Source organism: Macaca fascicularis, chromosome 2 (genome assembly GCF_037993035.2).
Source record: "Macaca fascicularis isolate 582-1 chromosome 2, T2T-MFA8v1.1".
NCBI classification, from domain to species: Eukaryota; Metazoa; Chordata; class Mammalia; order Primates; family Cercopithecidae; genus Macaca; species Macaca fascicularis.
In genome coordinates this window covers 97,005,202-97,125,202 of record NC_088376.1, presented here as the reverse complement: position 1 = coordinate 97,125,202, position 120,001 = coordinate 97,005,202, and the positions used below count along the sequence as shown (strand labels likewise).

Below are 120,001 nucleotides of genomic sequence, written 5' to 3'. Positions count from 1 at the left end.
ACGTGCCTGTAGTCCCAGCTACTTGGGAGGCTGAGGCAGGATAATTGCTTGAACTCAGGAGGCAGAGGTTGCAATGAGCTGAGATTGCGCAGCTGTACCCCAGCCTGGGCAACAGGGTGAGACTCCATCTCAAAAAAAAAAGTATCATGACCCAATAAAGGTTAAGGACCAATAGAAAATGGGAAGAGCAGCCCAGCACGGTGGCTCATGCCTGTAATCCCAGCACTTTGGTAGGCCAAGGTGGGCAGATCACTTGGGGTCAGGAGTTTGAGACCAGCCTAGCCAACATGGTGAAACCCCGTCTCTACTAAAGATACAAAAATTAGCCGGGAGTGGGGGCACGTGCCTGTAGTCCCAGCTACTCGGGAGGCTGAGGCAGGAGAATCCCTTAAACCCAGGAGGCGGAGGTTACAGTGAGCCGAGATCTCGCCCCTACATTCCAGCCTGGGTGACAGAAAAAGACTCCGTCTCAAGGAAAAAAAAAAAAAAGAAAAGAAAAGAAAACAGGAAGAGGAAAATATGAGTTCATTCCTTCTTATTTTACATCAAATGAAGCCAAACTAATTCAAATTTGCTGGGTCCTACATATAATAGTAGTTAATATGATGAAAATTTTCAGGATATCCTCTCCTGTCCTTGAAAATATACTTGCTTAAAAGGCTGATTTTGTTAATAATTTTAAAACATTTGTTTAAGAAAAACCTCTGGATTTCATTTTTAAAAATATGTTCTAATGATAATTGACTGTGACGGGAATTATATATTGGAAACACCCTTGAAGCTGTAAGACTCCCAGCTTGAAAGACGCTCTTAATGATACTCCTTAAATCAGTGAAGCCGCCATGCAGCTGCAGTTGCTCTCTGTTTATTTATCTCCAGCAGGAACAGGTGTGCATGAGAGAGATAAAGTGAGGAATTCTAAATTCCCCTGATTAATGATGTTACAGAATTGTTTATGCAAATCACACTCTACTGCACTGTAGGAACCCAGAATTTCTAGGGCCTTAGATTTGTCTTTAAAACAGACACCTAGAAATCAGAAATATTGCAGCCTCACTAGATTATCTGAACCCTTTTGGTAGCCATTGATAAGATTAAATCAAGTTCTCTGGACTATGTTTAAAAGCAGCTTTTTGCAAGAACAGAATAGTTCTGGACTATTCCTGGGACTGTCAGTACCATCTGCTTATCTTAACAGCTTATACGTATTTTGAGATTAACAGACAAGTTACACTGCTTCCAGGCAGGACAGCAGCATTGCACAACTCCAGCGGACACCATTCATACTGTGTACCAAGGGACTGTCATCCACATAGAAATGATATGAATGACATCCCCAGGAATTGTATAATGCCTAGTTTTGTTTCCAGGACACTCTGTGTAGCGGTTTCAAGCCAAAAACTCTTCTGGTTATTGCTGTATCTTTCTAAATAATAGTTGACAAAAGTGGTTCAGAAAATTTCTATTTAGACTGGATCACCAATGGGACCAAATTTGGAACAAAATGGGACAAAATGTTTGCGTTTTATTTGTTCTTTTTTTTTCCCTAGCACCCTGAGAAAGAGGAATATGAGAGAGATGAACAGAACTTTAAATTCTTGTCCAAAGAATACCAGGGCATTTAATTTATTTTTTGTTTTTTGTAGAGACTATGTTGCCCAGGCTAATCTCAAATTCCTGGGCTCAAGCGATCCTCCTGTCCCAGCCTCCCAAAGTGCTGAGCCACTGCACCCGGTCTCCCAGGGCATTTCAATTGAAATATTTATTTGTTCTCTTCCACCCAAACTTAAAGTAGCCTGGCAGAATGAGTGCCTGAAAGCATCTCATAAGCTGACATGAGCAGAGCTAATGCAGTCACTCGTGCACGCATATTTTCACTGTACTTAGGGCTATTCCACACTCTGTAAAGACACACAAACAGTTGCTAATTCTAGCCATAGTGTGATATCCCTAGGATGAACTTAGGGCAAAACCTTCTCCAACTAGATCCTAAATGCACATGGATTTCCAAAGCGGGCCGAGGTCTAGAGTGTTGTTGATTTGTAAACTGACCGTTGGCTGTCCCCCAACGTTTCTGTTCTTATGTAGGAATAAATGTCCCAATTGTTAGCTAAGCATATAGTGGCCCAGAATACACAACGTATTTGTCAGCTTCTCTTACATGAAATTGTGGATATGTGACTAAGTTCTAGGTAATGGGATGTCAGAGGGAGTGTCACATGGCCGCTTCTGGTAACTGGCCTTCACCGTCAGATGATGAGCAGCCTTTGCCCATCATTTTTGTCTCTTCCTCCATCTTCCTGCCTGGAACACAGATGTGATGGCTGGAGTTGCAGCCACTAGACTAGACCACGAAGACAGAGGCCAGGCCCTGGAATGAAGAGCAGTAAAGAACATGGGTCCCTGAGGAGCTCGTGGAGCAGCATTAGCCACACTACCTCCAGCAGCAATCAACTCGTATCATGGAGAACTTGGTGTTATTTTTAAGTCTTTACTCATGACTGACCCTAAAATCTGAATGAATGCAAGTGGGATCCAAGAATTGGTACAGTTAGGGTTCTTTGTTTTTTGTTGTTGTTGTTTGTTTTTTTCTCAGTGCTATAGGCAATTCTGATACACAGGTAGTTTTATTTATTTATTTATTTTGGGACAGAATTTCACTCTTGTTGCCCAGGCTGGAGTATAATGGCGCGATCTCGGTTCACTGCAACCTTTGCCTCCTGGGTTCAAGCAATTCTCCTGCCTCATCCTCCCAAGCAGCTGGGATTACAGGCACGCGCTACCACACCCAGCTTATTTTTCTATTTTTAATAGAGACAGGGTTTCACCATGTTGGCCAGGCTGGTCTTGAACTCCTGACCTCGGATGATCTGCCCACCTCAGCCTCCCAAAGCGCTGGGATTACAGGCATGAGCCACCAGGCTCAGCCACACAGGTAGTTTTAAGAATCTTGTCTCATTAAACAAAATTTGTTTTTTTAAAAAATGTTTTTGCCAGTCTCATGTGTTTTCCAACTTGATATTGAATTACTCAGAAATTTTCGTATGTTCCACATATAATTGTTGTGGGCAGACGGAGATGCCCACTAAGAACCTGAGAACAGGGCTGTAAATAAACATTTAGTAGGAAGTAGTCTCACAGGCCTACTTGAACCTCACCTTGACTGTTACTTAATTAGAAATAAAAAAACATTCATGAAGAAAATATGTATTAACAGAAGGAGAAGTGATCAACAATAGCATAAGGGAAAAAGAAGAAAAATTGGAAAAGCAGCATCTCTCAGCACTGACTAAAAGTACTAAATCTGGGGTGCATAAACTTTCTGCTCACTAGATCAGAGATCTCCAAAATGGGGTGCCTCTACCCAAATGAGTATGAAAAATGATCCATAGAGATATAGGCAGAAAATACTAGAACTACCATTGCTACTTATTTTTGCCTACAAAATAAGAACTTAACCTTGATTAATATTTTGTGTGCTGATGTACACTGTTGCCCTCAACAGGTTGCATCTCAGACAGCTATGAGGTGTCCTGAGCAAAGCAGGCAACATCCAAAATGCAGAGGCTGACAGTGGTATCCTCCCACTTTCATTTGTTTTCAGCGTATTCAGAAATATTGCAGATTCTATGTAATGGGGTAAGTGGATATTCAGACTAAATTATTGAATTTAACTAAACTAACCCTCACAAAAAATTCCTTGAAGGGAAGCCCTCTTAAAAAAATTTCCTTGTGAATGGATAAAGAAAATGGGGTACACATACACAATGGAATATTGTTCAGCCATAAAAAATAATAAATCCTGTTATTTCGTGGTAACATGGATAGCACTGGAAGACGTTGTGCTGAGTGAAATAAGCCAGGAACAGAAAGCTAAATACCACATGTTCTCACTCATATGGGGAAGCTAAAAAAAGCAGATCTCATAGAAGTGAAAAAAAGTAGAACAGAGGATACTAGAGGCTGGGAAGGGTAAGGGGAAAGGAGGGATAGGGAGAGAGCTGTTAAAGGATACAAAATTACACCTGGATGGGAGGAATAAGTTCTAGTGTTCTATACCGCTGTAGGATGATATAGTTCACAATAATATGTTATATAGTTTCAAATAGCTGGAAGGAGAATATTGAATATTCTAGACTCAGAGAAATGATAAATGTTTGAAATGATGGATATGCTAATTAACCTGATCTGAACAGTATACAGTGTATGTATCAAAACATCACCATAAGCCCCATGAATATGTATAGCTATTATTTGTTAATTAAAAAATAAAATTATAAAAAAAGGATTCCTTCAAAGAAAGCACAAGGGAAGATGAAACAAAGCAAGCAAAGGTGAGCAACGAGACAATGGCAGAGCTGGTAGTTCTGGTGTCAGCTTTTAGTCAGCTGCATTACAAGGTAGAATGAGTTAGTCAAATCTGGCAAGAAGTTGGCCAAAAAATGGAAATTATCAAGAAGATTATTAGAAATTTTGATTGATGGCCGTGTGCGGTGGCACACGCCTGTAATCCCAGCACTTTGGGAAGCTGAAGCAGGTGGATTGCCTGAGATCAGGAATTCAAGACCAGCCTGACCAACATGGTGAAACCCCGTCTCTACTAAAAATAGAAAAATTAACTGGGATGGTGGCACACGTCTGTAATCCCAGCTACTCAGGAGGCTGAGGCAGGAGAATCGCTTGAACCTAGGAGGCAGAAGTTACAGTGAGCCAAGATCACACCAGTGCACTCCAGCCTGGGCAACAAGAGCAAAACTCCATCTCAAAAATAATAATAATAAATAATTTTTTAAAAAAAGAAATATTTATGTACCTGCCATAAATAGTGAAGTTTGCCCTAGAAGTATACTGTCTGATGATATTAGCTAATAATAATATGAAACCATCACATATTAGTAAGATGTTTTAATATATTATTTAATCAATATCTCATCATTTCTAAATTTCTTTTTTGTGTTGTATAATGTACATGTACATCAATATAATAGGGAAAGTATATGATTTGTAAGTCAATAAGCATTCTGCATATTAGATATACATACTAAAATTTTCTGTGATGTGCTACCCACATCCTCTTTCAGGAATGAAAGATTAATTCTCTCAGCTTCCAGAAGTGCTGCCAGAAGACGGCCTTCTTTAGGGACTGCCTTGCTCAAGGTCACACCTTCTTCCAAAGGTAATTTGCATCCACTGCCTGCTCCGGGCAGAAGTCGTCTTGCCCCAGCTCTGCAGGGCTGACATAGTCTAGAGCTCCTGGTGGGCCACATTGATTGGAATGAGGTCTTCCTTCGTCCTGCAACGCCCCTCAACTTCTTCCTCTGCTCATTCCTGCTTCTCCCTCCTCTCTTTCAAAGGCGTTAATTCTGAGATCTCTCTCTAAACATTTTGGGGTTTTTTGTTTATTTGTTTATTTATTTATAATTTCAACTTTGATTTTAGATCACAGGGTACACATGCAGGTTTGTTATTGTGTAATGCCAAGGTTTGGGTTATGACTGAAAATTTTGCACATGAATCTCAATCTCAGACTCTGCTTCCCAGGAAACCTAACCTACAACAGTGAAGGTGCATGATTAAAAATGCTTGGCAGGCTGGATGCGGTGGCTCGCGCTTGTAATCCCAGCACTTTGGGAGGCCGAGGTGGGTGGATCATCTGAGGTCAGGAGTTTGAGACCAGCCTGGCAAACATGGCAAAACCCTGCCTCTACTAAAAATACAAAAAATTAGGTAGGCATGGTGGTGTGCGCCTGTAATGCCAACTACTTGGGAGGCTGAGGCAAGAGAATTGCTTGAACCAGGGAGGCGGAGGTTGCCGTGAGACAAGACCGTGCCACTGCCCTCTAGCCTGGGCCGCTGACTGAGACTCCATCTCAAAAAAAAAAAAAAAAAAAAAATGCTTAGCAATCGTCAACCTACAAGCCATCAACTCTTCAGTATTTGTTTAATAGACTTCTTTTGATCTCACATGCCATCAGTTTTTATAAATATTCTATATGTGCTAGAATTTTCATTCTCTATTTCGTGAATATGGAATTCTACTATTAGATCAAGCTTGTTAATTATGTTTCTCTAGTTTTCTATATAGCCTGGCCTATGTTTTATCTGTACTCCTACCTCCTTCTGATGAGCAGGGTCAATTACCCATGCCAGGGTGGTTACAAAGAGCCAGAAGTGACTGGGGGACAGCCATAGCTTAAGGGATTCTTACTGTATCTCTGGTGGAAATATTTCCCTGCTAGGAACCAGGACTTCTAGACACAGAGTGTTAGTTGCTCATGCGGGAAATAAAATTCCCTAAAGGGGCCACTTCTACTTCCACTATTTGGTGCCTATAGCCCTGTATTCTATCTACTGGGAACATAGTGCCATATGTGATTATTGATTTAGAGTATGAACTATATCCTGGAGAATGATACCCCATTTCACAGGCATCATTTCAAAACTGGCACCTCAACAATAAATGCAATAAATGCTCTAATAGGAAGGCTAGTGGCTTCTACATAGTACAATATGTGATTGAACTAGAGGATCCCATAGTCGTCCATCCGCTTCTACACCTCTTTTGTTCCAAAGTATGTCCTTTTCCCTGATGCAATATTATGTGAGGTCTTGCACCACTGATTCAGATTCTAAGTCCTTGGAGAATGGTGCTGAAACCCTGTAGTCAGAAAAGAAAAACCTGTATCTGGAATATATGTCAATTGCAGTCAAGATGGATCACCGATCCTCCCAGGGTAGAAGAGTTCTGATGTAGTCGACTTAACACCAAGAGGTTGATTGGGACCCTTGAGTACCAGCCCCTGGGGTGCAGCATTTCCTAGTCTTTGGCTAGTCAATTGTACATTCAACAACTAGATCAGCCTTGGTGAGTGGGAGCCCCTTCTGTTGGGTTCATGCATGGCCTCCATCCCTACAACCATGCCTACTCTGTTCATGGGTCAGTCATGCCAATGCTAAGGTGGGCAGTGATCATGACTAGCTGATGTCAGCCAGCCTGGCCGCTCTGTCTACTTGGTTGCTTAATTCATCTTCTGTGGTAGGTGTCCTCTGGAGGTCATTAACATGTAATACACCACTTTTCACTTTTCATGCCCACTCCCACAGGTCATCCATCTCTAAGTTCCCCAGTTCTCACTGTTCCCTGGCTTCCAATATTCCTCCTTCTAGGCCTTGACCAACCATCCAAGCTGTTTACCATTGCCCACATATCCTTACCTCAAGCTACTTCTCTGAGTCTTTGGATCTCTTCCTCCACCGTCTGCCATAGCAGTGTCAATGGTTAACCTAGCAGTGTATTAACGACGTCTCCTAGAGTGCCTAGGCATTGAGTCCTGTGTCTTGAAGAGTGTTTCCATGTTGATAAACTCTACCTACCAAAGTTTATGTGTTCTGCTGCTCACTTGATCTAACACCCTCAGGTCTAGTCCCACACATGCTCTCCTGGCTTCTGCTGATAGGTGTTGGCTACGTCCCACAGCACCTTAAGGGTACGATCCCTGTTCTCCCCTAGTGATCTCAATACTTCCCTGGATGAGTTATTTTGTGACTTAACTCTAATTATTGCTCTAGGGGCATTTTCTGAGCTAGGCATGTGTTGTTTTATAGGACAGAAACCTCTTATCTTCAAGCAACTGAGGAGCATTAGTGTTTAGCAGGGAAAGGTAGGTCACTTCTGCAGGCCCAGAGCATTTAGGGGAATCTCAGAATTTGAGATTTTCAGATTCATTGACCCGATGTCCCCATCCCAAGTTACAGGGTCCCACTTCTTCCTAATCAAAGCCCTAACCTTATCACAGCGGACTTAGTATGAAAATTCGGCCTTTTGCAGAACTCCACTTTCCTTATAATTAAGTCCCAGGCCTGACTCTCTGCTTTTTCTCCCCTCTGACTACAGGAGATGAGCTTCTTCATATGCTGCCAGGGAAGTCCTGTGATGTTCACAGTTCATCTTACATTGGTAATTAATCACCTTCACATCTTTTATTATATTTTTCCAGTGCAGCAATAGCCTCCAGCAGCCACCATCTGACTCCATAATCACAATTTCTGATAAGCCTCTCAAATGCCTGAGATACTGCTTTCATTACTCCTACCAATATCCCATCACAACTTCTCTATGGGTAAAAGTTTTAACTTTTGCAGCCACAGCACGCCAGGTGGTATCAGTACTCCACTTACTACGAGGGATGATGTCCTCATTGCCAGGTGGCTGGTTGCTGATCCAGTTCCAAAATTCCATTTTAGCAGTTTGCCTCCTAGGACCACTTCTGTTAAAATTGCCATAGAATGGGAAGGAAACCCAAAGCAGAGATTTCTATGCAGGTCTGCTAGTGAATGCCCTTGGCAACAACAGCTGTAAGGGAGTGAAGGAAACAGGATTGAGCAGAAGGAGGGGTTGATACAGATGTAACAGGGGCTTCAGTGGACCCATGGGGAACTCAGGGGCTTGGATAGCCCTTCAGAGATCCTAAATTAAGGCAAAGGGGATGGACCTTTGTACCCCAACCTTGACTTTCTTTTGGCTGTGGGTTGTCCCCTAGGGAGGAAGGCATAGCCTTGGATATACCGTCAGCCAAAGTCAGTATCCTGGGATGAACTCAGGTCCTTACCTTCTCCCAGGGGCACCCAGTACTCGCAGCAGCTGGAGGAATCTGGTCGGTGCAGCACAGCTTCAAACACAGCCCTGCCTTGTAGACCTTCATTATTGCTCTTATCACTCTCATTATACTTTTAGCTCCTGTTTTTGTAATTTGCTCAAGAAACCTGCAACTCCCAGCACCCCTCCTCACCTGGACACTCATCCCTGTGTGACCCTGGACTCTTTTCATCATATGGCATCTAATCTGATGTCTGATGTTCCTCAACTCTCCAAATCCTTCTCCTGAGTCCTCTCAAACCCAACATTTGCATCAACATCTCCTCTAGTCTCAAATGTTTATTGAACACTTCTGTATCTCCTTGGGGTCTTCAAGGGAGTCTCTAACAAATGACTGTATCAGCCAGCTTTTGAATACATTGAAAAATAAAACAAAAAAAGTAACTCTGGAGGCCAAAATGGCACCTTTATTAGAGATAGAGGACAGGTAGGAGGATGTGGTTTGATGTATATTAACCCCATGGACTTGATAACACTGCCCTGGAGAATTAGACGGACTGCCCTACATAGTCACAGCAGCAGGGGGCCACACGTATATTCTCACATTTCCTGAAGCCCTCAGTTATGTGGTTTTAAATGATTCCCTATGGCACGTTACTTGTCTCAGGCCCTAACAGGTGAGGTATAATCAGGAAAAACAGGGAGATGGAACTCTCAAGAACAGATAAACAATAATTGAATGTAACGAGTGTCAATTGCCAAATGAATGATGTAGAATATTAATACTGGAATTCAGAGAATAAGGCAGTCACTAAAAAATGTATGCTCCTTAACCTTAAGGAGGCCATGCTGCCACATTTCTTTAGACCATTCATTCCCCCATTCTTCTAGATGATTCTTTCATACCTCCTATTCTTCCAAATTCTGTCACCTCCTTCTCCATCCTCCTCAGCTGATGTCCTTGCTTCTTTCACTGAGAAAATAGAAGCAATCAGGAGAGCTTCCTCAAGTACCCACCAACACATCTACCCACCTCCCTGCATCTGTGCTCACATATTCTGCCTTCCCTCTTGTTTCTGTAAATAAACTATCTGCCCATCTATTAAAAATCAGCTCCTCCGCTATATTCTGGATACCATCTCCCTTCACCTACTCAAATACCTTGTCCCGGCAATTCTCTACCCTTTCTTCTGCCTCATCAACTTCCCTCTCTCTGCAGCTTCTTTCTAATCAGTACGTAAAGTTGTACTGTCTTCCACATTAAATAAAATCTTGTTTAAAAATCCTTTTTCTATTAGAAAAAAATTTGACCCCATTTCCCCTTCCGGCTACCAACTTGCTGCTTCTTCACAGAGAAACTTCTCTACTGATTTTTCTAATCGTTTCCTATCATTTCCTCTCATTCTTCCTTAAACCTTCTCCAGTCAGGCTTTGATCCCCACCAGTCTACCAATACTGCCTTTGTGAAGTCCACCAGTGAGACTTTTTTTTTCTTTAGATGGAGTCTCGCTCTGTCACCCAGGCTGGAGTGCAGTGGCACAATCTTGGCTCACTGCAACCTCCGCCTCCCGGGTTCAAGCAGTTCTCTGCCTCAGCCTCCCAAGTAGCTGGGGTTACAGGTGCTCTCCACCACACCCAGCTAATTTTTAGTAGAGACGGGGTTTCACCATCTTGGCCAGGCTGATCTTGAATTCCTGACCTCGTGATCCACCCGCCTCGGCCTCCCAAAGTGCTGGGATTACAGGCGTGAGCCACTGCGCCCAGCCAACCAGTGACACTTTTATTGCTGAATCCAATGATCAATTCCTGGTTTTCATCTCACTTAACTCATTGATCATTCCCTCTTCCTTACAAAGCTTACTTTGCCTGATTCCAGGACTTCACCAGCCTCTTTATTTCTTCCACCTCATTGGTCTCCTGCTCAGTTTCCATTACTGGTTGTTTATCTCCCCCACCTGTAAATAGTGGAGAGCCCAGGGCCCAGGCCTTGGATCTCTTCTTTTCATGCTCCATACCTGCTCTCTCAGTGATCTCATTTAGTTTCATGGTTTTCAGTATCAACTATATACAGAGAACTCCTAAATTCATACCTTCAGCCCAGACCTCTCTCTTGTTTGTCTGTCTGTTTGACATTTATGTTAGGATGTCTAGTGAATATCTAAGACTTAACATGTTCAAATTGAGCTCCTGATATTCTCCATCCTCCTTCCTGTCCTCCCCCAAAGCAGACTTCTGTAAATCTGCCCCATTTTCTGTAAGTGATAGCTCCATTCTGCCATTTGCTCAGGACATACACCTTAGCGTCATCCTCAGCTCCTCACTTTATGTCACTCTCCACATCTAATCCATCAGTAAATCTTGGTGGCTCTACCAGCAAATATATTCAGAATACAACTATTTATCACTGCCTCCTCTGCTATCACTGGGTCCAACCTATTATTATTGTTTCTCCTCTGAGGCAGTGGTGTCCTAACTGGACTGCCTGCTTCAGCCCTTGTTTTACTACGACCGTATCAACACAGCAGCCAGAATAGCTCTTCTATTCAAAATACTCAGTGGTTTTCTATCTTATTTAGAGTAAAAACCCATCTTTACAATGCTACAAGACCCTACATGATGTAACCCCATTACCTCCCTGACTTCATCATCTGAATGTTTGGCTCATTCTCTGTCCCAGCCAACGTGGCTTCCTTGGTATTTTCTGAACATGCCAAGCAAACTCCCACTCCAAGGCCTTTGCATCTCCTATTCTGTCCACCTGAAACTCACTTCCCTCAGCTACTGCATAGATTTCTGCCTCACATCTTTCCTTCTGCTTTGATGTCACCTTGTTAGAAGGGCTTTCTCTGACGATTCCATATCAACAGCAACCATTCCCTTCCCCAATATTCCCTATCTTCTTGATCTTGCATTTTCTTCAGAGCACAGTTACTGTCTGACAATACTTTCTATGCTTCCCCCTCTAAAATGTCAGCTCCTCACAAGCAGTCATTTTGGGTGTTCTGTTTGTTGTTGTGTCTGGAACCTAGACCGGTGCCTGGACATCGGAGATGCTCAATATATTTGTTGAAGAAATAAAAATCTTAGTTTATATCTTGTCTTAGACTGGCCATTTTAAAAGATCACACCTTGTGTTCTGCATACTGGAGATTAGCCCAGGCTATGTTAGAACATTGAAGGAAGGCCGCAGAAAGATTGCTCATCCATCATCTGTCTCAAAACTACCTAGCACAGCTTAACATAAGAAATGTAAAAGCCAAATTTCCATTGATAACCTAACTTTTGCCTTGTCTACCCACCCCTAATTATAGAACAAATGCTCCAAAAAAATTTTCCTGATTTGTGACTTACATAAAAAAATATCTCATAGTCCCAACTACTCAGGAGGCTGAGGCAGGAGAATTGCTTGAACCCAGGAGGTGGAGGTTGCCATGAGCCAAGATTGTGCCTCTGCACTCCAGCCTGGATGACAAAGTGAGACTGTCTCAAAAAAAAAAAAAAATTAAAAAAATTAAAAATCAAATTACATTTCATTGTACAATTTACAAATCCATGTTTTCGAGACAATAATATTACATAACAAAGAATATAAAATTCAATAATATTTGTTATTAGAATGTATGAATATTTGAAATATGAACTGTTACAGAAAATGACTTGGCCATACCACTAAATTGTCAGTTACCCAACTGGTCCTCAGGAACATCTCGTAATGTAGACTCTATGTTGGAAAATAAACTTAGTGAAGCGCAATTGATAATCACTTCCAAGAACTGAAAGTATGGAGTGTGGGTTTTGTCTTGCTGTGTTTTTTGTTGTTGTTTTGTTTTTTTGCTGCACTGCCCACCAGATGGTGCTGTTGAGAAGTTTTCTTAAAAATTCCGAGTTGGGGGTCAACTATTAACCAAGTAATAGAGTGTAATTTCTATGTTCAATAGCGGTTCTCTAATATTGTTTTTATTACTTTAGACAAAATGTTCTGTAGGCTCCTGGAACTTGTGCATGGGTGGGATGTGGGTCAGTTTCATAAATAATAGGCAATGTGAGTAGGTGGAAATTGGAGATAGAATTTCAGCTGCAGCAGCATTTGAAATTAGTAGATTTTCAGTGATCATTATGTACTTGGCTTCCCAGAGTTAAAAAATTATGTAAAATGTACATAATTTTTTGTAGCTCTTGTTCAACCTACAAGAGTGAGCATAATAATACCATTTCAATTTTAAAAATCCAATTGCTTATTCTTACATGGTTCCTGAAAAGCTAGCTTTATTAATTCTTTAAAATACGGGCAAGGGTTTTAAAAATAATAATTTAACAGTTGGATTTATGGCTCTTTCTACACAGATATTTTGTCTATTAGTAAATTCAGGGATTTTTTTGAGTGTATGCTATATACCATCTATCACTGTAATAATAGTATGAGCCATTCATACAGTATAGCAATTAGTCTACTTGGTCATTTCCTAAGAGCCACCAATTTTGATGAGAAAATTGGTGAATATAGGTGGTCAGATTTTATCTGATTTGCTACCGTTTTGGAGCTTTCATGGAAATTTGAGAGTCAATGACCTCTTTTATTTTATCCTCTGTGCAAATGGAACCTTGCCATGAAGTAGCCATTACACTTGCTTTTCCAGATTAAATTCCAGCTTCTTTACCTTTTACATGTTGACTCTATTTTCCATCTTTTAATCATTATTGTTACCAGAATTGGGACGAGAAAAGGAAGGAATCATTTACATAATCATTTGCCTAATCATGTACATTTATTTACATAAGTTACACGTCTATCTGAGAGAATGAGAAGCAGACCCAGGGGGAGCGAAGAGCCTGGGGTGGGGGTTGGGACTTCCCCAAGGTCCTTCAGGGAGAGGGAATCTGAGATGTTAGCTTTCAGGAAGTCAGAAGAGTGTGGACAGCAGACATCTGGGCTTGAGGGCTCTGGGGCCTGCCTGCAGGGAAACACAGGCCATGAGATTGTCGCTGGGGAGAGCAAGAGAAGAAAGCAAAGCAAGCGGCCTAAGCAACACTCAATGTACTGCTTTCTTCTTTCCTCTCCAGCTGATGTTCCCACTTCCCAGGGCCTCCGCCTGGACTTGGGGATGCAGGGGATCGGCAGCTGTTCTGCTGGGCTGCTGGCAGGGGGGTGGCTCTAGCACAGATACCCCTTTCTTCTTCCTCGGAGGGAGCAGGAAGTTGCTGAGTGAAGCCTTGTTTCTCAGCCTCTCCATCCCCCAGTTATCAGAGGGAAGGCTCTGTGTAGCAGTCTGTCTCCTGTTCCTGGGCAGGGCTGGGCCAGAGGACAACACCAAGATAAATAACCCCAGCATATTAGGGCCCTCCTCCACCGCTTGTGGAGTTAGGCAACCTGGCAGTGCTAGCCCAGATTCCAAGGCTAGAGGCTGGCTTAAGCGGAAGCGGCAATCTGGGGAGTGGTCTTGCTCTGATGCCCCAGTGTCATTTGTTTTTGTGCCTCTAGTTAGTAGAATTGTTAGAGCCATAATTGCGAAATGTGTAAAACCACACTCTTTTTGGGTTAAAGAGAGAGACAAGAGGAGGAGACATACAGAAAATGCATCTTTAAAATACCTTAAAATATGTATATATGCAAATAATCATTGTTCTTTTTTCTTTTTTTTCTAAAATCAGAACATGACAGTTAGCACACTATCTCTGTCCACCCATCAATAAGTTCATCATCTGTGGATCACTGTCTTTATCATTAAAAAAACTACACCACCCCTAATATTGCAGAGCACCATTCTAAATATTCTGCTTGTATTAACTCATTTAATTCTTATAATACCCCTATGCAGTAGGCATTCCGGTATTATTATCACCATTTTACAGATGAGGAAACTGAAGCACAGAAAGATTACTTTCCCAGGGACACACAGAGATAAGCCCAAGGTTTTTATTTGTTTGTTTGTTTTTTGTTTTGTTTTGTTTTTGTTTCAAGACGGAGTCTTGCTCTGTCTGTCGCCAGGCAATCTTGGTGCAATATTGGCTCACTGCAATCTCCACCTCCTGGGTTAAAGCGATTCTCCTGCCTCAGCCTCCTGACTACGGGCGCACACCACCAGGCCCAGCAAATTTTTGTATTTTTAGAGACGGGGGTTTCACCATGTTGGCCAGGATGGTCTCGATCTCTTGACCTCGTGATCTGCCCGCCTCAGCCTCCCAAAGTGCTGGGATTACAGGCATGCACCACCGCACCCAGCTGTTTTTTTGTTTTTTGTTTTTCTTTACTGTAAGTTCTGGGATACATGTGCTGAACCTGCAGGTTTGTTACATAGGTATACATGTGCCATGGTGGTTTGCTGCAGCTATCAACCTGTCTCTAGGTGATAAACCCAAGATTTTAACCTGGGCAATCTGGCTCTAGAGTCTATGCTCCTAACTATTATGCTATGCAATTTGTACTTATTTATAAATCACACACATATGCTACTGCAATAACATTAATATATACCTCATGAAACACAAACATACACGGACATTTTAAAAGGCAATGTTAACAATAAATATAAATAGAATTTCTGATATTTTCTTCCTTGACTCCAATAGATTGTCTTGTAATCCCCCATTCTAGAGACCACTGTTTAAGAATTTGGAGCCCTGTGGAAAGAGCCTGACCATGACAGGCTCAGGGAACATGAGCTGTACCACTTCACCATTAATACAGTGAGCTTCCAATACTTTCCAGCACCATGCTTCCTTTTTAACACAAACAAGTTTTGCAGATGCTCATATAAGAGTTGTACCTTTAGGCCGGGTGCAGTGGCTCACGCCTGAAATCTCAGCACTTTGGGAGGCCGAGGTGTGTGGATCACCAGAGGTCAGGAGTTCGAGAGCAGCCTGGTCAACATGGCGAAACCCCGTCTCTACTAAAAACACAAGAATTAGCTTGGGATGGTGGTGTGCACCTGTAATCCCAGCTACTCGGGAGGCTGAGGCACGAGAATCACTTGAACCCAGGTAGTGGAGGTTACAGTGAGCCAAGATCATGCCATTTCACTCCATCCCAGGCAACAAGAGCGAGATTCTGTCTCAAAAAAAAAGAGAAAAAGAGTTGTACCTTTTGTATCCGTTGATTGAGAAAAGACACTGTAATTAAAGCTATTGAGTAACACATGCTTTTAAATGATTTGATTAATTATAGCAGCATCTACATAATGTAAAAAGTGGCCCACACATATGAAAGTCACATTAATTTTTCACTCTACATAGAATACTCAGTATATATATGGATTTGCTTGTTTCTTCTGGGCCCCTGGCATGCATAACCTTTGTAGATGGTGGAATTTGTTAGTGTTGTGGAAAGATTCTGAGTTCACAAGCCAATCAGAAATGAGTTTGAATTCTAGTCCCACATGTGCGACCTGAAAAAAAAAAAAATGGATGTTTTCCAAGACTGAGTTTCCTTGTTTGTAAAAGGAGGATAATATATCCTTGCTTGTTTGTTATAAGCACAGCTATATATAAAAAGTCTCAGATACGTATTGACACAACAAATGGTAGCCATTATTCTCAGAAGCAGATCTACTCTGAAGCCAGCAAAGCTTACAGCACTTGGCACAGGCTCTTTCCAAGACTTCAGGAAGGCCCTGGCAATTTTGTGATTTGTAATCCTGTACTCTTTTCCTTAAAGAGGACCCCTAAAATTATATACCTTTCAGGTTCTTATTGCATCCTCCGAATTACTGCTGTGTTATCCTTCCACTTAAAGGGAATCTGATAAGTGAGGTACTATAATGACAGGTAAAGTGCCCTGCCCCTCTGATTAGAGCCAGTGATGACAGTGCATGTGAATTGCTGAGGCAGGTTCAGAGCCAGTTCCCACAGAAAGGGTTTAAACGGCTACCCTCCAAGGAGAAGTGAAAGTGATCGCACTAAACATTCAGTCTTATGGGGGTGGGGGTGTGGAGAGAGGGCACTGAGAGGGAGCTGGGATGCTTCCTGACTCCCCTAAGCTCTGCATAGCAACCATGTCAGCACGGTGTGCTTCCCATCTGCCCTAGTCAGACTCAGAATTAAAATCTCTTAGTTGGGCTCTGAATAACGTCCTAAGTTGGTGGTTCTCAACTCCTGGCTGCACAGAAGAACAATCTGGGGAGTTCTGACAAAATTCAACCCTGGAGATTCTGACTGACTTGGCCGGGGGAACTGGTATTTTTATGCACTCCCCAGGAGGTGCCAATGTACATTCAGGTTGGAGAACCACTGCCCAAACTAGTACGTGCAGTTTCAGTAGGACAGGCAGTGGTGTCCAAGCTAGTGCCCAGCAGTGAGAGACACAGCGGCAAATGGCACAAACATTTCTTAGGACTACTGTGGACCAGGCACCGTGCTTGGAACAAAGATGCCTAAGAGCCGTGACTGTCGCTGGCACACAAGGAATTTACAATCTAATCAAGGTGTACCAGCTGCCTTGATTCTTACAAGAGAGACTCTGAGCTCAGCTAGGAAGTGTCAAAGAAGGCTTCCTGGAGTGACTTGAGTCATACAGGATAAAGTAATTATCCAGATGAAGAAGAAGGGAAAAGTGGGGTTTAGGGATGTGAATTATGATGTTGCATTGGGTTTATTGACTGGGCTGGGGCTGTCGGAATGACATGAAATTCCACATTAGTAGAATGAAAAAAACAGTGAGGCAATGAACATTCATCAGCTAAGGTAAAGGAGTAAAGAGACATTGGACCATTGGGCAAGCTAAAGGGGCCACTGGATTGGCTGGAAATGTGCCAGAGGAGCAGCCCTGGGAGCAGAGGGTGATGGTACAGCTCTCAGGTGACCAGTGAGAACTACAAGTCCATCCAGCCCACATGAAGCGCCTCTGCACCCCAAGCTGGAGAAGGAGGGGCCACAGGGCTCTGGACAGACCTAGCCAAAGAGGATGATAGAATGGGAAGGGGGACCACTTTCACTGGGATTGATTGCCTTTGGGGTCACATGAAAGGTCCATGAACTGTCCATGAACTTTCCTTCTCAGGCACAGCTCTGGAAGGGCTGTTTGACAAATAGTGAGATTTCAGGCCATCCTGAAACTTAGCCCATCTCCACCGGCCTGCCACTGCTCTTTCCAAAACTACTTCATTTAGGAGCTCAACAATTTGCATTTACTCTCAATACTATGGTTTGTTTATACAGTTTTTCTTTTCTTTCTTTTTTTTTTTTTAAGATTTTGAGCATCCATCTTGTCTAGGATACTGTCCTGCATGCTTCCATAATCAGAAATTTGTTTCCCTTCTTCCACTGGGAACATGTTTTCCTGTTCGTGTTTCTAGAGCATTTAACCAGTTGGTTCTAGTTTATATTTAGCACCCTGACTCATGATAATAACTGTTTACTATGTTCCTGGCATTATGCTAAGTGCTGTATATACAATATCTGAGTTATTCTGCAAAATTACCCTCAAGCTAGGTAGTATGGGTCCCATTTTACCACTAAGGAAAGGGAGACAGAAATTTTAAGGAACTTGCCAAAGACTATCTGATTCCAAAATTCCGTTCTTAATTGTGCGCACTCTCTCTCTCTCTCTCCATATATATATACACACACACACATATACATATATGTATAAATATATATGTAAATGCTTCTTTATACCAATAGCATTTTGTCATGATTCTTTTCCTTACTGTACTCCATTTTGTCATATATTAAGCCCTTAGTGTTTGAATTAATGTGTTAAATCTCTATTTCAGATTAAGTAACTTATTCTATTTTTAACTTAATGCTCCACTACTTTTATAATGATCACTTTGTAACATTTATTAAAATTTAGTATGACCAAAAATGTACAATAGGGTGAGTCAATAATCATTACATCGTCTAAAGTAAGTATTCTTTGGCATTCTTCTTGTTATTATCCAGCTGAATTGCCCTCTTATTTTGTTAGATACTTGAAGTTAGCCTGCTGAGGCTTTAACTGGTAAATCTACATGTTAACCTAGGAAATAATATTTTATTTACTTTTCTAATCAGATATGGAACTTGATTTATTAGCAACGTCCTCTGTAATTTCTCTGAAAAAACCTTACTATAAGTTAAATCAACCCCATGTGTTTAATCTGTTTTTTGGTTGTACTAGCAACAATAAAATTTATTTTTTGTATTTCCCTATTAGATATCAGTTTAATATTGGCATATATACATAAAACAGTATACATACATACAATATATAATATATATACACACATACACACGTACCTACATACAAATGTTTTAGAGGTATTAGGGTTAAGTCCTGCAACTGAACGCATTACTTTCAGTAATTTTCAGTTGATTTCCTTAGATTTCTAGGTTTGTAGTCATGTCATCTGTAAAACAGATCATTCCTTCTCTGGGAGTAAAGGATATATTATCATATAAGCAAAATGGGTTTGAACAAGGCAGACCAGGCAATCTGCCTTTCTGGTGCATTACTGAAGTAAATCCCATAGGACAAAAAACAATCCAGAAATTACTAACACCTGACTTTTTAGAGTTTAATCAAGGAGAGAATGAGAATTATAGCAAATACCTTATTAAAATCTCTCTGGATGGCCAGGCACCGTGGCTCACACCTGTAATCCTAGCACTTTGGGAGGCTGAGGCGGGTGGATCACTTGAGGTCAGGAATTCGAGACCACCCTGGCCAACATGCCGAAACCCCATCTCTACTAAAAACACAAAAATTAGCCGGGTGTAGTGGCAGGCACCTGTAATCCCAGCTACTCACAAGCCTGAGGCAGGAGAATCACTTGAACTCCAGAGGCAGAGATTGCAGTGAGCCGAGATCACAGCATTGCACAGCAGCCTGGGCAACAGAGCGAGATTCCATCTCAAAAAAAAAATCTCTTTGGATAATTATTATATGTATACATATATTTGTTTTTCCTGTCAGTGGGACATGCTATGTTATCACTTCTTCTGTGTACCAGTTTTGTGTCTTTAGAATAAAGTATAATGTACTCCAAATAAACCTTGCTATGAGTTAAATCAACTCCTTGTGTTTAATAAAGTATTTTTCTTTTTTCTATCAAGTTGAAATCTTAATATTAGTGTTCATAAATGAGATTTGATTTCAGTTTCCTATTCAAATTTTGAAATGAATCATTTTCTCTTCACCAAACGAACTGGGTAACATACAACACAGTGAGCACTCACATACATTCAAAGTTTATATAACAGGAATTTTTTTCTTGTTCTTTGAAAGTTTACAAAATTTTTGTAAACCCATAAGGACCAGGCATCTTTTGGGGTGTAATTTCTTGTATTTCTTTTCCGGTTATTTGATCTGTCACAGTGCTTTATATTTTTATCAGCAAGTACACATTTGGGTATCAAAATTTACTTATATATACATATATAGAAATAATATTTTTTAAATGCCAAGTCTATTTTGTGTTATTCAAATCTTATTAACATGTATTCTTTCTTCTTGTTTTGACTGAGACAATAGTCTTTTGTAGAAAAATTACTTTTTACTGTTTCAATATACTAGTCTGGTTTTGTTCCTCATTTTATTTACATATAATCTTGTTTTATTACTCCTACTTTAGCCACTTTTATCCCACTAAATATTTTAAGTGGAATTTTAGTTCATCATTTTTTTTTAATTAACAAAAGTATTGACCGGGCGCGGTGGCTCACGCCTGTAATCCCAGCACTTTGGGAGGCCAAGTCAGGCGGATCACAAGGTCAGGAGATTGAGACCATCCTGGCCAATGTGGTGAAATCCCATCTCTACTAAAAATACAAAAATTAGCTGGGCGTGGTGGCACACGCCTGTAATCCCAGTTACTCGAGAGGCTGAGGTGGGAGAATCGCTTGAACCAGGGAGTTGGAGGTTGCAGAGAGCCAAGATCGCGCCACTGCACTCCAGCCTGGTGACAGAGCAAGACTCCATCTCAAAAATAATAATAATAATAAAATAAAATAAGTAATTTTTTAAAAAGTATTTAGGATGATCTTTTCCTACAATAAGTATGCCCTAATGCAATGGTTAAAGGCATGGGTGCCAGGGTCAGGCTGCTTGGCTTCTAATCCCAGCTTCAGGCCTTACTAGCTATGTTGCCTTGAACAAGTTCCTTAACCTCTGTGTGCCTCCAGCATCCTCATGTGTGAAGTAGGGGTAGTTACCAGGATCTGCCTCATAGATTATTTTCATAAAAATTATGTGAGATAAAGTGAGCTTTTAACATAGTACTTGGCACATAGTAGGCTGTTAACAAATGTTAGTATATTAGTTGTCATTGTTATTAATTAGAAAATATGAATTATCTATAGGAGGACTCAGGAGGAAAGGGGAATTTCTATTGCGTGGCAGGATGAAAGAGAAGCCTTGGCTTTAGCAGTTGGTCTCTGAGCGAGGGGTGCAAAAGGGTCTGTGATCCCCAAGCTGATACTGTGGGTTTACACCTGGGAAAGCATGGAAACTGCTTACAAAGACCAACTCTTGGTCAACTATAATACAGGCGATGTTCCAGGTAATTATAGCTTCTGCTGTTTCTGCTGTTCTCTTCACTTCTACCCTGTCCCTTACCGGCCTCTCAACTCCATCGCCAGTCACCCTTTCCCCCCGATTTCAAACCCAAATGAATTTCCACTAAGGTGATACATGATTCATAAGATAGCACTTCTATTTTATTTGGATTTAGCATTTGATGCAGTTTTAAGACAAATTTAACTTTCATGCAGATTTTTATGGCACAGTAAAATGAAGTGTTAGATTGTAGTTTTATTTTATGTTGTTTTGGAAAATGGTTGATTGGGTAGGGGTCTTTCCAGAGTATCCACACATGTACCTTCTTACCCATCAACCTAGTCCTATCTCAATATCAAAACCAGAGAGTTTGCAGGCCAGGCATGGTGGCTTATGCCTGTAATCCCAGCACTTTGGGAGGCTGAGGCAGGAGGACTGCTTGAGTCCAGGAGTTTGAAACCAGCCTGGGCAACATAGTGAGACCCTGTCTCCACAAAAAATTAAAAAATTAACTGGGTGTGGTAGCTCTCTCCTGTGGGGAGGCTGAGGTGGGAGGATCACTTGAGTCCAGGAGGTTGAGGTTACAGTGAGCTGTGATCGCGCCACTGCACTCAGCCTGGGCAATAGAGTGAGACCCTGTCTCCCCTAAAAAACAAAACAGAAAAAACCAGTTTGAATTTTTGTCATAGGTCAAGGAAGGTAAGAAAGTTAAAAAGAGTGGAGTGGAAAGGAGTCTCTAAATGAATAACTGTAAAAAAAAGGTAGGGGTGGTATGAGAAAATAAAATTTTAGGCACTCTTCCCAGCCATGCGTATCTCAGGTCCCAGTCCTTCCTACCTCCTCAGTGAGGAAGAAGTTTCTGGGCTGGGCACGGTGGCTCACCCATGTAATCCCAGCACTTTGGGAGGCCAAGGAGGGCGGATCATGAGGTCAGGAGTTCAAGACCAGCCTGGCCAACATGGTGGAAACCCATCTCTACTAAAAATACAAAAAATTAACTGGTCATGGTGGCAGGCACCTGTAATGCCAGCTACTCAGGAGGCTGAGGCAGGAGAATCGCTTGAACCCAGGAGGTGGAGGTTGCAGTGAACTGAGATCACACCATTGCACTCCAGCCTGGGGACAGCAAGACTCCGTCTCGAGGAAAAATAAATAAATAAATAAGGAATACATTTCTAATCTGAATGGTCAGAGCCCTAAACATCGACTAGGCTATGTGGCAGATGGTATTTTCCAAAAACATCTCATTTCTCATGCTGTTCTTATGATATGATGCTAACACGTCTCTGTTGTGAGGTGGGGTCTCCCTCTGAACCTAGGCTGACCTTAGTAACTGCCTCAACGAATCCAATTCCAATGTAGTCATGCTGCTTGACTTTTTTTTTTTTTTTTTCTGAGAGGGAGTTTCGCTTTTATTGCCCAGGCTGGAGTGCAATGGCATGATCTCGGCTCACTGCAACCTCCGCCTCTTGGGTTCAAGCAATTCTCCTGCCTCAGCCTCCCAAGTAGCTGAGATTACAGGCATGTGCCACCACACCTGGCTAATTTTTATATTTTTAGTAGAGACAGGGTTTCTCCATGTTGGTCAGGCTGGTCTCGAACTCCCGACCTCAGGTGATCCGCCCACCTCAGCCTCCCAAAGTGCTGGGATTACAGGTGTGAGCAACCGCGCCTGGCCTATCATGCTGCCTGACTTTTGAGGCTGGGTCCTAAAAGTCAATATGACTTCCACTCAGCTCTCTCTCAGGACCCCTCCTGTATTCTGAGGAAGCCACGTGGAGGGGCCATGTGTTAGTGTGCTAAGCAACAGCCAACCACCAGACATGTGAGTGACCGCTTCCTCAGGCAGGTCCAATTCCCAGCCTCTGAGTCTTCCAGCTGAGACTCCAGACATGGTAGAGCTAGGCCTGATCCACCTAGGGCAGAGAAAAGCCATCTTTGTGCTGCCTTGTGTGAATTCCTAACCCACAGAAACTGCAAGAGAGAATAAATGATTACTATCGTAAGCCACTGAGTTTTAGAGTGATTTGTTATGCAGCACTAGGGAAATAACACGTTTACCAAAGCATACATTTACTAAAGGGTGTGAACCTATATGCTTCCCTTTTGTGGATTTGGTTTTTGTTTTTGAGACAGGAGCTCGCTCTCTCACCCAGGCTGAGTGCAGCAGCTTGATGCAATCACAGCTCACTGCAGCCTTGACCTCCTGGGCTCAAGTGATCCTCCCACCTCAGCCTCCTGAGTAGCTGAGGCCACCAGCATGCACCTCCACGTCTGGCTGTTTAAAAAAAAAATTTTTTTAGAGATGGGATCTCCCTATGTTGCCCAGGCTGGTCTCAAACTCTTGGATTCAAGCAATACTCCCGCCTCAGCCTCCCAAAGTACTGGAGTTACAGTTGTGAGCTACCGCACTTGGCCCTATATGCTTCTTTCTTGTGCTTCCTACATCATTTCTAGGTGGATCAGGCCTAACTCATTCTCTCTTCTGCTTTCCCCCTAACATGCATTTAGGTGAACAAATAAGCCAAGGCCTGCTATGCAATCCTGGCCACACAGTTCCCCTGTTTCTTAGACTTCCTCCTCTTTGCATATGGTCAGACAGCAGGAAGATCCCGAGAGGTAGGAGGCCCCTACCTCTCTCACCAGAGAGCTCTACATTGGTGTATGGGTGCTCGGATCGTCTTCATAAAGAAGTACCTGTTTCAGAGATATAGACCAATGGAACAGAACAGAGTCCTCAGAAATAATACCACACATCTACAGCCATCTGATCTTTGACAAACCTGAGAGAAACAAGAAATGGGGAAAGGATTCCCTATTTAATAAATGGTGCTGGGAAAATTGGCTAGCCATAAGTAGAAAGCTGAAACTGGATCCTTTCCTTACTCCTTATACGAAAATTAATTCAAGATGGATTAGAGACTTAAATGTTAGACCTAATACCATAAAAATCCTAGAGGAAAACCTAGGTAGTACCATTCAGGACATAGGCATGGGCAAAGACTTCATGTCTAAAACACCAAAAGCAACGGCAGCAAAAGCCAAAATTGACAAATGGGATCTCATTAAATTAAAGAGCTTCTGCACAGCAAAAGAAACTACCATCAGAGTGAACAGGCAACCTACAGAATGGGAGAAAATTTTTGCAATCTACTCATCTGACAACGGGCTAATATCCAGAACCTACAAAGAACTCAAACAAATTTACAAGAAAAAAACAAACAACCCCATCAAAAAGTGGGCAAAGGATATGAACAGACATTTCTCAAAAGAAGACATTCATACAGCCAACAGACACATGAAAAAATGCTCATCATCACTGGCCATCAGAGAAATGCAAATCAAAACCACAATGAGATACCATCTCACACCAGTTAGAATGGCGATCATTAAAAAGTCAGGAAACAACAGGTGCTGGAGAGGATGTGGAGAAATAGGAACACTTTTACACTGTTGGTGGGATTGTAAACTAGTTCAACCATTATGGAAAACAGTATGGCGATTCCTCAAGGATCTAGAACTAGATGTACCATATGACCCAGCCATCCCATTACTGGGTATATACCCAAAGGATTATAAATTATGCTGCTATAAAGACACATGCACACGTATGTTTATTGCAGCACTATTCACAATAGCAAAGACTTGGAATCAACCCAAATGTCCATCAGTGACAGATTGGATTAAGAAAATGTGGCACATATACACCATGGAATACTATGCAGCCATCAAAAAGGATGAGTTTGTGTCCTTTATAGGGACATGGATGCAGCTGGAAACCATCATTCTTAGCAAACTATCACAAGAACAGAAAACCAAACACCGCATGTTCTCACTCATAGGTGGGAACTGAACAATGAGATCACTTGGACTCAGGAAGGGGAACATCACACACAGGGGCCTATCATGGGGAGGGGGGAGGGGGAGGGGGGAGGGATTGCATTGGGAGTTATACCTGATGTAAATGATGAGTTGATGGGTGCAGCACACCAACATGGCACAAGTATACATATGTAACAAACCTGCACGTTATGCACATGTACCCTACAACTTAAAGTACAATAATAATAAATAAATTTAAAAAAAAAAAAAAAAACCTGTTTCGTCCAGGCGTGGTGGCTCATGCCTGTAATCCCAGCACTTTTCGAGATCAAGGCGGGCGGATGACCTGAAGTCAAGAGTTCTCAACATGGTGAGACCCTGTCTCTACTAAAAATACAAAAAAAAAAAAAAAAAAAATAGCTGGGCGTGGTGGTGCATGCCTGTAATCCCAGCTACTTGGGAGATTGAGGCAGGAGAATCACTTGAACCCGGGAGGCAGAGGTTGCAATGAGCCAAGACTGTGCCACTTCACTCCAGCCTGGGTGACAGAGTGAGACTCTGTCTCAAAAAAAAAAAGAAAGAAAAAGTACCTGTTTCACAGTCTACAATCATTTATTATGCTTAGCTTCCTGGGGGGGATTAATGGGAAGGGGAGAGCGGTGTGGCAAGCAGGGCTAGGGTGTTGCTGGATCCTTGCCTATAACAGCATAGCCTCAAAATATCACCCTCATGACCAACAATGGGCAGGGAGTGAAAAGCAGTCATCAAGATTTAAATGTGTACAAGCATCAGCCAATTTCCCTTCATACCACTAAGGGAGCAAGCAGAGCAGTGTGGCTTCGGAATCACTAAATATGGACTCTTTCATTCTCCACCATGAATAGATGGTGGGATGAGTGGTTTTATGACCTTGAGCAGGTAACCCTATCACCTTTCTGTAATTCCACTTTCCTGAATAATAAAAGGGACATTTTACTTAACCAGTCATGTTACTCTATGAATCCACAAGTCTCTCTGTCAGGTTCACAGCTATTTACACCTTCAGCTTCAGGAAGGAACATACGCATTTGGATACCCACGGGTGATGTGAGGAGGGCGGGGAGTCCCCAGCCCTGTGCCTTCTGGAAATCACAACAGCTGTTACTGGGGCTCTGCTCTCACCCTCCAGGAAGCGGAGATAAAACTCTCCCGACAGCAGCTCCCTGGGGGAAGCCAGCTGCAAGGGAGGGAGAAGAAGCCTTGGCTCCACCCTCATTTCACCCCAGGTGAACTAGCTTTGTTCTGAACTAGGGTAACAACAGTGCACCCAAATCCTACACAGGTATACACCCAGGCCGAGTAGGTGTGAGTAGCAGAGAAAGAGAGCAAGCCTTATCCTTGGGTTTTGAAGCCAGGACAGGAAAGGGGTTCGTTTTCCAGATAGCTATATAAAGAACCTAGCACCACTGACATCATTGACATTACCGTTGAAGCTAATTGCTTTGATGGTTCTTTGTACCTGAATGTCAGGAAAAGGGAGAGGGACTTTTGGAGGAAGCTTCTGGTTTTGTACTGGTTACATGTCATCTTCCTGCAACAATTTCATACTGACGTTTAAAATAAGGCCAGGTGCTGTGGCTCACACCTGTAGTCCCAGCATTTTGGGAGGCCGAGGTGGGTGGATCACCTGAGGTCAGGAGTTCAAGATCAGCCTGGCCAATATAGTAAAACCCCGTCTCTACTAAAATTACAAAAAAAATTAGCCAGGCACGCCTGTAATCCTAGCTACTCAGAAGGCTGAGGCAGGAGAGTCGCTTGAACCCAGGAGGAAGAGGTTGCAGTGAGCCGAGACTACGCCACTACATTCCAGCCTGAGTAACAGAGAAAGACTCCATCTCAATATAAATAAATAAATAAATAAATAAATAAGAATATGATATTTCTTTTCTTTTCTTTTCTTTTTTGAGATGGAGTTTCGCTCTTGTTGCCCAGGCTAGAGTGCAATGGTGTGATCTCGGCTCACCACAACCTCTGCCTCCCGGGTTCAAGCTATTCTCCTGGCTCAGCCTCCTGAGTAGCTGGGATTACAGGCATGTGCCACCACGCCTGGCTAATTTTGTATTTTTAGTAGAGATGGATTTCTCCATGTTGGTCAGGCTGGTCTTGAACTCCCAACCTCAGATGATCCACCTGCCTCAGCCTCCCAAAGTGCTGGGATTACAGGTGTAAGCCACTGTGCCCGATCTAAGAGTATCATATTTCTGATGTGCCCTACCACTCCCAGCCTCCTAGTCTCCACTGGACACACACATATGCACTATCCGAGGCATGTCAATCATGGGGCCTCCTTGCCCACAGTCCCTTCTATGGGAAATTATCCTCTCATAGCTCGTGCTAAAGGAGCAGTTTAGGTGGCCTTTACTGACACCACATGACGTGCCATCTCTTCTTTCAGCTGCGGATGACTGCTAAGATAGGGGTTGAAACCAATTCTAACTCTCGGACATTTAATCTAGGAGGGAAGAGGAAAATGCAGGTCATAGCAAGAGCTGAATTGGAAAGGATTTACAGTGGAAAAGAATAAGATGGAGTTGGGATTAGATGAAGTCAAAGTAGAAGGAAACAGACTGATACTATGTGTAAATAGAAGCTACAAGGCAGACAAAATAGGAAGAATAGAGGTGTTGGTGATGTGGAACACTTACCCGTGGGTAACAGCAAAATCACATATTCTGGAGCACACCAGTGAAGCCACATTAACTTCTGCTGCTGCCAGTTCAGGCTGCCTTGGATCCAGCCCCACTTCCTGGAGTCCTGGATGTACTGTGACTTCTGTTCTTGGAGTCTTCTATCACACCATGTGCCTCCTGACATTAAACTTTTCATCACTTGAAGTACCACAACCAAAAGACAGATCCACACACCCCTCACCGACACTGAGTTCTGAGAGTTCCAGCACGGCTGTTCCAGGATGACTCTTCTCTCTGAATAGAATGGCAAGGACATTCGCTGTGTGCTGGAGTCCCGCCTCCTTCAGTGGAGATGATGGCCATTATTACATTACTATCAGAATGTCAGCTACCACTTCTCAAGCACCTCTTTGGTGCCAGGACTGTACTTGGTACTTCACAAGCACTATCTCATTTAATCACAACAACTTTCCTAAAGCTAGTATTATTAGTCTCTTACACAGCTAAAGAAACGCTGGCTCAGACGGCATAATTAACTCGTCCAGGGATACCAGCTAGCACGTGGCAGAGGCAAGATTAGAACTCAGTGCTGTCTTGACTCCAAAACTCTCGTCCTTTTCATTCTGCTGTGACACTTCCCTAAGGAGTGCCACTCAAGCCAGCTTCTTTTGAAACTGAATTCAGCATCGCACACAGCACAGAGTTTCAAACATGTTTGGCTTTGGTGCCTCTAAGGAAGGCAGGCACTCTGCAATTCAACACAGTCCCTACTACTCCCAAAACAGGACTCTTCACCCAGGACTTATACCCAGGACTCTTCACTCCTTTATGTTATTTTCTTGGCACAGAGGCATTGGAGTTTGCAGCCTCTGTGAGTGAAGCGCCCTGAATGTATAAGGGCAACTTCTAACGCAGCCTCCTCTTTCAGACTGCTTTGAACTGCGTATTGACTATTTGCATACTTGCATGCTTCATATGAGTGACTCGCAGCCACTATGATCGCCACACATCCCAAACTGAACATTTTTTTCTTTCCCTCCAAATATGTTCCTCCATCCTTGTTCCCTAGGTAATGACTGGCATTGTCCTTGAAACTCCTCCCCTCCCCAGAAACAATCCCAAGCCTTATTGATTTTACCTTCCCAGGATGTCTACCATTCTTCTCCCCTCCTTCCTACCCCCACCATTCAGCCCTCTTCGCCTCCCTCTTGGACTAGTAGTTGCCTTATCTCTGGTCTTGTTCTATTCAATTTATTCTCCTGTGTCTTTCCTGAGTCAGCATTTAAAATGCACATTTGATCCCTTCGCTCTGTGCTCAGCATTCCTCAGTGGGTCCTGTATTCGTTATTTATTGTGGCAGAACGAATTGCTCCATAGCTTAACAAGTTAAAACAAGAAGTATTTATGATCTGATCTTACAATTTCTGTGTGTCAGGAATACAGGTGCAGCTGTGCTGGCCGGGTCTCTTACAAGACCGCAATCAAGGTGTTGGCCAGGACTGTGGTTTCATCTCAGGCTCTACTGGAGGGATTTGCTTCCAAGCTCACTCACATGGTTGTTGTCAGGGCTTGGGTCCTCACTGGCTGTTGACCAGAGATGTCAGGGCCTTACCATGTGGGCCTTTCCCTAGGGCCACCCACAACATGGCACTTGGCTTCCCCTAGAGTGAAGTCCCTGAGAGAGACCAACACGAAAGAAGTGACTTTCCTTGTCAATTAATTTTGGAAACAACTCCCATCACTACTTTTAGGATTGTTAAGTCCAGTCTATACTCCAGGGGAGAGAATTAACACGAGGAAATCGTGGGAGCCATCTTAGAGGTTGTCCATCGCAACTTCCCACCTCCTGGAGCAGTGGTTTTGCTCTGGTGTTGTGCGGTTACAAACAAACGGGGTTCCAGCCTTACCCCAGCAACATGCAACAGCCTCAGCTGGAGCAGCTGGACTTTACAGATGTTTCATTTATGTTTTCTGATGAGTTTTTTAATTGAACAAAGTGCGCCCAGCTGAAAGATATACAAAAACTATGGGTTTAGAGGACTCAGTCTAAACTTTACCAGGCTTTCCATGATCAGGCCCCTGCAGATCAAACAGTTCTGCCTCTTGTTTGACTGGTCCCACATGACTTTCAGGCAAGACAGATCCACGGAGCAGCCTTTGCCTTTCTTGCCTTTCTTTCATTGTACCCCACCCCAGCTTGTCTGCGTCACCAGTGCCGACGCATCCTTCCTAGGAAATGTTTTTAGATGGCTCCAGGCAGACATGTTTCTCCCTCATTCTCCTATAGTGCTTTGTTTAAACCCCTTAATCAAAGCAGTTACCTTTTATATTCCTATGGTTGGTTTATGTCTTCCCTCGAAATTTTCTCTGGCATCCAACCCAGTGCCTGGCACACAGAAGACACTCACTAGCTATTTGTGGAGTGGATGAATGAGCCCAGCATTGTGAGCAAGATGCTCTCTGAGTGCATGGGGCCCTGGGTGTGCTTGGAGGGCTGACCGCAGCCTCGCATCTTCACGGTTTGCACATGGAAGCTCAGCTGCCTCATTTATAATCCATGAGTCAGTCATTGTACTCCAGATTGCTCTCCACTGTCATTTTAGCCTCTAGCTGCTTCCTGAAATGAGATAAAGCTGAACTATTTTAATTGCTAATCATCAAGAGAAAAGATTTTTTAAAAAATGAAAATGGTAGAACGTGTGTGTTATCCTACCATTAAAAGAAGCAAGAGTGTTCTTGTTTCAAAATGATGAGAGATCCATTGCTTCCCGAAGTAGGTGCGGACTGTGGAAGTATAAAAAACGGGTTGTGTAGTGTGGAGCACAAAATCGACCTGATCCTACACCTATTAGTGTCACATCGCATCACTCAAGAGAAGCTCTCTGCTTACTGTTCCCGATGAGCATGAACACTGAGGGTGTTTACCGAGGCCCACCAGGGGCCAGATCGTTAGGAGGTTAAAGACTGGCCTTTTTGCCTTCCCCTTCCATGTTCAAAACCTACTCTGGAGGTTTGTTTTTCCACTAAACATTTTCATAGATAAAAATACTTCTCTGGTTGATAAAACAAACTGGTACAAAACTGCTGTGTTCCTTTCAAAGAGCAGCTGAGGGAGATAATGGCAAATTTAAAAAATCATATTAAGGTGATCCACAATCCACCACTTAAAAAATACAAGAAATGCAATTTTGGACTGGCTCAGCGTTGTATGGCTTTCTATTTTGCCTTTGATGGTGGCATAATGGTATGTTTTGTGGGAAAGCTGGCCTTCGTGATGCAATATCAAAAGGTTAGAGGGGGAACCATGAATATTTCTCTATTACGGGTCTGTTATTCATGCAATTTATAAAATACTGCTTTGGTCAGGTGTGGTGGCTCATGCCTGTAATCCCAGCACTTTGGGAGGCCAAGGTGGGCAGAGCACAAGGTCAAGAGTTCGAGACTAACCTGGTCAAAATAGAGAAACCCCATCTCTACTGAAAACACAAAAATTAGGCAGACATGGTGGCGGGTGCCTGTAATCCCAGCTACTCAGGAGGCTGAGGCAGGAGAATCACTTGAACCCAGGAGGCACAGTTTGCAGTGAGCTGAGATTGTGCCACTGCACTCCAGCCTGGGCAACAGAGTGAGACTCCGTCTCAAAAAATTAAATGAATAAAAAAATAAATAAAATACCGCTTTGAATTTGTGGTGATTTCAGCCTGGGTCACCTACAGAGCTAAGATATTCAGTAAGATTACAAGCCAGTTGTTCAAGTTAGGCTTCTTTTTAATTTCAAAGATTTCAAAGGAATCTCCTAGTGCTTGGGGTCTAAGGTTTGCAAAATAGGAATTTGAAATACAAATTCCATCCTATTTGTGAATTTTCAGACACAAATCTTCCAATACATCCATTTAAAACTAGTTGTTGAGTATCTTCTGTGCACCCTTGCCTCGCTACTTGAGGCACCAAGTGGTTAGGTGCAGAGTTCTGGAGTATGGAGGAGAAAGTGAATTAAGAAAAGGTTTCAAGAAGCATTTGAGCTAGAACTTGCAGGAAAGGCAGGATTCCACATGTGTAAAAGGGAGTGGCTGGGAAACTCAAGGCAAAGAGAATAGGATGAGAGAAGGCACCGAGGCAGGCAGGAGAGGATATTACATATCTAGAAACAAGACAATAATCCAGGGAGTTTCCAGATACGGAGGCATACGGAAGAAGAGGTGGGGAAGTTGGGAGGGCTTTGTGTATCCTATGAAGGACCTTCATTTTTTCAAGTAGGCAATGAGAAGCATCAAAGGATTTTAAGCCCAGGTATGATATAATGTGATCAGACTTATGTTTTAGGGAGATCTCTTCTCAGCCTCATGAAGGAAGGATTGGAGCTAGGAGAGTCTGTGGACATGGAGGCATCTGAAGGTGCTGGGAAGAGATGGACTCATTTTTACTGAGCATCTGCAATGTGCTAGACATAGGATTTGGCTCTTCAAATATGTTATTGTATTTAATGTTCACAGCAAGTGTATGAGGTAGGAATTACAATTCTCATTTAAGAGATAAGGCTAAATAACTTGCCCCAAATCACCCAGCTAGGAAGTGGTCGACCTGAGCTTTGATTCTACTCTGTCTGATTCCAAAGCTGCTGCTCTTTTCTTTTCCTTTGAGGGGATGATGAAGGTCTGAATTCTGCCGGCAGCAACACTGAAGAGGCATCCTCCCTCCCAACAGAAGACTCCTAATTTACTTTCACCTCATTTGGAAGCTTCTCCATCCACTTCATCATTCTAATTGCTTTAACATGACAAATTGACCAATTACTAGCAGGTTATTTATAACCATGTTGGAATTAGTTGCTTAGTTCAATCAAGCAACCAAAAAGTAACTGAACTGTAATGACTCGATTTATCAAAGTGTTCCAAATAGTTGGTGTGCGCATATATAACTCATATTAGCGTTAGACCAATAGATGCAATAGAATAGTGGGGGAATATTTGAGTATTCACAAATGACAGCTGAACCAAAATAATTCTAATCCCAGCTCTATAGTCAAGTGGACAAGTCTTAACTTTGAACATTAAAAGATGTGCTAGAGAAAGTTCTGGGCTCTTTTTTGTTGATAGAGAAACTGAAGCCCAGAAGGCATAAGGGATTTACCAAGGTCTCCCAGCCACAAAATGATGGAGCTTAGACTTGAACTATTTGTATTGTTCTGATGCCATTTTCCTACCATGCCTGCTGCACCATGACATGGAGTCACTTAGCCTCTTGAATCCTCAATTATTTTGTCTACAATATGAAAGGAATGGTGGATGTATCAGTTAGCTTTTGCTGTGTAAGAAACCACCCAGAACCTAGCAGCCTAAAATAATGGCCACTTTATGGAGCTTGCGATTGTGTGGGTGATCATGGTGGTTGTCCTGGTCTGGACTGGCTCAGCAGATCTCTGCTGGACTCTCATGCTTCTGTGACCAGCTGGTAGGTCTACATGATCTGCCATAGCCCCATTCATAGTTCTAGGGGTTGACAGACCATTGGCTGGGATTGGCTGCTCGCCAACTGGAGCACCTCATTCTCTTTCACAAAGCATTTTATCCTTCAGCAGGCTTGCTCAGACTTCTACACATGGTGGTCTCAGGGTTCCAACACAGAAGGAAAGGGCAAATACCAATGAAAATGCTCTTTGCAAATCTTTACCATCTTTGCTATTCTTTCATTGGCTAAAGCAAGTCACATGGTATAGCAGGCAGCTTCTGAAATGGCTCTCAGTGATTCCTGCCTTCTGGCATTCCTGCCCTCATATCATCTCCCCTTGCATGGAGCTGGACCTAGCAACTTGCTTCTAATGAGTAGAATATGACAAAATTGATGGAATATCACTCCTGAGAGTAAGTTATAAAGGATTGGGGTGCTCTCTCTGACTCTTCTTAAAGACATACTTGTTCTGATAAAGCAAGTTGCTATGCATGAACTGTCCTATGGAGAGGTCCATGGAGATCCAAACAACCAGTGAAAAACAACAGTTCCCTAAGGAACTGAATCTTGCTAACATACAGTGAGTGAGTGAGATTGGAAGCAGACCCTTGCCTGGTTGAACCTTTAGATGAGAAAGAAGCTTTGGCCCATATCTTCATCGCAGCTTTGTGAGAGACTTAGAAGCCGAGGACCTACTGAAGTTACATCTGGGTTCCTGACTCACAGACACCGTGTGTTGTTTGAATTTGGGAGTAATTTGTTACAGCGCAATAGATAACTAATACACACAGCTAAGCTCAGAGTCAGCGTCGGAGGCGACTATCCAAGGGTACCATTATATGAAGAGTAATTATATGAATTATTTATACACACTTGCAAACAATTTACCAAAGATGAATCTTTTCCAGCCCTTTAGAACCTGAGATGAAATTATTTTCACTATTTTCATAACTACTTACTCTCTGTGCTAAATATTGAAAACAAGGCGGAAATATTCCTGGCCTCAAAGAGTGTACAGTTTGTGTCGGGGAAGGGAGATAGGGAAAGATATTAATTGAAGAATTCCTTCTTTAATATTTGTTTAAAATTGGGATAAGTGACCTGAATGGAGAGCGTGTATAGCTCAGTCTGGACTAGTCAGAGAAAGTGGCACTTAAGCTGAAGAGGTAGACGGGGAAGTAAGAGCCAGGGACAGGGGAAAATTCCAGGCAGAGGGAGTAGCATTCTTTTTTTTTTTTTTTTTTTTTTTCTGAGATGGAGCTTTGCTCTGTCGTCCAGGCTGGAGTGCAAGTGGTACAATCTCAGCTCACCGAAACCTCTGCCTCCCGGGTTCAAGTGGTTCTCCTGCTTCAGCCTCCCGAGTAGCTGGGATTACAGGTGTGCACTACCACACCCGGGTAATTTTTGTATTTTTAGTAGAGACGGGGTTTTGCCATATTGGCTGGTCTTGAAATCCTGACCTCAGGTGGTCTGCCTGCCTTGGCCTCCCAAAGTGTTGGGATTACAGGCATGAACCACTGTGCCTGGCAGGGAGTAGCATTCTTTCTTTCTTTTTTTTTTTTTTTTGAGATGGAGTCTCACTCCGTGGCCTAGGGTGGAGTGCAGCGGTGAGATCTTGACTCACTGCAACCTCTGCCTTCCAGGCTTAAGTGATTCTCCTGCCTCAGCCTCCTGAGTAGCCAGGATTACAGGTGCACGCCACCATGCCTGGCTAATTTTTGTATTTTTAGTAGAGATGGGGCTTCACCATGTTGGCCAGGCTGGTCTCGAACTCCTGACCTCAGGTGATCCACCTGTCTTGGCCTCCCAAAGTGTTGGGATTACAGACATGAGCCACTGCACCTGGCCAGGAGTAGCATTCTTAAAGGGGAGCTGGAGAAGTGGTCAGTAGCTACAGGACAAGTTCATATTTATGATCAAATTGTATGCTATTATGCAATAATTATGGTTAGAGGTTTTAAAATTTCCTTTAGAGATATACACCAAAATATTTATGGATGAAACGATTTGATGTTTGAGATTTGCTTCAAAATGATCCAGTGGACAGGCTGGGGGCCTGGAGTGGGTGGCGCTGTAGATGAACAAGGTTTTCTAAATGAGTTCATAATAGTTGAAACTGGGTGATGGGTACATGGGTACATGGGGGGCGGTTATCCTCATCTCTCTATGTTTGTATATTTTGGAAAGTTTCAAAATAAAAAATTTAAAAATCATATCCCAACAACACATCCTGAAAGCTGTGTGTATATATTTGAGAGGTCACAGCAATTACCTCCTCCTGCTCCATACCAGACGGTAGAAGTCAATAACATCTTTTAGGGCAAGGGGATGGAATGAGTTTCACGGTACAGAAAACGTAAAGGCTTCTCAACTTCAAATCATGTGGCTAACCTAAAATAAGGTGTTTGGATAATTTATCTTGCCTCCTAGCTGAAGTGCTATATTGCATTCTTTCTCATGCTCATTTTTTACTAGCTGAGATGGTATATTTCATGTATTGTGGAATCTTACCACATGGTTCACCCTAGGGTAAAAGTCAGGGGAAGGATCCCATACAAGCATGCGTTACTGAAATACAGAGGGGATGCTGTCATAAGCCCTTCTATGATACGGGCAGTATTAGAGTGAGTTATAGGTTGGAGAAAGACAAATAGGGTAAAACAGATGGAAAGTACTCTTTGTTTGAAAAATTGTTGGTTGGCTTGGGGATTTCTTTGATTAAGATTTCTCTGCCTTTTACTTATGTTATTCTGAGGTAGGTCAGACTGTGAAGTTAACAGCAGGGGTGCATAGATTTTATGCCAGAGATGTATTCCTTTAGGATTTTGGGGGAGCAGTTGGGGTGGAAGCTGATGAGATGACGCTTCATGTTTGCAATTGTTTCAATATTAGGTTAGTGGGAGAACTACAGTTTGTGATTTTGATTCAGACCTTTCTGGAAAATACTTTTGCTGCCAAATTGAGTCTCTCCCCAATCCCTAATAAATGAAGATTTCACTAGAGTCAGATATATGCAAATTACATTTCCCTTCTCAAGCCAAGGTTAAATAAAAGGGAAAATTATGAAAGATTGCTTATGGCAGCAAGGATTTTCAGCGCTTGAGGATGAATTTGGTTATTTCAAAACCATGATGAGTCTCTTGTCAGTGCAAAGCAGGAAAGGCATAAAGGAGAAAGTGGACCTGGGCATAAACATGTTCCCACAGTGTTTGTGCTGAAAGCCTTGTTCCTTGAACAAGCATTCTTCTGTGCTGTGAAAAACGTTTGGCAAAGAAGGAAGGGGGTGTCCCCTCCTTTCCTGTGCTCAAGGCTGGGTTCTGGCCTTGTTGCAGGGGAACACTAATTCCCAGCAGTGCACCCTGGGAGCAAATGGTTTGTTTCCTCTTCACTGAATCCAGCCTGGGGTCGGTTCTCAGCAGCAGAGCCTGGCATGGAAAATCTATTTGGAGCAACTTGTCCCCAGGAGGGAAGAGTGCAAGCCGATTGTGTGAGGAAGCCGCAGCCACCACAAGGTCAGTCACACCTGCTGGCCAGGGCAGGCACTAACACACAAAGGCAGAGTCCTCCACAAAAATGAGTCCTGTTTGTGTGCCCACCCACCCCTATGTACCACATACACCCGATTTGATCCATATATACGATGCACACACTCGACATGCCAGATACACGCACTGCACTGCCACACATATACCATACACACACCAAATACTCTGTATTACTAAGCACATCCACCCCCACACCACGTGCACAAGCACGTGCACGCCCAACTACACACATACACATATTCTGCACACCACATACACTCAACTACACACACACCACCCACACCCCACCTCAGCTATAACATTCATCTCACACACGTATACACACAGCTCACCAGTCACTTGCATCATGCATACCACCCACCATGTACCATGAACGCACCTAACCACACACCAACCACACACGCATACGCACCACATATACTCCAAATCATAGACAGGCACGCCACACACATCCCTTGCACACCAAATTACACATATGCAGACACACACACATCACTGCACCCAGCTTGGTTGCTTTCCCGCTCAACGGAGGCGGGGGTGGGAGGAGAAGGGGGAGGGGCTGCAGTCCAGGGGAAGGTTGGGGCGGGCGCGGGAAGGCCTGGGGTTTGGGGCGAGGCGGGCAGGGATTGGCGGTGCTGGCCCCTGACACGCTGAGTGGCCGCGCTGGGGCGGGAGGCCGGCCCTGTGCGGGGGAGGGCGCGCGTGTGCACGAGCGTGTGCGCGCCTCCCAGGGGCTCCATGCCCAGACACGGGGAGGTGTGTACGAGGGAGATGTGAGACGCGCGTGGGGAGAGGCTGTGTGTGTGAGATCCTCGCTCCGGGATGCGCCGGGTCCGGGCCACTGGAGGTTCGGGTGGGCGTGGGCCGGGTGTGCGCAGCCCTCCGTGGAGCGTGTGGAAGCGTGTGTCAGTTCTCGGTGGCCAGTGTCACTCGGAGGGAAGTGCATATGTAGGCCGGCGTGCGTGTGAGTACAAAGCGGCCGAGGAGTGTGTGTTCACCACGGCCCTCCGTCGGCGTCTTTCTCCGAGGAAGGAGTGAGTGTGTGAGCAGGACCTCGCTGTGATCGGCTGGGACGCCGACGGCCGCGCTCCCCGGCGGGGTGTGTGTGAAGAGGCCGGGCTAGGGGAAGAACATCGCGCGGGGCCGACCGGCGCGCGCCTGTCCGCGTGCGTGTGCGCGTGGGGCGCGGCGCGCGCCGCCGCGGAGGGAGGGAGGCGGCAGGCCCAGCCCCGGTCGCAGCGCCCGGGGCGGCTCCTCCTCGAGCCTGGGACCGCCGCGCTCCCGCCGCCGCCGCCGCGTGCTGGCGTGACTCCCAGCCCGTGCCGCGCCCTCCCGCGTCCGCAGCCGGCTCGGCTTCCTGCCCGCCCAGACGTCGCTTCTCTCGGGCTCCCGGTGTCGGCTCCGCGCGGAGGGAGAGGAAATGAGTGCGGCGGCGTCGCCGGCGCCCGAGCGGGGTTGGAAGAGCGAGAAACTAGACGAGGCTCAGGCCCTGGCGCGGAGTTGTGCCGCCCGCAGACCCGACTTCCAGCCGTGCGACGGGCTGTCCATCTGTGCCACGCACAGCCATGGCAAGTGCTTCAAGCTGCACTGGTGCTGTCACCTAGGATGGTGTCACTGTAAGTCGAGTCGCGTCTTCCCGCCTTCCGCCGCGGTCCGGGGGACGCCCGCCGGGCCGTCCGGGGTCGCTGCCTGGACTCTGTGGCCGCGGAGCTCCGGGCTCGGCCGGGGTTGCTCTGCCGCAGGCTGGGGCCACCCTGGGCTCTGGGCCCGCCGGAGCTTTCCTCGCGCCGGACGGCTCGGGTTGGCGCTGCCTTGGCGACGAGATGAAATCCCGTGGGGCGCCTCCTTTCTTTAGCTACTTCTACAAAAGGGAGCTCCCTGTCCCAGGGAAGCGGGAATCTGTTTTTTTCTTTTTCTTTTTTTGACCAACGCGTCCAGGCAGTGTTTTGAGAAATGGGAGAGAGCCAGCAGAGTTGGTGACAGCCGTAGGAGATGCCTTTTTTCAAGGCTGCTGGTTAAAGATGCTCCTCTTTTTCTTTCTCACTTTTGTCTTCCTGGGCTGCTATTTAAAAGAAAGAGCCTTTGGAAATCCAATTGTTCCCCCTCGATTGTACACAAATTGAGAAAAAGCGCTAATGTGGGAGGGATTGCTCCCAAGAAGTTAATATTAACAGTTTGGAAGGTCGAGCTCCTTAAATACCCAGTTGTAGAATTTAAAGCCAATAAATGAGACTTACAAAATTACAAACTAAAATGAGCGAAAGTAAGCTTAATAATCTTAAACCAATTTACAAAAGCCAGAACCAAATGGTCTAAACCCTGTCTTTGTGTTTATCCTCCTGCCTGTGATTTTTAAATAGATTAAACTTAAGTAGCCATTTAATTAGAATTTCACAATTTGATTAGCTAATAGTATTTGGACTATATCCGATGAATCATTCCTTTTAAGAAATATATTCTAAAGTTACTTTCCACATACATTTATAATAGAGGGCTTTGGAGTGCTTATTTAGGACATTTTCCAAGTGATCTTAAGTTAAAATGAATTTTTCTTTGTTGAGGAGAAAAAAAATAGCTGACAACCAGGGATGCAGTACATAACAAATCCTTATTTACATTAATCGAACATAAATGGATATTTTAAATCGAATTCATGAATTCAAGAATAGAGGATCATTTTCTTTACAAATTCTAGGCACATAGAACAGTATTGATTTTTGGTGGTCCATTTGCCGGTGGGCCAGTTTCTTCCTGTTTCTCATTATTCCTATTGTGCTCAGATCTGTTCTCATTTGTTAATATAAAGCATTGCTTCACGGTGGGACAGGGTACCGAGTTGGAAGTAGCAACTCTAGGAAACCTGGGATGCTGAGGTGCACAGGTAGAATCTGGACATTCATTCATTTCGTGGGAAAGTATAGAATCGTTGTGTAAAATGTGAGGAATATTCAAGATAGTCCAGGTTACTATCTGTCTTATTTTGACAGTGTCTTCTCTAAGTACATCGTTACTGATGGGAACCTGGCAGTCTTCATAGACAGCTTCTCCCTTCATTAGCCTTGACTCTTAAAATACTCTTCCTTATATGGAGCTGAAATCAGTTACTTTCTAACTTCTTTCTTCTGCTCCTATTTCTGCCTTATGAAATCATATAGAACAATCGAATCCTTTTTTAGATCATGGCTGTTTCAACTCTTCATATATACGTAGCTGAATATACATACTAATTTCTTGCGCATATGGACTGTCTTCGCTCTGTATCCCTGGCCATTCTCACAATGTCTTTCCTGAAATAGGTTTAACAATAATGTTCATTGAATGACTGAATGAAGCTAGTGATCATCTTTCTCTTAAGGCATTGCTTTGTCCTATTTATAAATTTCCAGTCCCTTCTGCCTTTCCTTTTATGGAATAGTATCCAGGCTCCTAAGCATCTTGGTTGTTCTCTTCTGAACATGTGCCAAGGTGGTTTTGATCTTTTGAAGACTGTGGCCCCTAGAAAGGTAGACAATATTCCAGTTGTGGTCTGATCAGTCTAGAGTTGAACAAGACCACTACCTCCCATGTTCGAGATACTGCTACTGCTGCAGCTAGCATCACATTAGCTTTTCTGATATCTTCATCACATACTGAGCTTGCTGCTGTCAGATTGAACTAAGCTTACCATCAAAGCCATTGAGCTTTTTTTTTTTTAAACACATGACAAGCCACTGTTTGCCCATCTCACAGTTACATATATATATATATATTTGGACACAGATACTGATCCCTTAGATATCTTTTCCTATTGAATTTCATTTCATTACAGTTAGCCTAATTTTGTGTGTGTGTGTTTTTAGATCCTGGCTCTTTCTTAATATATTTATAAGCTGTTTCTCCTAGGTTCATGTCATCCCCACACTGCATACCAACAGTAGTACAGTACATCTTCATTAAAGTTATTGATAACATTGTTGAACAAGAGAAAGCAAGAGATAGAGTCCTGAAGCTTGTGGGTAGAACCGCCCTTCAGGTTGATAGCAATTCATTAATGAGCACTTGTTAGTTATGATTGGTCAAACAATTACCTAGCCTCCTAGTTGCACTGTTATCCATCTTATATTTATCTTGTATATGGGTGTAATGAAAACCTGGTCAAATACCTTGTTAAAATCCTTTCAACACACTGTTTTTACTGCCTCTTTTTGATCTGTGACCTATCTGTACATACACTCTTTAAAAAAAAAACAAAAACAAGAAATTAGATTAATCTGGTAAAACTCAGGTTGATTCCACAAATGGTCACCATTTTCTTTTCCAAATGGTTAGAAACTGTTTTAAAATAAATAATCTGAATTTAGAAAAGGATTGACGTCAAGTATACTGGACTGTCGTTGGCAGTTGTTTCTGTCTTTTAAAAAATCAGGACTACAGTTATTTGTTCTTTTCCAGTCTTTGGCAATCCTCCGGTTCTCCACACTTCCTCCACTGGCAGCAGTTCAGTGATCCCATTCACTAAAAGCTTGACTTCATTTAAAGCAGCTGGTGCTCTGTTACAGTCTCCTCAATTATACTGGGCATTAATTCTACCTTTTCTAGCCCAAAATAAGCAGAGTTAACATATTTGAAAAGTTCTCCTTTCCTTTTTGGTATTCATGGAGTTTACAGTATCAGTCCTAAGCAGAATTCCTTTAATTCTGTTGAACATATATTGAGCCCTTCTCTTTATGAGACATTATTTTAGAAACTCAGAATACAAATATGAATACAGCTGGACCATAGTGGATCCAATATGGACCATTATGGACCTTATATGCAGAGTCTAAGAACACAATCATACTGTATTCACTTTTTTTTTTTTTTTTTGAGACAGAGTCTCGCTCTTGTTGCCCAGGCTGGAGTGTAGTGGTGCAATCTCTGCTCACTGCAACCTCCACCTCCCGGGTTTAAGCGATTCTCCTGCCTCAGCCTCCCAAGTAGCTGGAATTACAGGCATGTACCACCATGCCTGGCTAATTTTGTATTTTTAGTAGAGACGAGGTTTCACCATATTGGCCAGGCTGGTCTCAAACTCCTGATCTCAGGTGATCCGCTCACCTCAGCTTCCCAAAGTGCTGGGAGTACAGGCATGAGCCACCACGCCCAGCCCATACTGTATTTATTTTTGTAATTCTTTTAAAATCACAAATGATAGAAGTGAGAAAACTGTCAGTTTGTTTGCCAAATCTGAGAATACTAAAATGAGAGGATTATCCCGATGCTTGAAAAAGGTAGATTCAAAACAAGGAAGTTCAGTTTTATGTGGTTGATTTTAATCTTGTGAAATGTATAGACTTATAAAATAGAAAAAGCTTTAAAATATATATATGTCCATAAAAGACATAAAGCACGTATACATTCACAGATTCAGTGCTCGATGCATTATCAAAGGAAATGACTAGTGTATTTGGGTAATGCAGCATTTTTGAGGATGTTGTCTGGGAGGAAAGCATCATGTGTTCTGTTGGTATCACTGTCAAAAATAGATTATTAAGCCGAATTAACCATGAATGTGAATGTGTAACTTAATTTTTCCCAGTAAGGAGTGATATTGGCTTGAATTAACGAGTGAAGGTTTTCAAGAGGCGTTTTAAGAGAGAAAAAAATACATGGCTTGGCTAGAGAAGAGGGATGGGAAAGAAATCATATGTAGGTATTGTAAAGTAGAATTCTGTGGCTACTTAGAATACTTAGAAAGAATAAGAAATTAGATTGGTGGAGGTGGAGATAAGTCAGTGTATTTGACAGATATTTGAGGTGAAATCTGTAGGGTTGATTAAATGTGGTTGGGAAGGGAGGGGAAGATTATTACAGTTAACTTCTAGAATTCTGCTTTGTGCAGCTGTGGATGGAGGTGCCATTCACTAACAACAATAAAATACTGGGTAACTAGGATTTGGAGGAAGGTCATGAATCCAGTTTTGGATCGGCTGAATTTAAGCTGCCTTTGTCCTCACATGGTGTTGTCAGTAGGCAGTTAGATATAGGGATGTAGAACTCAGGGGAGAGGTCCAGGCCGGAAATAATATGGAAGTAATTTACTTACTTATAGGTTGCAGTTGTAGCTGTGATGAAGCATGAGCACCATGGTAGAGACTGTAGCATGAGAAGTAAAGAAAACCATTAAACTTTCCCTTTACAACACCAGAGTGTTTTCTTTTAGGACATCAGAGTCTGGGTACAAGAAGATAAGCTGGCAGAGGAGTCTAAGAAGAGATGGCTAGAGAAGAAAAATCTGGAAAATACGGTATTGCAGAAGCCAAGGGAAATTAATGTTTTAAGAAAGGGTATGAAGATGAAACTAGTTTTCAGCAGGCTAATTATTAGATATTGGTAAAATACACAAAAGTGATTTTCATTATTATGGAGAAGAGGGTGAAAGGTTTAGTCTTGCAACAGTGACTTCAGGAATATACTTAATTGAAGCATTAGTCAAAGCTGTTGGAGGCTCTCAAGGCAAAAGAGAACAGAGTGTTAGGAGCTAAGAGTTAGGACACAGAGATAATTGTTAATATTTACTGAGTGATTACTTTGTGCCAGAATAAGCTTATTATGCTGAGCACTTAATAGCCAATTATGTAATTATGTCCATTTCACAGTTGAGGAACAAGGCTTAGAGCTTTTCCATGAGCACATAGTAAGGAGGGGAGCCTGGATTCGGATCTAGGTCTGTTTGGTTCTACACCTGGACTCTTAACCATCATTGCACTGTAGAGCAATTTAAAATTAGTGAGCAGAACCAACAGAGCTCAGTTCCATTAAAGCCAATGATGGGGAAAGTTTTTAAGAAATGGGTGGCAAGTTGTATCAGTTGCAGTAGTTAAATCCAGAAGAATGAGAACTGTAAAGAGGTCACTGTATGTGATAGGAAATGACATTCAAGTTAAGGGTTAAGGAAGAGAAAGTGATTAGAAGGTGACAGGTGGGGCTGAGTGGGTGGATGTGGTATGACGTAGGTGCTACCAGCAAAACTGAGTTGGCTTAAGAAAATCACATAATAGATAAGCTCAGTTTTCTGTAGAAGACATCTTAAAAGATTCTGTTTGAGGTTGAAAGCAGGAAGAGTGGGACTTGATGTAGTCTAATAGATGATATTAGCATATCTAAAGGAAGACTGTCACAGCAAAAGGTAGATGGGCAGCATAGAAATAGAGAAAAATGGGAGTTGGAGAGGCAGAATTTGGGAGTGCTTTTCAAGACTGTTGAGAGAGGGTGGTGTGCTGCCTAGAGAGTTTAATATCTCTGGTCCTTATGGCTGCGCTGTCCCAGCAAATGTTTGGTTATACATTTGGCTTCTTATTTATAGATTTCCTGTAGGGAGAGGAGGAGTTGATTAGAGGGTTCAACTGTCAGGACCTTGGGGCAGATATACTTTTTTCGTCAGTAAATTAGCATTGTGGTTTTGTGTTATTCTATTTGTTCTGTTTTCCTACTTGTACAACTCTAGGAAAACTCACAAAATCAGGTTCTGACTTCAATGGGAAAATGCCATCTGGTTTTCCTAAAGGACTTCTGATTCATATCAATAACAATAGCTACAAAAAATGTGTTTAAGGAGTTTGACGAATGAAAACTAGCAACAACACCACAAAATAAGGAACGGTAATTTGGTTGGAAAAGTCAACTAAAGTTTTTTTCTAAAAATGAGGGTTCTAACCTTGCCTAGTGGTTGAAGGAAGAGGATACAGATTTTAAGAGGAGAGGTGTGAGGTGAAGTTCTGAGTGAGTTTCCCCAAAGCGCTTCCAGAGGTAGAGAACGCTGATAGGTTCTTCCAGAGATAAGAGAAAGCTGATAGGTTCCTCCAGAGATAGAGAACGCTGATAGGTTCTTCCAGAGATAAGAGAAAGCTGATAGGTTCCTCCAGAGATAGAGAACGCTGATAGGTTCTTCCAGGTTAAGAGAAAGCTGATAGGTTCCTCCAGAGATAGAGAACGCTGATAGGTTCTTCCAGGTTAAGAGAAAGCTGATAGGTTCTTCTAGAGATAGAGAATGCTGATAAGTGTCTTTCTGTGTAGCTGGTGCTTCAATGATGGATGCACATAAACTTCAGCAATAACAAATAACATACATCATGGCTATGTACAGGCACATAACTTTTTGTAACCTTTTTGCATGTACTTGCTCATTTAAAGGTCACAACAGTCTTATGAAATAGGTACTGTTACTATCCTCATTTTTAAGATTAGGAAATTTGCCCAAGGTCACGTGTAGTACCCCCAGCTGCCTGTGGCAAATGTATATCAAAATCTTACAGACCAGCTGGCAACCAGGGCTGTCGGTTTCTCGGTTCCACTGAAGGTATAGTAAGGATGATTTCAGCTGTTTTAAATTCCTTTTGGAACTAGCATGTTGAGAATGCTTTCTGATGTTAAGAGAAGGGCAATTATATGCAGTATGAATATTTTTGGAAAGGTTGTGAACTCTATAAAACCATGCTTTAGAAAACATTTAATAATGTTTTTGAATAAAATTAAAAAATATAAAGAAGCAAAAAAGACTAGGCAGTTTTTATTATTTGTATGATATGAAGCTTCAGTCATGTCATATCCTCAACTAATCTCTGACTGGCACAAGCCATTTTTAGATTTGCATACCTACCATTAATTATTACTGGCTTCCAGGCCTGTTGAACTTAGAGATTTAAACCACATGGCTTTTGAGGGCCTTTCTATAATTTCCCACATTACAAAATCCTCACTTCATCCGAATTTGTTCTCTCATGTTATAGATCTCATTAATTACAGGAAAGAATGTTTCCAGGGAAATTGTGTTGTTAATTCCAAATCAATATAGGAACACATGCCTTTGGCAACCAAAAGTTGTCTGGTAGAGGATTTGTTTTCTTAAAAAAATAAGGAATCGTATATACATAGAATGTGGAAGGCAGAGTATAGTCCAACAAAGAACATCTGCATTTGAACTGAGTCTTACTGTTTGCAGGGTGACTGGGTAGATTACTGAACCTCCTGCAGCTTCCGTGTACTCTTCTGAAAAATAGGAATGACAATTCTATTTCATCCAGGCATGGTGGTGGGTGCCTGTAGTGCCAGTTACTCGGGACCGCTTTGGCCCAGGAGCAACATCGCGAGACCCCCGTCTCTTAAAGAAATCCTACCTCACAGAGTTGTTGTGAAGATTAAATGACGTATTGTGGCCTGGTGCGGTGGCTCATGCCTGTAATCCCAGCAGTTTGGGAGGCCAAGGCAGGTGGATCACCTGAGGTCAGGAGTTCAAGACCAGCCTGGCCAACATGGCAAAACCTCGTCTCTATTGAAAATACAAAAATTAGCCGTGCGTGGTGGTACATGCACGTAATCCCAGGTACTTGGGAGGCTGAGGCACAAGAATTGCTTGACCCTGGGAGGTGGAGGTTGCAGTGATTCGAGATTGCGCCACTGCACTCCGCCTGGGCAGCAGATTGAGACTGTGTCCCAAAAATAAATAAATAAATACACTATATATTGCAAGCAAAGTACTTAGTGCAAGTATTCAGTAAATGAAAGGATCAGCCCCTCCTCCAAAAAAAGCAAAAAGCAGTGGAAATACTAGGTATTGTAGATGCCCTGATGGTAGGCACTGGAGTCAGACTTCACGTTTGAATGGGCTGTGCCTACTTAATAGTTATGTGGTTTGGGAAAGTTACTTAACCTGTTTTTCAGTATTCACATCGTTAATATGGGGATAATAGAATCAGCTGCATGGTGTTGTGATTGTCAAAGTCCACAGTTGTTTTCCCCCTTCCTCAGATGTCCTCGTTAATCCGGAATCTCCTCTGTGTCCCTACTGATTTGTTCAATTAAACACTGAAAAACAACAAAGAATAAAAATACATGTTGTGAATATTACACTTAGAATTTTTTTATTGCTCTCATTATGGAAAGTAATAGTTCCTATGTGATGATTGCTTTTTTAAAAAATCATGAAATCTTATGTTTTGCTCCATTTCTCACACCCCAGCTTCATCCTATTTTCCTCCATTGTTAAGCAATGGACAGCTCTGGTTAATCAAATATACCAAATAATAGAGAGCTATCATATATATCAAACATGGGTTAACAAGTTTCAAAAGATTCAAATATTATAAAGCTTATCCTATGTTAAAGTGAAACTGAACATATTCAACTTTGGTGCTTTAGAAGTCTCATCAGTGTGTACTGAAAAATGGCAAGAGTGCTAGTTAATAGAGGAGTCTTGGTTGCTAGAATGCTGGTCCTGTAAACTTTAATTGCAGTCTTTGCAAGTTATTTTACTCACAATCACAGGATTTTTCCTTTGCTTTTCTCTTATTCTTGAATTTTCTGATATTTTAAAAGTATTTTGTAAGCATACTGCCAATAATGTGTAATATCTGGAGTGTCAACAATGTATAATACCAACACCTCCCTCCCCCAGCTGTATCTGTACAATGCCTTCCCAAGTAGGACAAATTCTTTAACCTCACTAGTGCTTATTTGTCCATTTAAAACTGGATGTTTTGGTGTAATACAGATGTACTTCTGTATATCTCTATCTCATTTTAATAGATGTTTAGTGAAATAAAAGCACTAAGAATACAACCATTTGGTATTTCATGGAAAATTCTATCTGTTAGACTCATTTACTTTATCTTTCCCTTTTTCTAACTACACACTCTCTTCCTCTCTCACTTTTTTCCCCCAATACATTTAGAAGAAAGTTGCAGACATCATGACACTTCATATGAAAATATATCAGTATGCCAAAGAAAGAGAAATATATCAGTCTGCCTGTCTTAAGAATGAGGACATTTTTCTATGTAACCATAATACTATACTCACACCTAAGATAATTAACAGTAATTCAGTCTACCATAGTTTTCTTAATTGTAAAGAAAATGACTTTAAAAAATCCAGGGTTCAATGAAGATTCATATATCGCATTTCATTGTTAGATAACTTTAGCCTCTTTTAATCACTCTGAACCAATCACTTTTTTTTGATGACTTGAATTTTTTGAAGAGTCCAAGTTAACTGTTCGTAGAATGCCCTATATTCTGAATTTGCCTAATTGTTTCATCGTGATTAGATTTACGTTAAACACTTTTTGTCACGTTATTACGTGGGTGATATTGTGCCCTTCTCACAGCATCACATGAGAAAACATATCATAGGCCGGGCGCGGTGGCTCAAACCTGTAATCCCAGCACTTTGGGAGGCCGAGACAGACGGATCACGAGGTCAGGAGATCGAGACCATCCTGGCTAACATGGTGAAACCCCGTCTCTACTAAAAAATATAAAAAACTAGCCGGGCGGGGTGGCGGGCGCCTGTAGTCCCAGCTGCTCGGGAGGCTGAGGCAGGAGAATGGTGTAAACCCGGCAGGCGGAGCTTGCAGTGAGCTGAGATCTGGCCACTGCACTCCAGCCTGGGCAACTCCAGAGCGAGATTCCATCTCAGAAAAAAAAAAAAAGAAAACGTATCATGTGTCTTGTTCTACCAAGGCTAAGGTGGTAACTGCCACATCTTTCCATTATAAAGATGCCTTTTGCTTTTTTTCCCTTTTGTTTTTAATCTGTGGGGTGATACTTTGATGCTGGGTGAATAGTCTGTTCCCTAACAAACTTTAACCTAGTGATTTGAGTATTGGCTGAAGATCCTCGCATACGTCACTTATTACATTGGTGGTTGCAAAACAGTGATGTTCACATTTCGTCATTCCTTCTACCATTTGATGACGTCTTTTATAAGGAAGAGGTTCTCTAACTGTACCCCATCTTTCTCCTGTTACTATAGACAAATTAATTCTTTGTTTTTGAGCAGAGTTTCGCTGTGTCACCCAGGCTGGAGTGCAGTGCGTGATCTCGCCTCACTGCAGCCTCTGCTTCCCAGGGTCAAGCAGTCCTTCCACCTCAGCCTCCAAGTAGCTGGGGCCACAGAAACATGCCACCATGCCTGGCTTATTTTATTTTTGTAGAGAGGGAATTTCACTGTGTTGTCCGGGCTGGTCTCAAACTTGTGAGCTCAAGCGATGCCTGCCTTGGCCTCCCCAAGTGCTGGGATTACAGGTGTGAGCCACTGTGCCCAGCCAAATTGATTATTATTTTTTTCAATATGTTTTAATCAAGTATTATAATTCTTTTTAATGTTCAAATTGTCTTTAAATTTGGCCAGTGAGAATGCCTGCAAGCCGGCTTCTGTGTCTTTTTAATATATCTCAACTTTTTTTTGAGCATTTCCCAGTTTTCTGGCACAAGATGTCCCAGGCTTACCTAATAATTTCCCTGCCCCAGATCAGAAATTTTTCCAAGGAACCCGAGTTCCTTTTCATGAGAAATGGTATGGAAACCATTATCTGGGTTTTGAGTCTGCTTATCTTTATTAAGAGATTATTGCATTTAGGACTTTTCAGTGGACAAATTTAGGAAATTTGTGTGTGTGTATCCTTTGCATTTCCCCACTGCATACTTGTACTTCTCTTGTCAGTAAAACCCTGGTTTCTAATATATCGTAATACTCACTAACCTATTCTTCATTTCTATAATTTTATTCTCAGAATGTTATATAAGTGGAAACATAGAGTACGTAACCTTTTGGATTGGCTTTTTAAATTCAACATAACTCTCTGGAGATCCATCAGGTTGTTGGATATATCAATGGTTTGTTCCTTTTTATTGCTGAGTAGTATTCCATGGTATATATGTACCACAGTTTAACTTTTCACCTATTGAAGGACATCTAAGTTGTTTTCAGTGTTTAGTTATTATAAATAAATCTGCTATAAACATTTATGTACAATTTTCTAGTTGAACATAGTCTTCATTTCTCTGGTATAAATGTTCAAGAGTGCAATTGCTAGGCTGTATGGTAGTTACGTTTTTTCGTTTTTTTTTTTTTTTTTTTTTTTTAAAGAAACTGCCACACTGTTTTCCAGAGAGTCTATTCCATTTTACATTCCCATTAGCAGTGTATAACTGGCCTAGCTTCACCGTATGCTCACCAGCATTTGGTATTGTCACTGTCTTTGTTTTAGGCATTCTGATAGCTTTTGTCTTAGTGAGTCCAGGCTGCTATAACAAAGTACAAGAGACTGGGTGGCTTATAAACAACAGAAGTTTATTTCTCGCAGTTCTAGATGCTGGAAGACTGAGATAAGGGTGCCAGCATCGTTGGGTTCTGGCAAGGGTTGTCTTCTGGGTTCTAGATTGCTGATTTCTCACCATATCCTCACTTGATGGAAAGAGGGATACCGCACTTTCTGGGGTCTTTTTCTTTCTTTTTTTTTGAGATGGAGTCTCACTCTGTTGCCCAGGCTGGAGTGCAGTGGCAAGATCTCGGGTCACTGCAGCCGCCGCCTCCTGGGTTCAAGCGATTCTCCTGCGTCAGCCTTCCAAGTAGCTGGGATTATAGGTGTGGGTCACCATGCCTGGCTAATTTTTGTATTTTTTTTTTTTTTTTTCTGTAGAGATGGGGTTTCACCATGATGGCCAGGCAGGTCTCAAACTCCTGGACTCAAGTGATCCATCCGCCTGGGCTTCCCAAGTGCTGAGATTCCAGGCGTGAGCCACTGCCTGGCCCCGGCGTCTTTTTTATAAGGGCTCTAAACCCATTCATGAGGGCTCTACCCTCAAGACCTATAATTACTTCCCAAAGGCCCCTCTTCCCTAAGACCCTCACATTGAGGATTAGGATTTCAACATATGAATTTTAGGGGACAAACATGCAGCCACAACAGGTGTGTATTGATGACTCATTTTGGTTTTAATTTGCATTCACCTAATATCTAATGTTCATGTGCTTATTTGCCATTTATATATCCTCTGTAGTGAAATGTCTGTTCATGTCTTTTATCCTTTTCTAATTGGATTTTTTAAACTGAGTTTTGAGAGTTCTTTATTACAGCTACTAGACTTTTGTCTAGTGGTTTGCAAATATTTTCTCCATAGTTTATCTTTTCATCCTCTTAGCAGAGGCTTCCCCCATGTTTATTTATATGCCAAAAAACTGCATAATGAGTTTATAGTTGACCCTTGAACAACATCGGTTTGAACTGCGTGAGTCCACTTATGATGGGGTTTTACAACCAAACATGGATTGCAAATACAGTATTCCCAGGGTGTGAAACCCATGAGTACTGAGGGCTAACTGTGGGACTTGAGTATGTTCAGGTGGGGGTTCTGAAACCAATCTGATGTGTATACTGAGAGATGACTGTGTATAATTTGGTAAGTTAACAGACTCTTTTGAGATACAAAATTTTAAATTTTGATGGAGTCCAATTTATCAGTGTTTTCCTTTTATGGATTGTGCTTTATTGATGCTTTTAAGAACTCTTTGCCAAGCTTGAGATTTCAAATATTTTAATTTTTTTCTAAAATTTTTATAGTTTTAAGTTTCATATTTAATTCCATTATTCATTATGAGTAATTTTTTATAAGGTGTGGCTTAGATCACAATTCACTTCTTTGCCTATGGATGTCCAGTTGCTCCAGCACCATTTGTTGAAAGATTATCATTCCACCATTAAGCTGCTGTTATACCTTTGTTAAAAATCATATTGTGTGGGTCTTATTTCTGGGCTTTCTGTTTTGTCCCACTGGTTTTCATGTCTCTTCTTCTGCCAGTACCATACAATCTTGCCTACTATAGCTGTATAAGAAGTCTTTAAGTTGGGTAGACTGGTTTATTTTTTTATTTTTATTTATTTTTATTTTTGGAGACAGTCTTGTTCTGTCACCCAGGCTGGAGTGCAGTGGTGTGATCTTGGCTCACTGCAACATCTGCCTCCTGGGTTCAAGCAATTATCCTGTCTCAGCCTCCTGAGTAGCTGGGATTACAGGCATGCACCACCATACCCAGCTAATTTTTGTATTTTTGGTAGAAACGGGGTTTCACCATGTTGGCCAGGCTGGTCTCAAACTTCTGACCCCTGGTGATCTGCCCGCTTTGGCCTCCCAAAGTGCTGGGTTTACAGGTGTGAGCCACCGAGCCTGGCTGGGTAGACTGATTTTTTCCCACTTTTTCTTTCGTCATCGTTGTCTTCTTTCTTGCTCTTTCTTCTTCGTCTTCTCCTCCTTCTCCCTCTCCCTTTCTCCTCCTTCTGCTCCTCCTCCCTCCTCATCCTCTCTTCTCCTCCTCCTTCCCCTCCCCTTCCCTCTCCCTCTCCTTTTTTGACACAGGTTCTCACTGTCACCTGGAATGCAGCAGTGTGATCATAGGTCATTGCAGCCTCTACCTCTTGGGCTCAAATGATCCTCCTGCTTCAGCCACTCAAGTAGCTGGAACTACAGGCGTATGCCACCATGTCCAGCTAATTTAAAATTTTTTTCTGTAGACACACAGTCTTAACTATTTTAACTTCTGGCCTTAAACAGTCCTCTCACCTTGGCCTCTCACAGTGTTGGGATTACAGGTGTGAGTCACTGCCCAGCCAAATCTTTCACCTTTAAGTATAATGTTAGCAGTAGATGTTTTGTAGATGTTCTTTGTCAAGTTGAGGAAGTTCCTCCTCTATTCCTATTTTCTGAGAGGTTTTTAAAAAAATCTTGAATGGGTATTAAGTTTTGTCAGATGCTTTTTAAAAATCAATTGATGGGATCATGTAATTTTTCCTCATTAACCTGTTAATGTGGTAGATTATATTGATTTATTTTCAAGTATTGAACCAGCCTTGCATCCATGGAATAAACTCCACTTGATAAAGGGTAATTATTTTAATGTATTGTTGAATTCTATTGGCTAATAGTTTGTTAAATATTTTTATGTCTATATTTATGACAGGTATTGGTCATAGTTTTTGTTTTGTTTTGTTTTACTGTCTGGTTTTGGTGTCCAGTATTAGTAACTTCATACAATGAATTAGAAAGTTTTTCCCCCTCTGTTTTCTCGATGAAAATGTGCAGAACTGATATTAAATTTTCTTTAAACATTTGGTAGAATGCTCCTGTAAAACCATCTGGGCCTGGGGATTTCTTTCTTTTTTTTTTTTTTTTTGAGTTTAAAAATTACTAATTCAATTTTCTTGTTATTATAGGGCTATTCAAATAATTACCAAGGGATGAGTGTAGATTATTGGCATTTTTTCAGGAATTGGTTTATTTCATTTTGAGTTGTCAAATTTATGCTTGTAGAGTTGTTAATAGTAGTTCCTTATACTTTTGTTGTCTCCATGGTGTGTAATGACATCCTCTGCTTCATTCCCGATACTGGTAATTTGTGTCGTTTGTCTTTATTCTTTGTCTGTCTTGTTAGAGGTTTGTTAGGTTCATTGACCTTAAAAGAGGTAGCTCTTTGTTTCATTGATTTTCTTTCTGTCAGTTTTTCTGTTTAATATGTCTTTGATTTCTGCTCTCATCTTTATTATGCTCTTCTTTCTGCTCACTTTGGGTTTATTTTGTGCTTCTTTTTCTAGCTTCTTGATGGTGAGAGCTTAGATTACTGATTTGAGGCTTTTATTCTTTCTAATGTATGCGTTTGTTACTGTAAAAATTCCTTTCAGCACTGCTTTAGCTGTGTGTCATACATTTTTATGTGTTTTATTTTCATTTTCTTTCAGTTCCGTGTAACTTTTGATTTCCCTCAAAACTTCCTTTCTGACCATGGATTATTCCAAGTGCTTGGAGATTTTTCTAACTTTTTACTAATTGGTTTCTAGCTTGATTCTACTTTGTATGATTTTAATTATTTTGAAATTGTTGAGGTTTGTTTTATGGCCCAGGATATGGGTCAAGTGTCATGGACACCTGGAAAGAATGGGTATGCTGCTGCTGTTGGATGAAGTGTTCTATAAATGTCTTTTAAATCCTGTTTATTGATTTTGTTGTTGAGTTCTTCTACATCCTTGCTTATTTTCTGTCTGTATGTTCTGTCAATTGTTGAAAGAGGGTGTATTAGTTTGTTTTCACGCAGCTGATAAAGACATACTTGAGACTGGGCAATTTACAAAAGAAAGAGGCTTAACTGGACTTACAGTTCCACGTGTCTGGGAAGCCTCACAATCATGGTGGAAGGCAAGGAGGAGCCAGTCACATCTTATGCGGATGGCAGTGGACAACGAGAGGAGTGCTTATGCAGGGAAACTCCCCTTTTTATAACCATCAGATATTGTGAGACTTATTCACTACCACGAGAACAGCACGGGAAAAACATTCAATTACCTTCCACCAGGTCCCTCCTACAAAATGTGGGAATTCAAGATGAGATTTAGGTGGGGACACAACCAAACCATATCAGAGGGGTTCACATAAATTGTGGGTTTGTCCTCTTAAGTCTGTTAGTTTACCCACAGATATTTGTAGGGTTTTTTTGTTTTGTTTTGTTTTTTTGTTTTTGAGACAGAGTTTTGCTCTGTCACCCAGGCTGGAGTGCATTGGCATGATCTCAGCTCACTGCAACTTCCACCTTCCGGGTTCAAGCGATTCTCCTGCCTCAAGCCTCCCAAGTAGCTGGGGTTACAGGCATGCACCACCATGCCCATCTAATTTTGTATTTTTAGTAGAGACGGGTTTTCTCCATTTTGGTCGAGCTGGTCTCGAACTCCCGACCTCAGGTGATCCACCCACCTTGGCCTCCCAAAGTTCTGGGATTACAAGCGTGAGCCACTGCGCCCGGCCCAAACTGTTTTTCAGAGTGGTGGTTTTATTTTGCATTCCCACCAACAATGAGTGAGTATACCCGTTGCTCTACATCCTTGCCAGCATTCGATGAGGTCAGCTCTTTAAAAAAATTATCAATTTAAATATGTGTGTTATAGTATTTCATTGTAGTTTTAAAGTGACTTCTCTAACGTAATGATATTGGGCATCTTTTCATGTGCTGGTTCGCTATCTGTATAATCTTCTTTGGTGAAATATCTGTTCAAATTGTTTTCTCACTTTGTTTTTAAAACTGTTTTTAATTTTTTTTAACTCTTTCTATATACTGGATATCAGACCTTTGTCAAACATATGTTGGCAAATATTTTCTCCCAGCGTGTGGATTTTCATTTTCTTACACTGTCTAGTGAGGAGTTTTACATTTTAATGATGCTCAGTTTAACATTTTAAAAAATCATTTATGCTTTTCGTATTCTATTTAAGAATGATTTGCCTCATCCAGTGTCACAAAGATTTTCTCTTATATGTTCTCAAAATTTTACAGTGTAAGTTTCATGTTTAAGTCTCTGACTCCTTCATTTCTAGGACTCCTTTATTTACAAAATTTTGTCATTTCCAAATTGTTAGCTATACAAAGACATTGGCAGCTTGTAAATGACAAAATGTTGTAATTATAGATATTAAGTGATTTTTTAATATACATTCAGTCACTTCAGCATTATTTGTTGAAAAAAGTTATTGAATTGTCTTGGCACTTTTATTGAAAAATCTATTGAGTGTAAATGTGCTGAGGCCCTCTATTCTGTTCCATTGCTTAATGTGTCTATCCTTTCAGCAATGCCACATTGTCCTAATTACCATAGCTGTATTGTACGTCTTGAAATCAGGCAGTGCGAGTCTTCCAACTTTACTGTTCATTTTCAAAATTGTTTTAGCTATTGTAATTCCTTTGTGTCTCCATATGCATTTTAGAATCAGCTTCTTGATTGGGATTGCACTTGCATTGAATTTGTGTATCAATTTGGAAAGATTTGATTTTTCTTCATGTACAGTCATTCCTTGGTACCTATGGGGAATTGGTTTCAGGATCGCCCCGTGGATACCAAAATCTGTGGATACTCAGGTTCCTTATATAAAAGAGTGTAGTCTTTGCTTGTAACCTGTGTACATTCTCTTGTTTACGTTAAATCTCTAGATTATTTATAATATCTAATACAATGTAAATACTATGGAAATAATTGTTATACTTTATTGTTTAGAGAATAACGACAAGAAAAAAGTCTACACATGTTCAGTAAAGACAAAACTATCCAGTTTTTCCCTCAATATTTTCAATCTACAGTTGTTGAATCAGGAGCCTGTCATAATTCTGACAGACAAAATTCCGAACGGTGTAATCCTGAATGTTGAAATTCTAAAAGATCAAAATCCTGAAAATATAATTCTGGAAAAAATAATTTAAAATTCTTCAAAGGACATTTATTTACATTTAGAAGTGGGATTTATTTGAGAAACATATAAAAACATAACAATACTTGATAGTCCAGTTTACAAAATAAAATAGGCAATAATATATATTTTTTGTAATCATATATATTCAGGTATAGTAACAATAGTCACATGTGTATAATGGTTATGAGCAGACAAACCATATTCATAAATAAATAGGTCATAGAGATGGGGACCATGGCGCGTCCCTATAATCCCAGCTACTTTGGAGGCTGAGGGGGGAGGATCACTTGAGCCTAGAAGTTCAAGTCCAGTCCTGACAACATAGTGAGACCTCATCTCTTTAAAAAAAAAAAGGAAAGAAAAATATATCAAAAAGTGAAATGTATAAAGGCACCTCACTATAGTTGGTAATTGTGTGTACCCAGCTTTGTAACTGTAGTCACCTGAAATACCATGATGTTCAATCTAAGCTTTTTGATGAGATATATCAAAAACCACCACGGGTCACCACTACATACGTCCTCGTGCAAAGAGCCAAACTCTCAAGAAATTTATTTTTCACAAATGCAAATGTGAAAAAGGACTTTTTTTATTTGTTAAGTTTCAGCATTTTTATGCTTACACACAGAGTCAACATTGTGATAATGCAGTTTCATGGAGTCAATTTTTTTTTTTCTTTTTTGAGATGGAGTCTCGGTCTGTCACCCAGGCTGGAGTGCAGTGGCGTAACCTTGGCTCACTGCAACCTCCATCTCCCAGATTGAAGCAATTCTCCTGCCTCAGCCTCCTGAGTAGCTGGGACTACAGGTGTGCACCACCATGCCTGGCTAATTTTTGCATTCCTTCTTTTTTTTTTTTTTCTTTTTTTTTTTTTTTTAGTAGAGATGAGATTTCACCATGTTGGCCAGGCTGGTCTTGAACTCCTGGCCTCAGATGATCCACCTGCTTCGGCCTCCCAAAGTACTGGGATTACAGGCATGAGCCACTACGCCTGGCCCATGGAGTCAATTTTTTGATGTCCAAGGAGCAAAAGAAAAGCCTGTCTCAGTTCTCAGAGACCAATTTGCCTTTTGTATTTGTTCTCTCCTGGCCCTCAGCCAGTTGGATGATGCTTGCCAACATTGAGGTCAGATCTTCCCACCTAGTCCACTCAGACTCACACACTAATCTCTTCTGGAAACACCCTCAAAGACACACCTGAAATAATGCCCTACCAGGTTTCTAGGTATTGCTTAATCCAATCAAGTTGACCCCTAATATGAAGTCCACAAGTCCACCTCTCATCACCTTGGCACCCATATGCATCTCCTTAAACCATACCTAATTTCCAAATACAGACAATAACAAGGTAATAGTTCCGCTTACCATGATGCCACTATCCTGTGATGGTGATTTACAGGATTTTAGACACTCAGGGTTTTAGACTTTAGGGATTTTGATATTTTAGGATTTCAACATGGGATTATGGCATTTGGGATTGTCTTTTGAGATTGTGATCCAAACCCAGTTGAATCCACAGATGCAGAACCCACGGATATGGAGGGCCAACGGTATTCTGAGACTCTATTGTTAGGTTTATACATATTTAGGATTATATATGTTCTTGGTCCATTGACCCTTTATCATTATGTAATGTCTTTCTTTATCCTTGGTAATATTACTGGTTCTGGAATCATCTACTTTGATAATGCTATAGTCACTCTAGCTTTCTTTTGATTAATGTTTGCATAGTGTATTTCCTTTATACTCTTGCTTTTTTTTTCTTTTTGAGATGGAGTCTCACTCTGTCACCCAGGCTGGAATGCAGTGGCGCGATCTCGGTTCACTGCAAGCTCCGCCTCCTAGGTTCACACATTCTCCTGCCTCAGCCTCCCCAGTAGCTGGGACTACAGGCGCCTGCCACCATGGCCGGCTAATTTTTTGTATTTTTAGTAGAGACAGGGTTTCACTGTGTTAGCCAGGATGGTCTCGATCTCCTGACCTCGTGATCTGCCCGCCTCGGCCTCCCAAAGTGCTGGGATTACAGGCGTGAGCCACCGTGCCCGGCCATACTCTTGCTTTTAACCAATTTATTTACTTTCAAAGAGGGTTTCTTGTAGATAGCCTATCATTGGGCCTTGCTTTTTTATACAGTCTGACATCATGGCTTTCTTTGATTGTCCTGTCTGACCTAGCCTTACTACTTCTCCAACTTCACATGTCTCATTACACTCTCTCTCCTCCACTATTCTCCCATCAGATTAACCTTAATTCACTTTGTAGAACTAGTGAAATTCTTTATTGCTCAAAACCATTGTTCTTGCTGTTGTCTCTGCTTTGAGTGTTTTCATACCCCGTGGCATCTGCCATCCTCCCCCTTTTAGCCTCTCATGCTATAATAAATAGTCCTCTTGTCATGTCTCTTAAACATTACCTCTTCACAGAAACCTTTCCTGGCTATGCTGTCTAGAGTAGGCTCTCCCTATTCTTTGTAACAGAATCATGCTTTTTTTTTTTCCCCATAAATTTTGGGGAATATGTGGTAATTTGTCAGATTTTGGTGCACCTATCACCTGAGCGGTATACACTGAATCCAGTGTGTAGTCTTTTATGCCACATCCCCCTCCCACCCTTTCCCCAGTGGCCATTGTATCATTCTTATGCCTTTGCATCCTCATAGCTTAGTTCCACTTATGAGTGAGAACATACGATGTTTGGTTTTCCATTCCTGAGTTACTGTACTTAGAATAATAGTCTCCAGTCCCATCCAGGTTGCTGTGAATGCCATTACTTCATTCCTTTTTATGCTGAGAAGTATTCCATCATATACATATATACCACATTTTCTTTATCCACTTGTTGATTGATGGGCATTTGGGCTGGTTCCATATTTTTGCGATTGTGAATGGTGCTGCTATATGTGTGTTCAAGTATATTTTTTGTATAATGACTTCTTTTTCTCTGGGTAGATACCCAGTAGTGAGATTGCTGGATCAAATGGTAGTTCTACTTTTAGTTCTTTAAGGAATCTCCACACTGTTTTCCATAGTGGTTTTTCTAGTTTACATTCCCACCAGCAGTGTAGAAGTGTTCCCTTTTCACCACATCCTGCCAACGTCTATTTTTTTTTATTTTTTGATTATGACCATTCATGCAGGAGTGAGGTGGTACCGCACTGTGGTTTTGATTTGCATTTACCTGATCATTAGCAATGCTGAACATTTTTCTGTGTTTGTTGCCCATTTTGAGAATTGTCTATGCATGTCCTTAGCCCACTTTTTGATGGGATTGTTTTTTTTCCCTTGCTAATTTGTTTGAATTCCTTGTAGATTCTGGATAATTAGTCCTTTGTTGGGTCCATAGATTGTGAAGATTTTCTCCAACTCTGTGGGTTGTCTGTTTACTCTGCTTATTTTCATCTTTCTTTATTTGCTCTGTATATCTATTTGTTTATTCTACTGTCTACTTTCCCCTACTAGAATGCCCAACATTATGAACGTAAAGGAATCTTGCCCATTTTTTTTTTTTTTTTTTTTTTGAGATGGAGTCTCACTCTGTTGCCCCAGGCTGGAGTGCAGGGGTGCAATCTCGGCTCACTGCAAGCTCCGCCTCCCGGGTTCACACCATTCTCTGGCCTCAGCCTCTAGAGTAGCTGGGACTACAGGCGTCCACCACCACACCCGGCTAATTTTTTGTATTTTTAGTAGAGACACGGTTTCACCGTGGTCTCGATTTCCTGATCTCGTGGTCCGCCCACCTCGGCCTCCCAAAGTGCTGGGATTACAGGTGTGAGCCACCGCACCTGGCCCCGTTTTGTTCTTTATTGAATGGCTAGCATTCAGTAGTACAGTGTCTGGCAGATAGTACATATTTATTGAATGACCAAATGAATGATTTTCAAAATTTGCTTCTTTCCAGGACTTACATAGTCTTACATGCTTGTATATTTTCACCATTAGACAGAAATGTATTTATACTTGCTAAGTTACCCTTTACCCATTAGCAGTCACATGCATATCTTAAGTGATTTGTAGTGGTGTTATTATTATATGACCAAGTATATGATCTTTGTAAGACACTTTACATGTTTTGTAAGATACTTTTTTTCTTTTTTTTGAGACAGAGTCTAGCTCTGTTGCCCAGGCTGGAATTCAGTGTCGCAGTCTCGGCTCACTGCGCATCCCAGGTTCAAGCGATCCTCCTGCCTCAGCCTCTGGAGTAGCTGGGACTACAGGCATGCACCACCACCCCCCAGCTAATTTTTGTATTTTTAGTAGAGACGGGGTTTCACCATGTTGGCCAGGATAGTCTCAATCTCTTGACCTCATGATCTTCCCACCTCAACATCCCAAAGTGCTGGGATTACAAGCATGAGCCACCGCACCCAGTCCTTTTTCATTTTTTTTAAAAGCATCTCAAATTCGCCAAAATACAGATAAAATGAGGAAACACTAAACTGAAAATAGATTAGTGATGTACTTTTCTGAAAAATTCAGAGATTAACTGGAAGACCAACATAAACTTTATTATTTAGACATGCCTTTTCAGTTCATTTTCACATTTGCATATGTAATGAGATATAGTGTACTATTTAAATTTGGCATTAGATGACTAACCTTAAGCTCTGTTAAAATGACTGTATTTTTACTAGAGACAGAGTTTCACCATGTTGGCCAGGATGGTCTTGGATTCCTGACCTCATGATCCGCTCGCGTCGGCCTCCCAAAGTACCAAGATTACAGGCGTGAGCCACCGTGCCCAGCTTCTCTTAGCACAAATTTCAAGTGCCGTATATAGCATGTTATTGTTAACTATAGTCACCATGCTGTACTTTAAGTTCCCAGAACATACTCATCTTAAAACTGCAAGTTTGTACCCTTTATTGGTCATTAATTTGTTTCTTGAAAACTTGGTATGCTCTTGGTTTAGGAAAGACTACCTCATAGTAATAAAATGTGGGCAAATGTGTAGTCATTTATGAGCTGTGATGGAAGTAACCAAATAACATAAGCTTCCATCCTGGTACTGTTTTAATTATGCCCACTAAAGACTCATTGGAAAAACATTTAAATGTTTCAGAACTCTGAAGGGATAGATCAGGTATTAAGAAAACGGAAGTTGCCTTAGCAACCAACTCCTCTCTTTCAATAGGGAATCCGGGATAAATTTACAGACATCATTAGCATTGTCTGTAAAGGGACAAAGTAATTTGCAGGGGAGTTTTTAAGTTTAAGTGTCTTTTCAGTAGTAGAGTAACATGGTAGAGTGGTTCTTGAGATCGTATTATTTTCAAATGACTTAACTTGCATAGAGCACAATATTCAACTTTTCTATTTTCCTAGAAGTCATAAATGTATCTAAATTGTTTTTAAATTTTTATTTAGTGTTCTGATACTTGTTTTAAATTTTACCGTGGAAGCATGACAAGGAAAATAGTCGTTAAAAAAATGTAAGCAGTTTTTTTAGGTTATTGTCTTTTCTGAAAAAATTTTAACGTAATTTAAATGTTAGGGCTTTATTTCAAGTTTTATTTTATCTTTATAATGTTTTCACTATAAAGTAGTGAGGCTGTGTCACAAAGTACAGTATGTGCATACTCATATGTGTTCAGGCATTTACTGAGTACCCTCTCTGTATTAAGCACTGTGCTACCAACAAGGTATATAAAGATGAAAGACACAGCCCTTGTCATTAAGGAGCCCATAGTCTAGCAGAAGAAACAGTTAAGTAAAGTAAAAACTATTATGGTCAAATATATATGCTATATAAAAATATATCCAGTATAGTATGTCAGCACAGAAGTGGAGTATCTAAGACTTAGGGCATCAGGAAGACTTCTAGAATGAAGGATGCCCGAGCTTAAAGGAGAACAGGAATGGCTAAAGAAGGAAAGAAGCATCATGTCCCATCTCCAGTAAGACTTGCAGATATGAAAGAACATTCATTTATTCAACAAACATTTGTTGAGCATCTATTATATGCCAGACATATACAATATAATAACTTGCCTTGGGGACATATTAGAACATAAAACCAGACACACTTCCTGCCTTTTTAGGCATATGAAGAAAGAGAATAATACAATAATCACACCCAAAAAAATTGTAAAAACTGTAGTTGTGATACATGCAAGTGAAGGAGAAGTCCAGGGTGCTGTGAGAACATGTAATAGAGTGGGGATTGGGGCAGTGTTTCCTGAGGAAGTAACACTAAACCTGACAACTGAAGGATGGGTCCATAAACAAAGATTACACAAAATTGTACTGATTTCACTATTACTGTTAGAAAAACGTAGGTTCCTGGGTATCTTTCGAGATCTTCAGTGAGTTCAGTCTGGCTAGAATGTAGCGCACGTGTGGGAGAAGGAAAAGACAAGCTGGAGAACTAGGCAGGAGCAAGATCATGGAAAGCCTTGTATACTGTTCTAGGAAAATTGCTTTTTATCTTGAAGGTGATCGATATTGTGAAACATTTGAGGATTTGAAGCCAAGCTGGGAGAAACATAATGAGATTTATGTTTTAGAAGGATCTTCTTGAGAAAGGTTACTGTGGAAGGCAAGGCTGTATCTACTTGTTTCTTTGCTAAGTAATACATGATAGGTTCTGTGTTTTTAAATTTTAATACCCTATTTTAGTTCCTTCAGTTCTGCCGTATCAGTGGCTGTTCTCTCTCTCTCTCTCTCTGTATGTGTGTGTATGTTTGTGTGGTACACAAATAGAATCAGGGTTTTTACCCTAAGTGATGGCTATGGCTTCTAAAGATTTCTCACAGATCTTATAGGAACTGAATTAGAGGAAATATATTTTACGTATTTTTAAGTGATATGGCACTTACCCAGAAATTAATAATACTGACTGATGTTTTCAGTAGAAAAAAACAATTGGGAAATTCCTAGATTGTGCTATTTGCATTTTTATTGACAAGGTTGCTGATTTTAAAAGTGAGATAGAGGTTCTGTTTAAATAATTGGTAATAAACATTGGCATTTCTATAAATGTGGTTTCTCATTTGAAAATGTAGAGGGTTAGACTAGCTGACCTCTAAAGACCTTTCTGTCATAGTCTATGATTCTGTGTTTCCTTTTCAACAGGTCATTTTTCAGTAGATACATACCTTTGCTTTCCTATACTGACAACAAATTAAGGCAGTGGTTCTCAACAGTGGATGATTTTGCCACCCAGGGGACATTTGGCAATACCTGGAGACATTTTTGGTTGTCACAACTGGAGAGTTGCCTACTCATGTCTAGTGAGTAAGAGGTCAGGGATGCTGCTGAACATCCTATAATGTAGAGGATAGCTCTCCACAAGAATTATCCAGCCTAAAATGTAAATAACAGAAACCCTGAATTAAGGCAAGGTTGATAAGACTACCTTTGGTTAATATATAGTCCTTGAGTATATATGACATTCTATCTGTACTATAATATTTGTTTTTTCATTCATTCTAAACATTGCCAAATGACACTAAACACATCGTTTTTGTATTCCATGTGCCATTATCTAATATAGAGTAGGTCTTGTTGAGATCCCTGAGGGGTACCAATAAATAGCATTCTTCTTTCACTGAATTGTGAGCCAGTTGAGAAATAAAATAAGAATATTCATCTGCGAGCCAAAATATTACCCTCTGTCTACTAAATGCTGAGTTAGAGGTTGTAGCTTATATTTGCTGACATATGGGCTTCCAAATTCTGTACCTCAGAATGGGAAGACTTATCCACCTGGGCACAGCAGCACTGGACTGGGACAAGTTGCATTGCAGAGACCATCTGCAGTGGACTGAATGTTTGGTCCCCCCCACCAAATTCATATCTTGAAATCCTAATCCCCAGTGTGATGGTTTTAGGAGAGGTGAGGCCTTTGGGAAGTAAGAGTTCAGGAGGGTAGAGTCCTCCTGAATGGGATTAGTGCCCTTATGAAAGTGACTCCAGAAATCTCTTTAGCCCTCTTTCTGCCATGTGAGGTCGCAATGAGAAGTCAATGATCTGCAGGCCAGAAGATGGCCCTCACCAGCATCCAATCATGCCAGCAACCTGCTCTTATAAATAATAGATCTCTTTTGTTTATAAGCCATACGGGCTTTAGGGCTTTGTTATAGCAGCCCAAAGTGATTAAGACACTGTCTTTAGAGGACTAGGTCAGAACTTGCGTTCCCTTTGGTTGACTCACTCCCAAGAGGCAGAAGGAGGGCGCTGAGCCAGGCATGTGTAGTTTAGGTTTTTTGCAAATTTGCCAGCCAAGAAGGTATTCTGTCTCTCCTTGACCATAAGGAGGAAAGGCATAGAGAGGGGCCAAGAGTTTTATGCCACTTGAGCTCCCTCCAGATGGAAGGATACATCAGGGAAGGAGAGGCAGCCTTCTCCATAATGGGTCCCAGTAAATGCTGACAGATTATGATGTAGAATCTCCATACACCATGAATGTCTGTAAAGTCCACAGGGGGAATATCAGTTTATTTTTTTATATCAGTTTATTATTTTTTTGTGCATTTATTGTGTCTAATCTGTCCATCAGTTAACCAGTAGCCAAATGACTACAGCCAAAACAGGGGAAGATTAATTAGAATTTTAGATTATAAAAGGGACCTTAAAGATTATTTAGTACATTGGCTCTCAGTCTTGGTTGTGCAGTGGAGTCGCTTGAGAAGCTTTAAAAAAAAAATATGCCGGAGTACCATCCCAGACCATGTAAAATAAAATCTTAGGTGGGAGGAAGTAGGATCTGAGCATTTATTATTTTGTAAAAATCCGCTTAGAGGATTCTACTGTGCACTCAAGATTGAGAATCACTAGTCTAACCTTCTCATTTTATAAAAAATTAATACCAGAGAGTTTGAGTGACTTGCCTGAGGCTGTAATTAGTGAAAGTTAGAGAAGAATCTGGTCTTCTGCCTCAGAGTTCAGAGCTTCTTATTGAAAACAAAGCAAGTTCCCTTTTTTCTTTTTTTCTCATAATTTTAGTTCAACAAAAGAATTTGCAAAAGCGATAGTCTTGTGTCTGGAGATCTGGATTTTAATCTGATTCTAGTTTTAGCTTACTAAGTCATTGGGCCTCATTCTCCTTCTTTTTGAAAATTAAAGAATTAGACTAGATCATTTCCAAGGTTTTTCCGGTCAGTAAAACTCTATGCTTCTATGGTTTCAGATATAAAGAATGAACTTTGTTGCTCCTTAGGGTTAATTGTTGTTTTAATTTTTAGTAAGAATCCACTATCTAGCAAGAGTGATGATAGGTGCTTTCATTTACATTAACTCATTTTAATGGAAACATTTTAGGATAGGTTTCTGATGGGGAATCTTTAATCATTAAAATCAAGATTCTACTGCTATTTAAATTATAACTTAAATTATAATGTCTTGAGCTGGGTTTCTTAATTTGTTTCATTAATTTACTGAAGATTTGGACTCTAAAAACATATTTACATGATACAGACTATCTGGAAAAATGCTGCTAATTCTTCTTGGATATTTCCAAGTGTGGATATATTCATATATCTGAATAGTTACTTGACTCCTTTTAATTTAATCTGAATATTTCTGAATATTTCTCAATATCTAAGTATAACAAAACAAAATTACCATTTATGGTCTTTCAGTTATTTTTGAGTTCATTTGGTTATTTTCTTTTTTTGGTGGGGGGGGGGGCGGAGTTTCTCTTTTGTTGCCCAGGCTGGAGTGCAATGGTGCAATCTTGGCTCACCACAACCTCTGCCTCCCGGGTTCAAGCGATTCTCCTGCCTCAGCCCCCCGAGTAGCTGGGATTACAGGCGTGTGCCACCATGCCCGCTAATTTTGTATTTTTAGTAGAGACGGGATTTCTCCATGTTGGTCAGACTGGTCTCAAACTCCCGACCTCAGGTGATCCACCCACCTCAGCCTCCCAAAGTGCTGGGATTACAGGCGTGAGCCACTGCACCAGGCCCATTTGGTTATTTTCTTATAGCAATCAACTTAGAAAGTATTCTTTGACATTTAAGTTGTTAATTTAAATTGTTACAGCTTCTGACTCTAAGGACAGGGCCTATTATATTCCAGGTACTAAGCCATGTACCTCCCCCTTCCCTGTTCCACATAGCTCTGTCTCTGGCACTTAAGAAGTATATAATAAATTTTGGTTGGCTTATTTACTATTTTATATTCTGGTATTAATAGCCTACTGTGTCTTTTTTTATGTATATCACAACTGGAATTTTACTTTTGGCACTATCTAGCAATTAGTTATAATAGAAGCACTAAGACTAATGAATAGGGTTATTTCAAGATATGCTTTTACTAGTGTTAGTTATTTATAGGTCCTTCTATGCTTGTTCATTATTTTATGACTGGATAAGCTTTCCTGACTTTTTCTTCCTGAATAAACCTCAGGTGAGGCAGGAATCCAGACACTGTCACTTTCAGCCATGTTGGAAGAAAAGGAAAATGCTCTTTAAGCAGACTTGTTTCCTTCAACCTCTATTCTTAGAATTCTATCCAGAAAAGGTATGGCACAGTTAGTTCTTTACAAGTCTCATTTGTTTTATTTTACATTGCCATTAACTTTCTACATATTGTAGTTTTTTTTTTAGTATAGATAAAAACTTCTATTTGAAGGCAAGCATTAGATGTCCTACTTCATTTTCGTCGCAAATCTCTTTGGGATTTATGTGCATGTCAAATGGCAATTATTTTGGAATAAAAATGTTAAAAAATTTAACTTCTCTTCAGTGACTCAGGTTTGAAATAATGTCATGGGAATTTTTACTGAACTTGCATTATTGGTTATTATTTATTGTGTACTGAGAGTTTGGTGACATGTCATATTCAAAAAAGAAAATATTAGTTTAGACATGCAAAGTCCAGGGATATAATGAAAAATATATTAGGTAAAAATTCAAAATAGAGGTTACCTCTTACAATGATAGGGGTGGGGGAGGGAGGAGAATTAGATTGGGTATGAATATACAGAGACTTCAACTATATTGATAGTTTTATTTTTTAACTGGATGGTGGGTACATGGAGCACATGCAGTACAAAAATAACTGTTTTTCTTATATACCTTTGTGTAAGAAAGATATTTCATAATTTTTTAATGTAAAAAATAAATGAATATAGGTTGTACAAACAGCGTAAGTGTAATTTTTAGCTTATCAAGGAATTCTGATATGAATTATTTGTTGAAAAAAGTTTTTTAAATAAGTTTGCTAGGAATCATGGAATTATTTGGCAATAGAGGCACAGTGTTTCAAGTATAAATGGACAGGAGAAAGCAAAACTAGTGAGATGATGCTTGCTAGGGAATAGGGAAATGAGAACCAGGTGGCAAATGACCAACTTCTTGTATATAGTCAGAATATAGTCAGAAAATGGGCCACGCGGGACTTCTGTTTTATTTATTTATTTTTCTGAGATGGAGTCTTGCTCTGTAGCCCAGGCTAGAATGAAGTGGTGCAATCTTGGCTCGCTGCACCCTCCGCCTCCCAGGTTCAAGCAATTCTCCTGTCTCAGCTTCCCGAGTAGCTGGGATTACAGGCATGCACCACCGCACCTGGCTTATTTTTTTGTATTTTTAGTAGAGACAGGATTTCACAATATTGGCCAGGCTGGTCTCGATCTCCTGACCTCAGGTGATCCACCTGCCTCAGCCTCCCAAAGTGCTGGGATTACAGGCATGAGCCACCATGCCTGCCCCAGACCCATGATTTCTGTTTGGTGTTTTAAAAGTATTTTCTATCTCTTTGTTTAAATTCTTACTTTGTTTATGCATTGTTCTCTTGACTTCAGTTAGCATCTTTGTTCAATTATTTTGAATTCTTTGTCAGGTAAATAATATGATTCCATTTCATTAGGGTCACTTTCTGGGGTATTTATCTTGTTCTTTTAAAACATCATTGCCTGATTCTTTGTTTCCTTTACTCTTTGTGTTGATGTCTACATATTAGATAGAGGATAACCCTCTTCTAGTCCTTACTGACTGGACTTGCACCTCCACCAGTCAGTGTGGCCAGAGATTCTGGGGTCCTCTATCAACTCTTCCAAATTGTTTTTCAAAAGAGTTTTCCCAAGCAGCTATATACCATTTTACACCCCCACTATCAGAGTTCCAGTTCTCCATAGTCTTGGCAACCATTTTTATTGTCTCTCTTTTTATTAAAGTCATCCTAACGGGGGTGAAATGGTAGCTCCTTGTGGTTTTGTTTTGCATTTATCTCATGGCTAATGATGTGTTGAGCATTTTTTCGTGTGCTTATTGACCATCTCTAAAGAAATATCTGTTCAAATCCTTTTGTTCATTTTAAAATTAGATTGTCTTCTTATTGAATTCTAAGAGTTCTTTATATATTCTGATATAAATCTTTTGTTATATGACTGGCAAATATTTTCTTCCTTTCTGTGGGTTATCTTTTTTCACTTTCTTGATGTTGTCTTTTGAAGCACAAAGATTTTTTATTTTGATGAAATCAAATTTACTTTTTCTTTCATTGCTTATGCTTTAACAAAATATTCTCTAATTCAAGATCATAAAGATTTATTCCTATGTTTTCTTCTAAGAGTTTATAGTTTTAGCTCTTATGTTTAGTTCTATGATCGATTGTGAGTTGCTTTTTGTACTTGGTGTGAGATAGGGGTCGAATTTTCTTTCTTTTGCGTGTGGATATCTAGTTGTCCCAACATCTACTTAATCTGTTGAACATACAGAATATAGTTTTAGTATATTTGCTAATTTTAACGTTTTTGTCAGTTCTGGGTAAATTTTAATTGATACTTTCTACATTATAAGTTGTATTTTCTTCTTATTTGATATGTCCGGTAATCTTTAATTGGTTGTCAGCATTGTGAATTTTACCTTGTTGGTTGCTAGATACTTATTTTTTAAGTTCAGGGGTACATGTGCAGGTTTGTTATAAAGGTAAATTTGTGCCATAGGGGTCTGTTGTACAAATTATTTCATCACCCAGGTATTAAACCTAGTACCTATTATTTATTTTTCATGATCCTCTCCCTCCTCCTACCCTCCACCCTCTGGTATGCCCCAGCATGTGTTGTTCTCCTGTATGCATCCATGTGTTCTCATCATTTAGTTCCCACTTATAAGAACAGCGGTATTTGGTTTTCTGTTTCTGCATTAGTTTGCTAAGGATAATGGCCTCCAGCTCCATCTGTGTCCCTGCAAAGGACATGATATTCTTTTTTATGGCTACGTAGTATTCCATGGTACATATGTACCACATTTTCTTTATCCAGTCTATCATTAATGGGCATTTGGGTTGTTTCCATGTTGTTGCTACTGTGAACAGTGCTGCAATGAACGTATGCATGCATGCATGTGTCTTTATGATAGAATGATTTTATATTCCTTTGGGTATTTACCTAGTAATGGGATTGCTGGGCCAAATGGCAGTTCTGTTTTTAGGTCTTTGAGGAATTGCCACACTGTTTTCCACAATGATTGAACTAGTTTACACTCCCACCAACAGTGTATAAGCATTCCTTTTTCTCTGCAACCTCTCCAACACCTGTTATTCTTTGACTTTTTAATAATAGCCATTCTGACTGGTGTTGAAACAGGTCAGGGTCACTGGTCTTGTTGTCTTATGGTGTTATCCAAGCTCGTCATCTCACAATCAAGAGAATTAAGGAGCGTGGACACAAAGGATGAGGTTGGAGGGAAAGTTTAAGAAGCAGAAGAAAGCTCTCCACAGTGGAGAGGGGAGCCAGAGTGGGTTGCCGTTTCACGGTTGAAATCAAAAGCTTTTGTAAAAAAACTCATCTCTGTAGCTGTTTAAGTAACTTCACTTACCTGAAAAGCTGTCTGCATAACTCCCCCTTATCCGTGTAGTTGTGCGTATGTCTCTAGGCAAGCGCAAAGCATTGCTTCTCTTGTATATGTAACTGTGAGTTTTGTTTTAGGTAAGTCCCCCTCCTCCCGGTGCAGGTTCCCACAGAGCCTACCATGTATATGCCTGAAAAGGACAGGAAACTTTTTCCTGGGAGCCCACTAATCACACAAAGAACAAAAGGCTTCTGTGTTGGATCTTACCTGCTTATCTGTGCAGGTGCAGCCTGAGTTTTTCCCAGGCTGCTCTGTTTTTGCCCGTAGTCGTGATTTTTCAGGCAGGCTGCTTCTCCGAGGACCAGTCTTAACTGTTTACCTAACTGATTTTTCCTTTTCTTCTCCCTCAGTATGAGATGGTATCTCATTGTGGTTTTGATTTGCATTTCTCTAATGATCAGTGATGTTGAGCTTTTCTTCATATGCTTGTTGGCTGCATGTATGACTTCTTTTGAAAAGTGTCTGTTCATGTTTTTTGCCCACTTTTTAATGGTTTTTTTTTCTTGTAAATTTAAGTTCCTTATTGATGCTGGATATTAGACCTTTGTCAGATATATAGTTTGCAAAAATTTCTCCCATGCTGTAGGTGGTCTGTTTACTCTGTTGATAGTTTCTTTTGCTGTGTAGAAGCCTTTTAATTAATCCCATTTGTCTATTTTTGCTTTTGTTGCAATTGCTTTTGGTGTCTTTGTCATGAAATCTTTGCCCGTTCCTATGTCCCAAATGGTATTGCCCAGGTTGTCTTCCAGGGTTTGTTTTTTTTTGTTTTGTTTTTTGTGACTCTGTGGCCCAGGCTGGTGTGCAGTGGCGTGATCTCGGCTCACTGCAACCTTCACCTCCCAGATTTAAGTGATTCTCCTGCCTCAGCCTCCTGAGTAGCCGGGATTACAGGCATGTGCCACTATGCCCAGCTAATTTTTGTATTTTTAGTAGAGACGGGGTTTCACCATGTTGGCCAGGCTGGTCTTGAATCCCTGACCTCAGGTGATCCACTTGTCTTGGCCTCCCAAAGTGCTGGGATTACAGGCATGAGCCACTGCCACACCTGGCCATCTTCTAAGGTTTTTATAGAGTTGGGTTTTACATTTAAGTCTTTTGTCTATCTTGAGTTAATTTTTGTATATGGTGTAAGGAAGGGGTTTATTTTCAATCTTCTGCATATGGGTAGCCAGTTTTCTAAGCATCATTTATTGAATAAGGAGTCCTTTCCCCATTGCTTGTTTTTATCAGCTTCATGGAAGATTAGATAGTTGCAGGTGTGTGGCCTTATTTTGGGGCTCTCTATTCTGTTCCATTGGTCTATGTGTCTGTTTTTGTACCAGTGCCATGCTGTTTTGGTTACTGTAACCCTGTAGTAGAGTTTGAAGTCAGGTAATATGGTTTCTCCAGCTTTGTTCTTTTTGCTTAGCATTGCCTTGTCTATTTGGGCTCCTTTTTGGTTCCAGTATATTTTAAAATAGATTTTCTAGTTCTGTGAAGAATATAATTTGTAGTTTGATAGGAATAACATTGAATCTATAAATTGCTTTGGGCAGTATGGCCATTTTAATGAAATTCGTTCTTTCTAACGATAAGCATGGAATGTTTTTCCAATAGTTTGTGTCATCTCTGATTTCTCTGAGCAGTATTTTGTAGTTCTCCTTGTAGAGATCTTTCACCTCCCTGGTTAGCTACATTCCTGGTTATTTTTGTGTGTGTGTGTATGTGTGTGTGTATGAATTGTGAATGGGATTGTGTTTCTGATTTGGCTGTTGACCTGTTGCTGGTATATAGGAAAGCTAGTCATTTTTGTACGTTGATTTTGTATCCTGAGACTTTGCTGAAGTTGTTTATTAGCTGAAGGAGCTTTTGGGCTGAGACTGTGGGCTTTTCTAGATACAGGATCATGTTGTCTGCAAACAAGGATAGTTTGATTTACTGTCTCACTATATGGATGCCCTTTCTTTCTCTTGCCTGATTGATCTGGTCTGGACTTTCAATGCTATGTTGAATAGGAGTGGTAAGAGAGGGCATCCTTGTCTTGTGCCAGTTTTCAAGAGGAATGCTTACCCTTTTGACCTTTCAGTATGATGATGGCTATGAGTTTGTCATAGATGGTTTTTATTATTTTGAGGTATGTTCTTTCAATACCTAGTTGAGAGTTTTTAACGTGAAGGGATGTTGAACTTTATTGAAAGCCTTTTTCTGCATTGATACGGTTTGACTGTGTCCCCACCCAAATCTCATGTTGAATTATAATCCCCATGTTGAAGTTGGGGCTTAGTGGGAGGTAATTGGATCATGGGGCTGGTTTCTAATGGTTTAGCACCATCCCCCTAGTGCTGTCTCATTGACAGAGTTCTCGTGAGATCTGGCTGTTTGAAGGTATGTGGCACCTCGTCCATCACTTTCCTGCCGGCCATGTGAAAATGTGCCTGCTTCCCATTCACCTTCCACCATGATTCTAAGTTTCCTGAGACCTCCCCAGAAGCAGATGCCTATACAGTCCATAAAACCCTGAGCCAATTAAACTTCTTTTCTCTGTAAATTACCCAGTCTCAGGTAGTTCTCTATAGTAGTGCAAGAATGGATGAATGCATGCATCTATTGAGATAATTGTGTGGTTTTTGTCTTTAGCTCTGTTTACGTGATGAATCATATTTTTTGATTTGTGTGTGTATGTTGATCCAACCTCACATTCCAGGGACAAAGCCTACTTGATTGTGGTGCATAAACATTTTGATGTCCTGTTGGATTTGGTTTGCGAGTATTTTGTTGAGGGTTTTTACATCGACATTCATCAAAGATATTGGCCTGAAGTTTTCTTTTTTTTATTGTGTCTCTGCCAGGTTTTGGTATCAGGATGATGCTGGCCTCATAGAATAAGTTAGGTAGGAGTCCTTCTTCCTTAATTTATTGGAATAGTTTCAGTAGGAATGGTACCAGCTTATCTTTATATATCTGGTAGAATTTGCCTGTGAATCCCCCTGGTCCTGGGCTTTTCTTAGTTGGTGGGCTATTTATTACTGATTAAATTTCAGAGCTTGTTACTGGTCTATTCAGCAAATTCCATTTTCCTGGCTCAGTTTCGGGAGGATGTGTGTGTCCAGAAATTTATCCATTTTTTCCAGGTTTTCTAGTTTATGTGCATAGAGGTGTTCATAATATTCTCTAATGGTTATTTGTATTTCTGTGGGTTCATTTATAATACACCCTTTGTCATTTCTAATTGTGTTTATTTGGATTGGCTCTCTATCAGTCTAGGTAGTGAGCTGTTAATTTTTTTCAAAAAACCAACTCCTGGACTCATTGAACTGTTGGATGGTTTTTCTATGTCTAAAGCTGTTTTAGTTCAGCTCTGATTTTGGTTATTTCTTGTCTTCTGCTAGCTCTGGGGTTGACTTCCTCTTGGTTTTCTAGTTCATTTAGTTGTGATGTTAGGTTTTTAAATTGAGATCTAAGTTTCTGATATGGGTATTTAGTGCTATACATTTCCCTCTTAACACTGTCTTAGCTGTGTCCCAGGGATTCTGGTATGTTGTATCTTTGTTTTCATTGGTTTCAAAGAATTTATTTTTCTGCCTATCATTATTTACCTAAAATTCTCTTAGGAGCAGGTTATTCAACTTCCATATAATTGTATAGTTAGGACAAAATTTCTTTTTTTTTTTTTTTTTTTTTTTTTTTGAAATGGAGTCTCGCTCTGTCGCCCAGGCTGGAGTGCAGTGGCCGGATCTCAGCTCACTGCAAGCTCCGCCTCCCGGGTTCACGCCATTCTCCGGCCTCAGCCTCCCGAGTAGCTAGGACTACAGGCGCTGCCACCTCGCCCGGCTATTTTTTGTATTTCTTAGTAGAGACGGGGTTTCACCGTGTTAGCCAGGATGGTCTCGATCTCCTGACCTCGTGATCCGCCCATCTCGGCCTCCCAAAGTGCTGGGATTACAGGCTTGAGCCACCGCGCCCGGCCAGGACAAAATTTCTTAATCTTGATTTCCAATTTGATTGCACTGTGGTCCGAGAGTGTGGTTGTTTTGATTTCAGTTCTTTTGCATTTGCTGGGATGTGTTTTGTGTCTGATTATGTGATTGATTTTAGAGTATGTGCCATATGGCAATGAGAAACCTGTGTATTCTGTTGTTTTGGGGTAGAGAGGTAATGTAAATGTCTGTCAGGTCCATTTGATATACACTACTGAGTTCAGGTCCTGAGTATCTTTAATTTTTTGCCTCACGATCTAATACTGTCAGTGGGGTGTTGAAGTCTCTCACTATTTTTGTTTGGAAGTCTCAGTCTCTTTAGGTCTCTAAGAACTTGCTTTGTGAATCTGGGTGCTCCTCTGTTGGCTGCATATACATTTAGGATACTTACGTCTTCTTGCTGAATTGAATCCTTTACCATTATGTAAAGCCCTTTTTAAAAATCTTTGTGGGTTGAAAGTGTGTTTTGTGTGAAATTAGGGTTGCATCACCTGCTTTTTTCTGTTTTCCATTTGCTTGGTAGATTTTTTCTCCATGCCTTTATTTTGAGCCTGTAGGTGTCATTGCATGTGAGATAGGTCTCTTGAAGACAGCATAATAATGGATCTTGGTTCTTATCCAGCTTGCCACTCTGTGCCCTTTAACTGGGGCATGTAGCCTGTTTACATTCAAGGTTAGTATTGACATGTGTGGATCTGATCCTGCTATCATGCTGTTAGCTGGTTATTTTACAGACTTGTTTATGTGGTTACTTTATAGTGTCACTAGTCTGTGTCCTTCAGTGTGTTTTTGTAGTGGCTGGTAATGGTCTTTCCATATTTATAAACTGCTTCCTTCAGCAGCTCTTGTGAGGCAGATCTGGTGGTAATGAATTATCTCAGCATTTGCTTGTCTGAAAAGGATCTTATTTCTCCTTCACTTATGAAGCTTAGTTTGCCTGGATATGAAATTCTGTGTTGGAATTTTCCTTTAAGAATGTTAAATATTGGCCCCCAGTCTCTTCTGGCTTGTAGAGTTTCTGCTGAGAAGTCCACAGTTAGTCTGATGGACTTCCCTTTGTAAGTGTCCTGACCTTTCTCTCTAGCTGCCTTTAACATTTTTTCTTTCATTTTTGGAGAATCTGCTGATGATGTGTGTTGGGGATGATCCTCTTATGAAGTAGCTTAATGGGGTTCTCTGCATTTCCTGAATTTGAATGTTGGCCTCTCTAGCTAAGTTGGGGAAGTTCTCCCAGATGATATCCTGAATTATGTTTTCCACGTTGCTTACACTCTCCCCATGTCTTAAAATTAAAATTGGTCATACCGGATTATAGTGCTATGGCTATAACTTACCACTGCAGGTAAAATCAGTTCCACTATATTAGTGTTTTCCAGAGAAACAGTGATAGATGGATATTGGCTGATTATAAGGAATTGGCTCACATGATTATAGAGACTGATAAGTCCAAATCTGCAGTGTGGGCCAGCAGACAGGTTGGAGACCCTGGTGAGCTGACAGTGTGGATGATGTCCACAGGAAATCTACTGGAGATTTTTCTCTTGCTTGGGAAGCTGGTATTCTGTTGTGTTCAGGCCTTCAACTGTTTGAATGGGGCCCACCCACATTACGAAGGGCAGTTGGCTTACTCAGACTTCACTGATTTAAATGTTAATCTTATTCAAAGCACCCTCAAAGTTGACATATAAAATTAACCGTCACATCTACCACACAGTAAAATGAGTAGTTTTGAAATTAGTTCTCAGACAGTATGATATGTGAATACATTTTTTTTCTCTGTGAATTCATAAAAATATCAACTGTGAATGGAGATGCTTTCTGTCTTCATCACATTTTATAACTTTGAGATTTTATGGGAAACTATATAAGCATTAATCAATAGACTCTAGGACCTACTTGTTTGAAATGTGCCCTGCTTGTATTCCAGACCGAAGTAATGAAATCCTAATTAATGTCTTTGAAACCATCCATGAGACCTCATCTGGCATTTTAGGTTCATAGTCTGTAAAGAATTCACAGAAATCCTATTTGGTTTTTATTAGCAACATTAAAAATATTCCCCAATTGGGAATTAGTAGCATTTTAATACATAGCATTTATTATCTATTAGTATAGGTTAAGAACAGCTGGGGACCTCTTTGAGCCAGCCATCTGCATAGATATTTCCCAAGATAGTTTTAGCCTAGACATATCCAGAATAGCTGTACCTGGGCAGGCTTCATCCTTGCTGTGGGGCTGGCGTCTCTGGCAGTGTTTTTTAGCCACAGCCTTTCCCCTGCAGGCTTATGGTTTTGTCTGTCTGCAAGGGTCATATTTGTGCTGGTGGTACCTTTTATCCATTATATTATCAAGTGATAATCTTAAAAACCCCATCATGCATAGCAATCTTATTTGGTCTTGAAAACCTACATTGTCATATTACCTAATCTCATTGATGTTATCAGTCGGCTAAAACCATGAAGTTATCTGCTGTAATCATAAGTTTCTACACACATAACGTGGACAAATAGGTATAAAGCTCCACAGCACCCAACCCAGTGCCAAATGTCTTAGGTTTTATATACTGCTCCAGTTTTGTGTAGAATTTCACATGTAAATCAGCATTTCTTTTCTCAAATGGTTGTTTCTGCCTTCAGTGTTCCACATGCTTTATAGGCAAGGGTGGCTTCCTCCCTGTCTCTTTTCAAGGGCTTATTCCAGGTTCCTGGGAAAACAGCTGTATTATCCTTGGCCAGCCATGATGCTCTGCTGTCGTTCATAAGACTACTGAATGTTACTCTCAGCTATGCTGCAGTTTTTCACTCTAAAATTAAGATTAACATGTGTTCATCTATTATGAAGGCTGGATTCACAATTCTTTTCCTAAGCTTGTTCTTTCAGGAAAAGCACTTTTAATTTGGTAGTTTTATATGCCATTCCTTTGGGTGGAGAATAATCAAGGATATTCAGTAAGCTGACTTGGCTTCACTTAGTTATTTTTGATATTATTGACATAGAATATTCAAGTAACAAAGGCAATGTTCTTTAAAAAATAGGTTTTAGGATACATTCTTCTAAAGTGTTCCTCCATTAATATTAAACTTGTTAAATTAATTTAATCAATATGTCCAATTATAAACATCTAAAGAATTAGTAGCATTATTTTATTATACTTTAAGTTCTAGGGTACCTGTGCACAATGTGCAGGTTTGTTACACAGATATACATGTGCCATGTTGGTGTGCTGCACCCATTAACTCATCATTACATTAGATACATCTCCTAATGTTATCCCTCCCCCTCCCCCCACCCCACGACAGGCCCTGGTGTGTGCTGTTCCCCTTCCTGTGTCCAGGTGTTCTCATTGTTCAGTTCCCACCTATGAGTGAGAACATGCGGTGTTTGGTTTTCTGTCCTTGCAATAGTCTGCTGAGAATGATGGTTTCCAGCTTCATCCATGTCCCTACAAAGGACACGAACTCATCCTTTTTTATGGCTGCATAGTATTTCCTGGTGTATATGTGCCACATTTTCTTAATCCAGTCTATTATTGATGGACATTTGGGTTGGTTCCAAGTCTTTGCTATTGTGAATAGTGCTGCAGTAAACATACGTGTGCATGTGTCTTTATAACATCATGATCTATGATCCTTTGGGTATATACCCAGTAATGGGATGGCTGGGTCAAATGGTATTTCTAGTTCTAGATCCTTGAGGAGTCGCCACACTGTCTTCCACAATGGTTGAACTAGTTTACAGTCCCACCAACAGTATAAAAGTGTTCCTATTTCTCCACATCCTCTCCAGCACCTGTTGTTTCCTGACTTTTTAATGATTGCCATTCCAACTGGTGTGACATGGTATCTCATTGTGGTTTTGATTTGCATTTCTATTATAGCCAGAGATGATGAGCATTTTTTCATGTGTCCGTTGACTGCATAAATGTCTTCTTTTGAGAAATATCTGTTCATATCCTTCACCCACTTTTTGATAGGGTTTTTTCTTGTAAATTTGTTTGAGTTCTTTGTAGATTCTGGATATTAGCCCTATGTCAGATTAGTAGATTGCAAAAATTTTTGTAGGTGGCCTGTTCACTCTGCTGGTAGTTTCTTTTGCTGTGCAGAAGCGCTTTAGTTTAATTAGATCCCGTTTGTCAATTTTGGCTTTTATTGCCATTGCTTTTGGTGTTTCAGACATGAAGTCGTTGCCCATGCCTGTGTCCTGAATGGTATTGCTGAGGTTTTCTTCTAGGGTTTTTTATGGTTTTAGGTCTAACATTTAAGTCTTTAATCCATCTTGAATTAATTTTTGTGTAAGGTATAAGGAAGGGATCCAGTTTCAGCTTTCTACATATGGCCAGCCAGTTTTCCCAGCACCATTTATTAAATAGGAAATCCTCTCCCCATTTCTTGTTTTTCTCAGGTTTGTCAAAGATCAGATGGCTGTAGATGTGTGGTATTATTTCTGAGGGCTCTGTTCTGTTCCATTGGTCTATATCTCTGTTTTGGTACCAGTACCATGCTGTTTTGGTTACTGTAGCCTTGTAGTATAGTTCGAAGTCAGGTAGCGTGATGCCTCCAGCTTTGTTCTTTTGACTTAGGATTGCCTTGGCAATGAGGGCTCTTTTTTTAAAGTAGTTTTTTCCAATTATGTGAAGAAAGTCATTGGTAGCTTGATGGGGATGGCATTGAATCTATAAATTACCTTGGGCAGTATGGCCATTTTCACGATATTGATTCTTCCTATCCGTGAGCATGGAATGTTCTTCCAGTTGTTTGTGTCCTCTTTTATTTCATTGAGCAGTGGTTTGTAGTTCTCCTTGAAGAGGTCCTTCATATCCCTTGTAAGTTGGATCCCTAGGTATTTTATTCTCTTTGAAGCAATTGTGAATGGGAGTTCACTCCTGATTTGGCTCTCTGTCTGTTATTGGTGTATAAAAATGTTTGTGATTTTTGCACATTGATTTTGTATCCTGAGACTTTGCTGAAGTTGCTTATCAGCTTGAGATTTTGGGCTGAGACGATGGGGTTTTCTAAATATACAGTCATGTCATCTGCAAACAGGGACAATTTGACTTCCTCTTTTCCTAATTGAATACCCTTTATTTCTTTCTCCTGCCTGATTGCCCTGGCCAGAACTTCCAGCACTATGTTGAATAGGAGTGGTGAGAGAGGGCATCCCTGTCTTGTGCGAGTTTTCAAGGGGGAATGCTTCCAGTTTTTGCCCATTCAGTATGATATTGGCTGTGGGTTTGTCATAAATAGCTCTTATTATTTTGAGATACGTTCCATCAATACCAAATTTATTGAGAGTTTTTAGCATGAAAGGCTGTTGAATTTTGTCAAAGGCCTTTTCTGCATCTATTGAGATAATCATGTGGTTTTTGTCTTTGGCTCTGTTTTTTTGTTTTTTTGTTTATTTGTTTGTTTTTGGAGAGGTCTTAGGTCCTTTATTTACTTTACTTTTTTATTTTTATTTTTTATTATACTTTAAGTTCTAGGGTACATGTGCATAACGTGCAGGTTTGTTACATATGTATACTTGTGCCATGTTGGTGTGCTGCACCCATCAACTCGTCAGCACCCATCAACTCGTCATTTACATCAGGTATAACTCCCAATGCAATCCTTCCCCCCTCCCCCCTCCCCGTGATAGGCCCCGGTGTGTGACATTCCCCTTCCTGAGTCCAAGTGATCTCATTGTTCAGTTCCCACCTATGAGTGAGAACATGCGGTGTTTGGTTTTCTGTTTTTGCGATAGTTTGCCTTTTTTATGGCTGCATAGTATTCCATGGTATATATGTGCCACATTTTCTTAATCCAGTCTGTCACTGCACACGTATGTTTATTGCGGCACTATTCACAATAGCAAAGACTTGGAATCAACCCAAATGTCCATCAGTGACAGACTGGCTCTGTTTATATGCTGGATTACGTTTACTGATTTGTGTATGTTGAACCAGTGTTGCATCCCAGGGATGAAGCCCACTTGATCATGGTGGATAAGCTTTTTGATGTGCTGCTGGATTCTGTTTGTAAGTATTTTATTGAGGATTTTTGCATTGATGTTCATCAGGGATATTGGTCTAAAATCCCTCTTTTTCCATTGATTGGAATAGTTTCAGAAGGAATGGTACCAGCTCCTCCTTGTACCTCTGGTAGAATTCATCTGTGAATCCATCTGGTCCTGGACTTTTTTTCGTTGGTAGGCTATTAATTATTGCCTCAATTTCAGAGCCTGTTATTGGTCTATTCAGGGATTCAACTTCTTCCTGGTTTAGTCTTGGGAGGGTGTATGTGTTCAGGAATTTATCCATTTCTTCTGGATTTTCTAGTTTATTTGCATAGAGGTGTTTATAGTGTTCTCTGATGGTAGTTTATTTCTGTGGGATCAGTGGTGGTACCCCTTTATCATTTTTTATTGTGTCTATTTGATTCTTCTCTCTTTTCTTATTAGTCTTGCTAGTGGTCTATCAATTTGGTTGAGCTTTGCAAAAAAACAGCTCCTGGATTCATTGATTTTTTTTAAGGGTTTTTTTGTGTCTCTATCTCTTTCAGTTCTGCTCTTATTTCTTGCCTTCTGCTAGCTTTTGAATGTGTTTGCTCTTGCTTCTCTCATTCTTTTAATTGTGATGTTAGGGTGTGTGTCAATTTTAGATCTTTCCTCCTTTCTCTTGTTGGCATTTAGTGCTATAAATTTCCATCTACACACTGCTTTAAATGTGTCCCAGAGATTCTGGTATGTTGTATCTTTGTTCTCATTGGTTTCAAAGAACATATTTATTTCTGCCTTCATTTTGTTATGTACCCAGTAGTCATTCAGGAGCAGGTTGCTCAGTTTCCATGTAGTTGAATGGTTTTGAGTGAGTTCTAGTTTGATTGCACTGTAGTCTGTGGTCTGAGAGACAGTTTGTTATAATTTTTGTTCTTTTACATCTGCTGAGGAATGCTTTACTTCCAACTATGTGGTCAGTTTTGGAATAAGTGCAATGTGGTGCTGAGAAGAATGTATATTCTGTTGATTTGGGGTGGAGAGTTCTGTAGATATCTATTAGATCCACTTGGTGCAAAGTTGAGTTCAATTTCTAGATATCCTTGTTAACTTTCTGTCTCGTTGATCTGTCTAATGTTGACAGTGGGGTGTTAAAGTCTCCCATTATTATTGTGTGGGAGTCTAAGTCTGTTTGTAGGTCTCTCAGGACTTGCTTTATGAATCTGGGTGCTCCTGTATTGGGTGCGTATATATTTAGGATAGTTAGCTCTTCTTGTTGAATTGATCCCTTTACCATTCTGTAATGGCCTTGTCTCTTTTGATCTTTGTTGGTTTAAAGTTTTTATCAGAGACTAGGATTGCAACCCCTGTCTTTTTTTGTTTTCCATTTGCTTGGTAGATCTTCCTCCATCCCTTTATTTTGAGCCTATGTGTGTCTCTGCACATATGAGATGGGTCTCCTGAATACAGCACACTGATGGGTCTTGACTCTTTATCCAATTTGCCAGTCTGTGTCTTTTAATTGGAGCATTTGGCCCATTTACATTCAAGGTTAATATTATTATGTGTGAATTTGATCCTGTCATTATGATATTAGCTGGTTATTTTGCTCATTAGTTGATGCAGTATCTTCTTGGCATCGATGGTCTTTACAGTTTGGCATGTTTTTGCAGTGGCTGGTACCAGTTGTTCCTTTCCATGTTTAAGTGCTTCGTCAGGAGCTCTTGTAGAGTAGGCCTGGTGGTGACAAAACCTCTCAGCATTTGCTTGTCTGTAAAGGATTTTATTTCTCCTTCACTTATGAAGCTTAGTTTGACGGATATGAAATTCTGGGTTGAAAATTATTTTCTTTAAGAATGTTGAATATTGGCTCCCACTCTTTTCTGGCTTGTAGAGTTTCTGCCAGGAGATCCACTGTTTGTTAGTCTAATGGACTTCCCTTTGTGGGTAACCCGACCTTTCTCTCTGGCTGCCCTTAACATTTTTTCCTTCATTTCACCTTTGGTGAATCTGACAGTTACGTGTCTTGGAGTTGCTCTTCTCAAGGAGTATCTTTGTGGCATTCTCTGTATTTCCTGAATTTGAATGTTGGCCTGCCTTGCTAGGTTGGGGAAGTTCTCCTGGATAATATCCTGCAGAGTGTTTTCCAACTTGGTTCCATTCTCACTGTCACTTTCAGGTACATCAGTCAGACGTAGATTTGGTCTTTTCACATAGTCCCATATTTCTTGGAGGCTTTGTTCATTTCTTTTTCCTTTTTCTCTAAACTTCTCTTCATGCTTCATTTCATTCATTTGATCTTCGATCACTGAAACCCTTTCTTCCAGTTGATCAAATCGGCTACTGAAGCTTATGCATCCATCACATAGTTCTCGTGCCATGGTTTTCAGCTCCATCTGGTCATTTAAGGTCTTCTTTACACTGGTTATTCTCGTTAGCCATTCGTCTAATCTTTTTTCGAGGTTTTTAGCTTCTTTGTGATGGGTTTGAACTTCCTCCTTTAGCTTGGAGAAGTTTGATCATCTGAAGCCTTCTTCTCTCAATTTGTCATTCTCTGTCCAGCTTTGTTCCGTTGCTGGTGTGGAGCTATGTTCCTTTGGAGGGGGAGAGGTGCTCTGAGTTTTAGAATTTTCAGCTTTTCTGCTCTGTTTTTTCCCCATCTTTGTGGTTTTATCTACCTTTGGTCTTTGATGATGGTGACATACAGATGGGATTTTGGTGTGGATGTCCTTTCTGTTTGTTAGTTTTCCTTCTAACAGTCAGGACCCTCAGCTGCAGGTCTGTTGGAGTTTGCTTGAGGTCCACTTCAGACCCTGTTTGCCTGGGTATCGGCAGCGGAGGCTTCAGAACAGCAAATATTGCTGAACAGCAAATGTTGCTGCCTGATCCTTCCTCTGGAAGCTTCGTCTCAGAGGGGTACCCAGCTGTGTGAGGTGTCAGTTTGCCCCTACTGCGGGGTGCCTCCCAGTTAGGCTACTTGGGGGTCAGGGACCCACTTGAGAGGCAGTCTGACCATTCTCAGATCTCAGACTCCGTGCTGGGAGAACCACTGCTCTCTTCAAAGCTGTCAGACAGGGACATTTAAGTCTACAGAGGTTTCTGCTGCCTTTTGTTCGGCTATGCCCTGCCCCCAGAGGTGGAGTCTACAGAAGCAGGCAGGCCTCCTTGAGGTGTGATGGGCTCCATCCAGTTTGAGCTTCCTGGCTGCTTTGTTTATGTACTCAAGCCTCAGCAATGGCGGACGCCCCTCCCCCATCCTCACTGCCACCTTGCAGTTCAATCTCAGACTGCTGTGCTAGCAATGAGGGAGGCTCCACGGGCATGGGACCCTCCGAGCCAGGCACGGGATATAATCTCCTGATGTGCCGTTTGCTAAGACCCTTGGAAAAGCGCAGTATTAGGGTGGGAGTGACCTGATTTTCCAGGTGCCTTCTGTCACAGCTTCCCTTGGCTAGGAAAGGGAATTCCCTGACCCGTTGTGTTTCCCAGGTGAGGCGATGCCTCACCCTGCTCTGGCTCACACTCGGTGGGCTGCATCCACTGTCCTGCACCCACTGTCTGACAAGCCCCAGTGAGATGAACCCTGTACCTCAGTTGGAAATGCAGAAATCACCTGTCTTCTGCATCGCTCAGGCTGGGAGCTGTAGACTGGGGCTGTTCCTGTTTGGCCATCTTGGAGCCACCAATTAGTAGCATTTTCATATATGACATTTATTATCTATTAATATAGGTTCCAAATATATAAACTACTTCTTAATGCTATTTTCTCAGTAGACAATCAAAATTACTACTGTAAGGAATCCCATACCTTGGTCATTGAATCAGTTTAAGACCAAATGGGATATGGAAACCACACAGTGGATTAAACGGGGAGGAAATTTAATATAGAGTAGTATTAAACTCTGAGAAATTAAGGAAATTCTATGCAGTCCCCCAGGGCCTTGGGAGAATACCCAAGGCAGGACAAACTTGGAAGGAGGTCCTCTCCCCAAAGCTGGGGTTCAGCCCAAAGGACAGTAGAGAAACGTGCTGCTTCCCCAGGTCGTACTGGTCTGCAGTTGCTTGGCAAGTAGGAAGCAGCCCTCTGCAGTGCAGGTGGGCACAGTCAATCAGCAACTAATGGTGTGGCTATGTAGTAGGAGCAGAAACTTAGTGTGGGCAGGAGGTCTTCAGAATATTGGTTGCCTTGTGGAGAGGGCATGGGAAGGTTATCACTAGTTCCAAGCCAAACACGTGCAAGGAACCACGTGTTCTGGGTGCATGGCTGGAGTAGAGCAGCAGACCCCTCACACTTGCAGCAGCCAGCAGCAGCAGAGCCCCTTCCTCCTGCAGAGTCCTCCGCACCCTCCACCAAGAAAGCATCATCACATTCTCTGTAAAGGAATTCTGTCCATTATGGCAGAGCAATATATGGAAGGGAAAATTTGGAGCTGAGTGGCAATGAACTGACAGCTAGCATATTCATAGTCTTACTGTACTCTGGACCTCTTTTCTCTCTTTACTATTTAATGCTTACTGTGGAATGACTCCCTCCATAGATTTTACAGCCCAACTATTGTAAGGAAGAGATGGTTCAGGAACAAAGCTTCAAGTTGAATTTTGGTGCCATCATATGAGTTTTTTTGTCCCCATTCAGGAGCAGTTAGACAGACAGTGAAGTAGACACACTAGTTAGTTGTAAATATTAAATTCATTACTTCCTACCCCTAATGCTTTGGATTTCCCCACTGGCACCAATTTTAAAATTGGCTGGTTTAACTACAATTTCAGGAGAAATGAGAGGTAATTATTAAAGAAAAAATATATTTTCTTTGATTATATTGGGAACGATAATTTATGTATATGTTAATAGCTCATTGATATTTTGAATGTGTTTATTATGGTTATTAAAAAAATGAAGTTTCAGCCGGGTATGGTGGCTCACACCTGTAATCCCAACCCTTTGGGAGGCCGAGGTGGGCAGATCACAAGGTCAGGAGATCAAGACCATCCTGGCCTACATGGTGAAACCCTGTCTCTACTAAAATGCAAAAAATTAGCCAAGTGTGGTGGCACTTACCTGTAGTCCTAGCTACTCAAGAGGCTGAGGTAGGGTAATTGCTTGAACCCAGGAGGTGTAGGGTGTGGTGAGCCGAGATCGTGCCACTGCATTCCAGCCTGGTGACAGAGAAAGATTCCATCTCAGGAAAAAAAAAAAAGTTTCAGAAGGCTATATTGGCTTGTTTCATATTGAAAATGAGGTTCTTGAATAATGTACAGACACGCTCCCCTACAAAAGTTTTAACTAAGTTACATCTTTTAAAATATCAGCAAACATTGAGTCTTTCTGAGCTCCTGTGCTAAGCACAGATGCTTCAAGATCTTATTTTTCTTAAATCAAGTTGACTTGTTAGCACCCTTTCTTGTAATTTTCTGAACTTTTCATCCCCTTATCAATAAATAAATGTGACAGATGTCTTTTACTGGTTCCCTTAGCTTTAGTCTGTTAGCAATATCTGTCCATTGACTTAATGGCTGCTAATAACTTATTTGGTGTCTGTAGAACTCTACAGCTGTGTGCTAGAGCAATGGCAGAAAACTACACCAGAATCATCATGTTCCAGGCTCTACTTTGCTTCCCCTCCCCCCATAGGGATTTCATTGTTCTCAAAATGGATTTTTTCAGACTGCAATTTTAGAAATCTGTTGTTCAGTCTAGTAACAACCCACACACTGGTGATTTTTGCATAGGACAGGAGGCTGAGATGGTCTCATAAAATGCCTATAAGGTCAAGGCTTGTTATTAAAATATCAAAGATAATAATGGTAATGAACATGAAAGACATTAACAACCATCTTTAGATTTGAAAAGCGGTGGGACTCATGCAGTTTTTCTCACCTTGTAACAACAGTAGCTTCTGCAGTCAGCCACTTCCCTATTTATGCCTCTTTCCCCCGATCACATTTCTCTGCACTGTTTTCCTACACTGCAGAGTGCAGACACTTAATACAGACTGGCCAAGTCTCTGTGTGCCCTGTCAGCAGCCATCCTTTTTCTGAGCATATGGTTTTCATGCTTCATCTCACCCCCAGTGACCTCTCCTTGTGAGAAGCCTACCTCAGCTCTCTTTTCTAACCAATAACTGTATTCACCTAGCTCTGCAGAATAGCTCCAGGTGGATAACTATGACTTTTCCACTTACATGGAAACAAGCAGACATATTCACTATATGAAACCCTTATTTGGCCACCTAATACGAACTGGAAGCCTAGGAGACTTCTTTTTTTTTTTTTTTTTTTTTTTAATCTACCAGAAGTTTCTAAACTCTCTGGCCCTAGAAGGAGCCTCTCTCAACTGGAGTTAGCTGTGTCTACAGGTTGAAGGGCTCCATCGTGCTGGTTTATTCGGCAGAATAGCTCTTACTGTGTCCCATCTCCTATGGCAAGGGAAGGATTTTTCTCTTGCCACATTATAGTGGGCTCTTCATATCCACCGGTTCTGCATCCGTGGATTCAACCAATCATGAATTAAAAATACCTGGGAAAAGAACTAAAAAATTACAACAATAAAAAATACAAATAGGTCAGGCACAGTGGCTCATGCCTGTAATCACAGCACTTTGGGAGGACAAGGCAGGCAGATGTCTTGAGGTCAGGAGTTTGGGACCAGCCTGGCCAACATTGTGAAACCTAGTCTCTACAAAAATACAAAAACTAGGCAGGCATGGTGGCTCATGCCTGTAATCCCAGCTACTTGGGAGGCTGAGGTGGGAGAATCGCTGAACCCAGGAGGCGGAGGTTGCAGTGAGCCCAGATCACGCCATTGCACTCCAGCCTGAGTAACAAAGTGACTCCATCTCAAAAAAAAAAAAAAACAAAAAACCAAAAAAACCCAGGGTATAACCCATTACAAACCATTTACTTTGTATTAGGTACTATAATCTAGAGATGATTTAAAATACACAGAAGGATGTGCATAGGTTATACACAAAATACCATGCCGTTTATATGAGACTTGAGTATCTGGATTTTGACTTCTGTGGGGATGGGGATGGTTCTTTCTCCAATCCCCTGAGGATCCTGAGGGATGACTGTATCTAGGTAAAGAGACTGGTCTGGGGTCATAGGAGACCTCCATTCAGGCCAGTTACCCCATCATCCCTCAGGCATCCCATACTTCCCCCTCCCCCCACTGTTATTGTTGCACAAGGCTTTTCATTTTACTTTCTTTTGTTCAGGTCATAGCTCTTTTTAAATTTACATTCCATGTTTTCTGTGGAGTCTTTTCTAGCCCTTCCAGCCCTCGCTTTTCTCTAACTTCTACACCATGTATCATCTATACCCACAGCTTAATACTTATATTTCTTCTTGTGGCGTCCATGGATGTTTATGTGACCCGAACTGGATTGTAAGGGGGTTGCATTCTACACTTCTCTTTCCCCTTAGTTGTTCACTGGTGGTTGCTTGTTAAAATACACAAGAATTTGTTGCATATATCTGTCCCTTCAACCAGATTTGACTTCAGGTAGGACTAACTGTAGTTACAATGAGATCACTTGGACTCAGGAAGGGGAACATCACACACAGGGGCCTATCATGGGGAGGGGGGAGGGGGGAGGGATTGCATTGGGAGTTATACCTGATGTAAATGATGAGTTGATGGGTGCAGCACACCAACATGGCACAAGTATATATATGTAACAAACCTGCACGTTATGCACATGTACGCTACAACTTAAAGTATAATAATAAATAAATAAATAAATAAATTTAAAAAAATAAAAATAAAAAAAATAAATAAATAAATAAAAAGTATAGAGCCTTCATTATCTCTAATTTTCAGATTGGCTGTTGTGAATTCCTAAGTATGGCAAACAGCTTCTCTATTTTTGATTTATGGCACTTACAGCAATGTTATATTTAAGGTTGGTCTCAGGGTTTAGCTGCCCATACTTGAGGGTGTTGAAGTGTGGCCTGGAGCAACGTAGCTTATAGAAGTCTGTTGGTAAAGGGTTCCTGCCCTGTACAGGTTGCTTGGTGGTACTTTGTTCCACCACCTCCATTCTCTCTTACTTGACTGAAATCCAGGTATCAGCATGATACTGGGAGAGGGGTAGTGGCTTGATTGCTGAAGTCAGTTTAGTGCTTTGGTAAATCTGAAACATTTCAGATCCCAGGCATTTCAGATAAGGGATACTCAACCTACACTATACATTGTCCCTTTTTTTTTTTTTTTTCTTTTTTTTTTTTTTTTGAGCTGGAGTCTCTGTCTGTCACCAGGCTGGAGTGCAGTAGCATGATCTTGGCTCACTGCAACCTCCACCACAAGGGTTCAAGTGATTGTCCTGCCTCTGCTTCCCAAGTAGCTGGGACTACAGGTGTGTGCCACTGCACCCAATTTTTGTATTTTTAGTAGAGATGGGGTTTCACCGTGTTGGCCAGGATGGTCTCAATCTCCTGACCTCGTGATCCCCCCACCTAGGCCTCCCAAAGTGCTGATTACAGGCGTGAGCCACCACGCCTGGCCCCAAATACATAATTTGTAATCATTGACTTTTCTTATCACTTTTTGCCTATCACTTTTACTGGTTTTAATCATTTATATCTTTTCATGTGAGATTTGAAGTATACATACTCTCCTACAGTATAAGCTCCACGAGGACGGGGTTGTCTGCTTTGCCTGCTATTTTTACCCCATGAACCTAGCTCAGTGCCTGGCACATAATTGAGGCTCAATAAATATTAGTTTGAAAAACAGAGTGAAAGCAGACTCTAGGGTTTGGGGGTAGGTCTGGACAGAGAGGAGTTTATGGGAGCAACTGAATCAGGAAGCTGGGTACCAGAAACTCAGGAATGAGAGGGCCCTGGGCTTGGCAGGGATGGCCAAATGCGGCCAAGAAAAGCTCTAGAGTAGCTTGGAGACATCTCCAGGCAGCCCTTGCCTTCTGTAAGCAGCAAGAATAACAGAATGTATACAGTGTGCCAGATAATGAGTTACTGCTTTGAAAGCATTTTCATGTTTAAACCATTCAACCACCTTCTAAGGTAGATATCATTAATCACTTCTACAAGAGGAAACTGAAAATATGAGATAAACAGTTTCAAAAATGTCAAACAGGCCAGGCACAGTGGCTCATGCCTGTAGTCCCAGCACTTTGGGAGGCTGAGGCAGGTGGATCACCTGAGGTCAGGAGTTCAAGACCAGCCTGACCAACATAGTGAAACCCTGTCTCTACTAAAAATACAAAAAAAAAAAAAAATAGCTGGGTGTGGTGGCAGGCACCTATAATCCCAGCAACTTGAGAGGCTGAAGCAGGAGAATCATTTGAACCTGGGAGGGGGAGGTTGCAATGAATCAAGATCACACCACTGCACTCCAGGCTGGACAACAGAGCAAGACTCTGGCTGGAAAAAAAAAAAAAAGTCAGCTCTAAGTAGCAAGCCAGGATGCATATCCAGGTGTGTCTGACTCTACAGTCTTTGTCCTAATCCCCTGGGCTCTGCCACCTTCACAAGATGTGTCTCCTGTGTTTCCTCCTCTTCCAAGCCATGTGACTTAAAACCTCATGCTTGAAAATCTATAGCAGCCTCTTAACTCTCATCTCCTCTCTTTCCAGTCCATCAGCACACATTTACCAGGCCACATTCTCTACAGTCCTTCTTTTGTCATTACTTACTTCCTGAGTAATCTGTAGCCATTCACCATTGCTACCCACATCTGAACTCCCTGGCTTTGCATTCCAAGCCCCATCCAGCCTCAGTCTTCCTCAAAAACTTTATCCTCCTTCGCCCTTTTGATCGACTGTCTAACCCCAAATGCCGAACTACTACATTGGAGCCATTCTGCTTGCTACAATACCGGTCTCTGTCTTTTGATAGCCATATAAAATCCTTCAGTAAAACTTGAATCCTGTTCCACTGCCTGGTGAACGCCCTTGCATATATTCCTGTAATCTTAATCAACTCTTGTTTTACTTATCTTCTGTATCAGTCTGAAAGCTCCTAGAAGCATGACTGCATACTCTACTTCATTTTATTTCCCTGTAGCATCTGACTTAGTGGCATAAGCATGGTAGATATGCAATAAGGATTTGCTAGATGAGTAAATAAGCCATGCTTCTTGTGGTCTCATTAGATTTGCTTTACAATATGTTCCGCCATACTAAAGAAGTTGTACATGCAATTTTAAAATGAAGAAACTAGGATCTTACATATATTTCTGATTGAGAATTTCAACTTGTTGGGAAATATACAAACTTTAGTGTCCTCACAGCTGAAAGTACAAAAATATTGGTGTATTGACTGCCAGTGGGGCAGGATGAAGGGCCAGGCCACAAGAAATGTTGGCTATAATAAAAGTATTACTAAGTTCATTTGCTTTTGGTTTGTGATATGCTATTCAGTGAAAAATGCACCTTCCAGAAATTTCTAAATTAGAATATTTAACATTACTTTCAAAATAATGAATGTCCTTGGGAGTAAAATAAACATAATTGTAATTCAAAATATAAAGTCACAAATATAAACTGTGCACAGTTTACCTCAGGCCACTCATTTTTTTCAGTAGATTTACCTTTCTAATTATATTTTGCTTGCACAAATATTTAAATTACTTTTCATTCCCTGAGAGCAATATACTTCATGTGTCAAGGAGGACACATATTTAACAACCATAAAACTATCTGCAAAAGCAAAAAGCTCATATTCCCCCCAAAAGGATCTTTTTAAAGAATCAAAGTGCACAATTGATCAAATAGTTGAGCAAGGTACACACAGTAGCTTAGCAGGGCTTACACATTTATTTTGTTTATTTTCTATATTTGTTTGGGTTTATTTTTTGTTTTTCATTCCCTTTGTGCTCTACAACCAAGAGAAAGAAACATCTTCAAGGAATTATATCTGCTATGTAATTATACAGTGCTGCAAATTGCAACGTTAGCTGAAGTTAAGGGCAGAGAATGACAGGGGAACTAATAGAGCATGATCTAAACCTTATTAAGTAATGGGTATCTTCCTGAAGAAAGAACACAGGGTGTCTCAAGGCCCAAGTCTGAAAATTGACTCCTCTCTTGTTATAAGAGTTTAAGAATATAGTAACTCTTCTGTTTTCTTTTTTCAACCAAAGAGCTAGGATGAGAATGTAAATCTTTTCTAGTGTCTTGAGGCATTGTGAAAAGGCATATTATTGCCAAACACCAAAGAAGGAAAACATCATAAATATTATGAATCAAATCTTTAATAGTGGAAGTTACTTATTTGTGGTTTGATTGGCCTTTGAAAACCAGCTCACAGTATTGATTCACGTACCTCCACCCTCAATGTGATTTTCATATTTTTCATTTTCTGGTCACAGTTTTTTTTTTGTTTTTTTTTTTTCCTGTTTTTTGAGATGGAGTCTCGCTCTGTCGCCCAGGCTGGAGTACAGTGGCCGGATCTCGGCTCACTGCAAGCTCTGCCTCCCGGGTTCACGCCAGTCTCCTGCCTCAGCCTCCCGAGTAGCTGGAACTACAGGCACCCGCCACCATGCCCAGCTAATTTTTTGTATTTTTAGTAGAGAAGGGGTTTCACCGTGTTAGCCAGGATGGTCTCAATCTCCTGACCTCATGATCCACCCACCTTGGCCTCCCAAAGTGCTGGGATTACAGGCGTGAGTCACCACACCCAGCCCACAGTTGGTTTTTATGTTGGCCATGTTGTATGATCACTTTCATGATTGAGAAAGTGATTTCAGCTCCCTTTAAAAAGATTAAAGATAAATTAATGGATTTGTGATTTTTTTATATTATTTTTAAAATGGGTACTGGATACTATAATAAGGTATTGTCTTCACTTTCCTATGGATGAGCTCAGAGAGTGATTTGAATGAGTCATTAGCAAACTAAGATTCCACTTCACAGGAGTAATGCGTATAAGTTCTTAATAAAAGGAACTAGGGCCCCTTGGAGAAATGGCTGGTTCCCAGACTGGCCCAGGGAAAGTACAAATAAACCAGTAATGTCTTCTAGTGCCAGAAAGTAAAGAAGTCTTCAGTCAAGGATGAGAATAGTTGAAAGGACACAGGTCCCAAGAGCTAAATCTGGAAAAATATGAGTAACAAAATAAATCATAGTAACAGGTAGCAATACACAGAATAAATATCTGTGAGTCCATGCTTATATAAATAATTGAATAAATAAATAAATGAGGGAGAAGGAGCAGCTTCTGGTGCTTATGTCAATCAAGAAAAAAAATCAGAAAAAGTCTCCAAATATGTTGAATTTATTTGGGAATTATAACACAAGTTGGCCTCTGTTTTTCAGTGGAGATGCCGTTACTGGGCAGGTGTTCTTTCGAGGACATCTTGTCTGAATTGCTGCAGTCCTAAAGAAAGAATCTCTTAGAGTTATTTTAGAAAGTCCTTGAGACAAGTCTTTATCTCAGACAGAGCACAAACCCTCCCCTCTTCAGACTCTCCTGGCTTTAGTTTGTTTGGGTCTCACAAGATGTGATTTCATCCCAGTGTCTTCAATTTCACATATAGAATTCCAATTAATAAACGTAGAAGGAATGATGTAAATAGAAAATCTCAAGAATCATGGTGTGTCGTTTAAAAAAAAATCACTGGGCCGGGCGCGGTGGCTCAAGCCTGTAATCCCAGCACTTTGGGAGGCCGAGACGGGCGGATCACGAGGTCAGGAGATCGAGACCATCCTGGCTAACACGGTGAAACCCCGTCTCTACTAAAAAGTACAGAAAACTAGCCGGGCGAGGTGGTGGGTGCCTGTAGTCCCAGCTACTCTGGAGGCTGAGGCAGGAGAATGGCTTAAACCTGGGAGGCGGAGCTTGCAGTGAGCTGAGATCTGGCCACTGCACTCCAGCCTGGGCGACAGAGCCAGACTCCGTCTCAAAAAAAACAAAAAAACAAAAAAACAAAAAAAAAATCACTGTTTGGCAAACACCACAGTAATATTTGTTGCAGACAAGAGCTACCTATCCATGCTAAAATTGGTGAAAGTATGGTAAGAAACAGGATATTTGCACAGTCCTAAAATATCTTACAAAGAGAAAAATAGTAGCTTTACAAGGGAGAAACCTAGACAGGCACCACAAAGTTAATAAATATCACCTGTAATGAAATGTATCAACAGCATGTACCTCCTGATATAATACACCAAAAAGGGTACGTCATCACGTCTATGGTGATTATTTCCCTGTTGTTTTAGATTATACATTTTGAAAAATATCATAGATTTATATAAAATTTTAAGAAATACAGAGCTCTCATGTACCCTTTGCCTAGTTCCCCCCAAGGGCAATTAAGTTGCAAAACAGTGGTAAGATATCACAAACAAGGTATTAACATGAATGTGGGCAAGATACCGAACATTTCCATCACTGTAAAGATCCCTCAGTCTTACTCTTATGTTGCCACACCTCTTTTTAAGAAAATTGGGTTGTTTTCTCATTATGGAGTGGCAAGAATTCGTTAAATATTCCAGATCATATGGGTTTTTTTCCCTGTAGTCTGTTAATACAGGAAATTATACTAATTTAAAAGTATAGCCGGGCACAGTGGCTCACACCTGTAATCCCAGCACTTTGGGAGGCTGAGGCGGGTAGATCACCTGAGGTCAGGAGTTTGAGACCAGCCTGACTAACATGAAGAAACCCCATCCCGGGGGGTCCCGGAGCAAGATGGCCGACTAGGAACAGCTCCAGCCTCCAGTTCCCAGCACAAGCGACGCAGAAGACAGGTGATTTCTGCAATTTCAACTGAGGTACCAGGTTCATCTCACTGGGGAGTGCCAGACAGTTGGTGCTGGTCAACTGGTGCAGCCCGATGAGCCAGAGCTGAAGCAGAGAGAGGCATCGCCTCACCTGGGAAGTGCAAGGGGGAAGGGAATCCCTTTTCCTAGCCAAGAGAAACTGAGACACACAACACCTGGAAAATCGGGTAACTCCCACCCTAATATTGCGCTTTACCAAGGGTCTTAGCAAATGGCACACCAGGAGATTATATCCCACACCTGGCCGGGAGGGTCCCACGCCCAGAGCCTCCCTCATTGCTAGCACAGCAGTCTGAGATCTAACTGCAAGGTGGCAGCAAGGCTGGGGGAGGGGCGCCCGCCATTGCTGAGGCTTAAGTATGTAAACAAAGCCGCTGGGAAGCTCAAACTGGGTGGAGCCCACCGCAGCTCAAGGAGGCCTGCCTGTCTCTGTAGACTCCACCTCTGGGGACAGAGCATAGCTAAACAAAAAGCAGCAGAAACCTCTGCAGATGTAAATGACCCTGTCTGACAGCTTTGAAGAGAGCAGTGGATCTCCCAGCACAGAGGTTGAGATCTGAGAATAGACAGACTGCCTGCTCAAGTGGGTCCCTGACCCCTGAGTAGCCTAACTGGGAGACATCCCCCACTAGGTGCAGACCAACATCTCACGCCTCACACGGCAGAGTACACCCCTGAGATGAAGCTTCCAGAGCAAGATTCAGACAGCAACACTCGCTGTTCAGCAATATTCTATATTCTGCAGCCTCCGCTGCTGATACCCAGGCAAACAGGGTCTGGAGTGGACCTCAGGCAAACTCCAACAGACCTACAGCTGAGGGTCCTGACTGTTAGAAGGAAAACTAACAAGTAGGAAGGACACCCACACCAAATCCCCATCAGTACATCACCATCATCAAAGACCAAAAGCAGATAAAACCACAAAGATGGGGAAAAAGCAGGGCAGAAAAGCTGGAAATTCAAAAAATCAGAGCACATCTCCCCTCCAAAGGAACGCAGCTCATCACCAACAATGGATCAAAGTTGGATGGAGAATGACTTTGACAAGTTGAGAGAAGAAGGCTTCAGTCGATCACACTTCTCAGAACTGAAGGACGAACTATGTACCCAGCGCAAAGAAACTAAAAATCTTGAAAAAAGAATGGAAAACTAGAATAATCAATGCAGAGAAAGCCGTAAACAAACTGACAGAGATAAAAACCATGACACGAGAAATACATGACAAATGCACAAGCTTCAGTAACCGACTTGATCAACTGGAAGAGAGAGTATCAATGATTGAAGATCAAATGAATGAAATGAAGCGAGAAGAGAAGTCTAGAGAAAAAAGAGGAAAAAGAAATGAACAAAGCCTCCAAGAAATACGGGATTATGTGAAAAGACCAAATCTATGTCTGATTGGTGTGCCTGAAAGTGAGGGGGAAAATGGAACCAAGTTGGAAAACACTCTGCAGGATATTATCCAGGAGAACTTCCCCAACCTAGTAAGGCAGGCCAACATTCAAATTCAGGAAATACAGAGAACGCCACAAAGATACTCCTCAAGAAGAGCAACTCCAAGACACATAATTGTCAGATTCACCAAAGTTGAAATGAAGGAAAAAATGTTAAGGGCAGCCAGAGAGAAAGGTCGGGTTACCCACAAAGCGAAGCCCATCAGACTAACAGCAGACCTCTCGGCAGAAACTCAACAAGCCAGAAGAGAGTGGGGGCCAATATTCAACATTCTTAAAGAAAAGAATTTTCAACCCAGAATTTCATATCCAGCCAAACTAAGTTTCATAAGTGAAGGACAAATACAATTCTTTACAGACAAGCAAATGCTTAGAGACTTTGTCACCACCAGGCCTGCCCTACAAGAGATCCTGAAGGAAGCACTAAACATGGAAAGGAACAACCAGTACCAGCCATTGCAAAAACATGCCAAAATGTAAAGACCATCAATGCTAGGAAGAAACTGCATCAACTAATGAGCAAAATAACCAGTTAATATCACAATGACAGGATCAAGTTCACACATAACAATATTAACCTTAAATGTAAATGGACTAAATGGCCCAATTAAAAGACACAGACTGGCAGATTGGATAAAGAGTCAAGACCCATCAGTTTGCTGTATTCAGGAGACCCATCTCACATGCAAAGACATACATAGGCTCAAAATAAAGGGGTGGAGGAAGATCTACCAAGCAAATGGGAAACAGAAAAAAACAGGGGTCGCAATCCTAGTCTCTGATAAAACAGACTTTAAACCATCAAAGATCAAAAGAGACAAAGAAGGCTATTATATAATGGTAAAGGGGTCAATTCAACAGGAAGAGCTAACTATCCTAAACATATATGCACCCAATACAGGAGCACCCAGATTCATAAAGCAAGTCCTTAGAGACTTACAAAGAGACTTAGACTCCCATACAATAATAGTGGGAGACTTCAACACCCCACTGTTAACATTAGACAGATCAACGAGACAGAAAGTTAACAAGGATATCAGGAATTGAACTCAACTCTGCACCAAGTGGACGTAGTAGACATCTACAGAACTCTCCACCCCAAATCAACAGAATATACATTCTTTTCAGCATCACATCGCACTTATTCCATAATTGACCACATAGTTGGAAGTAAAGCACTCTTCAGCAAATGTAAAAGAACAGAAATTATAACAAACTGTCTCTCAGACCACAGTACAATTAAACTAGAACTCAGGACTAAGAAACTCAATCAAAACCGCTCAACTACATGGAAACTGAACAACCTGCTCCTGAATGACTACTGGGTACATAATGAAATGAAGGCAGAAATAAAGATGTTCTTTGAAACCAATCAGAAGAATGACACAACATACCAGAATCTCTGGGACACATTTAAAGCAGTGTGTAGATGGAAATTTATAGCACTAAATGCCCACAAGAGAAAGCTGGAAAGAAGCAAGAGCAAACACATTCAAAAGCTAGCAGAAGGCAAGAAATAACTAAGATCAGAGCTGAACTGAAGGAGACAGAGACACAAAAAACCCTCCAGAAAATCAATGAATCCAGGAGCTGGTTTTTTTAAAAAATCAACCAAATTGATAGACCGCTAGCAAGACTAATAAAGAAGAAAAGAGAAGAATCAAATAGACGCAATAAAAAATGATAAAGGGGATATCACCACCGATCCCACAGAAATACAAACTACCATCAGAGAATACTATAAACACTTCTACGCAAATAAACTAGAAAACTCAGAAGAAATGGATAATTTCCTGGACACTTATACTCTCCCAAGACTAAACCAGGAAGAAGTTGAATCCCTGAATAGACCAATAGCAGGCTCTGAAATTGAGGCAATAATTAATAGCCTACCAACAAAAAAAAGTCCAGGACAGACAGATTCACAGCCGAATTCTACCAGAGGTACAAGGAGGAGATGGTACCATTCCTTCTGAAACTATTCCAATCAATAGAAAAAGAAGGAATCCTCCCTAACTCATTTTACAAGGCCAACATCATCCTGATACCAAACCTGGCAGAGACACAACAAAAAAAGAGAATTTTAGACCAATATCCCTGATGAACATCAATGCAAAAATCCTCAAGAAAATACTGGCAAACCAAATCCAGCAGCACATCAAAAAGCTTATCCACCATGATCAAGTGGGCTTCATCCCTGGGATGCAAGGCTGGTTCAACATACGCAAATCAATAAACGTAATCCAGCATATAAACAGAACCAAAGACAAAAACCACATGATTATCTCAATAGATGCAGAAAAGGCCTTTGACAAAATTCAACAGCCCTTCATGCTAAAAACTCTCAATAAATTCGGTATTGATGGAACGTATCTCAAAATAATCAGAGCTATTTATGACAAACCCACAGCCAATATCATATACTGAATGGGCAAAAACTGGAAGCATTCCATTTGAAAACTGGCAGAAGACAGGGATGCCCTCTCTCACCACTCCTATTCAACATAGTGTTGGAAGTTCTGGCTAGGGCAATCAGGCAAGAGAAAGAAATAATATTCAGTTAGGAAAAGAAGAAATCAAATTGTCCCTGTTTGCAGATGACATGATTGTATATTTAGAAAACCCCATCATCTCAGTCCAAAATCTCCTTAAGCTGATAAGCAACTTCAGCAAAGTCTCAGGATACAAAATTAATGTGCAAAAATCACAAGCATTCTTATATACCAGTAACAGACAAACAGAGAGCCAAATCATGAATGAACTTCCATTCACAATTGCTTCAAAAAGAATAAAATATCTAGGAATCCAACTTACAAGGGATGTAAAGGACCTCTTCAAGGATAACTACAAACCACTGCTCAATGAAATAAAGGAGGACACAAACAAATGGAAGAACATACCATGCTCATGGATAGAAGAATCAATATTGTGAAAATGGCCATACTGCCCAAGGTAATTTATAGATTCAATGCCATCCCCATCAAGCTACCAATGACTTTCTTCACAGACTTGGAAAAAACTGCTTTAAAGTTCATATGGAACCAAAAAAGACCCCACATTGCCAAGACAATCCTACGTCAAAAGGAAAAAGCTGGAGGTATCACACGACCTGACTTCAAACTATACTACAAGGCTACAGTAACCAGAACAGCATGGTACTGGTACCAAAACAGAGATATAGACCAATGGAACAGAACAGAGCCCTCAGAAATAATACCACACATCTACAGCCATCTGATCTTTGACAAACCTGAGAAAAACAAGAAATGGGGAAAGGATTCCCTATTTAATAAATGGTGCTGGGAAAATTGGCTAGCCATAAGTAGAAAGCTGAAACTGGGTCCTTTCCTTATTCCTTATACGAAAATTAATTCAAGATGGATTAGAGACTTAAATGTTAGACCTAAAACCATAAAAACCCTAGAAGAAAACCTAGGTAATACCATTCAGGGCATAGGCATGGGCAAGGACTTCATGTCTAAAATACCAAAAGCAATGGCAACAAAAGCCAAACTTAAAGAGCTTCTGCACAGCAAAAGAAACTACCAGCAGAGTGAACAGGCAACCTACAGAATGGGGGAATGGGAGAAAATTTTTGCAATCTACTCATCTGACAAAGGGCTAATATCCAGAATCTACAAAGAACTCAAACAAATTTACAAGATAAAAACAACCCCATCAAAAAGTGGGCAAAGGATATGAACAGACACTTCTCAAAAGAAGACATGCATACAGCCAACAGACACATGAAAAAATGCTCGTCATCACTGGCCCTCAGAGAAATGCAAATCAAAACCACAATGAGATACCATCACACCAGTTAGCATGGCAATCATTAAAAAGTCAGGAAACAACAGGTGCTGGAGAGGATGTGGAGAAATAGGAACACTTTTACACTGTTGGGATTGTAAACTAGTTCAACCATTGTGAAAAACAGTGTGGCGATTCCTCAAGGATCTAGAACTAGAAATACCAAATGACCCAGCCATCCAGTTACTGGGTATATACCCAAAGGATTATAAATCATGCTGCTATAAAGACACATGGACATGTATATTTATTGCAGCACTAGTCACAATAGCAAAGACTCGGAATCAACCCAAATGTCCATCAGTGACAGACTGGATTAAGAAAATGTGGCACATATACACCATGGAATACTATGCAGCCATAAAAAAGGATGAGTTTGTGTCCTTTGTAGGGACATGGATGCAGCTGGAAACCATCATTCTCAGCAATCTATCGCAAAAACAGAAAACCAAACACCGCATGTTCTCACTCATAGGTGGGAATTGAACAATGAGATCACTTGGACACAGGAAGGGGAACATCACACACCAGGTCGTATTGTGGGGAGAAGGGGAGCGGGGAGGGATAGCATTAGGAGATATACCTAATGTAAATGATGAGTTAATGGGTGCAGCACACCAACATGACACATGTATACATATATAACAAACCTGCACATTGTGCACATGTACCCTAGAACTTAAAGTATAATTTAAAAAGAAAAGAAACCCCATCCCTACTAAAAATACAAAATTAGCTGGGCACAGTGGTACATGCCTGTAATCCCAGCTACTCACAAGACTGAGGCAGGCGAATCGCATGAACCTAGGAGGCAGAGGTTGCAGTGAGCTGAGATCGTGCCACTGCCCTCCAGCCTGGGCCACAGAGACTCCATCTCGGGGAAAAAAAAAAAAAAAAAAGTATAAAACTAATTTAAAATATATAAAGTAAAAGAACTGAACTATGCATGCAATTTACCTGAGGTCACTCATTTTCTTGGTAAATTTTGGTAAAATATACGTAATTCCCATCTTAACCATTTTTAAGTGTACAGTTCTGTGGTGTTAGGTCCATTTATATTGTGCAACCATCACTACCATCCATCTACACATCTCTTTTCATCTTGTAAAACTCAAACTCTACCCATTAAACAACTCCCCATCCCCCCACCGTATGCCCTGGCAAACACCACTCTACTTTCGGTTTCCATGAATTGACTACTTTAGATACATCAAACAAGTGGAATCAAGAGTATTTGTCTTACTGTGACTGGCTTATTAGCATAGTGTTCTCAAGGTTCTTCTAGTTGTAGCATGGGTCAGGATTTCCTTCCTTTTAATATATTTTACATATATATGAGCTCTTGTTTATCTGTTCATCCATCAGTGGACATTTGGGTTGCTCCACCTTTTGGATGTTGCAAATGATGCTGCTATGAACATGGATATTCAAATATTCCTGAGACTCTGCTTTCCATTCTTTTGGCTATGTACCCAAAAGTGGAATTGCTGCATCAAATGGATCCTCCTTTTGCTCTTTTTCTCTAAGCCCTCACTCTGAGTATCTTTTCCTTTTAGAGCTTTAGGTTTTAAAAGTTCTCATCCATTTATTCTTTAAGTAACACAGCAAACCCTTAATTAAGATAGTTCAGAGAATATAGTGGTTATTGAATTTTTTGGCTAAATCGCCAGAAATCTGTTTCAATCCTTGCTGTTAAAGAAGTGTGTTCATTTTATTCTCGTAGTAAACATAATTGAATCTCTCTGATAATTCAGGATCTTGCAGTGCCTTGGAGCTATGTGAACATGGATTCTTAGCCTAGAATACCCCAGGGATGTAAGTTATCAGGGATTGGAGCAAAGCACTAACCCTTCACAACCCTATAAAACTAAATCTTTGAGCTTAATTATTTCTGTGTTTATAAACAATATAGTAAGTATGATATAATAATTGATATTTCAAAGGTGGTTACTAAAGGTTTTTTATGTGGCCATCTTTACTATTTTCTTCCTCTCTTTCTTTGCATCCCCATATCACCAGATAATGGGCTCCCACCTCGCTCTGAGTAAACACATTTAATAGTTGTAGAAAGAAATGGAATCTGGTTCACATCTTCCTCACCCAGCTGCATTTCTCTTTTACTACATGTCCTGGTCAGATTGGGCTGGTATAATAAAATACCATTTACTGGGTGGCTTAAACAACAAATGTGTGTTTCTCACAATCTAGAAGCTGAGAATTCCAAGAGTGAGGCAGAGTCAGTGTCTGATGAGGACGCTCATCCTGGTTTGCAGATGCTGTATCCTCACCTGGAGGAGAGAGAAAGGGATCTGGTCTCTTCCTCTTCTCATGGGGCACTAAACCAATGATTAGAGGCTCCATCTTCATTGCCTCATCTAAACCTAAGTACTCCTCAGAGGCCTCACCTCCAAATACCATCACATTGGGGATTAGGGTTTCAACATGAGTTTTGTGGGGATACAAACATTCGGTCCACAGCACTACACTTCAAGAAAGAAAAATTAAGCTTTGGATGAGAGGGGACCAGAGAAAGAGTAGAAGAACCAAGAGGAAAGAGAGCAAAGAAATTAGGAAGAAGCATAAAGGAGGGAAAGGAGAGAAAGAGATGGAGTGAGGGAAGTCCCAAAGCCGGACTTCACCATTTCCCTCTATCTTTGGACAAATAAAGCCTTGTTCCCTCTGGGTCTGAGGATGGTTCTGGAAGGCGTGAATCAACTACGAGGATCCTATGGCTGTGACAAGTGGATAACTAAACCACAGGTTACTTAGGGCAGGATGAACCTAGTCAGCGTATACAGCAAGCACATCTTGACTGCCTGCCTTCCACAGCCTCCTGAGCTCAGTAACTACCAGCCAAGAATGGAAAAGATGAAACCTTCATTCCACATTTTATTTAACACTCTGTGGACAAAAGAGTAGTTTCCCAGGTTCTCTACGTCCGTTGTCTATCCCATGCCCAAACATACATTGCTCTAATCCTGGGGCTGGAGGATCTGGAGGGAGGCTTAAAGGTCAGCCTTCTTTAGCCCTTCAGCCAATAGTGTCCACAGTGCATAGGGGCAGAGGTCCTAGCATGCCGTCTCTTAGATCTGACCTGATTTTAACTCTGCCTGACAAGTAGTAATTACCTTTTAAAGAGCTGGAGAAATGAAGATGCCTGGTATATTTTAAACATAGTTCCCCCAGGCAGGTGCGACGGTTCTTCTCAATGCATTTTAATCAGACCATGGGGTTTGCATGAGGTATGTCCAGGCTTGGAAGCACCCTGGGAACCCAGAGGCTCAACGACTTTAAATGTACTTTTTTCATATGGTACCCCAGGATGAAAATGAAGGTGTTTTTAGAGTAATTTGGTTATAAAGAAATTGTGGTACCTGAGTGACTTTTTTGTACAGGAGTCAAAAAAATATAAGCAGGCTTGATTGATCTTAATAGATTACTGATGTTTCATGATTTGTGGCCTTTTTACTACTTACATTTCTAATCTGAAATTGCTACTCCCCTGTGGCATCATTAACATTATAAAACCTAAGCTAGTTTTCCTTACAAATGTGATTCCTGTCCTAGAAGAATTTCCAGTCTGACAAAGAAATAAACAGGAGCAAGTGCCATACACATGAGTGATTTGCCTGCAAAAAGATGCTCATGAAGATACCATAAATCACTGGCTCTTAACCAGGGTGATTTCACCCCTCGGGGAATTTGTCTCATTTGGGAAGCAGTTGTTACTGGCATCTAGTGGGGAGAGGCTGAGGATGCTGCTAAACACCCTACAGCACCTAGGACAGCCCTCCCCGCCCCGTACCACAACGAAGAATTGTCTGGTCCAAAATGCAGGTAGTGCTAAGGTTAAAAGCCCTGTCAACAGTGTGCAGAAGATACAACATGAACTGACAAATTGACTGAATTAGGAAAAATCCAAAATGATGCCCACAATTGTGACTACTTGTCTCTGGGATTTTTTAGGCCCCCCATCCCTGCTTTAGCTTTTTGTTTTGAAATCACTTTAGACTTACAGATTGGATATTTTCAACCCTATTTCCTTAGCACGTGGGAGGCTTTGCTAGATGTTGAATGAAAAATGGGATGAGGCCGATTACTGGGTATATACCCAAAGGATTATAAATCATGCTGCTATAAAGTCACATGCATATGTATGTTTATGGTGGCACTATTCACAATAGCAAAGACTTGGAACCAACCCACATATCCATCAATGATAGACTGAATTAAGAAAATGTTGCACATATATACCATGGAATACTATGCAGCCATTAAAAAGGATAAGTTCATGTCCTTTGTAGGGACATGGATGAAGCTGGAAACCATCATTCTCAGCAAACTATCGCAAGGACAGAAAACCAAACACCGCATGTCCTCACTCATAGGTGGGAACTGAACAATGAGATCACTTGGACACAGGGTGGGGAACATCACACCAACATGGCACATGTATATGTAACCTGCACATTGTGCACATGTACCCTAGAACTTAAAGTATAATAATAAAAAAAAAATGGAAAGAGAGACATTAGGAACAAATCCATATAGGTTTTACTTCCATGTCAACTATGTGGGAAACAGTTGAGGTCTCAGAGCAGAGAGGAAGGCTCGGAGATAAGCTTGTGGCCTCCCGGAAACATCCAGCAGGGTGTCCTCTGCATCCCTCTGTGCATTTGCCCTTTGCTTCTGCTTGGCTTGAGTTGCTTAGTGCCAGTGGAATTGGGGTGGGGGGCGGTGAGGGGGAACCTCCTGAATAGGCTACTGATGAGCTTTGGTCCTGAGAGAAATCATTTCCCACCCTAAACCTTACCCCAGTCATTGAGGGTGGCCGGGACAATTCAGTGGGCCACTACCTATTCAGTAAATATATAGGTGTGTGTATATTGTAATTAGAACATAGACACTTGGAAAGTGAAAGTCTCCCATAATTCTGATAATAAACTTACATACATTTAAAAACTGGAAGAATATATACATTAACACATTATTGGAGATAAACATGGAATTATAATTTTACAGTACATTATACTGTTTTACAACTTTATTTTTGAGACAGGGTCTCACTCTGTCACCCAGACTGGAGTGCAGTGGCACAGTCTCGGCTCACTGCCACCTCCACTTCCTGGGGTCAAGGGATTCTCATGCCTCAGCCTCCCGAGTAACTGCTATTACAGGCATGTACCACCATGCCCAGCTAAGTTTTTTAGTTTTAGTAGAGACAGGGTTTTGCCACATTGGCCAGGCAGGTCTGGAACTCCTGACCTAAAGTGATTTGCCCATTACAGGCGTGAACCACTGCGCCCGGCTGTACAGGTTGTATTTTTTACCATGCTATATTGTGGACCTTTTTTGTTCTAGTATGAACAGACATAAAGTTGTCTGATGAACAACTTAAAGTTGTTTGTAAAATAAGGATTATAGTGTCTATCCACCTACTTCAGAGATATCAGAAAGACTCAAATTGAGATTTGGAAAGTAGATCGAGTCTTTTAGATGAAAATTATTATATACCATGCTGACTTTTTAATTGACTGTACCAGTGTTGAATGATTTTATTACTAGTTTCTTTTGAGGTGTTACTGAAATATTTTTAAAGACATCGAGTCCTCAGAAACCATTATGGCCGTATTAATATAGTTTGTGTAATACTCATAGATTTCAAGTGTCTTTTTGTGTCTCCACAGGCAAATACATGTATCAGCCTATGACCCCTGTGGAACAGCTTCCAAGCACTGAGATTCCTGCCCGGCCTCGGGAACCCACAAACACCATTCAGATCTCAGTCTCGCTCACCGAACACTTTTTGAAATTTGCGTCTGTCTTCCAGCCTCCCCTTCCCCCTGACTCACCAAGGTACTGTATGATTTCAGACCTCTTTATTGACAACTATCAGGTTAAATGTATTAATGGGAAGATGTGTTATGTGCAGAAGCAGCCGGCGCCGCATTCCCACAAAATGAGCCCTGAGGAGGTCTCTGCACACGATGCCTTAATTTCAAAAGAGAGCAATACACCAAAAATAGATCACTGCTCTTCTCCCTCAAGTTCTGAGGACTCTGGGATCAATGCGATCGGGGCTCACTACGTGGAATCGTGTGACGAGGACACAGAAGAAGGAGCAGAACTGAGTTCAGAGGAAGATTACAGTCCAGAGAGCAGCTGGGAACCGGATGAGTGCACCCTTCTCTCCCCCTCACAGTCTGACCTGGAAGTGATTGAAACGATAGAAACGACCGTGTGAGAGTCCAGACAGGAAGCCGCAGCCTCGGACCCACGCCGAGCTTTTGTACCTTTGTCTGGTGGATCCTTTTTTCCAATGCTGTTGATATTTTTTACCCACCCACCCCCCCCCAACCAACAACCGTAGCAGTTCAGTGGTATGCTGATTAACTTCTCTCCGTCTTACAACTAAGACATTCTTTTTATTATAAACGGTTTTCTTTTGTATCTTGACTTACTTTCTATGTAGCATCTGGTGTCATGAATTGTGACCCAGCCTTAATTTCACTGGGAGATTTGAAGGCGGTGAAGTGATGGTCGCAGAGTATCTTGGATCAGATTGAGGAGGTACCCAAAGGGAAGGAACCAGTGTTTTCTCAGTAGCCAGTCCTTCACAGAGAGACTCTTGCCATTCCCTTTGGCATGTTCACAGGCACTCCCGTCCTGTCCTGCTTGTCCTACGCAAGCAGCACTCCCTACTGAGTGTGCACTGGTAGATGCCGTTTCTTCCCTTCCCCTTCTCCCCACACCTGCACTGGGTCTGGATCAGAGCTGCCTCGGCTTACTTCCGGGAGGTCACTGGAGGCCAGTTCAGTCCATGGTTTGTGGCCAATGTCTGTACAAGGCTCCATGACTGGGGCTGAGCTAGACGTTCACATGAGGAGATGACCTCATCCGTCTCATGCTCAATCCAGCTTTAGCTGAGCACCTGTCCCCTGTAGGGTGCTGTGGGGACACAGCATGAATAAGACCTGATTCCCACCATGAAGGGGCCCAGTCCTATATATGACACATTCAACTCATGACACCCAGAAAGCTCTGGGAACCCAGGGGAAGGATGAGATTTACTTGGCTCGGGCCAGCTGGGGAAGGTGTTTCAGCATTTGAGCTGGCCTCTTGGGTGGGTTCCCCAATATTTCTCTGCTTTTAATTGTTCAAGTCTGGGAAGATCTCTTAGGAAGTTATATAGGTATCACATTTAGGAGGCAGCCACATCTGACATCTTAAGAAAAACCAACTAATAGTTTTAGCATGGAAATGCTAAAGACAGAAGCCCTTTAGGGATTAGGACTGAATCTAATAGGTTTGATTAATTCTGCTTCATTTGGTTGTATGAAGCATTAGTATGGCTTAAGTGAGGAATGGATTAGAATTCAGTATGATGCATGGATTTTTATGCAAATGCAAAAGCAGTTGAAATAGTTCGCTGCTAAGTCAGGAGAAAATATTCTGTGTAATAGTGACTTACTTTCCCACACTAACTGTCCGTATGTGTTCTCTCCCTCACACGCACAAAATAGTGACCAATTCTTTCTTCTTTAGCTCTCTCCAGAATTCTGCTCTCCATTTGTACCAGGTACTCTTGTGAGTCAGTTAACTGCCATTTCTCCAAACCTTCTATCCATGAGGCATCGTTACAAATCCTGGAAATTTTCAGTATGGCCTAATGAGCACATCAGAGTTGGAGACAGAACAATACTTCCATCCTAACTATCCAGAAGCGTGCTTTCAGGCCATTGTGCTCTGAGATGCCCTTGTGCTCTGGCACCATTATGGTACATCTCTATGTCAAATTAATTTGGTTTTGTTTGTTTTTTGAGATGGAGTTTCCCTGTTGTTGCCCAGGCTGGAGTGCAGTGGCGTGATCTTGGCTCACTACAACCTCCGCGTTCTGGGGTCAAGCAATTCTCCTGCCTCAGCCTCCTGAGTAACTGGGACTACAGGTGCCCACCACCACACCTGGCTAATTTTTTGTATTTTTAGTAGAGACTGGCTTTCACCGTGTTAGCCAGGATGATCTCGATCTCCTGACCTTGTGATCCACCCACTTCGGCCTCCCCAGGTGCTGGGATTACAGGTGTGAGCCATCACGCCCGGCCAGATTTATAAGAAAAAGTTGTGTTCTTCCCTGAAGTCTCCCTCTGGCATCATTCACAAACTACTCAAGGAAGAATCTGCTTTCCCAGTTGTATGTATAATTTAAGTCATTTACTAGATAGAACTTTTTTAGGTTTAGGTGGCCAAGACATCTATAGGTTTAGAAGGCAGAGTATGCATTTTCCTTTGCAAACAGTGTGAGCCAGAACGTTCTATGCTGAATGAGAATGCAGCATAAAGTCTCCACTTGCTGAAATTTAAAGACTCGACAAGACAAACAAGAAGAGGATCAGAGGAGCTCTAGGGACAGGCACAAGAGAGGGCAGGTGGAGGCAGGTGTGGACATGAGGAGCTTCCCCCTGTCTAGGGCATGGCCCAGGTGGCACAGGGACATCTGATGAGCCCTGCCCGAGGTTCTCGGTGCCTCCCTTGCATGAGTGGCCCACTGAAGGCACGTGTGGAAGCCAAATGCCTGCAAGCCACGTGTCAGGCCATAGCAGTGCAGTCACGCGCCACGCACTCAGGTTTGTAACAGCAACACCAGGGCCCTGTCTAGATCTACCCTGTGGGCGAGCCCGTTCTCCAGATGGGAGTATACAGGGGCTTTCTCCTCTACACCATTCCCATCAATGTTCTTTTTTTTTTTTTTTTTGAGATGGAGTCTTGCTCATGTCACCCAGGCTGGAGTGCAGTGGCGCGATCTCGGCTCACTGCAAGCTCTGCCTCCTGGGTTCACGCCATTCTCCTGCTTCAGCCTCCCGAGTAGCTGGGACTACAGGCGCCCACCACCACGCCCAGCTAGTTTTTTGTATTTTTCGTAGAGACGGGGTTTCACCATGTTAGCCAGGATGGTCTCAGTCTCCTGACCTCGTGATCCACCCGCCTCAGCCTCCCAAAGTGCTGGGATTACAGGTGTGAGCCACCGCACCCGGCCCTGTCAATGTTCTTTATAGGCCCACATTCCCACCCACTAAACCAATTGAGTCAACAACCAGATAACCAGATGTCTAAAGCCATGGATATACGTGGTCACGGGGCCATATTTCTGCAGCTGGCTCAGTGACAGGCTTGGGCCCTCTCTCAGTACTATCTAGGACTTTGTCTAGGTTCCTGTTTTTTTTAAACTCCTGAACTGCCCTTCTGATTAGACACAATTTTAATGAAATTTTTGGATGTAATAGTTGATAATCACCTTAAATATTTGCACAACCTCTTTATAATTAAAAACTCACTAAGCTTCACTTACTACTATCTACTATATAGAATTAAAGACGTTCCATTGGATTCTAAGTATCAGATACTCCTGGATCTCAAAATGACCTTTTCTAAATAAGCACAAGATTTATTTTTGTCCTAGCACTGTTGATAATACTCTGAAATATATTGTTGAACTGGAATTGTTTATGCTTGCATTCCAAAACCAACTGAAACAGATATAAAAATGTGTAGTTTCACTTTAAATTCTAGGCCTATTCTATTCTATATTATATGAAGGAATTCTCTGTAACGCTGATATTATGTTGCTAATTTGTATACTTATAGGCACTTTAGAAAATGTTTAGACTGCAACATGCACTATAACATTGAACACAATCGCATGAAGTAGCCTGTGGTTAACACTTGCACACTGACAGATGTGAAAGCTTTATAATTTGGACCCAGTATGCTCATTGGAGCAAGGGTTGGGCTGTGTGGATGGATAAACTGCTTTCTTGGGTTTACATGGAACCCGGTACCACTCCTACTTTTGGAAAGTTGGTTTAAAAGCTATTAGATGGAAGCTTAATTCCACTAAATGTAGACTTTAATTGTGTTCTCTAACCAAGATTTTAGAAGTTTCAAGTTTCAAATATGCTTATAACTTTTCCAAGAAATGACGATTACAATGCTTTTGTGGTCACAACTCTTTTGTATATTAAAAAATAAGGGTTTACTGTCACATCTAGGTCTTTTTTCCGAGGCAATTTTTAAGATATGAAATAAGAATCTGAGGACAGCCCTGAAGAACAGTTGCTTTCCTGGGAGGAAGACTTGTAGCTCAAGGGCATACAGCACAAAACAAAAACAAAAGCATCAAGAGCAGAACAACACGATGTGGTTGTTTTCCTGAAATATTTTTTGGATTTGATGTGGGATTTGATTCTATCTTGGGAGTGGTGGCTTTCCTTCTTACCTCCACTTCTTGGTCTATTTGAACCATCACAAGTGTTTTGGGACCGATAACAAACTCCCTTTATGCTAATTTAATTCTTGACTTGGGTAATAGGATACACACATGGATAATTTATAAAGCTGTCCACAGATCCAGCTCAGTTTAGTGGTGCGGGTACTACTGGGCAGGAAAAAAGGCACAAGTTAAAATATTCATCCAGTCAGCTCTTAATTATTCCTGCATCTTGTTTGCAAAATTTTATTATCACGCTCTGGCTTTTTTACATGAGGAAAACAAAGTTTTAACAGTTTTCTCTTCTGTCCCCTTCTCCAGAGGAGGTGTGAACCAGAACTGAGGAGGCCAGTTGTATTTTAGGCTTTTCAGTAGTACGGTTTTGTCTTCTCCCATTGAGGAGGAGGGAAGAAGGGAGAAGCCAGTGGGAGTTCCATGCACGTGATCAGTGCTGTAAGTTCCCGGATGTCAGTGTCTCTCACATCAAAACATAAACAGGGCACTTCTCAACATTCATTTTGGAATGATTCACCATTTAAACATTGTCACTGCTCTTCTTCATCACCGTAGATAACTGAGAGTCAGCTATTGTAGGAAAAGGCCATGTTTTAGTTAGTGTTATGAATTCTTTTGTTGATTAAGGTTGAAGCAGTGTTCTCTTAGTAGCCTGAGCACTTCTCAAAGCGACCTGTCACTAGCGGCTTTAACACTGAGCTTCTATGTCGTCGTGTCCACCTCACTTTTTAAGGCTGTTCATACCTGGCAATATTCACTTAACTGCTATTTTTAAAAACTATTTTAAAGTTTTAAGCACAATGTTGACTCTTCTGTAATTTCCTAAAATTATACTGTTTTCCTACAGACAGCTCAACTTTCCTTGATATGTAACACTTTAGGAAAATACTGCCTTGTAAAATAAACGTGCTTTTTTTTCTTTTATACCAGAACAAATCTGCTATTTTGGAGTGTAGGGTAATGCCTCCCACCCGACCCCAAAACAGAAACTCACGTTTGCAAAGTGTGAAACATTTATATACCAGCTCTTTCCAACGTGCTAGGAAATAGTGTATGCCTATTACCACATTAAAACTTTACAAGACCTCATGAGGTGCAGATAAATTGTACCATCCACAGTATCTACTCATAGTCACCACTCACAACTCCCAGAACTCTGGCTACATTGGGTTTATAGCAAATAAAACTTGATATCCCCCCACCAAATAGCATTTATTTCACACGCAGTTACAGCCTTTCCGTTCGGCTTACACATGCCATGTCAGGCAGTGTTGGCTGCAGTTCTGACTGAAGATTGGGCATCGAGGGAGGCTGCTGCCCTGCAGAGCCTTGGGGTTGCCTGGTCACCAAGGCTCAGGGGCCAGGCCCCAGTGGTGGCAAGTCCCTACTGGGAAAAGAACAGCTTCAGGGGTTGGCTTCTATTGAACAACCTTCCTAGGAACTGCTAAATAAAGTCATTATTTATCAGTAATCAAATCCTTGTTAATATTGATTATAGCTCAATGGCTACCTTAAGCTTTCTATGTGTAGTCTTCACAGCAACCCTGTGAGGGAGATTACAGCAGCCACGTTTCACAGATCAGGAAAAGAGCTCAAGAAGTCCACATCTTTGCCCAGCGTGGCACAGCTTGTACAGGAATGGCAGCCAGTGTCTGAACCCGGTCACTCTGGCTCGAGAGTCCGCACTCTTGGCCATTGTCTGCATTGCTCCATCCCCCTAACCCAGCAGACACCTTCCCACCGACTAGTGCCTCATCTATCGCGGTGCACCTGGTCCCTACACAGTGGAGGAGAAACACTGACAGGCTTCAATCTTTGTGCCCTTCTTTGTCCTCCATACAGTAGCCCCACCCCCCACCCCAGGCCTTGTTTCTGCAAATATCTCTACACTCTGATGAGGCCATTGCTTCTTTCATGTTTAATCACCTCTTGACTAGCATTCAAGACTAGTTCTGCCTTCCCTAAAGCTAACTGATCTTTTCAAGTGATTCCTGCAGACAGCGCATCTCATCTGCGTGTGCACTCTACTGTTTTAACTCTCTACCTAACTGTATTGCTACGGTCCTGGAAGGCATCTCATTGTAGCCTCTTACAAATGCTGACTGCACACACTTTTATTCTGCAATAAACTTTAATTTAGCATCTCATCCTCATTACAATTCAATCACTGGGAATTGGTAAAGCTCTTAACCCTTACTGTCCCACCCCAGTTCTGTGCTGAAGGGAGTAAGAAGGATCTCAGGACTCGGCCTCCCTGCGGTAGAGTTTAGAGAGGGGCAGTTAGAGGTCAGATGGAATTCTTCAGGAATCGGATATATGGGAAATTTATGGAAATAAAGTAAAAAGCAAGGCAAAAGCAAATGTGCCAAGATTAATAGTGTTTTTGTTGTAAATTTTCTACTTTTCTAAAATGAAGATACATTACTTTTACAATCAGAAACAACCCAGTAAGTTCTTTTGAAGATGTCAAGTCCTAGGACAGTGAGTACCTGTGGAGCCCAATGTTGCTGGATCCATGCATGGAAGTGAGTCGAGGCCGTGGCCATAGCTGCTCATGTACCCGCTGGAAGAGACTAGCAGCTGGGCTGGGAGTGTGTGTCCTGAAGCTAATGGGCCTCCACAGAGGAGTGGCCCCTTTCATGGCTGGAGAGTTCATGGGCCAGGTGGGTCGGAGAAAGGGGTAAGGCTTCTCCTCCTGTCTTCCTCAATCCCCAGCCTGAAGCTGTGTGTGACTCTGGAGATCGGAGATGAGAAAGCTTGGGATCCGGGGGGACCATCCTGGCACTGTATGACACCTAGCTGGTCACCTGTTGTCAAACCCCAGATGATTTCTCCCAGGACAAAGATGATGACAAAATAACACAGCATCGTGGATCAGCAGAACACCACAATGTGTGAACAGGGACCTGCAGTTTACAAAGCATTTTCCCAGATGGCAGCTTAACTGCTAGACGCATCAACTCTGTGTGGTGGACAGGGCAGGGATATTGGCGAGTTTCTTGCGAAGCAGCCAACAGTTAACTCTAAAGGTCACACAGCAGGAATTAGCAAGGTCAGAGCCCCAGATGTCTGATTCCAAACCCAGCCTTGCTGCTCTGCCACTTGCGGAGCCCCTGCAGTCAAACCCTGCCCTGTTTTGCAACCCATTTTCTCTTCGCCCCACAGCTGAGGCTGAGAGGGCATCCCTTGCATCAAGGGAACTACAGCTCAGCCCTCGGGTATCGCCTGAGGTTGCCCTTAGTGCCACATCACTGTGCGCCAGCCTGGCTTGACCTAGATCTGAGTCTGATCTGGAGAACAGGCACTAACTAGCTCATGCTCAAGCGTGGCCGTTGGGCCTAAGAACTCATCTTGGGAATTGGCCTCGGGTTGGCTTTTTTTTTTTTTTTTTTTTTGAGAAGGAGTCTTGATCCGTTGCCCAGGCTGCAGTGCAGTGGCACGATCTCGGCTCACCACAACCTCCAACTCTCAGGTTCAAGTGATTCTCCTGCCTCAGCCTCCCGAGTAGCTGGGACTACAGGTGTGCACCACCACGCCCAGTTAATTTTTGTGTTTTTAGTAGAGACGGGTTTCATTATGTTGGCCAGGCTGGTCTCGACCTCCTGACCTTGCGATCCACCTGCTTCGGCCTCCCGAAGTACTGGGATTACAGACGTGAGCCACCACGCCTGCCGGGTTGGCTCTTTAAGAAGCCGCTTCTCCTGTCCCCCTCGCTGCTACCTCCATTGTGATTGGGACCTTCGATACTGATTGCTTCCCTCACCTATTGCATGTCCTCAGTAGCATCTGCTTTGGACTCACCTCCCGGGCCAGTCTACTTCAGGTGACTGTGTAGATCCTGAATGATTACTCAGCCATGAGCCTCTCATATCTGCCTCAACCAGGGCTCTGTGCAGTAAAGAAAGGAGTACATTTCAGCCCTCATGTTTAGAATCTGCCTGTGTGAATTGCAATACCAAAATTCACAGAGCAAATACAAGCACACCCGTTTATCTGCAGAAGGACCTGGAAAAGCCATCCTGGTCTATGAGCGTCACCACGCTAAGCAGTCAGACAGGACTCCGGAGGTCTCAGGAAGAGCCGGGAGAGTCAGACAGGACTCCGGAGGTCTCAGGAAGAGCCGGGAGAGTCAGACAGGACTCCGGAGGTCTCAGGGAGAGCCGGCAGAGTCAGACAGGACTCCGGAGGTCTCAGGGAGAGCCGGCAGAGTCAGACAGGACTCCGGAGGTCTCAGGGAGAGCCGGCAGAGTCAGACAGGACTCCGGAGGTCTCAGGGAGAGCCGGGAGAGTCAGACAGGACTCCGGAGGTCTCAGGGAGAGCCGGGAGAGTCAGACAGGACTCCGGAGGTCTCAGGGAGAGCCGGGAGAGTCAGACAGGACTCCGGAGGTCTCAGGGAGAGCCGGGAGAGTCAGACAGGACTCCGGAGGTCTCAGGGAGAGCCGGGAGAGTCAGACAGGACTCCGGAGGTCTCAGGGAGAGCCGGGAGAGTCAGACAGGACTCCGGAGGTCTCAGGGAGAGCCGGGAGGCCACGCAGTGCCGGGAGGGGAGGTTCACTGGGGCCCAGGTGTGAGTTGCACAGGGGATTCACAGAGCCTGTTTTCCCTAAGAATCTAGAATGAGGCGATTCTAGCCTGATTTAGAGGCTTCCCTGATGTGGGGAGCACACCAGGCATTTGGGCTTCCTGAGGAAACCAAATGAGGGTTCCTCGGGAAACTCAGACACCTGGATGAACATGGGGCACACAGTGGAGATCTCTGATGAGTCACCAACAGGCCAGTGGAAGATCAGCCCGTCCAACTAGAAGTCACTGAGGTCCCTTCACATCACTGGGGGACCAAAGAGGTCAGTCCTATCCTGAAAGGATTTCTGCCTCCCCTTCATCATTTCCAAGGGCCACAGGCAGTGAATTCCTAGAGCTATCCAGTGCCTTCTGAGTCAATCAGGGAGTCACCTAGGCCCACATTATGCCACTTAGAGAGGGGCTGAGGGGTCACGGAGAGGCCAGCAGTGGTGAGTATAAAGGGAGGCAGTTACCTGGAAACCCCATCTCAGGTGGAGATGAGGCAGGGTGGTATGGGGGTGGGTGCTATGGGCATCCTGGAGGAGGATGGGCTGACTCATCTAGAGAGAAGAGGCTGGACCGGGCGCGGTGGCTCACGCCTGTAATCCCAGCACTTTGGGAGGCCGAGGCAGGTGGATCACGAGGTCAGGAGATCAAGACCATCCTGGCCAACATAGTGAAACCCCACCTCTACTAAAAATACAAAATTAGCCAGGTGTGGTGGCATGCACCTGTAGTCCCAGCTACTCAGGAGGCTGAGGCAGGAGAATTGCTTTAACCCAGGAAGTGGAGGTTGCAGTGAGCCGAGATCATGCCACTGTACTCCAGCCTGGGTGACAGAGTGAGACTCTGTCTTTGAAAGAAAAAAAAGAGGCTGGATTGGGCAAACCATCAGGCCCCAAGTTTGCTAGAGGCTCAGACATGGCCCCTAAGACTACTAGGACCCAATGCTGACCTTTGAGATGGTCAGCACAGGGATCTGAGGGAACAGATGTCAGGAATGGGGGACTACAGCTTCTCTCATAAGTGCCTCAAGGTGAGCCCAGCGTGGTGGCTCATCCCTGTAATCTCAGAACTTTGGGAGGTTGAAGCAGGAGGATCACTTGAGCCTGGGAGCTTGAGACAAAGCCTGGACAACAACGTGAGACCACCTCCTTACAAAAATAAAAATAAACTAGCTAAGCGCCCACACCTGTAGTCCCAGCTACTTGGGAGGATGAGGTGGAAGGATCTCTTGAGCCTGGGAGGTGAAGGTTGCAGTGAGCCATGATTGCGCTGTTACACTCTAGTGTATGTGACAGAGTGAGACCTTGTCTCAAAAATCAAAACAAAACTTCAAATGTGAAGCTGAGGTCCCCTCAGAGCCCCAGGCCTGTTAGGCTGGACCCAACCGAGCCCCACCCAGCAGCTTAACAGCAGATCCTGCCAGGCTCTAGAGCCGGCTACCCCCCTGGCTGAGGCAGAAGGCAGATGGCAGGCCCTGCACTTAGGGTCAAGCTCAGGAAAAGACTGAGTGTGTGAGCGCGTGTGGGCGCGTGTGTACCATGTCCCATCTTGCCTATCCTGTTGCCCCCAGAGCCAGAGGCTTGTTCATTCATCAGGCATGTATGCATTCAACAAGGTACTAATGACATCTACCCCCTGACCCTGCAAAACCATTCCTAAGTTTATACCTGACAAATGGACACCTACGTCCACCAAAAGACAGAAGCAAAAATGCTGACAGGCCAGTACTGGAGACAACTGAATTCCCACTAACAACAGAAGAGATGAACTATGGCGCAGCCAGTCAGCGGGATGCTCTTCAGCAATGAGGATGAACAGAATGGATGAGTCACACAGACACACCACTGAGTGAAAGAAGCCACTTCCCCAGGGGGACTTGATGTATCACTCAATTGGTACCAAATTCCAAACAGGCACAACCATCTACACTAGTAGTCAGGGTCGTGGTTCACCTGGGGGGTGTGGTGTGACGGAGGAATCCAGGGGACCTCTGGGTGCTGGTGACACCGGTGTGTTCACACTGTGAGTTAATCTAGTGGTACACATATGGTTTGTGAATATTCTGTTCATCAAAAGTTTACTCGAAAAAGATAGTGACTTAAAGGACAGCAACACAGACTCTGTCTCACCAAGTGCCTGGTATATGCTCGACACTCAGTAACTATTGACTGTGCCAGGGAAGACATAGGAGTGAGCCAGAGACAGTCCTGCCCTCAGGAAGAGTGAGATGGGAAAACTCGCTTCCTTGGCACAGGTGTGGTGTGTCCCTGGAGCAGGTGGACAGGTGTCAAACTGCCGTTTTCCTTGGGGAAAGCTTCAGAGAGGACCCAGGATGTGGTGTGAGGAGATTGGTGAAAGATGGCCATGGATTGCCCTGAGAGAGGAGGCCCCTGGGATGGGGCCTTTGATCAGCTGGGGACACCCACTGGGAGCTCAGACTCCCCCCCAACCCCCCAACCGGGGGCCTGGAGTCCGCCCCGCCTCCAGAAGATGGAGCCCCAGGAGGCCTTTCCTGCAGCTCTGGGCAAGTCACAGACATCTGACTCTGGAGCAGCATCTTCGGAAAAACACTTTCAGCAAGCAGAGCTGAGTGGAAATACGCTGCTTCTAGAAGGATCCCCAAAGCTCTGAATGATTTATTCACTGCAGTTCATTGATGGAGGCCCCTGTGGGCTTTCTTTTTCCACAAGTAATATGTGACCTTTGTAAAGCATTTTCCCACATGTTGCTGGGACCTTTGCTGCAGATGAAACATCATTTTTATGGTCTGTATTTTTCAGAGGCCCAGTGCCTTGTTTGGCTCACACAGGGGCCATGATGGGGCTGTGCCTTGCTCTTCCTAACGGGCCACACTGCCCCTCCTGGAGAGCTGGGGGAGTTTCCATCCCCCTGATGGCAGGAAGAAGGGGCAGATGAAGGGGCACCAGGGGCCCTTCCAAGCACCGCCGCCTCCACGCCGCTGGCTAGGGTGTGAAGGCCAAGTTGCCCCACCCTCTCCCACAAACATGCCTCCTGCAGAGCTCCGTAGAATAAAGCAGGACAATCGTGAATCAGAGCAACGTTAGCGCTGTAACTTCTGGGTTCCGTAAGGTCAGAACTGACTGGGTACAGGATGGGCCTGTCACCTGCAGGTGACTCCCCACTGATGGGCTCAGCTCAGGCTGTCGCCTCTCCTTCCCTGTCTACTTTCTCAGGGGAGAGGACAGTGACACCTACTCCATGAAGCCCTTCCCCTGCTGATTGAGTCCTCCCTGCCCTGAGCCACCGTGTCAGCCCTGCCGATTCAGCCTCGCCTTCCTTGTGCCCGGCCAGATGCTGAGCAGGGCCTGTCCCCACTCTGGGCAGACTTCCCTGGGCACACAGCACTTGAGAATGTAGCTGCCCCTGGTGGCTGCAGAGCTCCCTGCTGGCCACAGACTGCTTCCTGTCCTCTGCTTTCTGGAACACTCACCCCAGAGTCTCCCTCCCACTCCTTCCCAGCCCCTGGGGCCAAAACTGGTGTCTGTGTTTGGGTGGGAGAAGCTGGCACCCTGAACTCTTGAGGTCACCTGGATGCTAGAATTCACTGACTCCAACATTCTAAGCTGCTGCTCAATTTCTGCAGGGATCTGCTCTGATTTCTGTGGAGTGGTAACTTGCAAAGAACTTTTCTTTCTATTCCTTTGCTGGGTAAAGAAATGAAAGATTAGATCAGAAGCAAGATGGAGGAGTCCAAATTTTAAAAATAGAAAGGAGAAGTTTTACACAGGTTCAGGTCCCTCCCGTGCCCTCAGCAGGCACACCCTCCACGTCACAATGTCTCACACTGTGTTGTCTGTGCAGGGTGTCACCTCTGTCCCCTCCAGAGGGAAGACCATGTCCGACCTACTCCCTGCTTGTCCCCATTGCAAAGGACAGCGTCCGGCATATACTTGGCACTCAGGAGATTACTGAATCGTAGGCCCTGACTGTGGGCCCGAATTCACCAGAGTGGCTGCGGATGCTGCAGTGAGCAGCCGGGAACACCGGCCTCCCCAACACACATTTTTTTTTTTTTTTTTTTTTTTTTTTTTGAGACGGAGTCTTGCTCTGTGCCCCAGGCTGGAGTGCAGTGGCGCGATCTCGGCTCACTGCAAGCTCCGCCCCCCCGGGTTCACGCCATTCTCCTGCCTCAGCCTCCCGAGTAGCTGGGACTACAGGCGCCCACCACCTCGCCCGGCTAATTTTCTTGTATTTTTAGTAGAGACAGGTTTTCACCGTGTTAGCCAGGATGGTCTCGATCTCCTGACCTCGTGATCCGCCCGTCTCGGCCTCCCAAAGTGCTGGGATTACAGGCTTGAGCCACCGCACCCGGCCACATTTTTTTTTTTTTTTAAACAGAGTAGGGAGAGGCCAGTCATTTGCTCAAGGATTCCCCGGTCCTCACTCTGGGGATGTGACCACACCTGCATAACCCCAGGGGTCAGCTTCTTTTAGTATGTCACACACTTCAGGGGCTGGGAAAGCAGCTGCAAGAGGACACGCGAGACATGCGGCCCAGGAGAAGCCCTCCAAGGTGGGCACCCTCCCAGACAACCAGAACCCCCTGCAGGGCACCCTCATCTGGCAGAATCAGCCCTTTCCCATTTGCAGGCCCTTCTCAGCGCCTCTGACTCCCCCACACATAGCACAGATTACAAACTGGCCCCTGACAGTGCACTCTAGCGGGCCTCTCACAAGTTCTGCGGGTCGCGTTTCAGGGAAAGCAGACTGTGGATTCCTGCTGCCCTTGGATGGCCCCTGCGCAGCCACACCTCTGAGTGGGCACTGAGCGAGCATGGGGAGCCGCTGCCTGGGAATCTAGGGAGGAGCTTTTAAACACCCTTACACGCAGCCGTTCTGTGGGAATACGTGCTTTCCCGTCAGGGCTTTTACTGTTCATTCCAGGTAAATTGGAAGTCGCACACCCCAAGCTCCAAATACAACTCATTAGCTGGCAGGTCTCTGAAGCCAGTTTCTTCTGAGGAAAATGGAGATAATAGCAGCTACCCTCCCGGGTGACTGGGGAGAATAAAGTGGCTGTGCATAGTAGTGTTTGTAGCTGGTGGCTTCATTATAGCCCTTCATTATAGCTTATAAAAGGGGTGTCCAGGCCATTTACACACAGATAGGCCAGGTGGGGTGTGTCACCAAGCTGGACGGATAACCACAGTGATTCTCAACCCTGGTGGTTCAGAACCCTCGCCCCGGGCCCTGCCTAGAAACCCATCACGTTGAACAGAGCCTCGACGCACACCCAGAACCTGGCACACGCAGGTCGCAGATGGGGCAGAAGCCTGGGCCAGCCACGGTGTCCAGATGCCACCCCGCCCACCATCCCTGCCATATGCCCCTGGACCGAGAGCCACATAAGCCGGAAGCTCTGTCAGTGGCCCCAGGTCCTAAAGAAACCACACAGCCTGGCACCCCTCCTGCCAGGAAGGCTCTCTGAGGCCCTTCCCCCACCTCCGCTCACCCTCCCTGGCTCAGTTCTTGATTAATGTTAGGACAGTTAGTCCACGTCACAGAGAAAAGGAACTTGGATGTACACCACCCATCATGCCCTTCAATAAACCCCAGACTTGAGAGACATGTGCAGACACCTATGAAAACATGTCTTAGTCTGTTTTGTACTGCTATAACAAAGTACGTGAGACTGGCCGGCACAGTGGTTCACGCCTGTAATCCCAGCACTTTGGGAGGCTGTGGTGGGTGGATCACCTGAGGTCAGAAGTTCGAGACCAGCCTGACCAACATGGCAAAACCCTGTCTCTACTAAAAATACAAAAATTATCCGGGCATGGTGGTGGGCACCTGTAATCCCAGCTACTCAGGAGGCTGAGGCAGGAGAATCGCGTGAACCCGGGAGGTGGAGGTTGCAGTGAGCTGAGATCACACCACTGCACTCCAGCCTGGGTGACAGAGCAAGAACTGTCTCGAGAATATATATCTGAGACTAGGTGATTTATAAAGAACAGAAACTCGATTTCTCACAGTTCTGGAAGGTGGGAAGTCCACGGTCAAGGTGCCAACAGGTTCAGTTGTCTGGTGAGAGTTGTTCTCTGCTTCCAGGATGGCGCCTGGTTGCAGCATCCTCCGGAAGAGGGGATTACCGCATCCTCACCGGCAGCAGGCAAGCCGGCTCAATGCTGTGTGCAGCCTCTTTTACGAGGGCCTTATTACCATTCACGAGGGAGGTGCCTTCACACTCTAATCACCGCTTAAAGCCCCCACCTGTTAACACACTGGCTATTAAGTTTCAACACCTGCATTCTGGAGGAGACACATTCAAACCATAGCAACATGAAAACCTGTGCTCGTTTACACCATCCGGAGGAAGGCAATGCTCCTAGCAAGAGGACTTCAGAGTTTTCATATATAAAAAACAAAACCTGGCTGGGTGCAGTGGCTCACGCCTGTAATCTCAGCACTTTGGGAGGCCAAGGCAGGTGGATCACCTGAGGTCAGGAGTTTGAGACCAGCCTGGCCAACATGGTGAAACCCCATCTCTACTAAAAATACAAAATTAGCTGGGTGTGCTGGTGGGCGCCTGTGATCCCAGCTGCTTGAGAGGCTGAGGCAGGAGAATTGCTTGAACCCAGGAGGCGGAGGTTGTAGTGAGCCTTGGCACTCCAGCCTGGGCAATACAGTGAGACTTCATCTCAAAAAACAAAAAACCTCCCTTTGGATAATAAAATGTAGAAAAAGAAGCAGAATGGAAAGCAGAGGCTGTAACGGATTACACATGGTAAAGGTCCAAGCCCAGATTCGCTTCTAAAAGTGCCCAAAACAAATGAACAGTTATGTAGAGGTAGGTTCGGACAATACATCCCACCTCAACAAATGTATAACCTGAAAGC

General features: G+C 42.3%; 1 protein-coding gene and 1 non-coding gene across 3 annotated transcripts; one reads left to right on the top strand and one right to left on the bottom strand.

Annotated features, from left to right (window-relative positions):
• Positions 1-14,238: 14,238 nt before the first annotated feature.
• LOC123572059 (small nucleolar RNA SNORD43) lies at positions 14,239-14,301 on the bottom strand. Its single transcript, XR_006696399.1, has one exon. It is a non-coding gene; the product is annotated as a small nucleolar RNA SNORD43 (small nucleolar RNA).
• A 23,483-nt stretch (positions 14,302-37,784) lies between these two features.
• On the top strand, positions 37,785-109,510 carry C2H3orf70 (chromosome 2 C3orf70 homolog). Of its 2 annotated transcripts, none has more exons than XM_005546586.4 (2): positions 37,785-38,165; positions 103,983-109,510. In XM_005546586.4, the coding sequence occupies exons 1-2, from the start codon at positions 37,970-37,972 to the stop codon at positions 104,537-104,539; spliced, it is 753 nt and encodes a 250-aa protein (XP_005546643.1). In that variant the 5' UTR covers positions 37,785-37,969; the 3' UTR covers positions 104,540-109,510. The 2 variants fall into 2 exon arrangements, with proteins under 2 accessions (XP_005546643.1, XP_073887683.1); XM_074031582.1 differs by lacking the exon at positions 37,785-38,165 and adding an exon at positions 42,734-42,814.
• Positions 109,511-120,001: the final 10,491 nt, after the last annotated feature.

Bases quoted from the DNA above. Each gene is read 5' to 3' on its own strand.
- C2H3orf70 (XM_005546586.4), top strand. From the start codon at position 37,970: ATGAGTGCGGCGGCGTCGCCGGCGCCCGAGCGGGGTTGGAAGAGCGAG. The intron at 38,166-103,982 runs GTAAGTCGAGTC...GTGTCTCCACAG, and splicing joins TCACCTAGGATGGTGTCACT to GCAAATACATGTATCAGCCT.